This window comes from Pipra filicauda, unplaced genomic scaffold, assembly GCF_003945595.2.
Source record: "Pipra filicauda isolate LSUMZ 115617 unplaced genomic scaffold, ASM394559v2 scaffold6_size6359152_pilon, whole genome shotgun sequence".
Classification (NCBI taxonomy): domain Eukaryota; kingdom Metazoa; phylum Chordata; class Aves; order Passeriformes; family Pipridae; genus Pipra; species Pipra filicauda.
Window position 1 is genome coordinate 2,324,032 of NW_024104865.1, and position 144,179 is coordinate 2,468,210.

At 39.8% G+C, this 144,179-nt stretch overlaps 1 protein-coding gene across 8 annotated transcripts; it reads left to right on the forward strand.

The window, feature by feature from the left end:
- Window positions 1–16,344: 16,344 nt before the first annotated feature.
- PCNX1 (pecanex 1) lies at window positions 16,345–105,575 on the forward strand. Of its 8 annotated transcripts, none has more exons than XM_027749422.2 (36): window positions 16,345–16,637; window positions 24,442–24,650; window positions 30,735–30,840; window positions 33,984–34,029; window positions 34,911–35,000; window positions 36,481–38,181; window positions 49,031–49,163; window positions 53,611–53,795; window positions 60,913–61,003; window positions 62,692–62,749; window positions 64,597–64,814; window positions 65,891–66,044; window positions 66,703–66,735; window positions 67,796–67,967; window positions 71,414–71,524; window positions 72,012–72,103; window positions 73,366–73,475; window positions 75,199–75,304; window positions 76,725–76,817; window positions 78,297–78,447; window positions 79,845–79,986; window positions 81,382–81,559; window positions 81,966–82,074; window positions 82,673–82,802; window positions 83,833–83,891; window positions 84,677–84,892; window positions 85,288–85,541; window positions 86,490–86,720; window positions 88,097–88,197; window positions 89,440–89,590; window positions 91,278–91,508; window positions 91,862–92,136; window positions 93,808–94,049; window positions 95,111–95,547; window positions 96,930–97,070; window positions 100,611–105,575. In XM_027749422.2, exons 1-36 carry the CDS (start codon window positions 16,485–16,487, stop codon window positions 100,749–100,751), a joined length of 7,050 nt encoding a protein of 2,349 aa, XP_027605223.1. In that variant the 5' UTR covers window positions 16,345–16,484; the 3' UTR covers window positions 100,752–105,575. The 8 variants fall into 8 exon arrangements, with proteins under 8 accessions (XP_027605223.1, XP_027605180.1, XP_027605172.1 ...); XM_027749379.2 differs by having other exon boundaries at window positions 16,403–16,637; window positions 64,612–64,814; XM_027749371.2 differs by having other exon boundaries at window positions 16,403–16,637; window positions 49,034–49,163.
- Window positions 105,576–144,179: the final 38,604 nt, after the last annotated feature.

Sequence of the window (144,179 nt, forward strand, 5' to 3'; positions counted from 1 at the left end):
TTGCTTCTCCCACCCCCTTTTTTTTTTTTCTGATGATGTGTTTGTTTCTACAGAAACGGTGTGACTGGCTCAAGGAAGCCCAGAGCAGCTAGTGCCTAAAGCTGGGAGAGTGTCCAGGGAAATGATCTGAAGAGCCATGATAGGATTTTCCCACTCTCACAGACGTCTCTTGGTGTCTTTTACCAGCCATGTCAGAGACTGGTTTCTGAATGAAAAGATTTGGCCAGATTGGATAGGCTGTTCTTAGCATCAAGGTAAATAGAATAGTCAGTGAATGTGAAGCTCATATTTCAGCAGCTGGCAAAAGGTAAAAGAAAAGAACATTGAAGACTGTCTGCATGCAGTCTTTGAAAGATGACATTTTAGCATTTGCAAGATACAGAAAGATTTTTGAAATTGTGCATGCCTTTCTGATGAACATATAGCCCAAATGTTACATTGAAAGGTTTTTTCTTGTACATTTTCTAATAAGAATGTATTTTTTCCCAGCTCTTAAAATCTGTATTTGAATACACACTCTGTGCTTCTCAAAGTTTGGACATGAATTTTGTTATATGTTTCAAAAGAAGAGTCTAATCTGCAAAATGCAGATGATACTCTAAATGTAGTTCAAACTTCCTCCAAACTGGGAATTTTGGACCAAAGCTTTTAATTCAGACTCATTTTTGCATCTACATTTTAAAAATACCAACCAATTATTAGAGGATAGACAAAAACGCCAATCTATCCCCAGTTCTTATTTTAAGAAACAATGGAAAGTACTCAGCTTATTCAACACCATTATTAATACAAATTTAGGTTTATCATCTCAGCTCTTGTTCTGACTTCTCTAGAGCCTTGTGCAGACTATCAAACTAGTACTCTTTCTTTCAGTGGATGTCTTTCCTCTTTCTTCACTGGACTTAGCAGTTCTATAACGTGTTAACACTTGGATGTCCATAGTTATAAATCTACACTGGATATCAAAATGTTGGCAGTCTAGGTTCCTAGTATTTGCGCTCTGTGAGGGGAAAAAAACAGAATGGTACAAAAAAACCCAAACAAACAAAAAAACCCACAAAAACAAAAAGCCACAGACAAACAAACAAAAAACCACAACCATACACAAAAGGAAGATGAATGTCCAGAAAAAAAAGAAAGAGTACCAGCACAGAACAGCTACACTGCAGTACTAGAAACACACCATACTTTCAACTATATGAAAGCACGTCTCTACCAGCACAGCAAGCATAAAAGATTAAGGAGATACCCCTTGGCACATCTGCTTATTGCAGCTCATTCCTTTTACATCCTCTAGTATCTTATAGTGCATCTTAAATTAACCCAGCACTAATGCTCTCATTTGGCTTTTATACACTTCAGCAGGTATACCTCAGCTGTCTTACATGCTTATATCCACAGATACAGCCACATACACAGCTCTGGAGATGAATCTTATGCCAGTAGCCAGATTTGTTTGATCAATTGCTGATAATTCCTACTCAAACAATGTAAACTTTACTAACAAATGGATCCTTCTGTCAATAAAAATTGCCTCTACACGGCTGTAAAACTGGACTGTGTTTTTTTCCCCCACTTTAGGACAGTACTGCTTCGACGATATCACTTTAGTGTAGGTTTGTTCTTCACGCAGGGAGAGAGACAAGCCACTGGCAACAGAAGCTTTATGAACTGTGCTGTGCTAGCTAGGAAGCAGGCTGCAAATCTGGGTTTTTAGCATCTGAGTCAGTAAAGAGAAGGCTCTACTGTGCTTCATGAAATATATATGCTAATCTCCCAGATGGCTGTATCTTCTTTCTCCATAGAACAGATGACCTGGAAAAATAAAAATCTTAAAACACTGGAGAGTGGGAATTCTGGGCCAAAATCTGGGAGCTTGCAGTAGATTTTACAGACAGACTTGGCTCTCAAATTTAGTGGGAAACTGATTTGATAACAAAATATAGCAATGGCTATTATTATAGGTCACAGTATAATTTCACTTGTAACATGAACCATTCATACATCTGCATCCCTATAAGAAAAATAAAACAAAGGCAGACTTTCAAAAGAGATTTCTGCCTGTACTAAAAGATATACAGCTAACAGAAATAATGTTTAACTTTGGCCTAGTAATGATTAACATTTGCATACTGTATATTACCTCAGTCCAAGCCGCATGTATAGCTCTTGTTTAATTTGTCATTGACTGAGTTGTTGCTCCTGTAAAGGAATATCGGAATCATGCTGCCACACTGGCAACATTGTGCCACAGTTTTGCAAGTGTGGGGAAAAGAAATTGAATAGAGGAACTGAGATTAGTGCAGTGCATATACTCTCACTGGAGTTCAGCAAAGATGCTACAGCAAACCTTTCAGGTTTCTGAAATCTTTATAGGTGCAGATGGCCTTGATCTTCCTTTTTATATTTCATGTGAAAAACGAAGCAGCAGCACAGTAACTTTCAGTGCCACAGCCAGCATATGGCGCAGCAGTCGTTAAGAGTGTTCTGCACTGCCTCCGGCACCTTGTCTCCCAGTCAAGGCCTTCTGCCCATGGAATGACAAAGTCTCCCATGTTTGTGAGGGCAGTGAGATTTTGTTTGGAAATAACAAAGACAAGAAGGAAAACAAGGTTTTTTGTTTAGGTTTTAAGTTTGTCAAACAAAGCCTTTGGGCCAGTTTTCAGATCACTAAAGTCACCTTTGAATAGCTTCAGAAACACAACACAAAAACAAGGAATCCTGCCTCTGAGTTCAAACCACAGGGTACAGATGCAAACTCTATTTCTACAATACAGAGAGACATACAACATCAATTAGATACCAGCATTCACATGCAAATCACAGCTTTATATTAAAATCATAACTCTGCTAAATCTATCATTATAAAGTTATGGACAGAAGAGATAGCCTTTTCCTTTGGAGTAACATAATCCTTTTGTTCATTGAGGCTAGTGTTGAGTCTTCTTTTCTCCAATTTGTATTTTGTAAGTTAATTTACTATTCAGAATTATAAACCTCGATCTAATATAAGACCAATTAGATCAGTGCAATAGTAATTATCATAGAATTATATAATGGTTTGGGTTAGAAGTGATCCTAGATAGCATTTAGTTCCAACCCCCCACCATGGTCAGGGACACCTGCTAGACCAGGTTGCTCAGGACTTCATCCAACCTGGCCTTGAACACTTCCAGCATGGAACATCCACAACTTCTCTGAGCAACCTATTCCAGCTCCTCACCACTCTCACAGGAAAGAATTTCTTCCTAATATCTAATCTAAACTTATCCTTTGTCACTTTAAAGCCATTAACTCTTGTCCTGTTGCTACTTGCCCTTGTAAATTGTCCCTCTGCAGCTCTCTTGTAGCCCCCTTTATGTTCTGGAAGGCTGCAATAAGGTCTACCTGGAGCCTTTTCTTCTCTCTCAGCCCGTCTTCATAGTAGTTGGTTTTTTTCAATGTTGTCTTCAGAGAACAGATGAGATTTGCCTGCCATCTTCTTTTATTTGCAATTCCAGTTTAAATCCTTAGTAGAATTAGTTAGAGGAGCCCCTTTCAAAAAATGTATGACTACTGGAAAATTGTCTGTCTTGATTATAGCGTCCACTCTGTGGCTGGTGACTAAGCTTCGATATCATACTATATCCATTCGATATTTCATAAGGCAATTAGAAGGAGATTACCTCATACTTACATGGAAATAGACCTAACTCTGTTTTGATCTTTCAGTTTAGTGTGGGCAGAGAGACACATCATGTTTTTATCATGCCATCTCTCCGTACTGGCAGCACCAGATCCAAAGACAGCCAGAGACATGCACTGAGCAGAGATTTCATGTTTTAAGCTTGTAACCATCTCAAGGAGTCTACCTTTACAATTCAGAATTAATTTGTATCATCTATTTACTTTTGTTTTTTGTTCACAAATTGGTAGGCCGAATTAGTGGTCTCTGGTCACACCGTCAAGGCACTCTACAGTTCATTCTACAGCTGAAGCTTTTGCAGGATGAGGGAAACATGATTCATAGAGTGAGCCTACACAGATCAGTCCCAGACTGCAGACTGTTCAGTGTCTTTGAGTCTAATTGCTACCTGAGTAGCTCTGAAAAGATAATATTAAACATAATTAACCTTCTTGAAGGATACATGCCTCCTTCTTTCTCATGGTGTGGTATTTCCCCTCCAAATTACGCCACTAGAAGGGCCTGTAAGAATAAGATTTGTTAGTGTATGAATGACAGAATTTTTGCACATATGTATTGCTTAAGCATAATTCTTCGTGCTCCATTGCTGGTAGGATCTAAAATTTTCCATCACTGGGAAGAGGAAAGTCTCAGCTTCGATTCCAAAAGGTCTAAAAGTAAGACTCAAGCAAGACTCAGACCCTTCTTGAAGTCAGCTTTGCCCCTTGTCAGGTGTGTGGCCGTGAAGCCCCTGAAGCCCTCCGGGGGGCGCCGGGAGCCCGCGGTCCTGCTCGCCCGCTGCCGGTCCGCGCTTAACAATGGAGGGATTCTCGCCCGGGCCATTTTTGGCCCTGCTGGAGCCGCGCGCTGTTTCCTCAGGGCTCAGAGCTCATTGTTTTTTTCGCTTAGATGAACCAATTGTAGTTTACGCAGGACGTATTTGTTTTCCAGTTCCTCGAACCATTTTTACCTTTTTCCTGTTCCCCTTGAGAAAATGGACCTTTGACACCCTGCCAAGCTGCATTATTGAATTCCCTTGCCCATTTCAGGGTGAACTCATGATAAAGGCAGGCGCTTTTATTGCAAGGGGAAAAAAAAATCACAGAAAAAATATGGAAGAAAACCTTACTGTGGAAAAAAAGCAAGTTGCGTAATAGTGAAGGAATGAGGTAGTGTGAGTCATCCTGCTCATGAGCACTTCATCTGGTGAAGTTATCACCATCCAGAAGGGAGTTTGCCAGGCCCTGCTTACATCCCACAGCCAGTAAGCCTAGCCAGGGGTATAGCACTGAAAATAGAACTATGTCTAGTAGTCCCCTAGCATATATGAGAAACCATCTCACAGTTGTCCTCCGTAGAAGCATCAACTCTCTTTACCTGCATTTTATTATGAATAACACCACCAAACGTGGCCTCATCTAGGTCCACAAGGTAGTCTGGAAGACCTAGGTCCACGGGCTCCCCTACACACCCAGTTCCTCCTTGGAAGACCCCTTTTTATGGTCTGTGCTTCTTACTACCCTTACCATATTTTTCTCTAGCGTTACCTTCAGAACAAGTTCTTTTATACTCTGAAACTGGGGCTGATTTCAGTTTTTTCCTGTTTGTTCTCCAATTTACCCCTTTTAATCTTCTATGGGACTTAGGAGTGCCATTATGAATCCTAGGGGTGATAATAAGAGTGAGAGAAAAGAAACACATGCATTTTGGATGTAATCTTGTTTCTTTTTGTTAAAAACTCTGCAGTAGGTGAGGCAGGTTAACTAATTTTCACTTGAAGTTTGAATTAGTCTTAATTCAAATATAACTGTATACGCACATGTAGGACTTCTGGTTTTTCCTCAGCTCTAATATCAATGGATTCAGAGAATGTGACAGTTTTCAGGTTTGTACCCTCAGAGACTGACTAAGCCTCAGCTCACTTCTATCCTTTATTTTGTATAGGGAGTCTTAGAAACAAACACAATGGCCATTGCTATCTTATTGGTGGGAAGAAGATGAGGTGCTACTTTAAAGGACAAGTTTTCTGTAATTAAATCTCTCCTTTTCCTGACTACTACACAAGGCCACACACCCTGTCTGTGCAGCCACCTCCTAAGGAATTTCCTTGAAGGTCACTCTAGCTAACTGAATTTGATGGATTTTCTGGAGGCATCAGTCCCACTCTTTCTAAGCACCTCTAGCCTGGAGCTGATGTTCATCCATCACGCCATTAAACTCAGTCCCTTATAATTTCCCTGTTGTATTTATGAGCTAATCTGACAATTTAAGCACTTGTCTCGAAGTTTATGAGGTGATAAAGTTCATAGAAACAAGAGATGAAATAAGCTCGTGAGAATAGCATCTGACAGAAGCTCCTACCAGACCTACCAGTCACATAGAAGTCTTTTCAAGATAGTATGTGTTGTTTAGATCTGCTCTAAAGAGTGAGGCAGAAGGGAGTCCAGTGCAAAGCGGGATAATTATAAGCTCTGAACTGTTTACTTTTAAGACCCAGATCCTAGAAACTTTCTACATTAAAAAACAACTACAGAGATATGTGCAGTTTTCTTACTTCAGTAGAAGTAATACTTGTGAATAAAGATGCTTTTCAATCTATAGCTTTCAAAATTATGCAGGAAGCTTTGACGTATACCTCTCTTTTTTAAAAAAAACCTAAAATGTTTTGCTTGTTTTCCATCATATGTCATTTAAAGATTTACAAGAAAGCATTTGGTTGCATTGCTACAACATAATGGGGAAGCAGCAGGGTGCATCAGAAAATTTAAAATTTGGTCCAAGTGTCAAATGACTTTGGCCACCTATGCTTAATTCTGCTGTTACCACAGTGAAATTGTTTTTCATATGATTTGTGTAATGGTCAATATTGAATTAAATCTTGGAAGTACATTTTCTCCTGCAAAATAGCTTTTTGTGGTTAAAATACTGTTTGCAAAAAAACCTCCTCTTTTCATGTCACGTCACATGGTGAAACAATGGTAAAAAGATAAATCACTCCAAAACTAATTTTAACTGCTGCAAATTTTGTAACAGGCTCTCTGATTCCTATAATGTTTATAACATTGTATATAGCAGCTATAGGTATATAGCTTACAGATTTCTGATGCAACCTTCACTGGCATTTCTGGGTTCTGTAAGCAGCACAAAACAGAGTATAAGCCTCTCCAAAAGGGTTTCTTACTCCACCCTTCCTTTGTTTCAAAGTGGTTTCAGATTTTTTTGCCTTTTGGGTTATTTTTAATGTTAGATCATTTCCATTGTTTTTCTCCAGAAAAGTGTTTCCAGACCATTTTGCAGTCATCACTGTTCTGGGAAGGCCTGTGAAAAGCTGAAGGTTATATGTTTCTCCAGCAGATGTGGTCAGAAATATATGACCATCATCAGCATCGTACACCTATGTCTAACTCCTTTGATTTCTAATAATTTTCTCCCTGATCATTCTCATTACTTAATCCAGCAAACATTTCCCAAGGGGCTGAATATATCTTTCCATGTTGCAGACAATAAAGAATGCACTGAGACAAATGCTATTGATATGGACAGTGCCCTGGAGCGAAGACCATAGCAGCTACACAAGGCACCCATGCAGATAGCCTTGGGAAACACAGGTGCCTCTGAATTCCTGAAGATCCCTAAGAATCTACCACGAGGAATTTACAAGCTGCTCCATGATGGGCAAAATTCTTCATTCCTAAGGAAAAGATCAGGAAGAAACTCTTCAAAGGGTGCACCCTCTCAGAGCACCTCCTGTGGGTTTTACCACAGGAGGGATGGACCAACAAGCAGTGTCTGTAGGAAAACCTTTAGACTCGCTGAGAGCTGGAATTCATCCACCTGCAGTTCTCTGATCTGTGAACTCCACTGCTACTGTGCTGATCAGTATCGCCTCTTAATACAAAGTGGGGAATGCTCTCATATGATAAATAAGTATAGAAGAATGAACAGTCTTAGTTTCATCGCACTGCCTTGTCTCTGAACCAAGAAAAAACTCGCTGACTCTGCAGAAGCTGTGACAGTTTGTACAGATGCTCTTCATGTAAAACATCATTCTGTTTAATGGATCAAGACTTGGGAGATCTGAGTGCTGGCTTTGCCAATGGTTTACATCATGAACCAGAGTAAACCACTCTATTTGCAACAGTTTTAACACATGTACAAAGGAATTAAGGATACATCCTTTGCAAGTTGACTTCATTCAAATAAAAAATATATATCCAACGCATGCCACTTAACAGATAACACTGAGTTGCAAAGAGGTAATCTATTTCTAAGTCTACTTTTCTTGGCCACACATAGTTCCCCATTCAATCTGGTACTATTGTGGCACTGTTCATGATGGGTATCATCAGGCCTTCCCTGCATGGGTGAGGACAAAGAATTCTGAAGACAGACCTCATGGATACAAAGATAATGCGAAAAGTGAAACAGTCTGATGTGAAAACAGGCTGAAGACTGTCAGCTCATTCAAATGAAAAAATATTTGCATGAAAAATTATGCTCTCTCAGAACCTCTTGCGTATCTACATATGTGCATGAACACGTGGGTCAATACACATGCATACATGTGTTCTTTGTTCACAGAGACTGTCTTAGTGGGTTATAGCAAAGAGGTAGCTGAAAGCAAAGGCTGCAAGGAGAGCCAGGTTGAATGTGTGCATGTGTTTCTCTATAGCTATGAGTTTCTTTTCAGTAAGTTTCCTCCCACATCATCTTAACATGGAATGTTATTTTTGGTGAGTAGGTCAAAACCAGTTGCTCACTGAATGGCTGCAACAAATCTATTCGGCCAACAGGGGAAGAAGACCTTTGTAGCTGCTGTTGTTTTCCTGATGAATACTTTGGCCACATCCAGCTGGCTGCCAAAGACCCTTTCTTTAAAAGCAATATGTCCTCTTTAATAAAGCTCTCATCACACCTCCTTCAGGCTTCCCTCATTCTGCTGATTTCATTTAGTTCATGGAGTGGTACAACTGTAGGATGATGGCTTCCTTCAGTTCGTGCTTAGAGAAAACATGGCCTAGAGAACAAGGAAAGATTGTCTGGGACAGCAAATGTTACTCACTGGGTAGTTCATATGGGTTTTCTTTCTAAATAGCTCTTTAAAGGGTTGCTGGAACCCAATTTACCTTAAATCTGCCATAAAGTGGCAGTGTTTCAGGGCACTCCCCCCAGATTAATAATTTTCACATTCTGAAATCTGTCAACTGTACCTTCAGGCACTGCCAATTCAAGCAAATACAAAAAATAGTAGTCACAACACCTCAGAGCATTATTTCATTTGATTTTCTACAGTAAGCAGGTCCAACCTGCTCAATATTTATCTGGTAACCCCCCTGAGAACAAAAAGAAGAGTACAGGAATGGGCAGATCTTGTGAGGCAGCAGATATTTCTTGCCAGTATAAATCATACAATGTGTCTGGGAATTTAAACCTTGGTTGTTTAAAAAATAGCACTGCTTCTTCTGCAACCGACCTATATTGGCACTGAATCAGCGTGTGGCTAGAGATGTTACCTTCAAAAAAGGATTGAAAACCGACATTCTGCCGTCCTTTTCTCAAATTCAGGTTGTTAACCATGGCCACATTCCATCTCAAGGCAATGAATTTCATACTGTTTCCAGTAGTCTTGAATGTCAAAATTATTCTTCACACCTCCTACTAAAGCACACAGTCACTGCCATATTCTGCTTCAGACAAGGCTGTAGTCAGTGAGGAGTCTTACATACACAGTTTGCAAAGGAGTTGAAATCAGACAGAAATATGAAGTTACTTTTCCAATTATTCATAATGAAGCTAAAATCCAAGAAAGATCTAGGGAAGCTGCTAAGACTTGCAGGACCTCTCAACTAATTTGCCCAAGCAAATCCTTGTACTTGTAAGAAATCCAGCTGCATGAAGTTGTGACTTATATCCACTACAACATTATCACCTTGCAATACCACTAGTTATTCTACAGATTTCCACAGTTCCCTGTTGATAAGCCAGCTGTCTTAAGACTATTGTCCAAATTCTGCAAATTCTGCCTACATTTCCTCCCCAGAGTTTCTGATTTTGGCCTCTTTTCATTACCCTGAAATTGATACGCATTTAATATTTGTTGTAATTCTACCTCTGACAATGTACTGTAAACTGGAACCATTTCCTAGGCAGGGATTGACCAATTCAAAAGGCTTAACTTTCTCAGAAAAATGGCTAAAAAGTGCCGTAAGAGAGAGGAAATCCTTTGAAATTGAGAAGATGATCTTGGGGACTCATTAGCATGCTATGGGTGCTTTGTACTTCAGACAGAGAGTTTTAACTGTGAACAAAGATCTTAAATTGCAATTTATCCCAGTGGCATCGTGAATCATTGTTTGGTAGAAATGAGGCACCACTGTGCTGTACTTTAAAGACTGTGGTATAAATGCTGCTAAAATACTGTCAGCTGAGTGTTTGGATATTCTAATTTTAGCCTTGTTTATTATGTTTCATCTCCATGGTGTTTTTAGGCAATTCATGTACCAGCAATGCTAGCAAATTCCTCTTTTTCAGTGACCTTGTGGTCACTGGGACACTGATGACGCTTCTCATTGTGATTTCTGTATGGACATGTTCACAAAATTAGGTCCTGTAGTGTGAAAGTGCATGATGCCCTTGCAATTTTCTTGTAAGAATCACTGACAGAGCTATCTTTAGAAGGAAAACCCATGCTGAACCTCCACTTTTTCTCTAGCAATGGGACCATTAAGCCATTCCAATTGATTTTTCAGCCATGCTAAAGCAGCTGCAAGAGGTTAGGATAGGGAGACTGTGGCCCACGCAGCTGCTAAAAGTGTACATCAGAAAGATGTATAGATACAGATTCTAGACAACAAATAATAGGATGGAATTGAAGATGCTGTTGTTCAAATGGCAACTTACAGAAAGCCGCTATCAACAAGTTGGTAGAATTTGTTTTTATTAGCTGTCATGGGACTCCTTTGTCTCTGTGGATCTATTTTAAGTAGTTTTCCCCTTTCAGCACTCCATGATAATAAGAAACTTGTGTAAGTGCTCTTATTCAGAGAGAATCTGGCTTTGGTCTTCTTATTTTGTCTTGAGAAAACCACAGGGCTCAGACTGTATGAATAGAACTTACATGCTCAAAAGGTGCAGCAGGCAACTCCGAGGGCAGGATTAATGGGACTGTGGGCTTCACAGTTCAGCTGTTTTCAGATGAGTAATTAGCATCCTCCACCCAGTGAATTAACTCTTCCTCAGTAGAACTGTGAGGTACTATGGAAAGCTTAATCATAGCAATAGCTGAAAAAAAGAAAAAAAACACCAAACCAAATCCAAACCTTTCTTCCCCTTTCCTGGTTTGTGGGGGCAAGATCTATGTTGTCACATGGAGAGAGAGGAAGTGCTTTGGCTTTTCCCACAAGCTGCTGGGCAGAGTGAAAGCACAGGTGGATCTGGAGTGTATTTGGTGGTGCAGCTCTCTGTGATAAAGGTGAGTGCAGGCAATAGCCTGGCACAGTTGGGGCTGTATCATGTACTGTGAGTACTGACCTTGCCAGTATAGCATGGAGAGGAGGTCTCTTGGCATGGAACCTTCCTGCCTGGTCTGGAACGCTAGAAAATCGGCACATTTTTTTTGTTGGTTCTAAAGGCTGTATTCCAGTTGGGAGTAGGGGTAATATACCAGATTGGACTTCATGGGGTAATGTCATAGCAAACCCTTAGTGTGTAAAGCTGAATCTAGTGTGACTTCTCTGCTAGAGAGGAACTGTGATCTGTAAAAGGATCTGGTTCTTGCTTAGTAGTTTGTTTAAACCCCATGCATATAGCAGGTAAGCTGCCATCAGATGCTAATGTGATGGCAACATGTTAAGCAGAGTCCTGCAGTTGCCAAAACCCACTCTACTGTAATTAAAAGTAAATCTAGAACAACATCCTGACAGGTTTTATAAGAAAATTAGCTATCTTACAGTGAAACTAGGCTAGCAAATGTTATTGTAGAATGACTTTCTGCTTCCTATCATCCTTGTAAATAAGTCTACTTCTAAATTCTCATATAAGATACTGAGAGAATAAAACACATTATTTATGACAAAGTTCCAAATTTTAATAAAACCTTTTTTAACCAGGTTGCAATTACAGGGAATGGTGGGGGAAAAAAGTCAAGACTTAAAATTATGCAAAGGCTTAAAGCCCAAGTAGCAAGTATATATTTTACCATTGTTTCTTCAGGAAAGAAAAAGGTAGGTGCATTTCTCTCCTAGGCTGATGGATTATATTGAAAATTGACTTTTGTCTTTTTCTTCCTTGTGGTTTTTTTTTGGAGCCAAAGTTGCTGCTTTGGATGCTGTATCTGATCCACAGAGAGAGGAATGTGTCAGCAGGATGCAAAAAGTGGGGCTGAAATGCTGTTGTCTAACTATAGATCCTGAAGAATTGATTTCTATCAAGAAATTGATAGGAAGAAGTATGTAAAAGTTAGTAGTGAGCCACCAAGGTCTAGTTTGTCAATGTTCATCTGAGAATAAATGCTGTATCTAACTCTTATAATTGTAAAGTGAGTAAATTGGTGATTTTCTTATTCTCTGTTGTCTGTTTTATTATCTACTTACACTTTAGTGTCATACTGTGATGATTTACTGTAATGAAAAATTACAAGGAAATGCCAGTCATAAGCTTTTTTCTGGACATAAACTTTGCCCAATTTAGGCAAAATATTCTTTTTAACTTTCTGTTTCACCTCTTGTCCTAATTATCTGAGTTATGTTCTCATAAAACTTAGGAATTCTCTTGATAATTAATTTAAAAATTATAATTTTGGGTATCCCACAAAATATGTCTGGAGGGAAAGTGCAGAACCTCATTCCCTTGAATGGGAAGATAAGAGAGACTAAAGTACTTCTAATGGTGCAAAACGTGCTGCAATATTATTCTTAGACATGACAACATGTTGAAGCATTTTTGTGACAGGTTTCAGTGTTTTATTACAGTTTTGATTAACTTTCTATTCTTGTAATAGCACACATTTGTTGGTCCCTAATAATTTGATTTAATGCCCCCTTTCTTAAATTTTATCTGATAAATTGATCGCTCTTCATTGATGTCATACTCTATTTTTTTTCTGGAGCAAACTATTTTCCTGTACTCATCCTAAAGAAATACTGAAAGGCTAAAGTACAGTGCAGATGATAAACTAATTATTTGTTGGATTGTATATGTTTGATGCTCAGATTAAATGTACTGCTGTTACTTTCTATCCAGATGGGGATTATTTGCTTGTTTCCTCTTAAAAGTTAACAAAGATTTCTTTTTTCTTGCTTTGTTAATGATGCCTGCAACTGGGCTTATTATCAATTTTACCTTTGGGCATGGATGGATTCCAATAATATTATTTCCCCAACTTGTGTCCTAATGTTTTCAGTCTGTCTGCATTTAAATAGCTAAACAATGAAATTTAATTGTCCTCTCAAGCATGTGATATTCTCTCGCTTATTCTACTGGATGCAGACTAGATAATCCCATGATGAAGTGCTCTCGAACAGAGCTATCTGTGTGGTACTAGGTTACACTCTTTTGGATCAGGGTTCAGTCTGTAATATTTGTTTTGTTTCCTCTGCTTATTTTTTACTTTTGCCTCCTCCATCCCTCCAAGCCTCTATCACTTCATGGCTGATCAAATGGTCCAGTGACTTCTAGGAGTGGGGCTGAGGAAACAGCTGTAAGCATTCAGCCTCTCACACAGGGGCACTGTTTAACACGAATCATTACTAGGACACTGAGGCTAATCTGTCCAGATTTAATCAATGGCTCATAAGCAGGAGTATAAAGGTTTTTAAAGCATTTACTGCAGCCTTCAGACATGTTATTAATGAATGTTATCCCTCTTGCCTCTTTTTTGTGGAGAAGGTGAACAGCTTTTATGTAATTCATAAAACAGCTGCTGGAAGAACTAATGCTTTATAATCCTGATCATTACAGTATCACGATATATTTATGGATAACACATTCTAAAAAAGTTTTTTTTAACAGCCATATTTGTAATTTTAATTTTTAATGGTATTTTGGCAAATGATGTAGTTGAAACAGGCTTCATAGTTCTATATTTTTTCTGAGCATACTGTAGCTGGTGAGCCTTGTCATGCTTGGCTTTAACTCAAAAGGATGAAGGGAATTCCCCCTCCCATCCATTATAATCCTCTGTAGGTTTTCACTGTTGTTTCTTTTCCCTTCCCCCATCCTTATTTCCTTTCATACCTCAATCCTATTTGGCAGAGTTAAAAATGCTCTTTTGCAAAATACTGCTAGAAGTTTTGTATTTGAAAATGCACTATTTGAAAAAGGTTTATTTGTTTATACTGGAGGAGAGAGCCATTGTGGTTAGGGTTTTGTGTCCATCCCTTCTCCCTATTTTCCAACTGGGAAAATAAAAATAGATGAAATACATCTGCTTTGAGTCAGTAACTTCTGCCTTCTGGTTTTCCAAGAATAGCCAAATGCTGCCATTGGCTCACTAACTGTCAGGGAGACAGTGGAGACTGAGGAATTAATGCAGCCTCTTGAAAACACCAGCCCAAATGCATGCTCATCATGAGTCATGGCTGAGCGCTTGAAAGAAACCCTGTGGCGGAGACAGGCGCTCCAGGGTTATTTCGTTCCTGTGATTCTTTTGCTGCAGAGACCCACAGTTACAGAGTGGGTAAGGTTGGAAGAGACCTCAATGGGTCATCTGGTCCAACCTCCCTGCTCAAGCAGGGTCATCCTACAGCAAATTGCACAGGATTGCATCCAGATGGTTCATGAATATCTCCAATGATGGAGACTCCACGACCTCTCTGGGCAATCCATTCTAGTGCACAGTCACCTGCACAGCAAAGAATTTCTTCCTCACGTTCTGCTGGAACTTCCTCTCTGCCTGTTGCCTCTTGTCCTATTGCTTGGCTCCACTTAGCCTGGCTCTTTCCTCTTGACACCCTCCCTTCAGGTACTTATACAAGACATTGATGAGGTCCCCTCTCTGTTGTCTCTTCTCGAGGCCGAACAGGCTCAGCTCCCTCAGCCTTTCCTTGTAGGAGATGCTCCAGTTTCCTATCATCTTCATAGCCCTTTGCTCCAGGAGTTCCATGTCTCTCTCATCCTGGGCAGCCCAGAAATGGACACAGCCCTCCAGATGTGGCCTCACCAGGGCTAAGTAGAGGGGTAGGATCATTTCCCTCAACCCGCTGGCAATGCTCTTCCTAATGCAGCCCAGGATTCCGTTGGCCTTCTTGGCCGCAAAGGCACACTGCTGGCTCAGGGAGAGCTCGTTGTCCATCGGGACCCCCAGGTCCTTCTCTGAAGAGCTGCTTTCCAGCATCTGCTGGAGTGGGACAGTAAGTTGGTTTCAGGACAGAAACTGCATGGGATCCTTCTGCCACTGCAGTGACAGTATCATCACATGTCCTCAAAGTCCCAAAATGTTACTAGAGAGTCAGGTAATGTTATGAGGGATCCTCAGTGTTACTCATTCATAGCGTTTGAAGGAAGAGGGCTCCCCTTTCTCCTGCTTGACAGCAGTCCCTAAACTCCTTCCTTAATCTGTCTCTTTCTAAATAACATGTGGCTTTTGGGATTTGCTTGTCTAAGGGAAAAGCTTGAAAAGCTGGGACTTGATGAGAACTAGTGACCTGTAAACACAGGTGAATCTGTGAGGGACTTGTGGTGCACCCATGGCCTGCTGTGTTGTGTTCTCCCAGTAAAGCCCAGTGATCCTGGCTTTGTAGGTGTTGCAACCAACAAGAAAACCAGTGGCGGAGACAGGCACTCCAGGGTTTTGGTAACACCATGTATTGATAGTAAATGGTGGGACTCCAAAAACGATGAGATTGTTGTCTTGCTTTAATTTTAGAGAATTAAAGTGTATGCTGGACAAATGTCCTCCTGCCCTGCTGTAAGAAGAGGATGTGTCACCTCACTAGGAGTCAGGCCCTGGGAGAGGGAAAGAAAGGAGGTTTGAAGGGGGAAGGGGATGAGCACAGGGTCGCTAGAGGTGAGCCTGGGGGTAGTGTCCCTGAGTTAGGGGCAAAGTCCCTAGCCCAGCTTAAGCGCATCTATGCAATGCCCACAGGATGGGTAACAAACGGGGGGAGATGGAGGACACTGCGCAGCAGGACAGCTACAGTTACCAAGATCTACAGGACAGGAATTCCCACAAAGCAAATACGCTAAAGTCTGCACACATGCAAAAAATCCAAAGTAACTTCTTAAGCTGCACCAGTGGTGGTTTAAGTTGGACATTAGGAAGAAGATACTAGATATTGGAATGGGCTGCCCAAGGAGGTAGTGGAGTCACCATCCCTGGAGGTGTTTAAGGAAAGATTAGACATGGTGGTATTCGGTCACAGGTTGGACTCGATGATCTTAGAGGTCTTTCCAGCCTAATTGATTCCGTCATTCTTTGATTGAAAAAGCCTTTGCGAGGGTTGTGTCTCTCCATTTTCTCGAGTACCGAGACGACACGAGCGCCGGGCGGAGGTCCCGCTGCTGAAGGCGGGTCGGGCCGCGCCGCCAGGAGGCGCTGCGGCGGCCGTGCCCGGCAGGCGGGGGCGGGGCCGCGGGGAAGCCGCGCGCAGGCGCAGCGCTGCCCCCCCGACGGCGGCGGCGCGCGGCCCCTGCCGCAAGGGCCGCCGGTCCGTCGGCGGCGCGGGGGCGGGCGGCCGGCCCGGGCCCGGACATAAGATGGCGGCGGCGTTGCTGGGGCGGCGGCGGCGGCGGTTGCGGCTGTTGCGGAGCACGGGCGGTGCGCGGCTCTGCCCGGGCTCGCAGGGCGGATAGAGCGGGGCCGGCGCGGCGGAGCGGGGCCGCCATGGGCTCCCAGGTGCTGCAGATCCTGCGCCAGGGCGTGTGGGCGGCGCTGAGCGGCGGCTGGTACCAGGACCCGCACCAGGGCGCGGGAGTCAACGCGCTGCACCTCTACCTGTGGCTCTTCCTGCTCGGCTTCCCCTTCACCCTGTACATGGTGAGCGCGGAGCCGGCCTGGGCCGGGGGCCGGGCGGGCCTTGCGGGGCCCGTGGGGGAGGGGGGGCGGGAAGGGCCGCGGGGCTGCCGCGCGCGCGCCCCCTGCCCGCGGGAACGGCCCCGGGAACGGCCCCGGCCGGGCTCCCCCGCCCGTGGGAGCGGGCCCGGCGGCCGCGGTCGGGGCTGCGGCATTTCGGGCGCACGGAGCTGGAACCGGGAATCTGTGGGTGGGCGCTGTCGGGGCGCGGCGGGGCTACAGGCGCTGGCGCTTTGCCTTCGTTTTTCTGTTTACTTTCCTTCAAAATTGGGCATAACTCTGTAAGCTTCCGCTGCGGATCTACTGGCAGTCCAGTAGAAAGCACAGTTTCTACAGAAGCTGTCAGATCTAGCCAGTATTTCTGGCTGGCAGCGCTATCACCTGGTTTTTGAGTCTGGTGGAGGGATGTGGGTCCATAGCCCAGAAGTTTATTTGGCTGCAGCGTGATGTACTGTGTGATGGCTGATGGTGTATCTGGAGTGTGTGTTATTGACAAGAAGTTACTTTGGCTTTTTCGCTTCTATCCAGATTTTAGTGTAGTTGGTTTGTGGGAAGTCTTGTCCAATATATCTTTGTAAGCGATAGTTCAATCAGAGCTGTTAAAATACTAACCTTTAAACCTACAAACTTTCTTGACATTTGGACTTGGGAACAAATACAGGAGAGGTGTGATCAGTTAGGAGAGAAGGAGGAGGTTTCCTATTGGCCAGTCGTTTTCTTCCTATGTAAGTTGTGTGTAACTTAGGAAATGCAAATAGTTTACTTCGGAATTTTTAGTAGAAAAGTGTGATTATACTGGGTGTGTTGTGACCAGTTTTGTGAATATGAGGTAGAATGTAATTTGCAAGCCTGCCGGGTCCAGATGCTGTGACAACCTGAAATAGAAACTGCCTTGTGAAAATTTTGGGATTAGTGAATGAAACGTTGGAGAAAAAATTCTATGCAAGTGCAGTTGCGAGATTGAGAGCTCTGGGGTCAGACAGTTGCTTTGTTAAAAGCAATTTGTAAGATTGCAGTATGAGACACTTAATACTGAGAAACAGGTAATGTGGAAGAGGAGGTTACAGCTCTGTATGGTTAGTTTTTAATTTGTATTACAGTGTCATGGAAAAGGCAGCTCCAAGGCTTTTTGTTTGAAAACTTTTAGACTGCTGGCATGAAAACCATAGGCTGATACCAACTGCTTTTAAAACCAAAGTTAGTGTGACAACAGCTAGATAAAACTTTCAAGTAAGCAGATTCTTTCTATAAAAACTTTGAATCTGTATCTATTCAAAGTTCCTCAGAATATGGGAAGAGGAGAGAACTTTTGGTTTCAAATGTAGCCCTTTAATTGTTTTTTATAAGAGTACTGTTCTTCTGTTTTGAGAGAATAGTCTATTTAGTTAGTACTGCCTTGCTGAGAGAGCTGTATCCTGCGTGCACAGGAGACTTTTGAAAAGCGACTGATTTATATTGTACATAGATCTTTCGACAAATGATAAATCTGGGCCAGCATTTGAGTCTCCTGCTGCTCTTCAAGCCATAGTTAAGCTTCAGTTACCCGTACTATGGGGTAAACTTCAGTGTTACCTAAACTTTTTTCCTGTGCAAAGATAGACAAGAGCAAGCTGCTTGGCGTTTTGTTGAGGTGAGAGAAATTCTCTTGCTTCATAGCTCTGGACAAGTTAAAGGTGCAACAACTGCCAACTTCCCTGAGAATAAGTAAGGAGATTAGTCACAAGTTAAAGCAGATTGAATCATATTTGGCTGTTTTCCCTCTTTCCACCCTCTGCAGTTTAAGTGTTGTCTAGACACAAACTAAACAGGCAGTACTGTGTTGGTCATCTTAGCTCTTTAGTATCTCTTAAGCTCTTTTTCAGAATAAAAAGCAGTAAGTGTTGCATTGCTGTGGGACATACATAAATAAGCAGAACTTGCTTAAAAAGTCTTAGGTAATCATAATCTGAATTCTGAGCATGGCTCACTGGTGTGTAGGAGGGAGTTTCTAAGCTAGCTTCAAGTGACTTGTTGCTGGCAGACAACCCTGTGTGTTTAAAAAATCAAGGTATATACAAAGACTTAAAATGCTGTCAGGTTTCATATTACTTATAAAACTTCCTCACATAAGGAATTGCAAAATCACAGTGTTGCTTTTATGCATTGAGGCAGCAATAACTGTAGTTATTCCTAAATTGTTTTGTAGCAACAAAGACAAAAGTGTCGCCTAAGAACTTCGCTTGTAGCTGGCTCTCAAGGCTGAATGCGTTTTACAGTAAGCTAATTACTTTTTTCAGATGTTATTTAGCCCCCAACAGGAACAGAACACTTTGGGATATGGTAATTTAGATGCGCTTATTGGTTAAAGACTTGGTTTATTGCAACCAACATTGCTAATCTTTTTCTGTGCATTCCTTCTATTGATCTGGTATTTTCAGAATGGAATCTGGTAATAGTTGTGGTCATCAAGTAATGCCATAAATCCGTGTTTTTCTTTGTGTATGTATGCTAGTCCTCTTTGGGTTGATGGATTTAATGTGTGGTGGAAACCCACTTAAAAAATCAGCAGTAGAATTCAGCTATCCTTTTCTTCCTTGATCCCTCATCTGCCTTCTGAGCTTAAGCACATGAAAGTGGACCTTGTACCCTGTGTGAAGACAGCTGTATACATAAATGTATCTGTATTACCGATCCGGATTCTTTTCTTTTTCTCGTGTATTTATACACTTAAACCGTCCTGTTGGAAGTGTGGCAAAAAGAAAAGTGTAGATAATGGAGGAACTGAGGTGTAGAGTAAGAGAAATGTCTGCTTGAGTCTGTATTCTTGGAGCTGTGGTTTGGCAGCATGCATACAAAAATATTGCTTTCTAGACTAGTTAAATCTATCCTGTTTGCAAATTTGTATTCAGTAACAGACTCAACTGTACTTGTTGATCTGCCTATCTGTAAGAGCTGATCCCTGTTTTTACTGTAATCCAGAACTGGAATTGGGAGAAGAAAATATGCTTTCTATATGGGGAAGCTGTACAACTGCCTTGTAAAATATAGTGGTAGAGTTGAAAAAATACCCTAAGTGCAGAGGCCAGTGTTATGCATCAGTGTTGCAAGGGGGAGGGGAAAGAGAGGAGGCTACCAAAGTACTTCCCCTAGTCGGAATGCTGTTTCAGTCCCACCACGTGGGCAGGAGGGGGTGAAGCCTTGGCTCTGGCACTTGTGGAATTTTGCCAGTGACTGAAGAGGAGCCAGGACTGTACCTTGCTTGGGGTGATGGGCTCAAATGTACCTACAGAACTTGTCTGTCAAAGTCAAGCTCGTTTAGACAACAAGTTCACCTAATTTCCTGGTTTGTGTACATAGTTATAGAAGTAGGTCATTTAATGTAGCTTCATGTGAAAGTTTTTTCCACTGAGTTTCTGAAATATGTGCTGTTTCTTAAACTGAGATTTTAAATAATTGAGGTTGGATCTGTGATAACGATCCCTGGTATCCCATACTGCTCTAAGACACTTCTAGTTTCTTGGCTACTCAAGTTTCAGTTGTACACTTCTGAGTTTTCGGTCAAAAACTAGATAATGTAACTGAACTTGCTTCTTGATAGCAGCAGTTCTTAAGGGCTCTGACTGTTCATAAACAAAAATTGGGGACAAAACTATATCTGTTGTTTCTTGATCTCTCCTCCTCTCCAGTATTAATGTTTCCATAAAATATTGGGCTCAAAATGCTTGAATTGGTAAGGCTTTTTACAAGACGCCTGTTACTTCTTAATGATTGATTGATATCACTTCTACATAAGGATTGGCAATCTGATTTGGGTTAGGAGACTTTCCTCTGAGTGTTCTCAACAGGTAACACCTACACATTTCTTTTTTTGAAAAGAATCTGGAAGCTTCATTGCATCTGTGGGGTCTAGCTAAAGCTAGATATGATTAGGTAAGATCCATATAGTCTTTATTTCTTCATAAATGTGTCGCACAGCCTGCGATCAATGAAATTCCCTCTGGTTCCTGGCACTTACGTGCTTTAAACATTGCATCCATTTACAGCGACTTTTTGTAGTTCAGATGGGAGTATTTTACTGCAGTGCCTAGTGGTCTGAGCTTTCTTTTCTGTTTTAGGTTGGAGTTTAGGAGTGCTTAAAGCTTTTTCTACCTACTGTTTCACAAAAGAAGAGTTGTGATAAAACTGAGCTCACTTAACAGCCAGCAGCTTCCAGAAGGGACAGCCCTAGTCCTCCGCTGTGCCTTCCTGCATCTTACTTTTGTGCATATGTATAGTATGGATTTCATAAGTTGTCTTGAAAGGTTTAAATTTGGAAAGTGACCCTTGAGGGAAAGGTGGTAGAAAATCAGTGTCCCTCCACCTCCATATTTGAGAGTACTACTTAACTTCCCTTTTAAGATTCCAGGAAATAATTTCAGCTAGGAGTTTATCTAAAGGTTGGGTTTGTTACCCATTAGATGACTGAAGTTTTCAACAGAACGTAATTAAAGCAGTCAGTTTTTGTATGGTCATGTTTAGCTTTTTATATTCTACCAGAGCTTTAGTTGTGACTACTGATATGAAGTGTATGTTTTCTATTGTTGCTAATGCGAGTGACTAGAGATGTGCAGTAAAATGGGGTGTTCTCTGAAATGCTGTTGCAGCTGCAGGCTTGGAGCCAATTGGTGTCTACTAACAAGCTCTAACCTGAGGTTTGTTTAGACTGCTGTGCCCAATAAAAATGCTTTAGTACTTGTGGAAAGAACTGAAATAAAATCTAGCTGCAAATTTGTAGGACCTAGATTTGTATTCCAGTCTTGAAGGTGGTATCATACAGGATGCTGATGAGAGACCTGTCTCTCCTCAAATGTGCTAAAATGCTAACCCTGGTTTAAAGTGCTAATCTCACTTTAGCTCGCCTTGGCTTGTGGCTTGAAGACCCCAAATGGAAGTTGAATGCTTCTAAGTTTGGCAAAGAAGAATAGAGAAGGTGCCAGTGGTTTAGGTTAGGTTGCAGTAAGTCTTCTCCTTGAGGCTGGACTGCAGACAAATTACTGGTACCCTGGGTGGCAGTGCTGTACCATGGGATGAGACTTAGTGTGAAGTATGATCATACAGCAGATTCAACTAGGCATGCTAAAATTTGTATTCCCACAGTATGCGCCCTATCCAGACACGAATAGCTACTAATGAATATGAAGAAGGAAAAGTAGTGAGTTAACTTACCGTATTTTTAGCTTTCTGCAATCCTGTGAAAACAGGATGTGAGGAAAAAACACCCTTTAATTCTTTATTGGGTTTGCTGCAAGTTACATGAGGTGTTTGGCCTCTTTTTTCCCCCCTTGTTCTTAAAGCGTTTCTTTGCAGAACAGGATGTGTAGATTTTGCTTTCCACAAGATAAATTGGATACACTTTGTGACCTCACTGCTGACAAAATTTAAGGGTTCTTTAGACAGATAAGTATGGGCATGTCTTTTATAGACTAATTCTAGCTTTTGTTATCTTGTGTTAGACTGACTCTTCTGGTAATGGCTTCTGTACACTAGATACTTGTAAGGAGGAGGATAGTTGAAGTTGTGTGTGTGATCGGGCAGGTACAGGAAGCTCGCGAGTTTTGCCAGAGTTAACGGATTTGTCCTTGCCTGCAGGGAACTAATTGCCTCTGAAGTTTTTGAAAGTGGAAACGTGGCATTTCTTAAAGAAACCCTTGTAGCATTGCTTCAGGGGTTGTAAGGATGCCATAAGCATCATTTTGGCTCCTGTTTGCTTACTGATGCTGTTTTTAAATAGCTTTGTTTCCTCTTTCTCCTCCTGAGGTAGTGCTTGGGAAGTGAATGTCCCGGTGTAATGTGTTGTCTAGCTCAGCATGCAAACTCTAAGTTAGCATACCTCAGCTGAGTTTGCCTGGCCTACTTCAAATTTTGTATGAGGTGTTGACTTGTTTTGGAGGAAAAGGTAAGTTTAACTTGATCTGTTTAACAAAACAATCCTAATAAATAACTTGCCTCCTGATTGATTCCAGATTCAATTATTTACATTTGTTTGGCTTTAGGAATGTTATATTGATTATTTGGCTTTGCTTACAGCCAGAAGGTGAGAGCAGCCAGATTAAGAATTGGTTTTGTTCTAAAGTCAGCAGTCAATACAATACTTAGAAATATTTATTCTTTTCTTCCCTTTATTAGTACAGTATTTTGTATGTGGAGATCTCTTTAAGCAGTTTGCTTTGATAAACTCATTGCTTGTGTGGCAAGCACTCCCAGTACTACTATTAAACTCTTGAATATGTAGAAATATTAATATTGTAATCAGATCTTTTTAATTACTAAAACTAGTTTTATGTGCAGAATAGAGAGGGCTCTTTGTCTCATTCTCTAGTAATTTTCCCCTTCTGATTCTACAAGATGTGCAGGGGGCTTTGATCACCATAAAGACTCTCTTCTCTTGTAATGGTCTGTATATGGAGGGAGACTGGAAGTCTCCTTAGGCTTGGAAGTCTAAAAAAAACCAGTTCATTTGTTGTAGTCATCTACTAAATAATTGTTCATGCTGAATATCAAATGTTGGTTAATTCTGATTGTCATATGTCTATGTGTATAGATGTTTTTGAGGGTATGTCTCAAACTACACCATCAGTGGGGTAAGGGATAGTGATGCAGTGAACACTTCCGCTTGTGTAAGGGAAGTAGTCTGCTTTTGGATGAATACTAAGAGTTAGTATCTCATTTTGTTTAGTGACTGCCTAGTGAAATGGCAAAGTTAAAAATATGAATAAAAGATAAATTAGAAGGATGAAAACCTTGAAGTGAAATCTGCAGTCTAACTAGTACTCTGAGCGTTGCTTTTAAATAGCTGTTAGGCTGCACTTAATCATTACCTGTTGCTGAAGTGATTGATCTGTAAAATCCCTATGTACCTCTGCAAAAGCTGCATGAGAAGTCTTAACTCGGAGTGGAATTTCAAAAGCTGAATTCAGGACTGAGGTTTTTTTATGTGGCTTCTGACCACCTTTGACACAACTGAAAAATTCTCTTCAGAACATGAGTTGGCTTCCTTTTCCATGAACATATAATGATCTAACACAAATAATCTTTGCAGCCTGTGGTCTGCAGGTTATTGAGGACTGCTGCTCAGTGTGTGAGTCACAAATATAAACACTCTTTTTTTTTTTTTTTTTTTTTTGTATGCAGCTAGGAAAAAGTTTGGCTTTTGTGACCGATCAGTATCTTGTCATGCAGGAGTAGCTGTTGGAAGCTGACAAGCGAAGACAAAACATCTCTGTTTGGTATCTAAGCAGGTTTTCTCACATGCGGCCATGCTGTCAAACTTGCAACAGTTTTTCAAAAATGGACTTGGTGCTGTGTACTGTCCCTGAAATAAGATCACATCCTGTGCTTGGTTTAGTTTCCAAGTTGCTTAAAATCTTCCCATCTCTTTTTATTCATAACAGCTAATCAGAAATACTGTGTGCCACACAAAAAGATCATGCTAGCAGTAAGTTTCCTAGTCTAGGTCTTGTATTTCTATAATCTGTGAAAGGAGAATGAGAGCTGAACTTGGTTCTCAGGCTTCAGTGACACAGGTTTATTTATGATGCTGCTGTTGCGCTTTGGTATCTTGAAGTTCAGCTGTTCCTTTTTTCTGTGTTGCCAGACTTCTAACATTCTTCACACAAAATCGGACTAGATGGTCTAATTTTCAGTATGATCAGTGTTTTCTCCACAGAAGAAACTGCCAAACTGTATGAAGGGTTTTCTTATGGGTATTTGACCTTGTGTTCATTAACTCTTTCTTACTTTTTTTTGAAAGGCTCTTCCTTCTTCCATGATGATAGTAGCTGTCTACTGCCCGGTGATAGCAGCTCTCTTTATCGTTTTGAAGATGGTGAATTACCGTTTGCACAGGGCACTGGATGAGGGAGAAATTGTGGAGAGGAATGCCAGTGAGCATATGGATAGAGGTGCAAAAACAGAACAAAGCAATGTTTCAGCCAAGAGGAAAGACAGCAATGGGCCCAGGTAAGGTGTCTGCTGATGTTTGTATACTGCTTCAAATGATAAACAGTCCTGCCTTCATCAGATGTGTAACTGGGATGGCGGTTGAGATAAACACTGAGAAATATAGATACAGACCTGTGTAGTTCTGAAAGACTGTTTTAAGTCTGGTCTTTAAAAGCAGACTTATTTATTTATTAGGTTTGAAATGATGTATTCATGTTAATTTCCTGGTTCCTCCCCCAGAGGCGTTCCAGAACAATATTGAATGTGCTGGAAGCACTGAAACAATAGCATGGAAAATGTGGCCGATTAGGTCACTAGACACTTAACACAGCTAGTACAAGTAATTTTATTTCAGCAGTAGATGTAGTACTAAAAAAATCTAACTGTCAAAGACCATGTACTGCTTGCTAATTCTTTTATCACTAGGAGGAGTGTCTGATTGGGTTTCAAGTTTAGTTTTTAAAAAGCAGGAGTCAAATACAATGCTTGACTCCAGCTACAGTCTTTCTTCAGAAGAACACTGTCCTATGAACTAGTAAATTCTGGAATTACTCATCTCAGTAATGAAGATAATGATTCTGAAGTACTGTCAATAGGAGGTGATTGCTTTCCACAGATCTCTACTGTTGCCAGCATAAAAAACCTCAGAGGTTTTCCTCTCTGACCAGACTATTTGGAGAAAGAAGAGCAAAAGATGACTCATCAACAAGGCCAGCCTAACCAGTCTGATCAGACTGTGGATGTGTTATGAGCTCTATTATCAAAGCCTCTGCCTGCCTTCAGATAATTGAGGCCATCTACAAAGTTAAACTGTATGAAATAAATCAACCTTGAATTGTTAGCTTTTAAAGAAGACCTTTCTCTTGTCTGTGAGTTTCTGGTACTAGTAGCCATGAACAGTTTTCAGAGTGAGGCAATTAATATGCTGTCCTGACTCTAATAAGGTGTTGTGTGTGTTACTAATAAAAACCAAATCTGTAACTTCTAAATGGATACACGTGCTATAAGGAAATGTAGTTGAAAGAAGCCTCTTGAGTCTGTTTATTAGGACGCTTAAAGAAAGGAAGTGTTAAACTGCTGCTCTTGAAAATGCTCAACCCAGAAGCAAAAGGACTTTGTGTGTACATATAGGGTAGCTTCTCGTGAGATGGGTCCTACGGTCTTCTGTGTCTGCTCTCAGCTCAGGTATTGTTAGCAAAAATGGTGTCTTAGATTCCTCTAAAGCTGATATACAGTAACTTCTTGTATCAATCTTTTATAACCTGCCCCTTTTTCCATGTTGTGTTTGGCAACAGAACCTGCTGATTTAAATTGGGACTCTGTTTAGAGCACCATATACCTTATTAAAACTGTACTGAGCTATTTTGGCAGACTGTTTCCCTAATTGTATATTAATGCTTACTCTGCTTAATAAAATTCATGGAAGTAAACAGTGGTCTGTTCTGTTTCAATGCAACCTTGTTAATGCATGTTTTAGATGTGATCTTTAGATGTTTTGTCTCTTGAGCGGTTTTTGGTGAGCTTGGGTTTTGGTTTTGTTTTTGTTTTTTTGCCATGTAGCTTTTGCTTCCAAAACAGTAGCCCAAACTTGGCAAGGGAATTTCTACTAGAGTTGTGAATTACTTCTGGATGTTTCAGTTCTGTTTTGTCTAGGGAGCAGTTGACATGGGACAAGTTACTACATTATAAGCATTGTGAGCTCAGAAGTAGAGGTTAGTTTGATGCTGTGTGTCCTGCTTGCCAACTAAAGTTTCATTAACTTTTATATGATCCTTGTTCCCACTTTCAGGTCTCTTAACTAGAACTGGGAACAAGGTCAATGCAGAAATTACGGAGTTACTTTTTGGTAAGTGGGATGTACAGTATATACTAATCTTTGCCTGGAAGCTTACAAGAACTCTGGGGTAATATTCAAACTAGTAGATGGGATGTAGAGTGAGTGTTTAATATTGAGCTGTAACCTTCTTAAGTTAAATTGGAACACTAATAAAAAACCAAACCTGTCTGGGAAGAGAGTGTGTATGTAGGATTTTCTTTTTAAACTCTACTCTCCTTGCAGAAGGTGGATATAGGGGAGATCTAAGCAGACATACTGTCTTGAATATTTGCATAATCAGAATATTAGTTTTGATAGCTTAGACTACAGCATGTGATACCAAATAAATGTGTATAGTATAGTTTGCAAAGCCATCCTAGAGTTTTCACCCTGTTATGCCCACATTCCCTGAGACCACATAGTAGTATTTTTGAAGGATTAAGCAATAGTCTGGTTTCTGTTCCGAAGTCACGTTTGGGATTCTGTTAGCTTCTAAGAACTGCTGTTTTTTCTTTCTGAAGATGTTTATCTGTGAAGTGGTGCTTTCAGGTATCTTGACAACTTGTGTGCTGTCATCTGTAGGCTTACTCGAACTGCTCATTTATCTTCAGTTCACACTGCTTTTTGAACAGGATCAAACTAAAAGTTTTTAATCTTTCCGTGAAACTTTGGCATGTTTAAGCAAAGAACAACTTACTGTTCCTTTAGAAATGCCTTGTTTATTTTTTTGCTGTGCTCTTTAAAAAGCTGAAATTCTCTAGTTAATGGTTTTGAAAGAAACTAGTCTTAATTTAGAGATAGGAATGTGAGTTCCCTTCTTCTGTAGCTTCTAGTGCATTTGCTGTTTTTATACTTCAGGTGTTAGTAATTGTTCTGTGAGGTTTCATGAAAGCAAGTAACGAGGATACAGGCTCCTGGTTTCACAGAAAAGGTAGAAGCAGCAGTACAAGCATAATATTTGTTGGGTATCAGTGGACCCACATAGATACTTCAAAACATTTCAGTCAGTCTTTACTTCTGGGTATATGAATATGGCTTCTTTCTTGTGTCAGTGACTACTGTGGTTCAAAGTATCATAAAGTGTTAATCTGGTGACACTGCTGTTCCTGATCTCCATTAGCATGGGGGAGCTGTAATCGTGATGCTGCATGAATTTCACTTGTACTTCTGGACAGCTGAAGAATGTTGTGTCTTTGAGATACGTACAGTCTGCTTAAACAAGTATGAGCAAGAGAAATAAAATTTAAAACATGTTATCTCAAGAACTCTTGCCCTACCTTTGCTGTTTATTCTTGCAGTTTTCTGTGGCTGGCAGAGTGTTTTTGAGTTTGGAGTTGGTTTGCATTTTTGACTGGTGATTCAAACTTGAAAGAAAACTTCTTTTAATACTTCAAGCTATTGTGACCTAGCATTTGCAGTACATCCTCTGGTCCTTCTGTGTTTTGAGAGCAGCCTCCTAACTAGTTATCCTGCTACTTGAGTTGGAAATTAAGGACAGAAGAAGGTGTTCAAAAGAAAGTAATAAAATTCTTTCTCTACTTTGTCCAGAAATTAAAATTGCTTATTCCAAATTCTCTTTCAAAGTTCTGGTCTGAATATCAAATTCCTTTAGTCAATCAGCCTAAGTGAGATTTTAAGCTCTTGAATTCATGTAGACTTACCCTCTTCAGACGTCTGGTTAGTCTCTGACATGCTAACGTAATATACCTGCAGATAGTAATTTTATTTAGCAAAGTTACTAATAACTAGAAATATTAGTTTTAAGTTGTTTTATGTGATCTTTGAATGCCTCTTGCACGGCAATTTCCATTGCAGGTATCTGTACGTAATTTTTTCAGTCTTCTCAATTTGGATAATAACTTCACTGCAGTTATTTTGCTTGCAAGCTGAGAAGTGTAGCATTTGCTCTAAGGTATGAGGTCGGCAAACTGTAAGAAACTGGTGGTGGAACTTCAAAGCAGAAAGGAATGGCCACAGTGGTAGCATCAAATAGCTCCTAAAGGACTTTGTGCTATTATAGTCCAGATACTTTGGCATACAATGGTTAGTCCTAGGAATCTGTATTACCTGCTTTTTCCCGTGGACATTATTTGTTGTTGTTTGTTACTAGCTTTTGTTAATCCATTATCTTGTGCGTGTCACAGAATATAGAAGCTGTGAGTAGAGTGGCAGTGTGGGATTGTGGTGTCGCTTATGTTGGTATCTGTTGGTTCAGTTTTAGGCAAAACTGCCTTCTTCTTCCACCCTGGCTAAATACCCAGTTCTGTGCATGAGAGCTTATTTGCAATGGCTTGTTTTTCTACTTCATAGGGTGTACTTTAATCACATACAGTGTTTCTCAATGAATTATTCAAGCAGGAAAGGGATTTCATCTTTTTGTGAGAGGCATTCTTTGTTATACCTTCTGTTGTCATTGTAATGTATGTTGAACTTAAACATTGAGAATTTTTCAGTTTAGTCTTTAATTTCGTGTTATGTCCTTATGTATTCTTAAAATATTTACATAAGGAGTACCTTGGCTAAAGCTGGTGGTAACTATTGAAGCTGAATTCTATATCTTCTTTTATTCATTTTCCTTACCTGTCTCTAGCATAATTGATAATATTAGGTCAGAGAGGACTCTATAAACAGCCATCACTAAGAGCATGCCTATGTCTCATTGCTGAGCTGTACCAAAATGGTGGCTTTTCACTTCTTTATTTTGCTAGAGTTGGACCATAGTTGTTCTGCTAACTAATGGCTGGTTGTCTTTTAAGTTAACTTATTTTTATTGAAGTAATATATTCCTAACTTCAGACTGTCTTTTTTGTAATCTCTTTGAATGTAGGAAGATGCACGGGCTTCTTATATGATCTAGAATGATTCCCAAGGTTGTACCTTTATGCTTCTCTAAGATTACAATAGCTTGAAATGTCATGCTGCAGAATGAATCATGTCTCAGGTCCTTTAGTCTACAGACAGTTTGTTTATAATATCCTAGATGGATGGCTGTATATTACAAAAGTGATTAGAATTGTAGAATATGCTAAGTTTGAAGGGACCCATGAGGATCATCGAGTCAATTCCTGGCCCTGTGCAGACCACCCCATTAGGTGTTGGTCTTATTGCACGAGACTTTCCTATAAGACTGTCTATTAAGTAAGCCCTGCAGTGCTTCTATTTTTCTGTCCCCTTCTCCAGAGGGGCTTCATCTTTAGTTTTTCAGTCCAGCCAGAGAAGTATTGTGCATATGTACTTTCTCCAGCAAAATGTTGGAGTGGACTTGCCACAGATCAGAATCATTGATTATTGGGAGGCAGTTGTTTATCTTTGGGATCAAGCAGAGAGGATCAGTGTCAAATTACTCTGCAATTACTTATGTTCAGAAGTTTGTATCAAGATGTTTGAAGAGAACTGCAGTGGGAGAGGAAAAAGGATGCCTCAACTTCTCCGTCTTTGCAGTCAACAAATGGTGCTAGATTGTATCCCTGTGTTCTAGTCCTCAATTTACTTCACACCTCATTGTCCTAATGGATAGATCCAACTTGCTTATGTTTCATATAATATCTGCCTTTCACAAGCTGAATTATGTTGAATTACAATTTGGTGATGTCGATCTAGAAAATACTTTCAAACCAATAGTTATTTATCCTGAAAGTGTGAAATCACTAGGATGTAATGATACATATGTTGTACCTGAAAATATATCTTAATAGGGCCTGTAAAGTATCTGAAGGAAAGTTATTTTTGGGTAGAAAGATGTGGTTTGCATTCCTGGGAGAGAGATACCATGTCCCTATATGTCTCTGCCTGTCCAATAACTTTTACTGACAGTGTGTGGCTTTCTTGATTAACCATCCTTGTGTTTGCTCCTAGATTCAGTCTAAGGAAAAGACCAGGAGTCCTTTCCATGGTCTTTGAAAAAGCTCTGTGTAGTACATTTTCTGTTGATGGATTTCTGGGTGTTATAGTTGGACAGATGATCCAGAAGTTACATGTGTGTACATACAGACAGAATTTAGTACGTCAGCATTGCAGAATGCCTTGTAGCTCCTGAGTCTTCACAGTTTGTGTTGGCTGGTGACAGTGGACTTAGGGCTGCAGCTTCTATGACACTATGTAGGGTGCTGCAGCTCTGGCTGAGCTTCCTGTGTTAAATAGGTGGTATTCATCTGAGATACTGGGATATATTTGAGCTCTGGATATTTGAAAAGGGAAAAATTGTTTTGAATTTGCATTCAGGATAGACAAACTTAGGTTTAACTGGTAGGCTAATGTTATTTTTTTTTCTTTTATGTTTCTCTTAGTGATCCTGGTGGAGGGATTGAGATGTCAGAGTTTATACGAGAAGCAACTCCCCCTGTTGGCTGTAGTTCACGCAATTCTTATGCTGGGATAGATCCAAACAACCAGGTAAGAATTAAAGCTACTGGGATTGTTGCTTTAGTACTGCTGGCTCTGCAATCTGTACAGTAACTTTTCTTACTATTTTACATTTTTAAAATTTGTATGAGATTAAACCACTTATGTTTCTGTATTGAACTGCTTTATTAGGATGACATTGCACTCTCCCAGTAGTGTAGGTCTTTCTCATCCTGTTTTGTATTTACTTTATAAATGGCTGGATTTTGTAAGGGAACTTACTGTCTCATGAGAGACAGTAGCTGTTAGCTCTCTTCTGATTTAGTAAATCAGAATGGCTCAGAGAGCATGGTCAGATAAGGGCCAAGAACTCATTGTGGTGGGATTCCCTGGTCATTTTGGTATCTGTGAGCTCAAACTGTATCTTTGTCCTTATATTCTAACTTAATTTTCCTCGATACTTTTGTTTGGTCTTCATTTAGAAGTGTAATTACTAAATTTAAATGCTGTATTTGAGGAGGCTTCTGTTAAGTCGTCCTAGAACGTATCCACTCCTGATTATCTCTTGCAATTGTAAATGACTTTCAGAAAGTTATTATTCCTGACAATTCAGACTCTGCAGTCAAGAATGTTAGTTTGCTAACGTACAAAGCAAGATAAACTGGAAATGGAAAGACTAAAACTGTTTATTTTTGGATGACCTCTTCAAAATCTTCACTTTTTTGACACTTCAACGGGAGTGGGAAGAAAGCAATAAACAGGGACTCCTGCAAGATGGAAGTACTGAAGAATGTGGCTTTATTACATTTTAATGCAACTTTATTATGCTCTAGTTGCCTTGTAATTTCACTGGGGAAGTTGTTCTGTTTCCTTATTATGTCTACGAGGTTTATGCATTCAGCTTCCATAGCGTTGGATGTATTCTTTCTTCTGTTTGTCTTATGATGTTTTACTGGTCTTGGCATCTTTCTTTTACCAGCCCTTCATGAGGACAAGTAGATTGGCTGGCCATACTGTACGGTTTTGTTGACAGTGAGCAATGCAGCATCATATTAAAGATACAGAACCTGTTTTTGAATGACATGGAAATCTTTGGTGTGGTATTACAATATCATGTTCTTCTAATTAGCTCTCTGGGCAGTCTGTAGATAGCAAGGTGCAGTGGTATGCTAATGGTGGTGTTTCATCTGAATAATGCTCCGTTATGCAGTGTAGATACTCTAATAGATTTTTCTCCTTTGAAGCAAGCAGGCATTTGGTAGGAATTTGGTAGTTCAAAGGAATAGGAAACAATGGTCCATGTAAGAAGATAGAAACATGATCCCCAGACTAGTTCTTTGACTGGTCTTTGGCAAACAAACTATTTCAAACATATTATAACTGTTGTAATGTTAAAGCATGTGAAGAAGTTCAAGCTACTGTGAAAGAAAGTGTAGTGTTTAAAATGTGTTTATCCTAATAAAAGTAGTATTCACTAGTCCCTTGCAATTGAATTTGTAGCATCAAAAGGGAATGTGAACAGTTAGCATCTGAGTTCTGTTCAGTTTTTTGTGTGAACTAGCTTTCCTGTGCTGATGCATTTGCATTCAGCTGCAGCATTCAGCAAGGCATATTACTGAATGGGAAAAAAGCATTGAAACATGACAGAATGACTAACTAAAAGTGTATGTGACAATGTAATGAAGAAAATGCATTAAACAAGCTCTTAGCTGCTTTTTTGCATTACACATAACGAAGCCATTGTTCCTCTGTGGTATGGCTGCATACGTCTTCAGGTTACCTGAAATTGCTGTGTGTACAGAAAAGAATTAGTAGAATTATGCCTTTGCCCCAGAGTCATTTGAACTAGGGACTTTTGACAAACAGCATCCCAATAAGTATGTATGTATATCTATATTTATCTCTCTCTATATATATATCTCTGAAAGTCAAATGGCCATCATTTTTATGTATCTTGGGTTGAGATTTTGCCTTTAAGTCCTCTTCTATATTTCTGAGTAGTTTAATTATTTGGCACATGCATTTTTTGTGCTATTGTAGCTCTTTGAGAGATGGTCTTGAAAATATTATTGAAGGAAAAGACTAAATTCTCTATGGCATCTCTGCAAAATAATCTGTTGTGGATTATAGGTTGTATGTAGAAAGGTAGATTGCAAACCTAAATGGCTAGCTCTTTTTCATATGAGGAGGTACATGCCTGCTGGTTTGCCATCGAACGTGGAAACTAATCCTGAAAAAATATATATTTCTTCATATGGAAGCAGTTTCTGAATTTAGCTTGGTGTTTATTGTGTTGAACAGGTAAGTTTTAAACTAAGATACTGTTTTCTGTAAGCATTAGAGTGTGTCCAAAGGAGGGCAACCAAGATGGTAAAGGGCCTTGAGGGGAAGCAGTGTGAGGAGCAGCTGAGGTCACTTGGTCTGTTCAGCCTGGACAAGAGGAGACTGATGGGAGACCTCATTGGAGTCTACAACTTCCTCGTGAGGGAAATCAGAGGGGATGGTGATTTCTCTGTTGTGACCAGTGACAGGACCCAAGCGAGTGGTCTGAAGTTGTGTTGGGGAGGTTTAGGTTGGATATTAGAAAAAGGTTCTTCCCCCAGAGGGTGGTTGGGCTCTGGAACAGGCTCCTTGGGGCAGTGGTCACAGCACCAAGGCTGACAGAGTTTGAGACATTTGAACAATGCTCTCAGGTACATGGTTTGACTTTTGGGGATGGCCCTACGCAGAGCTAAGGTTTGGGCTCAGTGATCCTTGTGGGTCCCTTCCAACTCAGCATGTTGTGTGATTTTAGACAACCGTGATCACTGCATTAAACATTCAGCTTTGCAGCAGTAGTTATCCATGTGCCACTGCACCAGTACTTTGTTGCCACATTAGGTATTTTCTAGAAAAATTCCTAGATTAAAAACTGTTTCTCAAATCAAATAGTAAAATCTCTAAGAACACTGGCTAAGAAACAGAATAATGCTGTCATGTAGTTAGATGCATAATTACATGCCTTGTTGTCATCTGTTTGCAGTGGAAACACATCAAGTCACAAAGAATTTTATAGCGCCATGCTGTTGGATGCTTTTGTGCCTTTAAAAATCTCTCCTAGATGTATAGGAAAATGCATACATTGAAGTAATAGGAAACAACAGTCGGTTATTTTCTGAAAATTTACAACTTTTTACATAATCCCCTGTTTCTAGGTTGGATCTGGGTTATCTCGTCTGGGAACAGCAGCAACCATCAAAGGTGAGATTTTTAGCTACTTCTTAAATTACCATGCAGAAGCACTTCAAATCACTGTTATTTACTACGTTGTTTCCTATGTTGTTTCCAAATATCGTCTACCTTATCTTCAAAACTTTTCTTTTTGTGAGCTAAGTACAGCATTTACTAATTGGGAGAAATCTTCCTTGGATTTGCCAATTATGTGACTAAAACATGAGGAGAGGATATTATGGAGTCTATGTTCTGTTTCCTATGTAATGACACATTTTTTCCTTTGCTTATCAATGCAGAGCTAAGGGATTGGTTTGAGTGCACGTTTCCCTAGCATTTTCAAGTCAGTGCAACCAACCACCCTTTTGGTATTGTATTTCAATGACTTAATTATTTCTGGTTGCTTTGCATCTAGCAAAACTGTTGTTCAGAACAGCCCTTGTGAACTCCTCTAGATGAAAAGATAAATTATTTGTAATATGCAAAATTATGATCTTGTAAATTTATCCAGCCAATAATAAGACACAATCAAATGTGGATTTTTGTCACCTTCCTGATTATTTTTTCCTTACCTTTTTGATCATTACAAATATTTTCTTACAGTTTGCCCCTCTTTTTATAGGCAACCATGCAAAAAGAAATATTCAAATAGATAGATCTTTAAGAAAAAAAAAATCTCTATTTCCGTTGGGTTCTGTGGAAGATACTTTTGTAGTTTTTCTAAGATAAATGAAATAGAGTAGACAATATTTGTCTCTAAAAGATAAATCTTGTGTTGCTTGTGATTATTATTTACCTTTAAATGAAGAAATAAAAGCAAGTCTTTCATGACAACTAAGAAATCTGCAGTGTATGTAAATGTATGTGTTAATACTTTGAGCACTAGTACTCTTATTTCTTAAAATTCACAGGTGATACTGACACTGCCAAGACCTCTGATGATATCAGTTTGAGTCTTGGCCAGAGTTCTAGCCTGTGTAAAGAAGGGAGTGAAGAACAAGGTAAAATTTCTTCTTCTCCATGTTAAACATGGTATTTTGTTACCAGAGACCCTTTGCTTAATATGCTAAATAAATTCATGCAGTTTGTTGATAAGACTCTAAGAAAAGGTATCTTGAAGTTCTCTGTTTCCTTTCTGAATTACTCAGGTTTCTGGGAAGCATAGTTTGAATGCTTTTAACGTTATTCTTTTGCTATGTGTTTCTTGTTCTGACATCTTCCAGCAGATAATAAATATTTGTTGTCACCTTACTGCTGAAAGATAGCTAGCTTACATGTCTTTAGACAGTATCTCTTATACCACAAGTGGCCTGGGATTCCAGGACTTCATTGTAGACTTATTTGCTTTGCTTTCCAGTACAGACAAATGTATTTTTTTAAAATCTGGAAGGCTTTTCTGTAAAGTAAATAATCCTATGCAGAGTTCTGTGTTTCTGGAGCTATAGACTGCTTCTAAGATATAAGTTATCAGAGCTTTGTGTTTCCTTTTTTTATTTTTTTCCTCTTTGTACGTAAGGAAACTGCTAGCTTGTGTTCTGAAATAAAACTGGACAACTGAAGATCTCATTTGTCATTTATCTTCATAGCCAGGAAAAAGCCTGCTCAGTTTAAAATAGAGCATAAAACTGTAGGGAAGTCTTTTTGTTTGCTGATTTTAAAATACCTGTTGATTAGCAGGAAATTAACTCTGAGAATACTATGGTTCATTTTTGCCAGTCTAATCACTAATAGGTGATTAGACTGGCATGGATGATTCAGTTATTACTATGTGCTTGAGTGCAGAAAGGATGTTTGAAATAAAGCATCACAGGTGGCCATGCTGTTGTAATAGGGAGCAAGGTTCTACTACTTTCAGCTGAGTAATGTAACTGTTTTGAAGTTTAAGTTGCACCTGTTCAAATACGCTCTACAAAAATTTAGCAATCATAGAAACTTAACTTGGCCTCCAGATCTTCTATTGTTAGTGACAGTACCAAAAGGGAAGTAGCCTGACTTTCAGTGCTACTTACAGGTGGACACTTTTGCATGAGACTGCTTGTGATGAGTAACAGGAACAATTGTTGTAATCAAGAGCTAACAGCAAATCCTCATGATTTGCTTTCACGTTACCAGTTTTAGAGGTAGTCAAACTCAGTAACTTCATAGGGAATTTTTTTATAATACCAATAGGCCTGTGCAACATTAAGTCTGAGACACATAAGCAATAGAGGAGGTTGGGGACTTGTCAGAATTGCATTGTTTTTTATTAGCTGCGAAGGTTAAGCTGCTATTGATGGTTTCTTTTTTTAATTAAAAAGACCCTTTCAGGTTTGCCCAGGTGTTAGGAGATAATTTTAAATGATAACGTGATGCATTCATAGTACTTGCAAATGGATTTGTCAGTTCATTTACTTTGTCTGATATAAGCAAGCAGTTTTAAGGCAGATTGTATAACTTACATGAACGTTCTACATGAATATTTTTAAATATGTCCTTAAACAGATCTGGCAGCTGATCGGAAGCTTTTTCGTCTGGTGTCGAACGACTCATTTGTCTCCATCCAACCTTCATTGTCCTCTGGACAGGATTTGCCAAGGGACAACAGTGACAAAGTGTGCCTCTCGAACAACCAGCTTGTGGACCAGTCTAAAACCGGTGCATGTGACACAGAAGTAGCTTCACTTGTAACTCTGCATTCTCACTCGTATAGGAAGGATCACAGACCACGAGGTGTACCAAGGACTTCTAGCTCTGCTGTTGCTTTTCCAGATGCTTCACTAAATGACTTCCCTCTCTATCAGCAAAAACGAGGACTAGATCCTGTCAGTGAATTAGAAGCTTCCAAGCCCCCTTCTGGATCCAGGGAGTCTTTGGGTGAGAACTCTTGCATTTCAGGAGTTTTTCAATTAGATGACATTCTGAAAAGTAGCAGCCCTCAACCATTGACTAAGAGTGGGAAGAGCAAATCCTTGAAAGCAGACAAAAGTATGGACAGTCTGAGAAGCCTGAGTACTAGAAGCAGTGGTTCAACAGAAAGCTACTGCAGTGGGACTGATCGTGACACTAACAGTACCATCAGTAGCTATAAAAGTGAACATACTAGCTCAACGCATATAGAAAGCGTGTTGTCAGAGCACGAGGAGGAATCTCCTAGAGAAGAGAAAAAGGGTGGTAAGAAAAAAGACTGTGGTGTTGACTCAGAGGATGACAGTAGCTCTACTACAGATAAAAGGACTAGTAGCGAAAGGACTGCTGTGGAAGTGAGCACTATTGGTGGTGTTCAAGAGCTAAAGGGTTCTAATGCATCCGATGAGATGCACAGCCAGAAAGGTCTTGGTGCCTCTGCTTCAGAAGAGGCCAATAAGAACCCACATGCCAATGAATTAACTACACAAACTGACAGGCCGCTTGGGAAGGCTGCTGAACAAAGAGATGAGCAGAGTGAGAAACTAGTTGTGTTAGTAGATTCAAGAGCTTCTAAAGAAACAAGTGGAAAACAAAAAGAAGGAGATGTTCGACCAAAATCTTCTAGTTTAATACATCGAACAGCCTCTACCCACAAGTCCAGCCGGAGAAGGACAGGAAAAAAGCGGGCTAGTAGTTTTGATTCAAGTCGGCACAGGGAATATGTTTCCTTCCGAGGTGTATCTGGTACTAAACCTCACAGTGCTGTGTTTTGTCACGATGAGGACTCCAGTGATCAAAGTGACTTGAGCAGGACATCGAGTATGCAGTCAGCTCACCAGTTCAGCAGTGATAGCTCTTCCAGCACCACCTCCCATTCGTGCCAGTCTCCTGAGGGAAAGTACAGTGCTCTAAAGACCAAATACGTTTCTAAAGAACGTGGGGGCACAGACCTTGAAAATGCTCACAAAACCCACGTAAGCTCTGAAGGAATTAGCAAAAAAAGATCTACCCGACGGACTTCTAGCACAAACAGTGCCAAGAACCGTGCCAGAGTATTAAGTCTGGACAGTGGTACTGTAGCTTGTTTAAATGACCCAAATAGTTTAATGGCACCAGGTAACATAAAACAGTTAACCACTTCAAAATCTGATTTGGAAGCCAAAGAAGGAGAGGTGCTAGATGAGCTATCTCTGTTGGGAAGGGCTTCACACTTAGAGTCAGTCACTCGTTCTAGGAATAGCTTACCAAACCAGGCTACATTTCCTGAAGGGGAAGAGCAAGAATCAGCAAGCGGAGGTAAGTAAATGACCTACCAGAAGTACCTTGTCGTATTTTGTTAATGAGTCTGGTATCTGTGATTTAAGTTAAAACTATACTTAAATGTCCTCCTGATTCTTTGTTCCTGCCCAGTAAAACTGAAAAAGCATTTCCTTCATAATGTCTTGGAAGATATATAGAAATGGGAGTTGAATCCAAACAACTGTTAGGAAATACATAGGCAGAGGTGTTACGGTTTTGTTACCAGCAGTCTTTGTTAATTAGAGCTGTATCTTAAAACCACTGTTTGTGATCAAATCCAAACCTGCTCCGTTGTGCTGAGTAGTACAAACCACTGCTGCCTTTCTGACGTGGCTTGAGGTGGTATCAAAAAATAAAACCAATCCCAAACCCTTACCATGCTGCCTTGAATTGTGCATTCTTACAACGGTCTGGTTACAAAGCTGAATTCTTTTAGGGGTTTGATTTTGCTTAGCCTTGCTATTGCTGCCTAGACAGTGTTGTTTGCTTTTGGTGTTTTTTTGTTTTTTTTTTTTGTCTTCATTATGTGAACACAATAATGTTCCAGTATTGGAGAGGAATGTAGTTTCCTCTTTCCCTAACTGTTGCTTTGCTTGGTGTAATGTGAATACTAAGCTTACCTGTAGTAGCTGTTATTAATATAGATTAATAGTGGCATTTTAAAAAACATTGGAGCTCTTGATAGTTCTTTTTATCACTTTTTATGACATTTCAGTTTATTTTCTTGGTTAGCTGTATTGACTGCCTTAACTGACAAGACTTCTTGTGTCATGGAAGATAAGTGGCTTTAAAATACATTTTCAGAACAGTATGGGATTGCTCAGATTACCTCAGTCTGAGTTTTGGGATTGTTGGAGGGCAATAGCTACCACATAATCTGGATCTCTAAAGCTAGGCACACAAATGCTTCATAACATTTTATTGTAGATCAAGACATAAATGTTTATAAGAAATTGTAGCAAATTTACTGTTCTTGTTATATGGACTGCCTGAACAAAATCTAGTGACTCTCATTTTAAAAGGAGAGGCTTCCAGCTGACAGTGAGATAAGATATGACCAATAGTGGGGTTTTCTTTTGGTTTTGTTTTGGGTTTTTATGTGTGGTTTGTTTTTTGTTTTTATTTTTTGTTTGTTTGTGGTTTTGTTTGGTTTTGATTGTTTGTGTTTGTTTGTGGGTTTTTTTGTTTTGTTTTGTTTGGTTTTTATGTGTGTTCCCCAACATTGACGCAAGAACTATAAAAATCAGTACAGTTAATTTCTGGGGGGGGAAAAAATGTACCACGCTAAATTTCAGCTGTGTATTGATTACTGATCAAATCTGACTGGTTTACAGTTAGTACAGACCTATTTAAATACCTTCACTTTACCAACATATGCAGATTTTTATTTTATTTTTTTTTTTTTTTACTTTCTCTCTGCTGTTTCTAGTAACAGAGTTCTGCAGTAGGTTTAATGAAAGAGTCCAGGTTGCTCTTCTAGTACTAACTCTGCAAGCCAAACACTTAACACTTATTTTTCTTATGCCTTCTTAAAGTGACAACTCTTCTTTATGTCTACTGAGAGTAATTTGACTAATAAGTAATCTGCTTTATGTATTTACCATTTTGACTCTATGCTTCCCTTAGCATAGAGTTATTTGTGTTATTACTGTTTAAAACTATTGAGGTTCTTTCCTTATGTGCGAAGGAGGATTAATATACCTTACCTTATGGAACATGTCAGACTTTATATGTGCTTACTACTTGTCAGTAGTCTGAAGGAATTAATTAATTGATGCTGTGTATTGTGAAATATTTTGCTTGCTCCTTTAAAGAATGAAATGGTGGGGAAGACAAGCCTTATCACATTTCAAAGCGATGTTAAAGATACACATCTGCAGCAGTTTAAGCAGGAAAGGCTTGCTGTCACTCTTCCTGGTCTAATTGGTTTCCCCTTTACAGTTTTACATGGTGGTCATTTCAAAGTTGTTAGTATTTTAAGTGGCAAGCACCCAGGTCTTACTTGCCCATGGGTTGCAGGCTGTCTTTAAGAAGCAGTCTGGAATCAGGTTCTCCAGGTTTGGTGATGTCAATGGTTACTAACACTTGCTGGATATTATGTGTCTTACTACCAAGAGAAGAGGAAGCATTTCCTTTATGATTGTGAGAAATTAATGTCATTCTGCTTTTCTTTTTTTTTTTGTGAAGAACAACAAAATTGACGTACTTTTCTTCAGCATTACTTAAATATTTATGCAGTCTTGTCTAGCATTAAGCCACTAATTACATTGAATTTATGTGTTCATGATCAATCTGAATAATTCCTTCATGTTGTCCTTGTTCTCTACTGGTTTTTCTTTTGTGTGTGTTTTGTTGGAATTTCCCCCCCCCAAATTTATAGCTTATATTACAGGTTTTGTAACACCTGTCTGCATCTTTGATTGTGGCTTTCTTCTTTAGGCTTGCCCGTGACTAATAGTAATGAGAGAAAATGCTGTGACTTTTTAGAATTGAAGTTGCTTTATAACCAGTATTTCTCACTACTTAGTTGTCTTCACCATCAAGAGGTTTCTTAACATACATGTGTAATATAAATATGTATCATATTTGTATATGTGTATAGCAGTTATTTGAGAAAATTAAGAAGTTATTTTGTTTACTTGCAGCAGGTGAATTACAGAATAAACTTGGTTCAGATTTTCATAAGCTTAGGGGATATTGGTTGGATATGACTTTTAGAAGTAATCTGGTCTAACCTTCTGCTAAAAGGATTATTTTATGATTTTATATGAATATTTTTAATTGTGATTGCTTATGATAACTTTCTGAAACAAATAATTAACAAATGCACCCTGGATAACCAAAAGACTGATATTAATACCATCTTCTGTTTTTCAGTCAGCAGCTTTCATTCCTATTTTTTAAATTTGACTTAAATCAGTAATTAGAACTTAATTATATCTTTCAGTCTTTAGGGAGTAAACTAAAAAGTACATTCTTACATGTTTGTGTGAGTGCTAAAATGTGTTTTATAATGGATATGGCCTTTACTAATCTTCTGCTAAGAAGGATGTTATACAGGCTTGTACATATTTCACTTCTGCAGATACAACTTAGCAGTTTCATTTCTATGTTATTATGTCAGGAAGTGCTGAATGACTTGCTGTGAGATAGTGTGTGCATTTGAACAGAAATTGCAATTCATTAAAATGCAGAGAAACGATATCTGAAAATTCTGAAATTAAATATACGTGGTGGATGTATAACAAAAACGGAAGATGCCTTACAATAGTTGTTATCCTTGTTAACTACTCAGGCTCTAAAAGTAGCCAGTGAATTGATGAGTCATGAAGTTGCTTAGAGGTCTGAAAGTTTTCCTAGATATCCAGTGATATTTTGGCAATACCACCTTTGCGCTGTCCCGTGCCTGGTTTCTGTCAGATGTGTGCTATTTCTGGATTGCTGTTTGTAGTGGTTTAAAGAACCAACATAATGCTGTGACACAGTGACGTTTTGTGAAACTTGAGCTGACATGAAAAGTTAAGTGTTCTCCCCAGTTCTATATTAACTGAAAAAGATGCCCCCTTTAAGTTGCTACTCTGTTTTACAGCTTGCTGTAATTTAAGGTTTATTTTTTCAGTTCTTGAGATGCATACATACCCTTTTGTAAATAAAACTGCATGTAATGTAATGCATTTTTCCTTCTGTACATTGCATAGCAATATTGAAGTAATAGCTCATACTGTTCTTCTGTGTGTTTGTGGTCTGCAGTACGTCTCTACAGGCAGGCAAAATAGGGTTTTGTGAGTTTGGGTTAGTTCAGCATTTTTTATGACATATGGAAACCTGTTCATCTTTTCAGTCTGTGTGTATTTGTACATCTATGCTTAGCGTATCTGCCTGTAATTGCACAGTATCCTTTCCAAAATTAAAAGTGCAATTCAGTTCTCTGCTATTCAGCCAATGGTCATGTCAGCTGTTACTAATGTATTGCTTTTTTCCTACTGTGCTTATGTTGCACTTAGTCTGCAGTTATGACTTATTTTGCCTGTGTTGTAGAGCTGTTCCATGCTTCTGGTGGCTTTAGTTAGATACGTTTTCTGCAGGTAGAATTAATATAGTTACAGAAGATGGAGCTTCTGCTCTGTTTTCTGTGAGTCTTCCGGTTCACAGTTGAACTACAGTTTTGCATGAGAAATCAGAGTTTAGAAATAAAACTGAAAAATGTGTAAAGTTACTGTATTGCTTGTGTGTATGTTAGCTATCTCTGTTCATGTGTTCAGCAGGACAACTTCTGTAACTGGATCCAGTTAAGCAGATCAGGCAAGTAGAAAGCACTCTCTTCTATATGAGGTTCTTTATTGGAACCAAAAGATTGTGTCCCATTACTTGATTTTTTTTTTTAGATATTAACTAGCAGTGTCATAATGTACCTGCGTTTTTGTTCAAGCATGACTTTGAAAACATTATTTGTACTGTCACAGCTTTTGTGTGTAAAGGTTGAGTTTTACAGAATTACCTACAATCTTGGATATCTCGTTATCTCAGAGGTGAGATTGTTGCCATTCAACACTTAAAGATGTAGACAGTGTTAGGAATGATGTATCAGGCTACAGTGGAGTTTTGCAGTTTTGGAATTAAACAATAAAATGACACTTGGATTTAATCTTGCATCTACTAGTTGTTAATCACTCCCTAGTAAAGCAAAATTTTTGTATATTTTGTGGGGACTCCATCTTGTCTGTTTTGTCCCCTTTCTGGTATTTATGGATAATATATAGGCTTACATTAGATCACTTTTACTTGGTTTGGAATGAGTGATTCAATTTTGTTGACATGTGCTGTTCATAAATTTGCTAAGTATTCATCTCACACAAGAGTTGAATAGGAATTCTTGATACTAGATAAAAATGAAGCTCCATCTACTAACTTAGGTTTATAAGCCACTTTTTTCATGCTGCTTTTTAGATGTACCTGGGTTTACTGTTATGCATACAGCCGAGGAGGTTTTAAGAGCTCTGTGAACTGTGATGGAAGAACTCAAGTTGTTGCCAAATGTAGCTATGATAGGTAATTCCAGGATGTATCAAAGTTGGCTACTAATTAACCTTTGGTGTTCTAGTTAAGGCCATGCAGTGCAAACGTGACTTTCTGTGTACACGCTAAAAGAGTATGCCACATATGCTGGAAGGACTGTGTTCTAAAGCTGTATAGCATCTTTGCCTTCAAGTGAATAAATCTAAATCCAAAGTCAGAATGAACTTTCCTAATGTAGACTATGAACATTTGTCTGCTACATAAGCATAATACTAGCTATTGATACCCAAATCCCAGGATATAGGGACTGTATTGGGCAGGGGATCAGATGAGGTATAGCTTTAGTTCTTTGACCTGAAGTCGATTAACGTATTAGATTCAAGAGGTCTGTGTGCCTAATTTTTAAAAGCAGAATAACTCAAGTGGGAAGTACAGTGAAGTAGAATAACTGAGACTCCTAGTTTTATCGTTGGCATTAGTATAAAAATTTGATTATCAAGCTGGTCTGTAAAAATGTTTGGTTCAGAATTCAAACCAGGTACTTTTATTGTCCTGCTTGTTCCCTCCTTGACAGTGTTTTGCTTTTCAGATTGTTGTAGTGACTTTTCTGACATAATTGTAAATATTTCTCCAGGCTAGTCTCAAACTTGGTTTTCTTCTTTGTTTTTTTTTCTCCACATAAATTCAGTTACAACACTGAAGTCTTGGGCTTTGCTTTCCTTCCTAAATTGTGTGTTGTTCTCTTCTGCCCTAATTTTTAGCAAAAGTTTGTATCTTGGAGATGTCCCTCTGTTCTTCATTGTTTCTTCCTTGCTGCCCACTCCTTCTGCCTTGCTCTGTTCTTTAGAAGTATTCATTAGTGATATTTTTCATTAGACATTCATAGTAAGTTATAGTACTCTAATCCAATACTTTGATGTTTCATCTGCGAAGTATAAGAAATCCCTCCAATTGAAGGTTTTATTATGGTGCATAATAATAATGTGATTAACAACTGCATGGTGAAGATACAGATGCACAGATTCCTTTCTGCTTGAGTATCTTACAAGTGTGGTTTTTAAAATAGTGTTAGGGCACGTGAAAATAAACTATGAATGCCTCAGCCATGAGGAGAGTGGTTGTGTTAACCCATAAATGCATGTGAAGAATGTCTTTTCTCAGGTTTCGAACACAAATGAGATGTAGATGCTCAGTATGGAACAACAAAATTTCAGCTGTTTGGTTTGGCAAAGTATGTTCTGTTTTAGAAGACAGATTTCATTGCTTATGTGAGTGCATGAGCCATAAACTATTCATTTCAACTCTTGCTGAGAATATGTAGGCTTAGTAATTAAAGTGATTGAAAATAGTTATATCACAATTTCCCATTTGATAGGGAGAAAAATGGCATGTCCAAACATTGCTTTGTTCCCTGCACACCTCTAACCATGCTTAACCTGACTAGTGTTCAAAACCATTTAGACATCAAGTGATGGGGGAAGGGATGTTTTTTGGGGTTGTTTTTGCTTGTTTTTCTTTTTCTTCTTTCCTGAGAAGTGTGAGGGACATGGTTTCCATTGTGGTGTTTTGGTTTTGGTTTTCTTGTTTGTTTGTTTTGGGGGATTTTTTTGTGGGTTTTTTTTGGGTTTTTTTGGTTTTTTTTTTTTTTTTTTTTTTTTTTTTTTTTTTTTTTTTTTTTTTTTTTGTTTGGTTTGGTTTTTTTTGTTGTTGATGTTGTTGCTTGCTTTCCAGTTAGACTGATGTTTGCAATTTTTCCTTGGAGAACTTTGTGGTTTTCCACATCGATACTTCACTGCTGTATTACCTCCATACCATATATTTCCAGGAATCTTCTTGTGAAGAATATATCTGTATTTGAGAATTTATGTAAGGCACAGGGTTTAGCATTTTTGTGTAACAAAATTAAATGGACTCGTTGATGCAATAAAATTTGGAAATTCTCCTTTTTCATATTATGCTTCTTCAGCTTCCATCTTCTAAGTTTTGGTTAGAAGCATTGGTAAATGGGTACAGGGAGATGTTGCAAATGTTTTGGCTTGTTTGTATAAATGTTCCCCTTTGAAAGAAAATATTTGTACTTTGTTTCTTAAAGCTAGTGGCATTATACAACAGTTATATAGCTGTAGTGTAAAACTATGAGTTTTTAGTTCTGTTTAAAATTTTGAGGAACTACAGACATTTAAGTCAAAAACTTTAATATCATTCCAAGTGGCTGATGACAAAACAATACCCTCATAAATTAAGTAACTGCTAATTTGGCTTTTTTCCAATCAGAAGTATTAATTTTAGTGCAATTTGTATGCAAATGCATATTCATTAACAAATACAAAAGTCAAATTATATCCTCCTTGAAATTAGATATATTATAGTTGGGAATAAGTGTGTGAGGGGTTAAGTTTGTTATTAGGTCTCCACCTCTTATTTTATTGATCTGTAGTATGTAGGTTTGTATTTCAAACTCATGCACTTTGAACTTCAAATCTGATCTGCAAACTTGATTTTTCTGTTCCTGAGAGCAGATAGTGTTGGGGATTCACATTCATATGACAACATGCAGAGGAAATGTATACTTAAGTTTTGACATGAATTAAGTTCAGTGTTTCAGCACAGAAGTGTAGAGTAACACGAAAATAGGGCACATTTTAACAAACACACTGTAAGCTGAAAAGCTTGTCTTCGTCTACTGATATAATTTAAGTAAGCAGGAACTTTAAAACTATAACCTATGTTATCTTCTGTTACATGTAGATTTTGTCCATGAGTGTAGATGTTGGATGTTACGTTTCTGGAGACTAGAGTAAGTTGTTGAAAGTAGCAGTATTGGACAAGTGTGTATATCGGATTGTAAATATTAAAGGAAGCTTATTTATTTTAAAACAGAGTAATTTCCTTCATGATTAAGCTGCTCTCAGATAATGGTAGAGGGTAATTTAGGAACTTTATCGTACTTTCTACTAGTGAACTCACAAGCAGTTGCACTGTTCCTTCTTATTAAAGGCAAGTAGAAACACAAATAGTACGAATTAACACAGGTAACTTTCTGTACCGGTATATATTACTTTAATTGTGTGTGTTCTTTAAAATGATATTAAAAGAACCCACAACACTAAAAAGCTCTCCACAAAACCAATCAAACAAAGCCCACCCAACAAACAAAACAAAACCACAACCAAACCCCATTTTTGCTTGGTTTGGCTTTCTGCACTTCAAACTAATTGTCTCTGCTCAACTAGCTTTTTTTTTTCCCCTTCACTTTCTTAGTCATAGTTTCCACATGTAACTTCTTGATATTGCATAATGTTAGCAGACTTGGAGGTGGTTGGTCTGAAAAGCCCTGCAGTCTTTTCAAAAGAACCTTCAGAATTGCTTAGTGATCCTGGATGTCACCACCTACATTCAGGAAGAACGCATAAAGAAGATATGCATTGAACAAAAGTTTAAGGATAAATCAAAAATCTCTTGGTACGTTAGGTAGAAAGCTACATCAAAATCTACTTTGACTTTTAAAGGTTAAAGTAAAATAATAAAATCTTAGAAAATGATGAAACTATTTGCCTGTGCAGCATTGACTTTAATCCCCAAGTACATATGGTTGTTTTTTTTTCCAAACATGTTTATATTGGTATTTTTCCCGCAGGACACTGCCTCTGTCAGTCCTTGAGGTGGACTCGGTTTAGTGATAAACTGGAGCTGTGTAGGAAGGACTTCTTGTGTTTCTGTAGTCTGGGCTTCAGTTATCGAGGAAGGTTATGTTTGCTGGATAAAGGACTTGGAAAGAAAACCAGATGTTGTCAGTGTTAAGTATGCCGCCTTGAAGAATTACACTTGAATGCTGCTTTTGCTAAGTAGTTGCAAATGGTAATTCCGATGTAATGCTGATGTTTACCATCTTAATGGTAATTCAGATATTTACATTTCAGTTAAGACTAGTCACTGTTCTTTATTTCATGGTGATCAACTATGGCCTGATTACCGGAGTTGCTTTTGCATCCGAAGTCAGTGAAAGCTGTGTTGTGAATGAATTTTTGTATGCTGATGTGTATATGAGAAAAAAATGAGTTTCACAAATAGGCACCCACAATTAGTGGGCAATTTTGACCTAGTGTGTCAGGATTCATAATGTCTTGTTTAGTGTGTTTTACTTGCTTAGTACTTCAAGTGTGAGAGCTGTAAAGAAATCCTTGAAGAAATTAGGCAGTGTATTAAAATGAAGCTGTATATTAAACCACAAGAGAAATTTATTGAATTCTTACCAAAATACACTTAAAAAGAAGTATAATCTATTTGTACCTAGAATTGTAAAACAGTTGTGGAGGAATGATGAGAAAATGAACAAATCCCACAGTTTTCCTAAAAATACAAGAAAGGACCTCATTAAGGACACCCTTAACTTTTGGTGTTTTGGTAATGAAATGCTTGTATACTTGAATATTGATGTTAAAGTATATCTCTTCATGTAGCTTCTCTGCTTTTAAAGCAAGCTGCAGATTGAAGCTTCACTATAGTATTCTCTTAGTAACCTGTGGTTCATGAATGGACTTAGACTCTTGTTCCCTGCAATCTTTGTTGCTTCAGCTGTGGCAGTAATACACAGCAGAAGCAGGTTGCTTTAGGTTGCTACTCCCTGTAGACCAGCATTAGAATATTTGCTGGTAAGTTTTGAAAGCTTAATGACAACCATGTTGAAATCTGAACTGTGCTGAAAGAAAATGGGCTGTTGTGCCTGTGATCTTTCTGCCATCAAAAAAAGCCTTGCTCTCTGTGTTGGTTTTTTGTGTTTTTGTTTTTTTGTGATTTTTTTTTTTTGGTTTGACACAATTCTTGGTTTTCTCACTCTAGTAGCTAGTAACTTGGCTACCAAGCTGTGACTTCCCTGTCAGTATTGTGATTCTTCTCTTGCATTGACTTCGTGGCAGTTTTTTTTTCTCCTCCTCCACTTGCCTGGCAAACCCTATTTTCTCTGTGGCCTGTTCATTTATACTCTCTAGTACTCTGCATTCAAATTGGCCAGGAGCTTCCTTGGCTCAGGAGGAAGACTCTTGGATTGTAGACCCACCATGAAGCAGTCCAAGTCTGAAATTGTTCAGACTGTGACGCTTAAGGAGCACAGGTGGATTTTAGGGGATAATATGTGGATAAATATTTGAATCCCTTGACTGTTTTTTACAATGTTGCTTTTTAAGTGAACCAAACCTTTTGTTTGGGTAGTTGAAATAGCAAAACCATCAGTCCTTACAAAGAAGTTATTCTTCACTTATTCTCAACCCCCTGCTTCTGTAAATTATATTGTAACTAGTGTAGAATGAGCAAAATGTATCCCTTGCTGCTTACCAGGAAAAAAAAGTGACTCTCTTTTTGTCTCCTGAAAGAGTCATGATGAGGTTAACCTCCGCCCTACCTGTTTGGCAGAAGTTATAAAATTGAGAAGATGATGGCAACTTTGCTAGGTTGTCTTTTAGACTTCTCCTTAATTATTTGTTAAATGAGATAAAGGGGGAGATCAGTCTTGTCTCTTCCTGCCCTGTGTAAATGGAAGAGACTTGGGATATCCAACTTGTTTTACAACCTGGCTATTTGGATCTGGGGTAAAAAAAAAGTAATCGGTATATGCAAGAACAAAACCCCCAAGCACCCAGATTTTTGCTAATAACTGTGTGTCGTGATCCTGTCTTAAGGCAGGTTATTTGAACAGTCAGGGCATAAGCTAGATTCGTTGTTGCAAGTCACGTTCATTAACTTGGGGAGGGTCAGCGGGAAGAAAGCAGTCTTAAGTTACTGTGTACGTAACTAGGATGGGTTTTGATTTGACCTAAAGTCTGTCTTGATGCAGCAGCACAAGCCAGCGAGGAGGCTGTCACATTTCGTCGTGAGCGCAGCACATTTAGGCGTCAGGCAGTACGACGCCGGCACAATGCAGGGAGTAACCCTACCCCTCCTACATTGCTCATCGGATCACCCCTCAGGTAGGGTATCTAAATGTTCCACCATATTTAGCATGCATGCAGCAGACCACTTCCCCACACCCACCAGTGTTGCCAGAAAAGCACTTTTTACTTCCTTCCCCACCATAACTTCCTTGAGCTGTCACTGCATGTCACTGTGGGCTTGTTGAATTGTGCATGTATATGTGGCACTATTTAAAAAACAGTCAGGATAGCCAGTCTCTAACATGTTATAGGTGTTTTCAGATTGATAGAAAAGTTAACTAATGCTAACAAACTTAGACTCAGTGATTTTTTTTTATCAGAAATTTTATAAACTTTTACTTTCAATCAAGGAGAAAAACCGAAGAAAATAGTATTCGCCACTCCCCATTTTGTTTTCCTTTCCTTTAAGAAAGTAACTATTAGGGCCTGGTACTACAGTTTTCACATCTGTAGATAGTGAGAGAGAAGCATAATAGCAAAACGACAGAACCTTATAAAGAGCTGAGTCATACAAACAGAGGCTCCAAATCTTAAATACAGGTAAACCCTTTTGAATAATACCCTGCAGCTTTTTACAGCAAAAGAGAAATAATGAAGTGAATAGAATGCACAGTATTGCTTAGTATTAGGTCTAATTATGTGGCAGTTTACATGTCTTGGCAATGTTTAAAGCTGTACTGTATACATGTATCCCAGGAGTCCCTAACCTTCACTGGCCCCTTTGCTTTCAGTGCTGAGCCTAGTGATTTGTTACATACAGCAGCTCTGTTTGAGCTGTCAGCCTGAACAGTAGCAACAGCAACCACAATAAGTTTTTAAACTTGCTTTTTAAATCTTTCAATCTCTTGGTTGCCTATAGTATTGGAGAATCTGGTGAGCAGAAGAAGGAACCCCCCCATACATATCAAAATAATTCTTTCTTCAGTTATATGATAAATAGGTGGGAATACTTGTATATGTTGTATATTCTTAATGATCTTTCTTTGTATGCTAAACTGTCTTTTAATAATAGAAGCAGAGTGCTTTTGTGTTTTGGGAATATTTGTGTAATTTTTTGAGCTAGAAAAAGCTGTAGAAACTGAGCAAATAAAAAGAAAATGCTTTATAATAGAGGGTGGCAGAGAAATTGTGCCATCTTTGTTGCATCACTGAAATAATCAAGGACTAACCTTTAAATTTTCCTCAGGCAGGGAGATTTTAAGAATGGTATCTAAAAATCTTACAGGAGGATTAACTTCTGCCATATCAAGGACTGAAACCAGTTAGACGTGTTTTCAGTAGCTAGTGCAGAATGTAGCAGTAATCACATAATTGCAGGTTTTTTTGTTAAGCTTTTGGTCTTGCTGAATGTAGCTTGTTCAGCTTTAAGTTGGTGATTTACTTCGTAGTGAAGGATGATAAAACTTTGCATTTTCTCAGATCACTTTTGCTTTACCTAGTTGCCTTCACTTGCATCTGATTTTTTTCTCCTTTTTTTATAAGAGAGGGCAATATAGTTTTGTGTATTGCCTCATAAGAGGCTGTGCAGACTAATCAAAGCTCCTTAACTGTGTATTAGTCGTTAATCAGTGTTTTCTTTCTCTTAAATAAGTATAAAGCAGGGAAAATAAGGGACTCTGTTTTAGACTGTGGTTGACAGCTGCCTTGTTTTCCCATGCTAGTTCAGTCATTAAGGTTCCTATGGCTTAAGCTCAACTTCAGTGAGAGATCATGAGAAAACTGAAGTTGGTGGAAGTAACTTTTCAATCAGACAAGATGTTCAAGGGCAGAAAAAACATATTGAATATTCTAGCCTTATATTTCGTCTAAGCATCTTCCAGTTACCTAAACTTGTTCCATTCTAAAGAAAAAAAAAGAAAACAACTCTCTGTACTCTCTCTAACATAATGGCACACATTATCAAAAATACTTGTATTATAAATATATTCAGAATTAAGACTTAGTGAGGTTACTTTGCTCAAAGCATTGTTTGTAATGGTTAATGATTGTTCCTTGGAGTGGGGTTACATTGCCTTAGTCCAACCAAACAGCAAAGTGCTTTCAGATTTGTTGACAAAATTCCATTTGAGCTATCAACTGTGGAATGTATCTGATAAAATGTATTACTTTTCTGATTTCTAGATGAGTAGTCTGGAATAAAACTTTATATGAGTAGCTTAATTTTAGTGTAAATTCTCTGTGTTGCTGGAAGAAGGAAACCCTTAAGAAAGATTAAAAAAAAAAATAAATCCTGCGTAAGTGAAGAAATAGAGATATTTTTAGCCATTTACCGCCAAGATGTGTTCAAAATATCACTGCAGCTGTACTGATGTATATGCTGTTGGTGAGCTGCCTCAGTCTAGTTCCTGATATTGCTAATCTGTCTTAAAATTGGATGATGTGGAGATGTTCCCTAGAGCCTGTTGAGCTAAATGTGTTTTGTTTTTGTTTTTTTTTTTAATTTCCAATCCATTATTGCAATTTCTTTTCGCTTCCTCTATGGAATGTTTAGTAAAAGAGACAATGGCATTATATATGTGAGTCTTTGGCAAGGACAGACAAATTAAACCTGGTCTAGTAAGTTCTGCTGGTTTCGTGCTAAATTAGACAAAAGAGTACTTTGCCTGGTAAATTAAAAATGAAAATAAACCTGAAGCCCACCATAAAACCACCATCCACCCCTGCTTTTGTCCTGCCTAAATGCCAACAGTGTTTTGGGCACTTTAAAAATAAGTATGCGTTGACATCCCATGCAATCAGTGGTGTATGCATGTGTGTGAATGACTGTCTGAAGCAGAATTTTATTCTTATTAATTAGGTGGAGAATAAACACATTTATTGCATATCTGTACAATCAGTGGACATTGATATTTTGATGGGATTTTTTTAATTGTAACAGATATGAATAACTACTCCAAGAGCAGCTGTGTATATACCTTTTGATATGTACCTGCTATTCAAGGGAAAGCAGTATTGTTTAGCATTGTTTTGGTGTTACTGATAATAAGGGAGACAATGAAGGCTGACTCATCTAAGAGCTTCCTTAGGGCTTTTGTTGCTGCATAGCTCACTGAAAGCCTTGTGTACAGCAGCAAAACACTGAATTTAAATTTCAGATTAAAATATGTTAGAATATGATAAATTAATGAGTTGCAGTTCTTTTCCTCATGAGCTGTGTGCATGTCTGCATTATTTTGCATGAGCTTTTCTTAACACCTCTTCTTATATCTATATTTTGTTTTCCAGTGATGCTCTAACAAAAAAGAACTGAAAAGTAGATGTTCTAGAAAATATTGTTAAAAGCAAGTACATCAGATATAGCCCCTCAACTCTTAGTAAGATCTTGTTTTTTTTTTTAGTTGCCTCATTTGCCAACTGTAGTATTACACTGTAAACAGTGAAGTGTTAAAAGCAACAGGTGGTACAGATTGTTTTTCAAAAGAGAGTGTTTAAGATATTTTCCACAATCTTTAAAATAGAAAATCTTTTTTCATGTCTAAAATAATTTCACAGCTAATGACTGTGATGTGTAATTTCTTTAAGTTCACAAAATGAACGATAAAGAAAACACTGCTCTTGCAAAGATGGGATATCAACTGTAAACATCATGTACTCTGACACTTTGCCATGTCTAGTATTAAATGTTTAATATTAAACAAGCTGTTAAAAGACCTGACTTTGTTAAATAGCTTTATAAAATAGTTTTGCAATGAAAAGGCTGTGAAGAGGAGAATTAACATTTTCAAGCATTGTCTGCTTATGGCTATGAAGGTACAAATTTCTCTGAAACCCAAGTTAGCTTTTAAAACCTGTGTTTTGGTGAGTAATAAAGCTTTTCCTGTACTCTCAAAACAACTTCAAAATAGACTTAAAACTTTTGCTAATTAATAACTTGTTATAGGTAGTTTTAATGTGTTCAAAAAAATTCTGGATCCAAACATATAACTTGAGTTATCTACAAGGTCCATGGTAATGTGTGGCTGCTAACAGTGCTTAAAGGCATTTTCTAGTTAGAGTGCAGATTAATAACAAGAAAGGTGATGTCACTGTGACTTATAAAGACCCCAAACAGCTAGTTAAACAGCTGACCAAGTGATACCTCAGTAAGCAAAAAGGACCCCAGCTATTGTGAGTAGACTGGAATAGTCACTACTATGTGTAGGTGATACCTCAGGTGAGACCTAATTGTAGACTAATTGAGACCTAATTGTAGACTAACCACCAGTAATAAATTAAGACTTATAAGAATATGCTTGTAAGTGACTTGGGGAGATGTTAAAAAGCAATGCTTCTTCTAAGAAGTTGATAGGAACAGTATCTCTAGATTATAACTAGTGTCCAAATGTTCAGAACATATGGGTTACTTTAACCCTAATAATTGGCTGCTTAATGCTATACTCTTTCAAGGTTTTCCTCTTTAAACTGAAAAATCTTGTTTTGCTTCACTTCTAGCTATTTTTCACTTCTTCCTGGTAATGTGTCCCCAATGCATGTTTTCTCGTAGCCTTCAAGATGGTCAGCAAGGCCAGCAGTCCTCCTCCCAGGTCAGAGTGCAGTCCCGCCCCCCTTCCCAGGCAGCTGTGCCCGGCGCTAGCGCCTCCTTGCTGGTGAGAAATGGGAGTGTCCACTTAGAAGCATCACATGCCACTGCATCTGCTGTAGGCGGTAGCAGTTTGCACGATGAACTTGGTATGCAGGCCTTATGTAACCTTGGTGACATGGAAGTTTTAATACGGCAGATTTGTTGGTAATAATGTGGTGGAAATCAGTTAACCTGAGCTTTGTTTCTGAATCTTGTAGGTGTGTTTCTAGGAAGGTCATATTGGTCATCAATTACTTGCCTTTGTCAGTCGCCTTTCCAGGCACTTTCTCTAAGAAATGCATGGTGGGAAATCTCTAAGGATGCATAGATACATGTTGGGAGAGCTTTCTTGACTTGAACAATGTAAAACGAATAATAAATAACTTTTTTCTTGCAGTGTTGCAGGCAGTTGAGCAGAGATTGAGACTTTGGGGATCTTCTGGTTCCTGAAAAAACTGCTTGTTATGGTCCCTAGGAATTCTTGATCTTGTTTTTTTTAGATGAGTGTTGCGTAGCTGCTGTTCAGAAAAGAAATGATCATGTAAATAAGTGCTTTGCTTTTCATACACACCTTAATTTAGGAGCTTCATATTGGAAGGAAATCTGGAGTCTTTCTTATATCAAATGTCATCATTTTACAGAGCTTTTTAGTACCTCTTAGTTCTTCATGGTCCATTTTATGTGGTATTAACCATTAACTTCTTAATTAACTTCTATACAGCTAATAAAATTGCTAGGGAGAAGGAAGTTGGGATGGTCCTAATAAGTGACTTATCTCTTGCCGCACAGTAATGCAGGGGCAGATGTGGAAAAATTCTTGACAGGGATCTCTGCATCTCTCTGTACATGACCTGAATTACTTATGACTTCAGCATTAATATGTAACTCTTCCTGGAATTATTAAAATGGGCATCTATAACTGACAATTGTTAGTGACAGAATTTTGAGCAGCTGTCAGCTGTAATAACCTAAAAGTACAGGTTTGTTCAGACAAAACACTTGTTTCAGACCTTACTGCAACCCAGTACTAAAAGATAAGTGAATTGCCATCTTACCCCCATAGTGGGGAAACTTGAAGAGTTTCCAGTGTGTGGCAACTCTTTAAATGTGAGTTTGACTAAGTCTTCATTCTTCTGCATCATTTAGCTTCAGTATAAGGAAAAACTGAATACAAACAACACTGAAAACAGCCCTGTCCTTCTGAGATGTTTTATAAAAAGTAACTACAGATGTATAAAATACACACAATCTAGTTACCTCGTTTTGGATTCTCTTGCTTTACTAGTGACTAGATTAAAAAAATTGAGACTTCTCAGTGCTTGTGTCTCTGAAGTAGGAAAGCCTATCACATGAAACTGCAGATTTCTTTGTTTCATTAGGACTCCTATTTCTTGTTTGAAAAAATATTGGAATATAACTCTGGAATTCAGGGATACTGGTTATATCTGTCCAAGGTTAACATTGAAATATATTCTTGAAGCCATCATTATTTGAAGGATTTAGTTCATCTTACCCAAAATAATAGTCAAGTTTTATAGAATTTGAGAAATAATACACAATCTAGGTAAGTCTAAGTTATTTAAGAACTTATATTCCTATGCTATAGGAGAAATCAAAGTGAACCATTTAAGAAATTCAGCGTGGTATTCACGCTCTCTAAAAAGGCGTATTCATCGCATCTGATTTTTACTGAAGGCTTCAGAAATTTGTATGGCTCAATTCTTCTGAAACTTTGCCTGTACTGTGCTTACACTTACATGGGACATCACAATTGTCTTGGGGATGCACAAAACTTCCATGATGTGCTAGGTGAAAATCTGATGTCTAATAGGGATTTTTTTCCCTGTTCTGAAACACTGAGCATCTGTTTAGAAACCTTTGAGGGAAAGCAGGTATTCTAGGCAGAATCTGTTTTATATTATTTAAGGAAAATCAAATTTTCTAGTTTGTGTAGCAGGCTTTGTGGGACAGGTACTTTCTTTTGTTAAGAGTAAAATAATTGGCAGAATGGTGCAAGCTTTCGTATGTATGATTCCTTTGTCAGACCTGACAAGAAAGGAAAGTATTTTAACTGGTACAGGGTTTGTTTGTATTTTGGGTTTGTTTTTAATCGTCATTCAGGGATGAGGTAACACTACTTCTGTTTCCCTTATGAGTAAGGTTTTGGTCTATTATCCCAAGCTACCTTACAGTGAAAGATAACCCCGTTACTTTGCTTTAGGTTGTTTATGGTTTGGGGGTGGGGAAAGGTTGTAGTTTGTTTTTTCCTTGAACAGCATCAGAATAAAAATGAAAACTGCAGGAGATATGACTACTTCCTTGTCACTGTGGAAATCACTGTGACTGCCCAGGGCAGAAAAAATACTGAAAATAGAGACTGGGGAAATACATGGAAACAAAACCTGGTTTATAGCAACTGGAAATATGGGTGACAAATGTACCAGATGGGGTTATATATCTCTGTACAATGCATATACGAGTTCTTTTTCTTAATTCACATTCTCTTGGAAAGGCAAGCAGGGCATGTGTTAATTTACTTTAAAAGCCCTCACATTTAGGGCTCCTGTTTTTCTTTACTAATGGAGTATCTGCTTCTTCATTTTTTCCACTCATGTGTTGATGTCAAGCTGCAGCTCTTAACAAGACACACAATTTTTGGTTTTGTTTACTTTAAAGTTTCTTGTCTGTTAACTTGAATTCTGGTGGCTTATTTTACAAAGGATGAACCTTGCAGTATTATACCCATCCTACACCCGATCTGGTGACTGTACAGTTATCTTTAACTAGGCATTGTCCTGAGAGTAAGGAAAGATACTTTGAGTCATTATCTTCAGTCTTCCAGATTCAAAGTAGGAAGATTTTTATCAATTATGTTGTTGTTTCTTGAGGGTTGAGAGGTAAGGAACTTGAAAGGATGGAAAAGGAGTTTGATGTGGAGCAGTAAACATGAAGTAAATCATAGAAGGAATGCAGGAAAGAAAGGAAAGTTGGCAAACCAAATGCCATGATTATAGGCAGGATTAATCCAGAAAGCAACAAAACGCATGCTGTGACTTAGGTGAATGACAGTTTTCAGAGCACAACGTGACAGTACTAATGCTTTTTTTCTTCTCTGTAATATCTGATTCTTGAGACATGTGGGTGATGAGTGGGATTTTTCAGTCCTTGCAGTGAAGGCTGATTAAATTCAAATTAGAATTTGTGAAGTAGGTAGGAATCAAAGTACTGAGTTTAGAACAGATGCCCAGTTTCTGAAACTGGGGTAAAATAAAATAACAAAAATAACAGCCCCTTGTCCTTGGCTAGATGACTTTTTTTTTCTTCAGGAATATTGCTTTTGTACTTAAAGAGGACCGGTCACCTGGAGCTTTACAAGACAATTATGCTTCTATGCTGCACTTCTGGTTGTATCATTTATATGCAAGCAATAATCTTTCATATTTATTGAAGTATTCTAATTTATGAAGGCGGTTGGATAGTCTTGAATATCAAAACTTTTCTCTAAAGAAAAATGTATACACAGATTACTTACTTGATTAAAAAATCATTTAGAAGCAGTTCCTCAGTACCTTTTTATTATTAAATAGATGTAATTTATTTAGGATGGACGTGGAAGCATTTTCAAAGGTACAGATAGAAAAGAAATATTAATTTCTCATTTTTCTTATGGAAAATATCCCTGTTGTAGTGTGTGGAATTCAGCATGATAGGTAAGTTATTCTTTTGAGAAACTTCTTATAGGAGCTAAAAATGAACTGCTTTGAAGTGTTCTAATTGAAAACATGTAAGTCTTTATATCATAGATAAAGGTAAAATTTTGATTTTTGGAAATAAAGCTCCCAGCACTCTACAAAGTATTCAAATGCTGATGGCTTTGGTTTTGCTGACTAGGATTTAAAAAATACTGACTGAAGCAGTAGATGAATATATCTTGATCTAACGTGTGTTTGTAACGTTCTGAACTAGTCAGAGAGATTTGAAACAAAGTAATATTTATTAGTTGTAAAACTGGGAAATAAACTGAAAATAACTTAGCTGAGGAAACCATCAGAGCACCATTTTAGTTGGATCCTGAGCCACTTAAGTCTTCCAGGTTTCATCTGTGTAAGCTCATCAGCCTGTTGCTTTCACTGATGCCCTTAACTGTGGGAACACCAGTTTGTACCATGTGAACTGTTACGTGGTTGTCTCTGTATGTGGTGATGAGAGATTTTTGTCTGTTGGAACAAGGAAACCTTTTTCAAAGGAAGTACATTCATCTTTTCGTGTCAGAACGAAGATGCATTTTGGATCTGTGTGCTTGAGTATCAGTGACTTGGTTTTGGTTTTTTGTAACCTGGTCCAAATAGAATAGTTTTGGGTGACTTGGATTTGCAAAGAACTTACAGCTCTCCCTTCTCTGTGTGTGTGTGTGTGTGTGTGTGTGTGTGCAGAAGTTATAAACATTTCTGTTGAGTGGGCAAACGCGCTGTTGAATGTATTTCTTGATTGGTAAAACAAACATGGAGTCTCCTATTTGTTCACAACTTGATAAAACTACAGGTTTTAGATAAAGAAAATATTTTCTTAAGCTTATTCACTGTGATGCTATTAAAAATATTTCAGAGAATGCTGCGGGAAACATAGAAATGGAGGGAGAGAAAGCCACTAGGGTAATAAAAATGATAGGTGTATCCATATGTATTGAATCTTGTGGGTGCTGAAATTCTTCATTAGAGTTTGAGTGTACTGTGAGGAAGCTATTCCTGTCTCATAAAACTTAAAAAGTATTCATTGTAGGACTTTGGAGCTTAGACATATTATCTCCGGTCCCAGTTTATAGTTTGTGTCCTCAACAGCGATGAACAGTCCTGTCAAGTTTTCTGTCTCACATGAGTTGAGGCTTTTCTGAAAAGCCCTTTTATTTAAAAGAAAAACAAACAAAAAACCCCAACAAAACAAAAACCAAAAGAAAAAAATGGGCAGACAGCTTTGTTTTAATGAGACGCTGTCCTTTGCTTGCCAGGGAACTAACTTTCAGTGGGAAGCCTAGGTGGATAAATTGCAAGTATGGCCTAACTTGAGTCCGTTTTGTAGTTTGTGTATAAACAATTGGAATTAAGTGTTCTGTTTGTTTGATACCTCCCTTTTAACCAGGTTTGTTACATCACACCACAGCAGTGCAGTACTTACAGCAACAATATAAATGCAGTAAATTTTGACAGATTCAAAGATGAGTTGTATGAGAGGGAACTGTAGATATTCATGAGTGTAACAGTTCCATAAACTTCTTCTTAAATAAATATATCTGATTTGTTATCTCAACCCAAGAGAATGGGAAGTTACATGACCAAGTAGTATATTCTGAGTTCTGTTACCAGGATTTCATTAATTTAAAAGTTAGAAAGTTTAATTTCCAGGATCTCTATTCAGTAATGTAAAAACAGGAAGAAATTACGCAAGTTTCCCTGTTTCTTTTAAGGGCTGATTCCTCAGGAGTTTTTTCCATAATAATTTATGCATATTAGTGTCCTGAGTAGAATCTGAAATGTATTATCCAATATTTCCATGTTTGCTGCTGAAATTTTTTTTTACTGATGCAGTTAAGAAATAAACCCACATAGCCAAGGTTTTTTATTAGTTGTGGGAAGATTACTCATATCTTGCACTAGTTTAAATTTTAAGCATCAGTATCAACTGTTCACTACCCATTAAAAACCAAAAGATAATTAACTAAAGTACTTAATTAAAATCTTAGCTATTGAGAAAAAAACCTTAATAAGTGAACTTTGTACTTATGCCTATAGCAGAAGTAATTGGATATGGAGAGAGAGCTGTTGTGTTACTGAACTCTGACACACGCTGTACGTGGCTCGTGAACTACGTAGCAAAGTGTCTTATCAGAATGATTGGTCTGAGCATGGCTGCTGTTTTTTGTGAAGTGCTCCCTCTGAGGGCAGAAAGCTTAGAAAGCTTTAGGCAGGTAACTTTCAATATACCAGTATTTTTTCTTAGTTTCACTGGTTTTAATAATCTAGTTTGAGGTTTTTAACTTGCCAAGATTCAAACACTTCTAAATCAAACGTAATTGTCTGTGGTCTGAAGAAAGAAGCAGGAACAGGATCAGTGTGTTAAAAAATAGTTATCAAACCCACTGTATCAGAAGCAGATTATGTTCTCACAGGGAGGGTAAAGACTGGAAGCTCTGATCTTGTTAGGTGTTCCTCCAGGGGCTGCTTGTTATCCTCTATCAGCAGAAGGAAGAGCTGCAAGACACACAGCTGAGAGGTGTATACAGTTTTTCTTCAGATGCTCTAGAGTGGGATTTTTTATTTTGTATAAGCTGATCTTAGAATATTTCATGCTTTGCATCATGGCTTAAGAAGGGTTTCAAGCTAAAAGAGATGGAAGACTTGGCAGAACATTTCATATGAACTCACAATATCAAAATCAGCTCTGTGTATTCAGAGCTGAAATACTTTGCACCTGGCCTTCAGGGGAAATTTATTTTATCTCTCTGATCAGACTATTTTGGGAGAAGGGCACTGTAAAAACATCATATTGTGAATAAGGTAATTTATCATTTGAGTTATAGTCTTTGGCTACTTTTAAAAATTATGTATTTTGGAAGTAAGTCCAAATGGTTTATCTCAGAAGTTAGTTTGCAGTCTTCTGTTCTTACACTGAAGCATTTGCTTCTGGCTTGTAGAATAAATCTCTGCCTCACATTCCTTTTTTATTTTCTACTTATGAAGCATCTCTGGGCACTTCTTTCAGTCTTTGTGTTTCTTTTCGAATAGACATGGGCTTCTCGAAAGAATTTTATTCAGATTATCTCTGTAGCTAAATGTCATGGTTCTTAAATGCTGGTAGCTAATGATTTACTGATTGTTTACTGCGGGTGGGGAAGAACTGAAGAAGCTGGTCATCGCAAGCTGTTCATGTGGTTATTCTCTAAGGGGAAAGAAAGGCTTACACTGGGCTTCTGTTTTGTTAATGGTGACATCATGTAAATACAAACTCTTTAATTCAGTAATGCAGTTACAGTATATATGTTATGTAAAATGGTATGAAAGAGTAGCTCATGTCTTGTCTGCACTAGTGATGCATTTATGTGTAATTTTGACACTGATGTAAATTTAGATGTCTAAATTCATCTCAGTAGTAAGTTAATGAATAGGAACTGCTGCCGATGGGATGAAACGTTAGGAAATTTTGACCTGCTTTTGGCCTTTTCTTTATTAGGTAAGTTCAGTTCTACGCTCTACGAGACAGGGGGCTGCGACATGTCACTTGTGAACTTTGAGCCAGCTGCAAGAAGAGCATCCAACATCTGGTGTGTGTGAAGGCCAGTCAAGAGTGATGATTCTTGTCTTACTGCAACCAAATATTTGGTTTTAATTTTAGAAGGTTATTTAGTATGAACTGCTAAAAAATCAATACAAAATATTATCCATATACTTTTGCAACCTAAGTGATTTTTACTAGAAGGTGACATTAACTGTATAAATAATCTTCTCCACTTAAATAAATTGCAGAAAATGAAGACTACTATTAGCTTAAGCAATACGTTTCCAAACTGAGAACTTGAAAAATGCCTTTTTGATGGGCTTGTAGAAAGTTTTGTTGAAGGATTTAACCCGTGTTTTGGGCAAGTAGGTGGCTGTTGACCGTAATGGCTATTGAACTTCCAAATGTGAAGCAATTGTAAACTGATAAATTTGTTCTCAAGTTCATAGATGACATGAAACAATACATGGAAGTGTTAACATGCCTGAGGTTAAATTTTGACTTGCAGTTGAAATAGCCAGCTACATACTGGAAAGTTCATCTGCTGTTGGAAAGATGCCCTTTCTTTGTCTGAAGGGATAGGAGGCAGAAGAAAGAAAAACAACCCAAAACATCCTGTGCCTCCCCGCCTGCCCTCAATCCACTTCACTGTAGCACTGCTCTGATGCTATTGCATCATGCTGAATATGATAATTCCCACAAGGATTAGGTGGAATAGCTCTTGGAGTTATGGAGTAATGAGTATAAAACCTCCCATGTTCAAATCTTTCTAGTGAGAGTATGCAAGTGGTTTTTGTAGAATTGAACTTCTACAAAAAGTTCTGTATTCCTTGCACAAAGTTGCCAATACTTGCCTCTATTGCTTGCATGTTCCAAATGCAATGGCTTTGCTGATGGCTGCTGTTATGTCCTAATGGAAGAAACATCAGATAATCAGATCTCAGCTTTAGAAATACTTGAGTTTCAGTAAAATAAAATTGATAACAAAGAATGTTTTTATCTTAAGGCAAGGAGCTGAAGGAAAGTTGCATAAATTTGATACAACTCTTACAACCATGTGATTTACATGGAAAACAAACATCCAAAAGCTATCCAAAATTGGGGGAAAAAAGCAATGGTTGGATATGGACTCTCATACAGTAAGAGAAATTTCTCCTCATCTCTAATGAATGGAAATTGCAAAGTAATTTTGCTCTTCTTACCAGAGGTTTGAGTTTGTGTAAATTGAAGTTTTTGAAAAGCAATTTAAGATTAAGTACTCAGTACACTTGTGTTAAGTATGTACCCTTTGTGGCAGTTTTGGGACCTTGATAAAAACAGTATAGAATTAACAGAAACTCTGCACGTGAACACATAGATACCTCTGCACTTCTTTAGAGCTGTGATGTGTGTTTACATATCAGTAGCTATCAGATTATAAAACATCTTTGTTTGTTCAAGTGGAATCATTACTATTATTGTAGTCCTTGTTATGCAACGTAGGGACTGGGTGTTGAGAAAATTGTATTAAGGGTAAGATTAGAGTCTCCTGGTTTAATAGAGCTACAGAAGGTACCACAGTACATGAGACTAAGCAGCTACCTGTACTTATAATAAGTAATGGAAGAAAAAACTTGAGGATATTTAGATAAAATTCACAAGGATTTAAAATTAATTTGGGACACTAGAAAATTAGAGTGACCTGTTGAAATAAAATGTAGTATATAATCTGAAGTATTTTCCTTGTTCTTATAGTGACACGGACTCTCACGTATCGAGTTCTACCTCAGTTCGCTTTTATCCACATGATCTAGTAAGTTTTTCTTATATATTTTTAAAGCATGTGAAAAATCAGAAGACTTTCCAATTTTATAGCACTGATTAATCATTCTATATGGTAGTTCTTTGTTCCTAAGAAGGAATTTTGTCTGGATTTAAGTGAAGATAAAGTATTTATTGTTTCAATGTCTTCATATATATATATACAAATTAACCTTTCTGCATAGTGATTAAAAAAAATTGCATGGAAATTGGATATTCTAAGATACCTTTTAAAGGTTTCCAGAGATACGTGTACAACTTGGACAGGTTTTCCTTCTGTCTGTTACTAAGATTATCAAGCAGCAGAAAGAATAAATATGCAAGAAGTGACTGGGAAAACAGGGCAGAAGCTTACTATGTTTCATATTGCAAGTAGTTTGTGATCTTAAACCTTTTATATTGTTGTCAAGTCCAGACATATCTGTACTCTGATTGTACTTTTGACCAAGAATGTGCTCTTCTAACCTTGTGTCTGCTAGAGGAACTTCCTTTGCTTTCCACCATCCCCCTTGAAAATGTAACCTTTAGAAAAGAGGCTGCATTACCTCTCCTGTGCTTTTGGTTTGCCTGTGTAGTCCCAGTGGAGGGAATGATTCTGTTTAAGGCAAACTCATGACTGTAAAAGCTTAGTCCATGTGCCTAAATGGAAATTTCCACTGAAATTTGTTTTTAGTGCCATGAATGTTATGGTGATTCTACCTTTTAAGAAACTAGGTTTTTAAGAAGTTGTCAAGAAAAGGACCTATTTTCTGACATAGCTTATCTTAAATAGTATGTTTTGTATTTTTGAAATGCCATCAGAAAGAGAGTGTTCCTACTCGTTGTTTTCATTAGTATTTTTCTAGGAAGGAAAAGCTGGCTGAGCATAGTTAGAATACACTGATGATTTAAGGAGTGATGAAAAAAAATTTATAAAAAGAGAAATCGAATGTTAAACTTAAAGATAATTGTAGGAAAAGACCCCTCTAAGCCCTAAAACCTATAGTTTTGACACTTAAAGGTGAGGTGAGTATTGAAATTTTGCTCTTTGCCTTAAACAATTGTGACTTTTTCCATTAAATGACATTTTAACTGTGATATTATTTAAGAATAAAGGGCAGTGTATTAACATGTTTCTTGGCCTGTTAATGAAACTTAAAGTGAATTGGATGACACATACATGCTGTAGTAACTTTTTAACATTGAGTACTCTCCTTAAATGTCCTTTACGGTTGTTAGTATTGCTGCGATTTTCAGGAGTACTGTAGAGTGACAAACTACAAAATAAGTGAGAGATGCAGTCAGTCATAAATAGTACTTGGCTGCTTAGGGCAGAGCTTTTTTAAGCTCATTCCTGAGTGTATTCTGGATTCAGTGAGTTCGAATTTGACCGCTGGTGCACGCATATGTTGCTTTGTCATGCAAAAAGAACCATTAAGCATGGGTTTGCATGCAGGTTAGCTGACTATAAGAAATGTGTTGTAATTTATTTAAATTAGTAATTGGAATATTCTTGTAGTGTATGTTATTCCTGTTCATGTATCAGTTTACTTGTCTTCAAATTTGAGGTTTTCAGAGTAAATGGGATAATGTGCTTGGAAGACCTGTTTGTTTGAAATAAGGCATGTAGTAAAATGGCAAATGATTGTGTTGTATGCAAACTGTCATTGCTGCTAGTGCTATTCATGTGCCGTGATAAGGAGAGGAAAAGTAAGTAGAAGCCTGTGAACTGACAGTGCTTAACATATAACTTCTCAAAAGTGAAACTAAAGTATTCCAGCAATTTTCTTTAAAGCTGTTTTCAGTAGAATACAGTGATACAATAAAAATGAGCTTTTGTTAATACTGACTTTCTTTTAGCTTTCTCTTCCCCAGATCAGGTTGAACAGGCTGCTAACAATGGATACAGATCTACTGGAGCAGCAAGATATTGACCTGAGCCCTGACCTTCAGGACCACATGCAACCTCAAGAGGAAGCAGCTCAAAAAGTCAAGCAGTACTATCGCTTTTGGATCCTGCCTAAGCTTTGGATTAGCATAAATTTTGATAGATTAACTCTTCTGGCTTTATTTGATAGGTGAGATCCTTGTATGTTACTAGACCTCGGAGAGCAAAGTTTGAAAAATGATGACTAAACTGTAATATAGATAAACCTATCCTTAGAGAATTGTACGTATTTTCTGCACTCTGAAAGGTGAAAGAATAATACAAAGTATATTTTTTCTAAAATGGTGAAGGCTACTCTCCTTTTTTCTCAAGCAACCTAAAAAAGGAAAAAGGAAACCAACTCTCACTTTGCCTGAGTGGGGCAATAAGATAATTGAATGGTCAAAACGAGACATTCATTGCTAATCTTTAAAGCTAGGAAATAGTTTTGTCCAAAAAGTAATTGAAAGGGTCTAGAACCTGGCATGCACTTAGTGTTTCAGCAAATAGAGAGAATTTGCCTGCTGTTTCAAAGCATTTTTCTAAAGTCATCTAATACTGTAACTTATTGTCTCTGCTGCATTTACCTAGTGAAATAAATTTAAGGTGAACCTTCGGTTACCAGCTTTTAGAATATGTGGAGTATTTATATTTTGGTAATGAACTTCCTTGAAATAAACAATAGAGTAGTGATTCTGTCTACAGAGCAACACTATTAATTCTGTTCCTAAGCACTACCAATATCATAGGGAATTATCTTTATTCCACTTGGCATATCTTAGCCAAGTGAGAGTATTTTTAGTTTCTTCATTACAAAATCATGAATGACAGCGTATATACAGATAAGATGTCATGCTTGTGTTTTTTACAGGCTTGTAATCATCCTGGATGGGCCTTGAATATAGATTTGTGTTACAGATCACGCTTCTGGTTAAACATTTGAATTATTTCTGAAATTATCTGCTGAAGTTATCTTCTGCTGTTTAAAGTTCAGTTCTATAAGATACTAATTGCTTTCAGCTGTCATTGAAAGCCTGGTAGCTCTTAGCTTTGCTGAGAGACAGTGTATAGTCTGTGGAAGTTCAAATCTATTCTTAACTACTTTGCTACCGGCAGCATAACTCTTGTTAATTTCTGACCCTAACTGTTCCCTTGCAGCTTTTTCTAGACTTAGTTAACTTTTAATTCTATCTTTTTTTTTCTTTTTTTTTTCTCCCTCTAATACAGGAATCGTGAGATCCTTGAAAATGTATTAGCTGTCATCCTAGCTATCCTAGTTGCATTTCTGGGCTCTGTACTTCTTATAGAGGGCTTTTTCAAGGATATTTGGGTCTTCCAGTTCTGCCTGGTAATAGCCAGTTGTCAGTACTCGCTGTTGAAGGTATTTTAATTTCTGTCTTTGCTTTCTACGAACTATAGATATAACTTTGGTTGGGTGTTGCAGGTTAGTCAGAGCTTTAAGGGAAAAATGCGTGTTTATCATTTATAAAGAAATGAGTAAACTTTAGCTTCATGGAAAGTTTGATAGATGGTAATACAAGGTCACTTCACTAGAATGGTTCTGCATATGTTTGTTAAACAACCTGCTATTTGTTGTTCTCATGCACTTTTTGTTTTCCCAAAAAGGAACACATTCTCACTGGTTAAAAGCAGCCTACAAACAGAACCTGAAATTTTTTTGCTTTGGGGTTTTATGTTTTTTTAGTGGATATACCTCAATGCATTCATATGAAGCAATTATATCTAAGCAAATTTTTAATCAGATTATTGAATTTTTTAGACTATTGTTAATGGTATATTTGTAATCTAAGAATGATTGTTTATTTTTTATGATTAGACTATTGGGGTGGAAATTAGATTTAGAATTTAAGTTCATAACTGTTGAAAAAACAGTAAAAGAGGCTGTAGTGTGGCTTGACAATTGTTAAATTAATTGTAGATATTGTTAAAAGAACTTCAGTCAAGAAACTGTGTGTGTGGGGAGGTAAACACACTTATCTGTAGACTGGGTAACTTTCCTCTTTCCATTTTGGTTTCAGAGTGTTCAGCCAGATTCTTCTTCCCCTCGACATGTAAGTCATGGGCACGTGCTACTGTACTAACCTTGCAGATGCAGAGCTTCTACAGAGAACTGATCACTTTGGTTTGATCTTTTTGGCATTTCTTTTATGTGCCTTCTCCTAAGGCATGAAAGGCTTATAATTGCCTTAGTGTATGAGAAGGCAACTGATACTGTGTTTCCCCCCTGCCATACTCTTTGTATTTGGAAAATCATGTCCTCCCTTTTTTGAGCCTAGGTTTTGCTCTGGAGCCATGCCATGTTAGGTTTTTGATGAATCTTTATTATTCAAGCAATTATACTGAGAAGTGTTCTTAATGTTGTAATTTGCTCTGCTGGCAAGAACTGACACAGCTTTGATGTTCTATTCTAGTCTTGTAGATCATTCAGCTGTCCTAGTGTGCACACTGCCTTATGTTTTTGTGATAATAAACTGAGTATGCCATGCTCTAGTAAGCATTAATGTTTGGGCATGGAAATGTTCATGTGCTAGTGTTGCACAGTATGTTTATATTCTGTGTGCATGTGCTAGATTGCCAAGACAAAATATTCCTTGTATGTCTTAAAATATGTAAAAGCATTATTCCTTTGCAGCAAGGAATTCTTACTATTTTACATAAGGGGTTGTGTGTTTTTATAAACACACAAATAGATTCCCTCCCCACCCCCCAGCAGGAGCAGTATCTGAGTAATAAACTTTAATTGCTGTTTCTTTAAAATGGATTTATTCTCTCTTGCTTACAAAGCCTAGTCAGAGCTTCTCTAGCATTTAGTCCTGCAAGCAACATAGTCTACACTGTATTTTATGCTAAGAGTAAATATAGCTTAGTCTAACTTAATCTGAATGTTGTGTCTTTCTTATATCAAAGCCATAAAAAAAGATAGACTGGTATCACTGCAAAGATTTTAAGGATTTTATGAAGAAAACTTGAGGTTATGCTGAGATGACAGTACATTAGTTGATGAGCAGTGATTTTGGTTCTGAAGCTGTCTGTAGGAGAAGAGTAAAAATTACTTTTTCTTCAAGTAATAAACAAATGTTGGTGGTTTTGTGTTTTGTTTTTTTTAAACAGGGTCACAATCGTATCATAGCCTATAGTAGGCCTGTATATTTCTGTTTATGTTGTGGTCTTATTTGGCTGTTGGATTATGGCAGCAGAAACATATCTACAACAAGATTCAGGTTGTATGGAATGGCTTTCACCAACCCATTACTGCTGCTGTCAGCCAGGGACTTAGTTATAGGTGAGTGGCTTTTTCATGGATCTAAATTGTTTGCTTCATAACAGTAGAACTTCATGGGAACACTTCTGCCTTCTATAGATTTGCTCTAGCAAATGGCAGAGATGTCCTCTAATGTGGTGTCACAGATATTTTTCATTATGTAGTGTCTTAGCCCTCATCCCTAAACTTTCTTCTTAACTTGAATCTGGATATGTTACCCTGTGCTTGGACCTAGCTGCTCAGTAGTTAAAGAAACATTTTGGTTTGAACTCTTTCATTCACTCTGGAGGGGCTTGTGGCAAATAAGTAGGAGTTCTTGTAAATGAGGTTATTTGTATTTAGCAATTTGGTAGAACAGTACAGACACAATTTAAAAAAAAACCCCACATTTTAGACAGACTAAATCTTATTTAATGTGCCTCTTCTCAGAACAGGCCTATCAGCAATACAATTTTGGGCAGTATGCGGTACTTTCATTATGTTCTGAGCAGCACAGTGCATTCACAACACTGCTGGCATTTAACACCCCTCCTCCAACCCAATGCAAAGCATAAAAAAAACCAAAACAACAATCCTTTCCCCGGTGTACTTACAAAATTATGAAAATAGTAGCAGCTGTGTAATCTCAGGCAGAGCCCATCAAAAGGAGAGAGAGGACATAAACATGTGAAAGTCATCTTATCACGGGAACTTCGTGCATTACTTTAGTGGAGAAAAATTATTTGGGTGATCTTTCGTCAATCACTACTTTGGGAGGGGTAACAATCTGTAAGAATTCATCCATGTTGAATTCTGTTGCTCTTCAGTTGTGTCCAAGTATCTGTGCATGAAAGACTCCAGCAGCTAAATGTTATGACTACATGCTGACAGTTTTCTGTCCAAGAAAAATGAAAACTTGGTGTGGGTTTTTTAAAATTTTAATTGATTAATAAGAATTATTGTCTTAAGCATTTGGGTATTAGTTTTTATCACTTAATTTTAAGAACATCCTGAATTTCATGCCTTATACTGTTTCCCCCTTCAACTTTCTGTGAATAAGGCTGTATGTGAATTTAAATGTTCAGAGGGAAAATGTTGAAGCCACATATGTATGAACAGAGTATTGTCCCAACACTTTCAAAGGTGCTTTTGAACAGATTCTTTGGCTCTATTTATGTACTGGCATACTTCACTCTGTGTTTGTGATGGAAAAAGAAGTTAAGACAGAAGATACTTTTGACTCATTCAAGATATAAAACTACCCTAATTTCTCTTGATTATACTCTGTCAATTTTGAAAGTATTTTCTTCCCTTTCCTACTACCTGGAGTCATTGCCATAATGCATACCCCTATCCCCATAAGATAACGTACGTGTAAATAGTGTGTCATATTATGAAAGTGAGCTACCTTTTACAAGTACTTAAGAGTCTTTACCAGTTTTAAAAGATGTAGAGGCATCTTCACCAGGCCATGTCCATCTTGGGATAGCTTTTAAAACTCCTAGTTCAAGAGTTCTGAGTGGGTTTTGATCCTTATGTTTTACTCTTCTACTGGGCTATCTTGCAGCAGCTTATGTGGTTTATGTTTCTTAGCAGTTCTCCCCATAAAAAATCAGATTGCCAGAATGGCTCACTTATCTTAAAAAACCCCAAACAAACAAAATCCCCACACCTCACCCCCAAAAAAACAAACCAAAATAAAAACCTACACTGTACATCCCCCCCACACATGCATACCCTTGCCTTTGGAGAAACTCTTAATGTTGCTGAAGTACTGGTTCAGAAAGCTTTGTGATTGCAAAGCAAGCTGGCTGCTAGCAAACATACTTTGTTAGCACAAAGTAAAAATCTCAGCTGCCTGTTTCCCCATTCCCAGGCATAGCTACTAGAACAACACAGGTGCAGGGCATGGCAAACTTAATGTAAATAATATAATTGCTGTATCCTTGCCAACAGACAAGTGAGGACTAGCATAAATTTTTATTTTGTGTCCCAAATATTGGACTTGATCAATTGCTTTAAATATACTCCACATTTATAATAATTATTTTCAGTTTTCATCTAGGTGGTCCCCATTACAGAACAAATATGTTATGGCCTGTAAAAGCCTCATAAATAGCGGCTTTTTGCTGGGGTACTCTTTAAAAATTGTGTTTTCCCAATCTGTCTAGTAACTTTGTTTTCAATGGGCACAAGATAGTGCGATTTACAGGCCTTCAGGAAACAGCTTTTTAACCTGTCAGTGACAAAACATTGTATTTACCTCCTGTGTAGGCTTCCTTTAGTAATGATTTGAGATAAAAGTTTGACTTGAGTTCTGAAAAAATATTTTCTTCGGGTCCTGAGGAACTGGTCTGTAGTCTTTTATTTCCTAGTTTGTATAAGTAAAAAAATGCAGAATTCAGTGTTTTTTCCCAAGCCTGGAACCTACATGTTTTTAAATTACATTGTTTAACTTTACCACTGAATAGGGAAAAAAAATCAGATTGTCAGTATCTATCTCACTCATAGAAATATCTATGACTGTAGATATTTCTAATTCCTTCAGAGTCCAACCATTCTGCAGATATAAAATTAGAAACTTAAAAATTTAAGACTGTGATGCTTTACAGGATACTTCAAAATCCGTTTCTTCTTTTGATCACTGAAGCTACAAGTCAATAGGATTGTAGAAAGTCCTCCCTAAACTTCCAGACTTGGTCTGCCAGGGCTATTTTCATTATTTGATCCTTCTGTCCCTCAGAATCTAGAACTTCTGAAATGCTACTGCATGTGAACTATATCTGAACTTGTGTAGAAGATTGTTATTCCTGCATCTTTTATTCCTTAAAATGGAAAGTAAATGGTATGTACAGGTTGGGACATACCATTTTCTGTATCAGTATTAACTGACATTCATTTATCTTTGTGTTCTGAAGTCCTATGATTTGCAGAGGTTTTCATGATTCATACAGTGACCTGTTTTCATTAAAATGAGAGTCATTTAGGATCAGAAATTTCAGAAGTGGTGTGAGAAAATGAGTAAAATGTCAAACATTATTAGAAGCAGAAAACCCAGAGGTGGAATGCTTGGCCTCTCTATGTCAGTGTGGCTGGTGTTAGCTTGCTCCTGTAAGGCAATTAAGGCAGATAAGCCTCACTTACAATGAGTGAAAATTTACAAATCTAGTCTGTAAACACTCCTGGCTGATCTTTGTTAAATAAAAATGAAAAGCCTGAATGGGCCTGTGTCCATTTCTACAGCAATTAAAACAAAAGTACAAGAAATCTTCTGACTGTTGGTCTATATAATCTGTGTATTCAGTCAGCTTTGAGTCACTGAAGTAGAACTTTACATAATATATATTTTCCTTAGAAATTATAGTAGAAATACTTTGGTGATGTTGAGTTAAATGGTGTGTGTTACTCTAGAACTTAAACTGAACTTAAACTTATCATGATGTATTTTTAATATTCACCACTTTTTCAATTATTTTTTTCTTTTGTAGTGTTTACACTATGTTTCCCTATAGTATTCTTCATTGGTCTCCTGCCTCAGGTGAATACATTTGTGATGTATCTCTGTGAACAGCTGGACATCCATGTCTTCGGTGGCAATGGTGAGTGTTGTGTTCTCTGTCAGCAGTAAAAGCACGAGGCTTGGAGCAGGCAAGATTAGTATGCTACTTAAAAAACTTAGTGATTACATTATTTGTACTCCTGTCCTCTAAACACAGAATACTTAACTGTATTTTTAAAAAGTTTTAAGGTCTTCTGATTGATTATTGAGAAATAGAATTACTGTCCTAGTAATTATGTCAAAAAGTATACCTTCTTCCTCAGCTGGTTTCTGGTGCACTTTTTAACTGTTTTATTACTATGGTAATGTTAAAAAAATGAGGAGGTAAAAAAAGCCACATAAAATGCTCTTTATAAAAATCATTTGTAGGGGAAAATACAAGTAGTTGCTCAAGGTTGGATTATTAATTTTTTTTTCATCAGAGGGATGTTGCAACTAAGGGGGCTGATATCTTCTTAAGCAAACTGAAGTATTTTGTATTCTGACTTAAGTACATAACAATGTTTTTTTTTTTCTGTGATATGCAGCTACCACAAGCCTGCTTGCAGCACTTTACAGTTTTATCTGTAGTATTGTGGCAGTAGCATTGTTGTATGGACTGTGCTATGGTGCCCTGAAGGTGAGCAAAATTTTATGCACAGTATATATTAATGTTTTGGATTTTGTTCTCTGCTTCCTTCTGTATTAGATAACGCAAGTATGCAGAAACTGAATTAGAAATATTAGTCTGGTTTGCTAGGGTTCCATACTTGCTCAGCTGTGATGTCAATTGAGGAGATGCAATGCAGGAACAAATCAGATTTTTTTTTGCTTTTAAAAGGTGCATGATTTGTGCCTGCAGAACAGGCTATTTTTTGGTTAAAAATACATGACATTTACCATAAGTTCCGTTCTACATTGATTCTTGGAAAAAAAGGAAGTGACTTGTTTCTAGCAGTCTTCATGTATTGTTTATTAACTCTCAAAATGGCTTATGTTAATATTTTTTTCTGGTGCTGCAAAAGTGAAATAGTCTCTTCAAACTAATATTTACCTGAAAAGAAACCAGGAAATAGTTTGTAGTGTCAAAGTGAAGATGTGTGCCTATGTGAAAGGTAGCAAAGGGGACCCCCACTATCTCCACCCCAGTTTTCCTTGCTTGAAATACCTTTGTATTAGAAAATAGTGTGTAGTGCGGTGTTGGTTCTGTTTGTGCATTTCAGGTGTCAGTAATCAAAAATGCTTATTTTACAATTAATTGTAAAATAAATGTGTGCCATCCAACTCAAAGTTGACTGGCTTTTTTCCCCTCTGTCACAGAGTGGAAAGTTCCTAGAGGAAATAGTCCCATGATGCTGTCACCTGCAGAACATCATTAGCTTTCTGTGAATTTGTACACTTGTCTCATTAGCCTTTTGTAAACACATCTGTTTAAGATAAACAAGCTGTAGCAAAGAATCACTATCTCGTTTTGCAGGTCCAATACAGATCATGAAAACAAAAATAAACCCAATGTTTAATCTGCATTCAACAAATTAGGAAAAATTACATTCTAAGTCAAAACATTTGCAACTTTCAAAATTGAGAATTGACTAAATGTGAGTCTTAAGAACCTGTGGTCTCAAGGAATGCAGGAAATTCTTAAGAGTTATGAAAAGTGATGACTGTTTAATGATTAAGGTGCTGTAGGCTTGAGGGATGTACACTGTGTTAGAGTTCCTGATCTATAGTTAGACATAGGTAAATATTGAGCAATATTTTTGTACAAAAAGTCCTCATTCATTTTTGTGGCTTCGTAGTTAAATTTTTCATACTCTTTACTATGATATACATAATTCTTGTATGTCAGGTAAGTGGTGTATACTTGTCTCCTTTTTATTAATATTTTATTTCTGCCTGCAGGATTCCTGGGATGGGCAGCATATTCCAGTTCTCTTCTCCATATTTTGTGGTTTGTTAGTGGCAATATCGTATCATCTCAGCAGACAAAGTAGTGACCCTTCTGTACTTTTGTAAGTGATAATTTGTATCCCTTTCCCAAGGAACAGGCAAACTGCAAGGAAAAACTACTAATAATGTTATTGGTACTGTTGGAACTTGTAGTCACCCACATTAATCAAAATAGTATGTTCTTGGTTCAGTAGTTAGAGAGAAATCCTCAGATTTTGCACCTAGTTCCTCCTGTAACAACAACCTTTCTTTGTGGCTTCTAGTAAGTCACTTACATGCCAAAGTCTGATTTAGCTGCCTGCTGATGTTCTCCAAAATGTCAGTCAGGTGCCATCTTTCCGCTGGTGGGTTTGTGCTGAACAACATGTATCTTTCCTATATTTAAAGATGTGCTCAGGGCACTAGTTGAAACTGAAGTCCACAGGGGGTTTTTCTGAACAGTTTCTCTCACTTCATTTGTTTATCTGTTCTTATATTGGATGTGTGCTCAAAGCACTTGTACAAATAATTTCATCTCAGATGCAAACCAATAAGGATCTATTTTGGTGATGAACATTCCCATCTAGCATCAGGAAGCAGGTATTCATGTTGCTGTTCCTGAGTTAGAGTATTGATCTGATGCTGAGAGTATTTCTGATTCAGTTAATAATTATGCACGTAAATCAAAACAGTTCCAGTTGGAGAAACACCTCCCCCAGCATAGCCAATAGAAGCTCAGCGACATATCTGGCTGCGTTAGGCGGAGCTTCAACTTGGACTTAATTGTAGCCATAATGTTGGATGAATTTGATAAATAGTAGCCTGGGTCAGATAGTGAGAGAACTCTCCTGTGAACAAGGAGATTAATGATTCGTTCAGACAAGAGGAAAATTCTTATCTTTGGGTTGACCAGTAAACCTTGTCCTCTTGTTACCTTTAGTTCAGTTGGCTTTACTCAGTTGGTATGTGGTCCCTGTCCCTAGATACTTGTTCTTTTGTTCTTTCCGAGTACTAAATCCTGGATGCTTATGTTTGACCTGTGGTTTCACCTGTTTAGCCAGATGTGGCATAGTTAAACACTGCAATAGATTGTAATATGTAATTTCCTTTGAAGATCTAGGGCTCGTTCAGTAGTGATCTTCCTGTCTGTAAAATGAAATAATACTTCTGCACTACATAGGGTATTGTAAGAAAAATCACATTGAGGGGTCGACGGACAATTAGTAGTGGCTAGTAATGCTGCACATGGTCTCCTAAAAGCTTAAGTGTAAAGTTTTTGCACATTAGTGTCATCAAGGCCTGCTGAGAATTTAGTAGTTTGGTCAGAATGCCAAATTGAGTGATTAATCAGGGTAGTATAGATTTTTTGGGGTTTTTTTGCTGTTGAAGTTTGAATTAAACCAAAGAATTAATGGTTTTCTGACTGGTATTGACATATAGACCAGTTCTAAATTTTGCACATTTCTGTTTGGTTATTTATGAATTCAAATTTTGTTTCATGACTGCTGAGAACTTCACTTAAAATTCAGTTTTTGTTCAGTTAGTGCCGTTGCTTCTACTGAAACTGCTGTTTGAACATTTGGCTGCTGTTCTTCAATGGTGGTCATTCTGTGCAAGAGAGAACTAATTCTTTTATAAAGTTGAGATGTCTGTAAGTTTGCTCAGCTATGTGAAAGCATTAATATGTCAGAATTAATTTTTGTTGTGATCAGCTTGTAATAGAACTCCTGACTCAATTATTCTTCTAAAACCACATTGAACAATGCATGCTTTTCAGTGTTTATTTTTTTTTTGGTTTCCCTTAAGCTCTTTAGTGCAATCAAAATTTTTTCCTAATTCTGAAGACAAAAACCCTGAGGATCCTCTGTCTGAAGTAAAAGATCCTTTACCTGAGAAGCTTAGAAATTCTGTGGTAAGTAGGCTTTTTAGTTTTGGTTTTGTTTGTTGTTTTTTTTTTTAATTTATTTAAAGCATTTGCTTTACGTTGGTTTGTATAGCATCAATCTGGGTCTTGCTTACGCTTGTCACCATGGTTTGCTTTGGATGTTTTCAGTTGTTTTGTTGTTGGATTTCTTTAGAGGCAGATGTAACCTGTTCCATTTACTTAGGCTCATACTTTGAAATTTTAGTACCAATTCACTCTAAGTATTTATAGAAGTAATATTTAAACATTATCCTTTTTCACACAGTGTAGCAATAAATAAAAGACTTAAGAAGCTTAGTATGTTTAATTTGTACAAAAGAAGGTTGAACATTCACTTAGCTTTGTGTAGGGCTTGGCTGTAGGGGAGGAACAGTATGACTGGGTTTCTCGTAATACAGCAGGCACAGACATGATGAGGTGCAGTGTGTGGAAACTGCAAATAAATATTTAGAGCAGAGAAACTGCAGTTCTTTTAACACTGAACAGTAGAGACTGACGGGAGCCGCAAGCTCCTCTTTAGCTCTCAAACTGGTTTTAGTCTCCAAGGGGACAGGGGAGCTGAGGATTTTGATTCTAGTCTTTTTTTCAGTGGTTTTTGAAATCAGGACTAATTGATTTAAAAAAAAAAAGTAAGTTGTAGCGCAAGAAGTTAAAACTTTGCAGCAGTAGTTGCTCTGTGTATTTGTCGATTTTGGAGTAGTTAATCCTTCAATGATTTTCTTGGCTGTAAATAGCAGAGTTGCCATGACCCTAAGTACACATTGCCCCCTTGTGGCCGACTCTGGCATTACTAGTTTTGTCATTTTTTTTCCCATTATCAATGACTTGTTTTCAGTTTTTAAGAGGTAATGGAAAATTCAAACTCATTCCAAAGGATTCCAAAGCTATCCTTTACCCTTCTGAAAGAGAGGGGATAAAGGGTTAAAGCCTCATTGTTTTTCCTGGTTGATAGCTCTGCCAAGGCAGCATTCTTCCAGAGCTCTTAATTGCCCCATGGTTTAAGCAATTCTTAGATCATAAAGGGGAATTTTGATTGTCCCTTCCATCTCTTTCATCATTGCTTTACAGGGGGCAATCATTACACCCCCTCACGGTCCAGAAGGAGAGAGAGAATCTATTGGGTGTATTGATTTGTCCTTCCCTGCTATTGATATGCACCTAACTTAGTTAAACTCACGCTCTTAGCTGTAAGATTTGTCCTGTGAAATTTCTGATAACTTCAATGGAAGTAATTAACACTGGCATAATTTGAAAATCTCTAATCGATTTCAGTGTTACTGTGTATGTATGTTAATGAGGTATTTAAAGGTTGGACTTGATGATCTTCGAGGTCTTTTCCAACTTTAATGATTCTAAGAGGTCAACTAAAGCTGATATTTTCTAAAATTGTTTTATTTTGACTCTGCAGAGTGAACGATTGCAGTCTGACCTGATTGTGTGTATAGTCATTGGTGTGCTCTATTTTGCAATTCACGTCAGTACAGTATTTACAGTTTTACAGGTAAGGTATTGCTTCGTGTCTTCCATTTGCCTTCTGTATGCAAATACTTTGTGATTAAAGCTTATTTTGATAGTTCACTGAGTCTCCTGACTAGTTTTAGATGGTCTTTAAATATATAGTGTGATAAGTACATGACTGAAGTTCTTCACTTTTATGTGCTCAAAAAGTCATCTTCCCCTGTTCTTTCCTAGTTTCTGCTTATATTCTGGACTTTGTTTTAGCCTCTGACACAAAACACCCTCTTTTGTTTCATCTATCTCAGTTAAATAGTCAGGATCATTTTGGAATAAGGAAAAAAGAAACTTAAAAAAGAGTTTAAAAGGTTTGATTCCTAAAGTTTGAGGGGCTGAACCTTGACACATTAGTTGCATGCTAGCATGGCTGTTTGTAGACTATAGTATAGGGGAGCACCTCTTTACTGGAATGGTTATTTACAGGACTAACTAATGTCATATGTGACTCCTACTTGATGATGACATGGGACTAGATCCTGTGCTTGAATTTAAGTTAAACATTTACCTAAAGAGTTGCAGTTACTGAGTTTCTTATTTTGGTATTCCTGTAATGGAAGCATTATTAGGTTATGAACAGCTTTATGTCAGGCAAATGAAAATTTCTTTTATGTATTTTAGAATGATTTTATACTCCTCCTGCTGCCTAAAGTTAAAGTAAAAAACTAATTTTAAAAAGCATATGTATTTAGGTAGCTGCATGTTTTCAGGTCAAGTGCCCTATTTAAGCAGGTGTACTAGTGTTTTCTAAGGAACATCTCTTCTATTGTATGGTTGAATTTCAGTACTCCTCTGGAATGTTGCATTCCCCCATGTTTGAGAAAATCGGCTGCATGTTTTTCACCAGTTGTATAGTTCAATAGACTTAGGCTTCACTGAATTCAGAAAGAGCTTATGACAAGACAATGCAATCCCAATTTTTCTATTACTTATCTAGAAATTTTGAGTAAGTTTTAATGTTTGGAGACCATTACTGTGAAATCCAACCTTCATACCATGTTAATATTGCAGTATTTTGTGACTTCTGTGGAAGGGTTTGGTCTTGTGGGAGGCTTCTTACTTTCTCAAGAGAATATGAAATTAATGATTTGTTTTTGCTTATGCTTATACCTCCTTTTATCCAGCAGACGGAAATGTAAATTGGGTTCAGCCTTTAGAGAATAATACCTTTTTAAAATGAAATGCATATGGGTCAGAAGCAATGGACTATGAAAGAAGATTGGTGTACTATTTTTACTTTAAAATACATTTCAACTCAGTGAAAATTTGCTAGATACAGAGAGGCTTTTTTCTTGCAGGTTTTCTTGTTTTATCTTAAAGTTAGTAGTACAGTCTTCCATAAGGAAATAATTTCCCAACTTAGTATTACAGGAGCACTTGCCTAGATGCTGGAAAAAGTATTACGTTGTAAGTGTATTATTTTGTTTATAAAAAACAAACCTTAATTTCTTCAATTCTTTTTTTTTAGCCTATTTTAAGTTATGTTCTTTATGCATTGGTGGGTACGGTAGGCTTTGTGACCCATTATGTTCTGCCTCAACTCCGAAAGCAACTTCCTTGGCATTGCTTTTCTCACCCGCTGCTGAAAACCAAGGAATACCATCAGTTTGAAGTCCGAAGTAAGTATCATTCATAACACTTTACTGAACTTGCTGTAGTTGCTGACCTTTTAATAAACCTAATTTCTTCTCTTTATTACTCTTACCACCAGAGTTTTTAATTATATCTAATCTATAAATGTCTTACTTTCTCAGTTCCTCCTGGTTTCATTCCATGACGTTTTACGTATCTCTTAGCTGATGATGGTAATAACATGTGCTAACATTATCCCAGAGCAGTTCCACTAAAACACAGTCTTCAGAATCTTAAGTGGCCAAGTTTGTGTTAATTATTGCTTCAAGAATTTTTCATAAAGATTGACTGTTTCATTAGGTGTTTCCTCAGAAGAAGAGAATTATCAGAATTGATTCACAAACTTTCAACCTTTGTAGCAGCAATGCAGTGTGGTTTTTTCATTGATGTCTAAATTGTGGGATTTTTTTCCAGTGACTGGATGTAAAGATAAATATGAATAGCAATTGTAGTATGATGTCAAACTTTATTTGGAAGAAGTGAAAAGGGCTATTGTATGCCTTAAATTTTTAATCTATAAAACTAGAGAAGCTGGTGCCCTTTTGCTGATACATGGCTTAAGTATTTCCAGATGTGGTAGTGTTTTCAGGAAAAATGGAAGTCATAGCCAGTAATGTTAAATATGAGTTTGTAACATCTTCCAGTTTGGTCCCTGTAACTTAAAGAATTCATGCCATGTCACTGACTAATAGTCCTTATGGCTTCTGTTGTAGAAAAGGAGCTTCAGTTCTTGCTGGGGTTCTTGTAGACACGTACAGTCATTCACAGCACTGAAAAAGCAGAGGACCTTTTTCTAACCTCTTTTCAAGTATGCCTTAACCCTTTATGTATGCATCAATATGTGCATCAATGTTTTAACATAACTTTTGACATAGGTTCTTCTAGACTATATTGTAGAATACTTTTTCTTATTTTAATTTGCATTAACTTGAAAAGTACGTTGCAATTCTTGAAGTTTAAAAGAAGTTCTCAAGTCACAGACATTTGTGTTGTCAGATTATGTAGGCTCTTCTGTATTGTAGAGTTGTAAACCAAAAGTCTTTCAGATTGAATATGGTTGGAAAACCATCCTTTTACATGAGATAAAGTACATAATGTCAAACAGCTTCATCAATAGCAATGTTGAAATCATTGAAGAGGTGGCAACCCAGTTTGTTTCCTTCCATGTGCAGTAAGCAAGTAGCTTGTGAACTGTTCTATTGTTGTATGAACAGTGCAAAAACTCTTCTCTTTTTTTTTTTTGGTTAAATAAAACTGTGAAAATCTGGTGGGAAAATACAGTTTATGTTTGGCTCCACAAACTATTTGGATCAAGAATCTTCATTCTGTTAGAATTTGATTTGACAGTGCTATCTGATTTTTTCTTTTTAATGTATCTTAATAGATGCCGCGCATGTTATGTGGTTTGAGAAACTTCACATTTGGCTCCTTTTTGTAGAGAAGAATGTTATCTATCCACTGATAGTCCTCAATGAGCTTAGTAGCAGCGCTAAGAATATTGCTAGTCCAAAGAAACTGGATACTGAGTAAGTAGAAAAGGAGATCAAGTAATCTTGAGTATGTCTGCTGTGGTGGAAAATTAAATAGTGAGTTCTGGTCTCAATGGGAAGACAGTTAATGCTATTGTCTTAAGACTAATGCAAGGAATAAATAAAGCTTTTCTTTATGTAAAAGCCCTTATAAAGCCAAGTCACCTTGCTGACTTAAACTGAACGGAGTATTACAGTATTAAACTAAAAATGCCCGCAAAGATAAATCATTCAATTCATAGTACATACTGTAAAGATTGCAGCTTGTAGAGTTACCTAATAGTGTGATAACAGAGTTTCTGTGTTTATCTTCAGAGTCTATAATATGATTATCCAGACTCAAGCTCAAGATAGTGTGATTTGTTCTGGTATTTTATCAGGTGTAAATTTCAGACTTGTTCCCCAAGTTGGTGTGCCAGCTTGCAGCCCCTCTACAGCTTTCATCTCTCATCAAGGAATTCCCCAGGCCTTCTAGCCCCTAAGTATAATCCATATCCGGATGGAATTGCACACTGCTTCTTAAATTGAGCCTTTGTTATAATCCCTTGAGCACTGTATCTGACTGTTTCAGCTAATGAGAGTTAAATAATAGGCCCTGCAATTTTTTAGCCTTTGAGAAACAGTAACCAGGTGGCTTTTTTGTATTTGAAGTTCTATTGAGTTAGAACAAAAGAGAACATGAATCTCAAAACAAAATGGAATATGGATTGGGGGAAAGTGGAGGGCTGAGTATTATATTTTTTTGGGAGGGGATGGGGGGTTGGCTTTTTTAATTTTAATCCCTATATCTAATAAATTCTTACCTTGGATTCATTATCGCTGTCACTACAAGACCTTTGGGAGGAATATTGCCATTATATTACTCTAAATTTTTATAACCCTTTGATCTGTCAGTTACTATCTCAAAAAAGAATGAAATTGCAGTTCCCCCAATAAAAACTAGAGCAGTAGTTTTTACTACTAGTAGTAGAGCTACTAGTAGTAGAGTCATGCAGGAAATTATAACCCAGTGTTCATTAATCTTGATGATTAATCTAGCATTTTTGCATTTCAGTATTCATAATCTAAATTAAAGACCAAGTTTCTCTTCAGAATACAAGGATATTTCATCTCTTATTTTTTTTTTTTTACTAGTGGTACTCTTACAAATAATGCTCATCCTTGGAACATTGATGGACTTGAGAATACTGATAAAAAGACTTAGTAACCTCTTTTAAAAAAACCCAAATCCAAAGTTGTCTTTTAAAAAACCAATAAACCAACAACCCCCCAGTTCCAAAAGCAAACTTGAGTTCGAAGAGATTGGCATTTCATGACAGCAACAACTTATGTGGTCTTTAAACCCCTTTTGGACAGCAGATAGTAACTGTTTTGTGTGAATTTCTTACACAGGTTGGGTGCTTTAATGATCACAATAGCTGGCTTGAAGTTACTGCGTTCATCATTCAGTAGCCCAACGTGCCAGTATGTCACTGTTATTTTCACAGTGCTCTTCTTTACTTTTGATTACAAAAGTTTTACTGAGACCATGCTGCTAGATCTCTTCTTCATGTCCATACTCTTCAGCAAGGTAACTTCAACTCTATTCCTAGGTGTTTCAGGTTATCCAAAAAGGAAAACTGATAGTCCTAGCTGATAGGTAATCTTGCAGATCCTCAGTCTTACTCGTACTGTAATTAATATGCTGTAAGGCAGCTAAGACTTCTCCTTGCCAAAGCATTTTTGTTTGCTTGAGAAACCATACGTAACTTTCTAAACATCTCCTGAGTTTCTGTTAGTAGAACAATGAAGCATATTATGTTACTTGCTTTTGTAATTACATCCCTTTCCTAAGCCTGAAGGCTTCTGTTAGAACCAGTAAGAACTCCAGGTTGAACAGTAAATTCCTCAGGATGTTTGTGTACTGCAAAGCATATTGATTCTTGGCTAAATTGCTGAATTGGTTTTCTCTTTTTTCTTTTTTTTTTTTTCTGTAGCTTTGGGAACTCTTTTATAAGTTGAGATTTGTATATACCTACATTGCTCCATGGCAGATCACCTGGGGATCTGCCTTCCATGCTTTTGCCCAGCCCTTTGCTGTACCACGTATCCTTTGAAAATGCAGGCTTTCTCCTGAAGCTGTGTATTTATAACTTCTGAATAATGTGTTATAATGGATTATGTATTATTGGGTAAATCTACTGAAGGAACAGGCTTGTCTAGTGAGTATTTATGAAAAAACTGTGCACACTTGTTACAATGCTATGAATGATACAGTAGCAGATAAAGTAGGAATAGAATGCTGGCATGAAAGAAACATGGAGCAGAATCCATTCTGAAAATGACACAGCTTTTCTTCTCACGGTCATTCCCTTTTATGAGAGTCACTAACTATGGTTTTAGTTCTTGACTTTTGCATTTTAAACTTCTGTAGACCTGTCAGAATGGACTGTTCAGTTAGTATTCTTGATAGAATTTTTGAATGACTACCATGTCTAGTGCCAAATTCTCATCTATTTCAGTTTTTAAAAACAAAAATAATCTAATTGGTGGAGATACTGCAAAGGCACTTTGCTGCATAGAAATTTGTAGAGGTCTTGTTTTGTTCTTAATTGGTGTTGCTGTCTATATCGGATAATATTCCAGGAGCTTAAAAAAACTCCGTAGTTGTTGCTTTGCTTTCCTTAATTCTCTTATCCTACAGATTCTGCCATGTTGTTTGTCCAAGCAGCTGTGTCAGCTTTCTTCTCTACTCCACTGAATCCTTTTCTGGGAAGTGCAATATTCATCACTTCATATGCCAGACCTGTCAAATTCTGGGAAAGAGATTACAAGTAGGTGAAATCAGATCTTTAAAGTTTGTGACATTTGTTTTTAATCATGTAAATATATCTAAATAGTTGGTTTTGTGGCTTTGTTGGCTATTCTGCTATGTTTTTCCTCAGACAACACTAGTGTATAGTACTGAAAGTTTTCACTTAACTTATTTCTGAAATACTGTAGTAGCTGTTTTTTACACTAGGAATGTTTCAAGCTTCAGCTGCTTGAAATAATTTCTACTTAGAGGTATGCTATCCTGGTGATTTTTAAGCATAAAAACTATGTTATTGTGAAATGCAGTTTTAATCAGATAGTGGATTTATGTATAAAAAGGTTTGGAGGAGCAGTTCATAAGTGTGTTCTTACCTGTGTTCATTATTGCTTAGCTTACAGCAAAACTGGCTAAACTCAATATAAGAATCTTTTAAAGTAATTATTTTTTGATCAAGGTGGGATCAGTAGTAGAAGAATCTTCATTTCAGGTTATACCTCCTTTTGTTTTATTTCTCTGAAGTTCACTATTGTTGATAGAGTAGCAGCATAGGGCAAGATGAGTGGATATTTCTGGTAGTTATTATTTCCCTTCTAACATTGGAACAGTTTAAATACAATGTTCCAAATCTTAGATTAAAGAGTTATGGTTGTAACTTCAGACAATGAAATAACTGTCTGAAAATTGCTCTTTCAGTAAAGTCTACTGGAATGTTATCTGCGCTACTTTGATTGTTTTAGAGTTTATTTCTCACATCTAAAGCTTTATATCTATCTAAGAAAATATATGCACTTAATCTAAAGTTAAAGATTATTCTATGGCTATCTGCTGTGGACAAAATTTATTAAGTACTATAATGCTATCACAAGCAGAAAATACTTTTATATATGAGAAGAGCAAAAACTTTGCATATAAAATTATTTTAAAATAACTTTTTGAAACTATTTCCGTGGGAATATTCTTTAACAGTTTTTGTATTAGTAGTTTCTTTCCTTAGATTTTCTTACAGTAATATATTTTGTATTAATTATGCTTTATTTTATTCTTTTCAGCACGAAGCGTGTGGATCATTCAAATACTAGACTGGCTTCGCAGCTTGATCGGAATCCAGGTAGCTTTCCTAGTCTGATTTTGGTGGTTGATTTGGAGGTTTTTTGGGGTCGGTTTTTCAGGGGGGGTTTTTTGGGAAGTAGGGGTGGGTTGGTGGGTTTCTTTTTTTTTTCTTGAGGGGTAGGTTTTCTTATAGTGGCATTTTCTTCCAATGTAAATGGTTTGTATGGGATCTTTATAGGATTCATGTTCAGTTTGCCCTCTGATCTTCTCCAACCCTGCCCAAACTTTCAGTTGGTCTATCTTTTGTTACTTTCTCTTCCATCATCTCTCTTGCTTTATTCTTTATACTCCCCCATGAGTTTTTTAATTTTACCCTTACCTTTGTGTTCCTGCTTTACTTTTTTATTTCTAATTGTAGTATGTGTTAAGCTGTTTTACTTTCTATTCTTGAGTAATTAAAAAAGCACCAAGTATTATTTGAGGGTGTCTCAATGTCATGATGATGAGACCAGTACAAACAGTTATTACTGAGATACTTCTGTGCTCATTTGCTTTTGCACTTTATTATCTTGAATGGGTTGATGGGAAATGCATGAGTGGAACTGAACTATTAACTTGGAAAATGGAGGAGTGACTAAGAAAAAATTTGGTTCAAAGTACAAATGTCACTTGGCATTCATTTGGAGTACTTTTCCCTTAAAAAGGGGGGAAGTGGGAGTGGAGTATGACCTTGAAACAACATTGTTGTTCAAAAAATGAAGGGTTCAGTGTGAAGTGATAGTTGGCATTCAAGCTTGATGTTTTTCTACAGATTCAGATAACCCAAATTGAATCTTCCTGCAGGTTCAGATGATAACAACCTGAATTCTATCTTCTATGAACATTTAACCCGTTCCCTTCAGCACAGCTTATGTGGAGACTTGTTGTTGGGTCGCTGGGGAAACTATAGTACTGGGGACTGCTTCATCCTAGCCTCTGACTACCTCAATGCACTAGTACACCTTATAGAGATAGGAAATGGCTTGGTCACCTTCCAGCTGAGAGGGCTTGAATTCAGAGGTGAGTGTCTTACACTTCCTTAACTGTCTGTACTAAAAAGTTGTCTTCTACTTTAGAAACAAAAGTAATTTTCAGTTCCATCCTGTAAATTAATTTCTTTGAAAATGGGCTGCAGGGCCTCTTTATGCTCCTATCACTTGATGCAAAGTCTGTCTTTCCATTTTAGTACAACATGCCTGCCATAGTTACTTCTCAGAGAAACTCAAGTCAAATGTGATCCTAGAGTGCAAATTAAGCTATCCAAATCTTTTGTGTTCATTGGCAGATAGTTCACTTAGTGTTAAAAAATGTAATTGGAAGTGGGTTGAATTTTAAACTCCTAAACACAAGTTCACATTAAAGCAATCATACAAAGCTTTCAATGCTTTGTTCTTTTCTCTGTTTTCTCTCGTAAGGAACTTACTGTCAGCAACGAGAAGTAGAGGCCATCACTGAAGGTGTAGAGGAAGATGAAGGTTTTTGTTGCTGTGAACCAGGCCACCTTCCTCACATGCTTTCCTTTAATGCTGCCTTTGGGCAGCGTTGGCTGGCTTGGGAAGTGCTTGTAACAAAGTATGTTCTGGAGGGTTACAGCATCACTGACAACAGTGCAGCTTCCATGCTTCAAGTCTTTGATCTCCGGAAAATTCTCACTACTTACTATGTGAAGGTATGATTCAGATCAGTACGACCCTCAGGGGAAGATAGGCTGGATTACACCTGGAAACTGCTTAATGTCTTGAACTTCTAATGTCTGTCATATGAGGATCATAGAATGTGATGATAATTAGAGATATATGAACACCTTCTTTAAAGGAGGACAGGGTTTGTTGTACTGATGGTGACTCAGATGGTGCATGAGTAGGACAACGACCCTGTAGTCTAGATCAGAGAGAGGATAATTCCTAGCTGAAGCTGGAATAGAAACTTAAAAACTATAACCCAAATGTAATAGCTGTGTTGTAAATGAGAAGTTAAATAGTCTGTTTCTCTTAGAGAAAGCCAGGCTCTTCAGTCCTTATAAGCTTTCCAAACCCATCTTTGAGTCTTAAAAAAGGAAGAAAGTCCTGGTCTGCAGTTTTAAGAGGACTCTAGACCTCAGATCCCTTCAGATAATCAGTGTACTAATTGAGATCTTTCATAAGCTACTCTCTTTCAGAGAGCTGAAAATTTTCAGGTTAAAATATTTCCAAGATACTTATTCTCATACACACACAAGTTGTTGTGTTCCCCAGCACAAGGGTCTTAAAATGTTTTATGTTTTAGCACTATTTTATTTAGAGTTCTTTAGAAATTTAATATCTAATCCTTCATGTTAACTAGATAAAAATTTCTGTGTCTTCTGCAAAAATTATAGTGACAGTCCTGTCCCATCCTCTTTTCCTTTCCTTATTTCATCAGTGTAGGCTTCAGAAATCTTGACAATCTTTGAAAAATACTCCTATATACCACCTGTATTTTCTGTGCAAATATGTTGCACCTGTGAGCTAAATAAATACTTCTGTGTGTCAGTTTTGTTCGTTGCCAGGAAAATAATGCAAATAATTTGAAACAATCAAGATTACTGACTGGGTTTTTTAATTGCAATGACTCATATTCTTAACTACTACTGTTTCAGGGAATCATCTATTATGTCACGACATCCCCCAAGCTAGAGGAATGGTTAGCTAATGAGACAATGCAGGAAGGTCTGCGGTTGTGCACAGACCGCAATTATGTTGATGTAGACCCAACATTTAACCCCAATATTGATGAGGATTATGACCATCGTCTGGCAGGGATCTCAAGAGAGAGCTTCTGTATGATATATTTGAACTGGATAGAATATTGCTGCTCTCGAAGAGAAAAGGTAAGTATGGACATGTGAGGAAAGCCATTCATTATTCTAGGATGGTCTCATTTTTTCCCATTGGCTTGATTTATTGGCTGGTTCAATGCTGATTTTTAAAATAAATATGTATAATCCAAGGATTTTCATTGAAATGGTTTTGGTCTTCTACTTTTGAGAATTTAATGAATTCTATAAGTAACTTATGATGTAACCAGTTAATGAATTTTGTTTGCCAGCTCAGGTGAATCGGTTGAATCTTAGGCATTTATCTACATACAAAACAGTATGCTTACAGAATTGATGTTTTGTGCTTAGAAGTCAGTGTTCACAAATCAAGCCTAACTTAAACAAAAAAGTGCCAAAGCAAAACAAAACCCCATAAAACCCCAAATACCTGTTGCCAGTTTATAAGACTGACTGCTTTTTTCTCATTGATCATACTGTACTGTTTTCCTTTGGACCGCTTGGAGTTGTTGGCTTGTGAAAATTATCATCCTGTATTCAAGTTTTTCTTCTCTCCAAAATCTTTCCACCTTTTAAACAGAAATATGGTTGTAGAAGAATGCCTTGACTTCTTACTGTTTACAAAATGACTGTGTGTGGTTTAGTCTAATTAGTGTTGCCTTAGAGAATAAGCAGAAATTAATTGAGATTAAAGGGACAGGAATACAATTGGAATTTAGGTGTTTAATGAAGGATCCAAGACTTAAGAGTTCAGTTTTGCTTTGGAGGTAAAAGATCAGTAAGAAGCCCATTTTCACGGGTGTACGACTTAGTGTCCTGTGGTCAAATGACAAACAACAGCCAAAGGAAATTATTTCCCTTCAAGTCATGAAAGATTTTGTGTATGTATTGAAAATGAGATTTAATCATTTAATTGAATGATGTAATTTTCTAGGGCATTATACACACTGTACAGCTACTACTGGCTTTGAACTGAGGGCAAGTTTTTCCAGACTAAAACTGTAGTCCAGGGAATTTTTTGGTTAAATCAGGATTAAATACTCCCAGTCAGTTAGAATCCACTGTATTCACTAAAAATATTTTTGTCTAAACCCCATAATTTTGCTAATCAGCAGTTTGCTTACAAGGTAACACAGTATCCATGAGGAATGTACCATACATCTGTTCAGCTTACAGTTTGTCTTCTTTCAAATAATAGTGTATGTGTGTTTGCCTTTACAAGTCTTACGTATTTGCAAAACTCTTGCTCAGAGTTGCAAACAGAATTGGTTTTTTAAGAGTAACTGGTGCAGTGGGTACCTGTGCACACTTGAGTTTGTGAACCATTACACGTTTGGGTCATTTACTCCTTCTGGTGGAATTGTCTTTTTCAGTGGTGATTTCCTTACTCCATTCACCTGACTTACTATTTTCTCTTTTGTTATTATAAGCCACTGGATTCAAGTAAAGACTCACCCCTAGTGACATTGTGTTATGGACTGTGTGTTCTGGGGCGGAGAGCATTGGGAACAGCTTCACATCATATGTCTAGGTAATAAAATACTGTTGTTGTAAGCTTCCCATCCTCAAAATCCCTCTGAGTTCCTAGATTAGGTGTTAGGATGAGTACCTTTTCATAAAAGAAATGGATAATTAATGTTGTCTTCCCTTAAACTGGACAGATTTGCTGTGTAACTTGTCTTCATTACAACAGCCGGTGAAATATAATCAAAGAAAAGCAAACCAGGGGAGAACTTGAATCTGAGAATCTTGTCTTATTGAACTAATGCAAGATGAGAATTCTGGTATGGGTAAGGACCAGTTATAACTGATGGGGGGAAAAAAAACCAAGAACGGATTAAGTTCTAAAAGTAAGCTCCATTTCCTGCACCAAGTAGATGCCCTATATGGAAATAAGGGGAAGAAGAGGGAAGTTTCTTAAAATGGAGAACTCATATCTTGGTGGATGTTAGATCAGACTGTTATAAGTTTCACAGTTTAGCTGGCTCTGTGGCAAGCAGTTGTGTTTTGTACAAATCTCCTTCACCTCAACTCTGTTGTGATATGGCAACCTCTTTCTTGCAGACTGACAGCTTCAGCTCTAGAAATCCAATGTAAAATATAGTTAAATGTTTCAGGAAATCACAAGGTGGTGGTTTAAAAAGAAAATAAAAAGCATAATCGGATGCAGACGCTGTTGGTCAGCTGGGTGCTGACTGTTCTACTTCACTTTTAGGGCAACTGTTGACTAATTCTTCTAAGTACCCACCAATTGCCTCCTGAAAGTCTTGCAAATATGCAGTTGCAAGAGTGATCAGTGCATATTTGATTTTTTACTCTTTAGTTAGTAATTGAAAACAATGCCTTTAAACATGAAAAGTTGACAAGATTTTTACTTTTGTACTGAAGCATGCACAACTGAAGTTACATATCCTCCAATATGTTATATACCTTGAAAAGTTTTCTCTTTTAAAATCTTCAGCGTGAAGTCAGGCAATCCTTATGGTGTTCCTGTTTATTTTAGTCCATGTAAACAGTCTGTTGCGTATGGCTTGTTCATTACCTGTTCAGAGCACGTAGACATCTGATGTCCAGGTTTTGCTTACATGCACATCTTTACTCATGTGTTCTCTTCTCCCTGTCTTATTCTGTAGCTTATCTTTATGGAGAGGAATTGTGTGCCCTTCTGTACAGCTCAATATTTTCTGTTCTTTTCAGTGATGATAACTGTGGATATGTTTGTATTTCTGTTAATATCTGGGCTGTTTTCTTCATTATCTTTTCCCCTCAACAGTAATCTGGAATCCTTCTTGTATGGCCTGCATGCCCTGTTTAAGGGTGACTTCCGTATATCTTCGATTAGAGATGAATGGATCTTTGCTGACATGGAATTGCTGAGGAAGGTAGTGGTTCCTGGAATTCGGATGTCACTTAAGTTACATCAGGTAAGAGATTACACAGAAAGATGTGTCCAGTTCTTTTTATTTCTGTGCATTTGTTCTTTTAAAAATAAGTGGCTGAGAGAAAGAAAAAGAGGGTGATAATAAAAGGCATGTGATAGAGATTGACAGCTGAAAACGAGGGAATATCATGTGTTGTCCTTTGATTTATTATAGCTCTTGTGGAAGTTGATACAGAGGAAAAGGGAGTGCTGTTTATGCTCAGAGCTTGAAAATTACATTAAATGTAGATCAGAGAACATGTCAAGCCTTGTTTCATACCTATCTAGAGGTATTTCCCTTATGAACAACAACTCTGATATTTTCCCTCTCTCTTCCCTCTCTACACATGTGTAATTGGCTTAAAAGGTTATCGTGTATTCAAAGCTGCACAGCCCTCTCCTCCAATGGGAGTTGTTTTTCTTGTTCTTTTTGCTTTGAAGTGTTGTAATCACAGATTTCAGGTGAGAATAAGAAGGTTGCTTTGCAGTAAGCTGAAATTAGAGTTGGTCTTTATAGTGAAGTGAGGGTGAAGATGAACAATCTCAAATTCTGCCCAGCGAATGTGCACAGCAAGTACAGGAAAGCATGTACTTAGTGATAAGCACTCTTTAAGGAAGGAAAAGTATTGGTACTCTAGAAAAATAGATTGCTTGAAAATCATAGGCAAATCAAAGGCAAATCTTAATTGCACTTTTAAAATTATTATTAAAGGTTCTTTCTTTGCCTTCATCGCAGACTTTAGAAGTCCCCCAAAGCTAGCAGCGATTGAATCAACTCTTTCATGTAACATAAACTCTGAATTTAGCAGAATGTGTATGTTAGGAGTACAGGTAGCAAAGCATAATAATTACAAAATCATTACTGAAACCAGCAGAAGTACCACTTCAATGACTCTGGAGTGTTCTCAGAAGGTTACTGTGCAGATTGGGCTTGAATTAAGTCAGGGAATGAAAAGTGAGAAAAATAAAGACCACTCTAACAATTAAAAAAAATTGGTTTTTTTCTGAACATAATTGTATTAATCTGTGAAAGGTTTTTATTCACTTGCAGTGCAGTAGCATATCCAGGCTTCAGCTGGTGTTGGAAGTTTGGCTATTAACCACAATCCTTTTTTATCCAGAAAGTAATGTGACCTAATACTGAATTGAACTTGTAGATGTTGTGTTTCTATTTGACTGGTAGTAATGTAAGTTGTTTTGATAGTACCTGATGCTGAAATAGTTTGTCATCAAGTATCCATGTAAACTTTTTAATAGTAAATATTGTTTTCTTCCTGTTGCTCTCTTCATATAATGCAGTCTCGGTGAATAATCAGTGCTTTACTTCAGTGTGTTTTACAGTTGGAGGCTTATGAATAAGAAAACAAGCTAAAACTAAAATGCTTCTGTAAGCAATATAAATAAATACAAATCTAGTGTAAAATTCACCTAGAAATTTACTCGAATCAGTGATAGGCAGGTGCTTCTGATCATTTTGGTTTTAAGTTAAAAAAAGAAGTAAACAAGTGAACAGAACCAATCTGTTGGAAAAGAGGTTATCTTTAATGTTCTAAAGTAGGTATTCAGTATTTTTGATTACTAACTTTGTGTAATGCACTGATCATTTCAAGAGTTTGAAATGTTTGGGGTTTATATGTAGCTACATCTGAAACGCTAATCATATCTTATTGAACATGTATTCTTGGAAACAGGATCACTTCACTTCTCCAGATGAGTATGATGATCCTTCTGTCCTTTATGAAGCTATAACAACCCACGAAGAAAATCTAGTTATAGCACATGAAGGAGACCCTGCTTGGCGGAGTGCAGTTCTTTCCAATTCTCCGTCCCTTCTTGCTCTGCGTCACGTGATGGATGATGGCACCAATGAATATAAAATCATTATGCTAAATAAGCGGTATCTCAGTTTCAGGGTCATTAAGGTAAGCTTTGTGCACGTTTCACAGTGGGACAGTATGTTGTAGTGTGTTTTAATAACTGTACCAAACTGCTACTTGAACTGAAATCTTTATTGTTTTGTTATTGCTAAGGCTGCTTCTCATGCGGTGCAAGTACTGTATCAGGAAATCAGTTCCTTCTGACTTAAAATGTCTTATTTCTCATCCCATTCTTAGATTTGCTTTATTGTCATTGTTGCAGCCTGTGTCCCAAAGTTCAGCCTGTTAAAGAAGTGTGTATGCATGCTTGCCGTTCTGCAGGGCAATATTGCATATGCTCATGAAGGCTCTCATTGCTTTACTTTCTTACACAGCCTCTCTCTACTTGGCTTTTGCAGGTGAATAAGGAGTGTGTGCGTGGCCTGTGGGCAGGACAACAGCAGGAGCTTGTCTTCCTGCGTAATCGTAATCCAGAGAGAGGAAGTATCCAAAACGCTAAACAAGCTCTGAGGAACATGATTAACTCCTCTTGTGACCAGCCAATTGGATACCCAATCTATGTCTCACCTCTGACTACTTCTTATTCAGATAGTCATGAACAGCTAAAGGACATTCTTGGGGGAGCCATCAGCTTAGGAAACATCAGAAACTTCGTAGTGTCTACATGGCACAGGTGAGCTGAGGAAATGAGTTCTCGTTAGTATGCATTCATGCTCTCATATTCTACTAACTAGTTCTGTACAACAGGCCCAACACAGCATCATTTATAAGAGTCAGTCCCATAAAAATAAACACACCTTGAGTTTTATTTTGGGCACATCAGTAGCATGTGGCAACTGCTTTGGTACAGGATTAATCTTCAATGCTGAGACCACAAACTATGTAAATAGAGCTCAGAGGAAAGAAGACAAAGTCTAGATGCAAGAATCATAACTTCAGTTCTAACATTAGGTCTGATAATGAGAGACAATGCAACTTCTATACTGTTTTTTTCAGTACCATTGCCTTTGCAGTCTAAAATACTATCTTTATAGAATCAGGACTATTTGGTAGGGTTCCTGTCTGGCACATATTTAACATGAAAGTGCCAACATTAATGTTGTTAGGGTATGCTCATGCATAGTAACACAAGCTTTAGCTGTTCAAAATCTCGTGAGTACCTACAAATAACCCTGAATGTCAGAGCCAGAACAAATAACTGGATTGGTAATAATATAATCATTTCCCCACATGACCCCTGAGTAATTCAGTACCAACTGTTGCCATTCTGTGTTTTATGGGCCATAGAACTTTCACTACATTTCTGGCCACTGTGACTGTGGCTCCAAAAGCAACAGTGGCAGCTAGGTGTGGCATTCAGAAATGTGCATCCCAGTTCTTACCACTCCCAGGAGCTAGTGCCATAGTCTGTACAGTCCTGTAGCTGTTCTGATAGTCATATTTAACTTAGAACATCTATGGCACATCAAAAGAGAACGTGCTGCTTCACCTCAGAGTATGCCACATTCACTGTAGAGGTGTTTGTCTCCTGTCACCACCAGCTTGTCAGACTCAATAGAATAACAGGTGAAACTATGACACAGCAAGTATTTGGATCCAAGGTGTGTATGTAGCTTCAGGATTCTGGATCCTGGGGCAAACAAAATTGGAAAGGACTGATCAGTGTGTTTGAGTGCAACAGAAAGAAAGGAAAACTGAAAAGTAGAAATTGAAGGGAGGAGGAAATGTGCTGTGTTTTTTGTGTCCATCTGAAGTTTTTTAGTGTAAACAATGTTAAAAAACTGTGCAGTTATGTATACTGGGAAATGTTGGCTAACCTACTGTCTGAATGTTCAAAATGTGCTTCAAACAGTTGTGAGTGCATTTATGAAGGTAACGGAAAGCAAATACATTTTAAAAAAATCCAGCAAACATTCTTTTCCTGCTATTCTGAGTAGACTGAAGATTTTGCAATATAACAGTATGCATGACCAGTGTGTTAAGTAGCATAAATTTTACTAAACTGTTATAAAATAATGGGGATGTTCTACCAACACTTTAGATTTAGAATTTTATCACTTTATTGTACTTTAGAGGTGGGATAATTTTTAAAAAGCTATCTTCTATGAGCATTTGACTTGTCATCCCTGTTATGGGATAGCTGTCATGAAGAAAATTGCAATCTCTTAGAAAGCAGCATTTATATTTGCAAAGCATATTCTGAAAAAATAAAGTTAGGTTTTATCTGATTTTGGGGAGTGCTGTGGATGGTGCTTAGTCAAGCTTTTTGCTTGTCATGAGGCATTTCATAGAATCCTGATATTAGGAGGCCTGACTTAATGTATCAATTGTATTATGTTTCCAGACTAAGGAAAGGCTGTGGAGCTGGCTGCAATAGTGGTGGAAACATTGAAGATTCAGATGCTGGAGGTGGAGCTTCTTGCACAAGTAATAATGCAACTATCAATGAGTCACAGAGCAGCATGTCACAAGGAGGAGGGAATGCAACTACAGGGCAGGGACCTGGAGCAGTACAGCATCCTCCTGTTGCAGCTCATCCCACAACTTTTCCTGCAGCTCATCCACCAACTCATCCCTCCACTCTGGGTAAACTTAAAACAAAGAAACAGCTTTATACAAGTTCAATCCTATAGCCAGAACTGACCTTTCAGCTCCTTGGCCTAAATTAAAAGAAAAAGCAAACAAAAATGATGTGATTTTATATAGTGTTAAGAGCTGTTGGATTCATCTCAAACTACAATACTATTTTATGCAGTGCAAGGTTACCAAACAGATTTGAGCAAAAGGGGTATAGTTGTGCTGACAAAATAGGTTAAATAACTTTTTATAACATGTATCTACACGTTGGATCTTTTCACTTCTGTTGTATTATCTGCGAATGCTAAACTTGTTTCATTTTTTGTGAATGTCTTGTATTACTTATTTATATAGTGAAATGAATTCTCTATTTCTTTAGTATTCCAGCTGAATCCTATCCAAGGGTCCATAGTGATCTGTAGTTAGGGAGGTGAAAACCAGTAAAGCTGACAAAGTTTTTCAAAGACTGCCTCTACTCACAAAGAAAATATGCATCTGTGTAGTTGAATGAACATAATTAGATCTATCTCTCTGTGAAGAGGTATTTGCAAATACTTATTACAGGAAAAGTAGTGACACCAGTGCTCATGAACTGCAATTTGTTTTTAACTTTAAATGTATTAAATTCTTCTGAACTTGTTTTAAAACAGCTTTTGTTCTAACAAATTTTCTGACCCAAAATTTGAATGTGTAGTCAAGCATATTAAGAAAGAATATTCAGTATTTTGAAACACGAACATCTGTACCTGCCTTGTTGCCTTAAGTTTGGGAAACTTAAGTGTTAATATTAAGGAAGAAATTGCAGAAAGAGCAAGACAAGCATTTTTCAAGCTACTTGTGTGGCAGGGATTGTGAATTGAACAGAATATGAAATTCCGAGATGAGTAGAATGTATTCAGATGTTCCGCTGTGTGAAATGCAACGGAGGTCTGCAATACAGCTGTTGCAGATGATGTTGATTAGACCAATCAGTTTTATATATCTGTGTTCTAAAATGTTTGTGTGTCAGCAATCTAATGTGTGTGGGAGGCTTTATCAAACTTTTCTGATTCTGTATCTTTTACTTTTAGGCACCAGTCACAGCTCTCACTCTGTGCAGTCCAGCCTTGTCAGACATTCCCCTGCCCGTGCCTCAGTAGCTAGCCATTCATCTTATTGCTACGGCAGTCGTCATTCATCTCTTCGCACATCCACAACAGGCTTTGTGCCTTGTCGGCGCTCTTCCACCAGTCAGATATCCCTTCGTAACCTCCCATCATCCATCCAGTCCCGCCTATCTATGGTGAACCAAATGGAACCTACTGGCCAGACTGGGGTCAGCGTGCAGCATGGACTGCCCTCTTCTAGCAGCTCCAGCCAAAGCATCCCAGCCTGTAAACAGCATGCCCTTGTGGGCTTTCTAGGGACAGAAGGAGGGAGTAATGCAGCTGAAACTCAGTCAGGTGGCAATGCAAGCCCTGCAAATCAAATGCAAGCCAAAAAGGATGACGTTATTTACAGAATCCAGGTGAATAGTCTAGAAGAACAAGTTAACCTATGTTTCCACATGCTTTTGTTAGTTGTTACTTTGTATGTTGTTGAAAGCATTACTTTTAAATACATACACATTCAGGAATGTCTGGGTGTACAGTTTCTGCGTGGTTATGTTTGGAGAACTAATGTAAGGAAAAAGTTTTCTGGACAAGAAGCCTTCCTGCATGCTCCCGGTTTACATTATTTATGTTTTGCTGTAGTACAGCATTGAGAACATCAGCGGAACTCAGTTCCACTGCATAGTTAGCCTTTATGCATTGCAGCATGTAAAGCTAAACAGATTCATTTGCAGAGTACAAAACAACTAGTTTTTTTCTTTGAAGCCAAGTAGATTTTCCACAAAAGTCACTGTAAATATACTTGTTTTCACTTTCACGTGTATTTATTCCTTGGTTATTGCTATGTCAGGGTTTAATGAGCAGCAAACAGTACACTATTGACTAAGTTAATCCTGGCAGCCTTACTTGTTTCGAAAGTCCAGAAATCTGTATTCTTGCTTTCCTGGTTTTTATCAACCCCACATACATGCCTTTGGCATTATATTAGCGGAAAACATCAAGAAGTGTATTTAATAGACTAGATCATAATAAACATGATTGCTGATGTCACCTCAGTTTAGAGTAATCCTTAGTAAACTGCATCATAGTGGGCAAAGTTAACTAAGTAAATTTTCAGGTCTGTCCTTAGTAGCTTTTGTTTGCAGGCAAGGGCCCTTTTATGAAGCTGCTTACTTTCCCTGTGTGAGGAGGATAAAGGCAAAGTGGACATGTGCCCTTGGATAGTGGACATTATGAAGTTTTCTCTGTCCTTAAATAAGAAGTAGTTTTCAGGAGTTTTCTCCTACTTCCCCTGTGGAAAGACCAGTTTACTTCAAAACACAGAGCGGGTCTCATCTAGCCCTGCTAGTAGATAAATACTTTTCTGCCTAGCAATAAATTCTTTAAGACCATGTTACTTATTATGTTCTGTAAGAAGTAATGAGCCGATTTTAACAGCTCATCATCACTTAACTCTTCCCTGCTACTATGCTGTATGCTGCCAATGCTTACGTTGTGCTAGCTCCCCAGACCCTGCTGTGAGCCAGTATAACTGAAAGAAGTGGGAAAGGGAACCAGAGCTGTTGCTTTAGTGAACTGACATATTGTCAACTGTGTCTGAAACCACAGCCTAATTTCCAAATTCAGTGCTGCACAGGCTGTTTCCTAGCCTGGAGCTTGTTTCCAACACTGAAATGGGTCAGGAATCAATTTCAGTGGGTTAAAGCCACTTATATGGGAGTATGCAAAAGGTTACAATTTATCTGTTTGTTTTAAATTTTGGCTGAACTAACAGTCAAAACTCAATTCCTGCTTATAGTTAATGGATCCCAGTCAAGTACTGGAAGGGATCAACGTGTCAAAAAGGAAAGAGCTGCAGTGGCCAGATGAGGTGATACGGCTAAAAGCTGGAAGAAACAGCTGGAAAGACTGGAGTCCTCAGGAAGGCATGGAAGGCCATGTAAGTTTTGCTTAGAAGTTGCCAAGCTAAACTTAAGGCAGTGTCTTGGTTCTGTGGCAGTCTGCCTAGATGTCAAGGCCAAAGATAGATGTACTAGTAAGTTAGATCAGCAGCTGTCCTCAACGTCACTGTTGCTGTCCTAATTTGAAGCAGAGAGATATTTCTGCAACTTTATGCAAAAGATGCAGGACAGTGTTTCAAATGTCAACCATCTCTCCTTCCTGCCTGCTTCCGCCTCTTGTCATGAACTCTCAGGCATTTCACTCATTCATCCAATTTTCATTTTCTTTAAATCCCCGAGCAAATATAGAAGGTCAGTTTACCAACAGCTCCTAAATTGAATGATTAACAGTATTTGGTTTTAAATTATTCTGATCAAAAAAGAGCCAAATAATATTGTCTTTAGATGTCTCTTTATTAGATGTCTCTTTATTAAATATTGTGTTTTCTTCCCTTTAAGAAGGAAATCTGTTCTAAAACTTGTGCAAGCCTATGACTTGAAATTTCATCTCTTTTCCGTAGGGGTGTTCCAGCTACATTTTATAAAAATTTACTGCATTAGTTAGGAAACTTATCTCCCAGTTTAGACTCTTTTTATGAGGAAAAAACGCAGATCTATCTTTGAAGCTTTTTGATTTTTACTGAGGTGTACACTTTTTTTTTTTAGCCTTTGTATCTATAAAGATGCTCCAGTGACTCTTCTTTCTGTGATAAATAGTAAAAGGGAAGAGTCACTGACATTGTGTTTGCATTGGTTCATCAATACAACTGTATTTTCATTTGGAATATGGCAGTTTTGGCAGTTTAGAAGGAATGTCTTTAACTGTTTACCTCAATTGGAGGCATTACTTATAAATTGGATTCAGGGGATGGATATTGCCATCTGAAAGTCCACATCACTGTGGATGTACGTGCAAACTTCAGGTAAGAAATGGCGATATGCCGGTAACACAGTGTATGCTGGATTTACCTTGCTGGTACGTGTTTGTGAAGGAAGGGCCCTGAAAATACAATTATTCATGGAAGGAATTTATCAGAGTTAAAAGTCCACTCTTAAGATAGTAGAGTTACCTTGTAGTTAACTCCTGGGAGTAGAATGCTGTTGTAAACATTCACTGTTAATGTTTGGTTTAGACATACTATTGCAAATCAAGAATGTCATAAGGATACTGAATGTAGAGGGTTATATTGAAACACGTCCTGTTGTCTAGTATCATGGGACAATTTTTTTCAGGAGTTTGAGTGTATTTTGTGAACTGCAACACACTGACATGTGCAGTGATTGATGTTACAGAAAGATTAAAACAAGAGGATTTAAAGGTCAGAGTAAGCTGCTGTTCTGAATGCTTCTCATCTATTTTTGGTGCAGCATACTGGCAGGTTTTTTTAGAAGAGCATCTTTTAACCTAAGAGGAAACGGGAAAGCACCAGATTATCCAGTGTGTGATTAGAAGAGGATTTAACTTGATGACATGGTTTCCACTGCCTGTGGTTAAAATACTAGTATCAGTACACTCCTTAGCTCATAGGATAGCATTCCCTTTCTGATCTTTTAGCTGTGGTCCTTACTGCAAATAGGCAGAAATGATTCTTACCTGCTGAGATGCTGCTCATCAAGCAGTTTACCTGACGAAGCCTTATGTCAGTGCTCTCAGTACGAACTTCTGCACTCAGTAGTTAAAAACTTTGCTGCAGAGTAGAAAAAGGTATTTTTACTTACTTTGCTTTTCATTTTGCTAAGTATGCAGTACAGTGTATATATATATATAAGGCAGAAAGACATGATAAAGTTTCTTCAAGGAAATTAAATTTAGCAGTCCTCTTTGTAATGTAGCTGCTTTTTCCACATTTTGAGATAAAGGTATACTCAGCATTATCTTTCTATGATACATGACACTGGCATGTAGAAGAACCTTTTTCCTCTCAAGGGATTCTTATCACCCCTTGTCTATCTAGTGACATTATTTTGCATGTTATCAATCATTTATGGGGACCAAATAAATGCCAGTCATGATAGAAGAGATGGTAAAACTGAGTGTGGAGGTATGGCTGTGGTGAGTTTTAATCTATGTACAACTTTTGCATGTAAACAGTTTTCAAGGAGCCATGATATTGATGCCTTTGGAATCAGCCCTTAGCTATCTCAAAGGCACCGGTTGGACAACAAGGATGTAGTACATGGGACTTCATTGGGCAATGTTTTATGTGTCTGGGGATAGAATATTCCTGGCCTCATTCCATACAGCTGTGTAAGGAGTTTATAGGGACACACTTTGAAGTCAGGCTTTAACAGACCACTCAAATATGCTGTTGCATCAAAGGGAACTAAACATGCCGTGCTTCCCTGGCTGAAATGCTCTCCCTGTGAATGCAGCATAGATCTCATGCAGTGGACAAAGCTGAATCTCCTTCACCCAGTGTTCAAGAAATAGTCAGCTGTCTGCTGGGTTTAATGAGGATGAATTGGATCTCTTGGATTTGATCTTGGAAAATACAGATCGCTCGTGGTTTTCTGACCTTTTTTCCCCACCTGTGTCTTTCAAACTCTTGAAAACTGTACTGTCTTGGATTTTGTAAAAATTAATTTTATTTGCTTTTTAACTTACCTTGTCTTGAATGAAGGGTTCTTTTCTCACAGCTGGCAAATTTGAGGTAATTCTGTTTCTGTGGAGCTGGCAATATTTAAAACCATGTTACCGGAGCATTCTTATGGTTTCTTTGAGGCACCTAGAAGTTAAGGGTATATTTTTATGGAGGCAGCTGAGCAGAGACATGCAAGGTCATACAAGGGCCTGTATGGAAAAGGAACCTTTTGATGGTCAGTATTAGGGAGTATCCTTGGGAGCAGCAGATTGAAGTACCTGAATTCTGTAGATCCAGGGGAGTTTGGGAGAGTATTTTGTAGCTCTATTTCTGAAATCCTTCCTCTTTGTAATACTTCTAATTTTAAATTATCTTTGAATGACTTAATTCAGAAGATCAACCTTGCATTCACAGTGAGTAGGGAAAAAATTAGGGCAAAGGCTTTGACTCAGAGGAGACTGTAGTTTACACCTAACTCCTGATAAATTGAAGTTCTGTGCCATTATGTGCTGCACAACACCGAAGTATTTTAAGACTTACGGCTAGAGCATCAAAATATCCCACATCTGTACCCATGTAACAATTTTTCAGTTGTTACTCACTTTGCATGAACTGTTTGGTTCTGCTTTGGGTCAAGTTTTTTGTCCCTGCTGAAATCTAAATCAAAGACTGGCTGTTCTCAGGTAAGCAAGCTGTTCTCACAGTTGGCCTCATTGTTCTTAGAGGTCTTTTCCAACCTAAACGATTCTGTGATTTTAAGATGCAGATCTTCAACAAGACTTAAACAAGTAGCTTGTCTGTGGATATACTGTCACTGAAAAATGAACAATTAAGTCAGTATAGCAGTTATATTTTTGCTCCTTTTACCCTGTAAGAGTCTGGAATTATCAACCACAACTTTGATAAGGCAGCTCTCCATATGGAGCTTACATTTTATTATACTTTTTTTTCCCCCAGGTGATTCACCGCTGGGTGCCTTGCAGCAGAGATCCAAGTAGTCGGTCACATATAGATAAAACCATCCTGCTGGTTCAAATTGAAGATAAATATGTTGCTGTTGTTGAAACTGGAGTCCTTGAACTTGGGGCTGAAGTGTAAAGCTCTTTGAGACTGAAACTTCCCCTTCTCCAACGGTTCAGAAGAGAGAAGGGTCCAGAAGAAGCAGCTCCTGGGACATGAAACTTTGGTCTGGTTGTAGGAAAGGACTTGAAACACAGATTTGTCTAAGTCCCTTTCCCCAAATAAACAAGTGTAAGAAATTTTTTTAAGTTGTTAGCTGCTGAAGAAACACTTGCATGAAGGATAGATTTGTTGAGACATATCTTCTTGTTTATAAATTTTGTTATGCATTGCGTAATGCTTTAAATCAACAAACTTTTCAGTTCTAAGATCAGAGCACCTCATATTTTTCTAATTGTTTTGCCAAAAATTGCCATGTCTTGTCACAGAGTGCGTGGAATTCATCCACCTTATTTTAAAGAAATTGACTACAAACCTTCAGTTTGGTGAAACAGTGTAAGGGTTTCAGGTGTGGCAAGAAGAGACTGAACAGATGTATAGATTCTTATTCCTTATGAGCTAAACATTAATGAGAACTGCACTAATTTTTTTACAGCAATGCACTAAAAACAACCCTGAGATTGCTGAGAACATTTATTTATATATATAAATATAAGTATATAAAATACCATTATTTAAATTGCCTTTGGGATTAATCCCCTCCCTCTCCATATACATGTCGATGGTAAGGGCTGTGCCATGGGTTTGGTTCTATGTTCTGTATTTCGTACAAGTGCATTTGCTGCATCCTCTTCACAATAAATGGTAAAATAACAAATACATAGAAAAGCACCTGAGTATCCCTGTACTACATCAGACTTTATTGTGGTGGCAGTGGTACCTCAAACCTGTACAACACGTCTAGCTTTAAAGTGGGCCCCAGTATATGACCTTTCATCTGTCCTCCCTTCACTAGCCATAGCTGCTTGGCTTCTTTACACCCCGAGCTGGCTGTGTTGTTTCATTGGCTTTTCTCTGGCAGACACGGTTGTTATAGTTTTTTAGGGGGAGGTGCAGGTCCATGATTTCTTCATGGATGCTTGAAGGTTTTTTTGATTCTGTCCAGTTTAAAAAGAAAAAATGGCAACAACAACCTCCCCCCCAACAATAACAAAAAGAAGAATGCAAGAAAACTTGACTTCTGTTTTTAAAGATCTTTTGTAGAAGGCACAGCCCTAAACTTGTATCACTTTTACCACCTTGCCTTTTCTTTCCCTTTAGTCTTCATTCTTTTCTATGACTTGAATTTTATTTTCTGTGATTATATATTCTATGTAAGTGTAATTTGAGTATTTATAACTGTGAAGTTGAATTATTCATGTGTTACATATCCTAGGTTTTATTGTATTTTTTTAAAAGTGTGTATTCAGGGAAACAAGTAACTCAGAACTATCATGGGAGTGTGAGAGGGAAACTGGTTTGTTCTTGACTTGCAATTCCTATGATTCGCTTTTCTTAATCCGTAAGAAAAAAATGTACCTGTTATGATTGTTTCCTGTTTCTGACCTGTAATTATATAGGACTCTGTGGAGAAACTGCATACAGTCCTAGCTTTTGGGAGCAGCCATCTCCTTCCCAGTCACCTCCACTTCTTTATATGTATTGTAAGCAGAAGAGACTTCTGATATACCACAGAGGTTATAGTAATTATTTCTCTGACATCAGAGAAACATTGTCCATTATGTACCTAATGTAAGAGTGAAATTATATGGGAAAAGAAAAAGAAAAAAAAAAAGGAAGGAACAGCTACCTAGGAAACATTAGTATTCCAACTCAAGTCACTGTATGCCATCTAGCCGTGAAAGGGTAACTGTGTGCCTGGTAGCTCATCAATTCTAGATACTGTTCCCAGTGAATGATACTGGGACCTTGCTTGCATCATATACTATGCAAACTTGTCCTCGAAATACTGTGCATCTTACAGTTGCATATTACTATTCAGTTTATTCCTGTGCAGTCCCATTCAGTCATGGTATAAATGCACAGTTCTGGATCTGCCACAGTTAAAACTATATTGGACAACAAAATCATTTATCATATGTACACATTATAGTGTAGTTGAATTCATCTCCTGCATATCTGAAATGTACAGTAGATGAACCTTCTTTAGCGGTCTGGTACTGCTGTCATCAGGAAGGAAGAAAATGTGTAAGTTTTGAATTGAAAGTGTTTTAGATAAGGTTTTATTCTATGTCCTTCCCTTCAGGTAAATACCCCTTTAATTAACCCTTCAGGTTTCCTCTATCACTAAGAGTATTCCTTCATTTTAGAAAGAGAAGTTTGTTTGAAAATAAGCCCCTATTTGATATTAGTTGCATGGTTGTTGCTTTTTTTTTCTTGTACTGAAGCCTTGAGGTAAACAAATGACTGAAAAACAAAATACATAGTTGGGTTGGTTTTTTTTTTCAACTCGACTGAAGCAACTTTCAGTATGTTAACTCTGGCTCTGAACAATCACTCTCTTCAGGGCAAGATAAGGACAATGTCCATTGCTGATAATAGACATGATAGGAATTAATGGCTTGTTGACACAAATTTTAGAGCATATGTAACTGCCTGGAATTAGATCAGCAAACAGCAGATGGAGAAAGAGAGAGGCTTTTTTTTTTAAGGGGCAAAGAGAATTGATGGATATTTCTGGTTTTTTTTTAAATCATAAGGCTTTTGGTGTGTTGCCTTCAGGAGATGGATTTTAATGTGGCCAGCAAACAGGTTAATACCTTCATTCAGATACTCAGCAAACATCTGTTGTGAAGCCATTCTCATAATCTTCATATTTATTCCAGATGTGCTCAACAGAAGCCACCTAGTTGAAATTTCACTCTTCCATAAGGCTTTGGAAAATCAACTTTTAAAATTTTTTCCTGAACTCTTTAAGATTGATCTGTGATTGTATGTTGGTTTGTGTCTTTGGTTTCCAGTGTGCAAGTGACAAAAACATGTTTGTTTTCTTCTGATTCCCCACAAGATAGATCTGTCTGTGCAAACCTCTTTTTTAGATGGAGATACTTTTATCTTTTGCTTTCTTTTCTTGGCTTTTGTCTTGATGTGTAATATTTTTCTTCTCTTTTGAGGATAGAAAAGATGGGTATTCTCAAGTTAGTCCTGTCAATCCACATTGAGTTTACCATAGAGTAGTATTTTATAGATCTTTCTTCCATGAAAACCCATTATAGATGAATATTTTACTTTGTCCACTTGCACTGTGATATTTTCTTGCCATAAGAACATTCCAGTGAAGTCCCACTGTTGTAGCTTTCAGGTAGATCCCAATCTATTTTCTTTTTCTCAGATTGCTTTAAAGGTGGTATCTGTTTGTACATATATTAGGACTTACTTCTCCCTAAAACACTCAGTTACAGAAAAATTATTGAAAACCCCACTACTTAGATTATGTTCATTAGTAAAAACGGCTACTACTTGATTTTTTTTTTTAAAACCTCCTCCCATTTAACTCCCCTGTGAAATCTTTTAAAATGTTCTGATTAAAACAAAATCCTCAAACTGTGTATGTGACACCGCTGATGACACCTAAGTTTCTGCGCCACTTGCACTGTATGATACTAGTGATGGATTCTGGGAATCTCTCTCATGGTTCAGCATATGTGAAATGGTTTCAGAGTTGTGGGAAGATGATGGTTGTTTTCTGAGATAATTTCATGTAGGCTGAATGGTGCTACAGCTGCTTTGCCTGGGACATCTGGCATGTCTGCGTGGTGATCTCAGTTTTCCAGTCAGGTGTGCAGTTATCATGAGGCATTCCTCATCTCATATTCACAATGCCTTGGGGACTGAAGAACTCTTTGAGAAGCCTGGATAACTGGTGAGGTGACAGATGAGGACTTGTGGCACAGATCAATGCCTTTGGTGCTTTGGCAAGCAGCCATAAAGCTTGGTCTGGTCTTAGGCAAGGGGGGAGAAAAAATGCCTTGCAGTTGGATTCAGCTTTCTCTGTAATGCACACACCACCATACAGCCTAGGACTATAGATACAAAAACACTGCTTTAAAGATCTTTTTCAATTTTAGAACTCTCTGTTCACAAAATGGAGCTGGGTAGATTGCGTTTCCTGCCATTAACAATATTATTCAACTTATATTGGATTGGGGTTGTACCACCACAGGTTTTATGTACTTGATTTTATTAAGGAATTTTATACCTATTATATAGGCATCTATTGTGTTCTTGTCTGGCTTGCTATTTGATAATCTCATGCAGTACATTCAGTGACGCTGGACTCTTTCAAAAATTATACTGGTAATTCCTGGTGCCTTAGTAAAAAAGTGGGTACATAACACCTTGGTGGAAAGTAACGCATGTGACTTTTTACCCCAGCATGATATGCGTATTTCTAAAAAGGTGATTAAGATGGCTGCCCCAAAAGATTTTGGGAATATACCTACATCACTTGGTCACGAACATCTGAATATGAGCAATTTTTATGATTTCTGGTATGTACAGTTTGAATAGATAATCCTGGTACACTTAGGCCACAACTTTGAAAGATGGCAATCAAATAGCTGGACATGTAACTTCTTACAGACGCCCCCAAAAGCTTGACAGTAGCTGCTGGTTAGGAAATTGAAAGGGGAGTTGAGCATAAATGAGAGGATGGCTTTGGTTTTTAATGGACAATGAAAATATATATTGCCTCTACCAGCAAATGGTTACATTGCCAGGGATAGGGATATGTGTTCCTGCGTGTCTGTGAGTGTGTATGTGTCTGCGTGTGTTATTGGAAACAGCCTGTAAATATTGTAGCTGTTTAAAATGGAAAAGGCAGAGAGTTTTTTGCAACATGTTGCAGCAAAAGGACAGTATTGACAGTGGAGAAACACTGAGAAATAAAAAAACCTTTTTTCACTTGTTGTCATTTATTGCACTATTACATTCTCTTAAGATATCATTCTCACAAATTTCCTGTAAGGACTATTTTAAGTTTATTCAAATCACCCTTTAATGAAGGATTCTCTTGTTTAAAAGTTATCTCTTACGTAGATGTAGTAGTAGAAAGGATAATCTCAGCTATTCCTATTTTATTGCTAGCATCATCACTGTTTTCATGCTTTTACATAAAGGAGTGCCACATGCCTTCTCTTCTACAGTTAGAACGGTTTGTCTTTGTTGAAGCATTTTCTCTCTATCGTTCATTTCCCTTTTCTTGAATGTTTTTCAAAGCCCAGAACACTACTGTACTGTCTATGCTCAGTAATTTTTCATTTATCATACTTCCCAGGGAAATATTTTACCTAGTGTGGTTTAATCAGTGATTTCTAACTTTCTGCTGCCCTTGATCTGGTAGCTGAGTACAGCATTGGGTAAAGTCCTGATGAACACTGTGCTTACATGAAGCACCTGTTGATACGGTGAAACTAATTTAAAAACATTCAGCTGCTCTCTGTCCATTCTTTCAAATGTCTTCACATTAGTACAGAGAATTACATCATCATCTTGTCCCTCTGAGTTTGAAAAACTAACTTCTAACAAAAATGGTCATCGGACAGCTCTATGTCTTTCAAACTAAAAATTGGATGTTTCTCTTTTTTTTAACTCTGAGCAAGCATCTGCAATTTGCACTAGACAAGGTGATTTGAACCTTAGCTGCTTCAGGCTTCAAGTTATGAATGAGAGAGGAACGTACAAATATAGCAAGTGTTTCTTGAAGGAAAACAAGTACTCTTTAATGTAAGCAAGTGAGTCTCATTGAACAGATCAAAAGTTCTGTAACTGATGTGCTTTCAGCTGCCACCATCAAAAAAAGGATGAGCAGTACTTCCAGTAGTGATTTAGGGGTGGCAAAGGAGAAGATGGATTTATGCTGTAGTCCATTGTTTCTTGCTGTCAGTGTCAGCTGAAGAACTGCAACTGGTAAAAATTGCAGCTGAAGCCCCAGTTTAGTGTTTGGAATCTGTTTTCCAGTTGAGTTTTGCCTGAGAGAAATCCAGTTCACAAACTCCAAGACTCTCTATCGCTGTGAGCTGATGCCTGGGAACTGGGTGCAGGGCCTTTGCTTCAACAGTATACACCTGGTTGGTGTCAATGTGATGCCTATCACCTGGCTTCCTAGTACTGCCAAAGATGATCCTGTATCATATTCTTTACTGGTCTTCCTCTGAAAAATAGTTCTTGTGTAGAAAGATAATACTTGAGTTCCAGCAGCACCTTGGCATGCTCACTTTCTAGATGTCCTTGGTTAGACAAGCTTACGTGAATTTTCCTTTGGTCATCAGAAGGTGGTTTAGGTTTCTTTCCGAGCTCCCGAGGCAGAACACCGCCCGACGTGCCAATTGGAGTTAGTCGGGAAACGATCTCAGGCCGTGGAGCTGCTCCTGCGAGAGGCGGCTCTGACGTGTCCCTGAGGCTTCGCCCCCGCAGGCTGCGGGTGTGGGGCGGCGGGGCCGCGCTCCGGGCTCGGGGGGCCCGCGGCCGGCAGGGGCCGCCAGAGCCCGCCCAGGGCCGGCCCGTGTGGGGGGCGCGGGCCCGGGGCCGCTTCTGAGGGCCCGGCGGGAGCGGGGAAGGGGGGATCGATCTGCAGGGGAGCGGGGGCTCGGGGCGCTTCCAGCCCCGCGCCGGAGGGCCGGAGGGCCCCGTGAGCACAGTGCTTGAGCCCCGCCTGCCTTCCCCCTCGCTGCTCTGCTCCGCTCCGCGGTTGCGTTGGGGTTGTTCTTCCAATGATGCTATTTGCATCCCCACTCCCACCGAAGCACCCAGCTGTTCCCTCTGAGCCGGCAAAACGCGGTGGTCCCGGGACCCTGCGCGACGCTGTCCTTCCATGAGCAGGGCAGGATGAAGGGGTTTAATTGATTTTTTTTTTTTTTTGCTTTATTTATAATGTCCTTTCAGACAGCAAGAAGAAAACACTTCCCCCCCCCCATTATTTTCTTTCACCATCAGTGATCCCATGGCCAGGGGAGTAAGAAGAGGGGAACAAACAGAATGAAAATGGAAGACAAAGATATTGGGGAAAAGACACACAAGGAAAGAGAAGACCACCTTTGTGTTTTCAGAAGCTGGAAGAGATGGAGCAGGCAGCTCCAATATAATTTTGCAGCCTCTTTCCAATAATCCCCCTGTGTCAAAGTGAAGCAGAGGTGAATTACTGAGAAGTGCAAATTAGCTTTTAATACAATTCTGATTTAGCAGGCACCAGTCTTGAAACTACTAAAAGGTCATGAGTCACTTTCTTCACATATATATATATATATACAATACAGTGTATTGTATACTATAGTACATTGTCATCCTTAAGCAAAATTGCAGATTAAACCTTGGTTCAAGGGCACAGCATCCTTGATCCTCTGCAATGTCAAGAATAAAATGGCTGCTGTTTCCATGTGTGGTTCTTGGAAATGCACATCTAACTCCTGCAACCCAAACATGTATCCATACTGCACTTGTAGTACAAATATAGGCTGATGAGGATTCAAATAGTCTTTGCTGCTTGTTTGGACCCCACATCCTTTCTGCTGGTGTGGCAGGTCTCACAGAATGGCTTGTAGCAGAGTACCGTGATCTTGCACAGAGTTCAGCAACTTTTTCTCTCCTACTGTGGAAAGAAATGCTTGGACCTATGCCCTTGTGAAGCTCACCTGCGAGCCTACCTGCTCCATCTGATGTGGGTGCCAGAAAATGCAGGCAGGAGATTGTTGCCAGGAAATCAATGCTGTCTTTGTAGAAAACAATTTCCACTTAATTGGTGGAGCACATTTTACACGTCCTGGCAGTGGCTGACAGGGATGCAGAGACCTTAGTGATGTTCCCCAGCAACAGGAACTGTTCCAGCCTTCCTCGTTTTTCACTGTGGGAACATCAGAGGTTTGGAACACACCAGCTCCCCCTCCCCTGCACTGTCACTGCTGCAATACATTAACTTTTTCTTCTCCTGTGCTCTTCATATTTACCAGCACTTAGAGGAATTGGCCGTCTGTGTTCCCTGACCCCCGCTGGGGAAGAAAGCCAATGCCATTTGCATCTTCTGTCCTTGCCAGCACATTTGCAAGTCCCGTCCGTCACTCAGAGGTGTGGAAAGCAAAACTGGTAGCAGCTCATCTCTCTGCAGGTTACAAGACAGCAGTGCTTTCTGGAAGAAGCATCACTTGCATATAAGAGCAATTAGATACTACAGCTTCCTGCTTCTTGTCATTCTCGCTGTTTGCTGTTAATGGAGAGTTTTGCTGCATCAATGTATATTGTGTACATCTACAGTAAGACTGGGGCTGCTTCTCCCCTGGAGCTGGAAAGGCATCAGCACAGTGGGGCTAGCAATAGCCCATTGCTCAGTCCTTCCTTGGCTCTGTCTTCCAGCCACAGCAGAGCCCAGCAGCTTGTATTTCTTGCCTTCCCAGGATCTTTCCTATGAATAACACAGTAACTTTCTTGCTGCACCCTAGTTTAATGCTCTTCACTTACCTTTGCCTAAGGCTTGGAAATCTCGGGGCTGTAGCTTTCTGCAGCACTCTGTTTTTTGTCACTGAATCTGTAAAAATTATCCTGAAAATGATTCTTGGGTGTGGCCTGGGTGATCTGCTTTCCTGGTGCCTTACTTCATTAAAAAAAATAAATTGTATTTAGAAAATGCTTCATACTTCAAGGTAGGTTAGCTTGTTGCTGTCGGGGAAGTACCTAGGCAAGGGTCCTCTGGCTGGCCAGGATGCTCACTGCCATCTGGGGAGCCTGCTTCTGTCCCACCCCGCAGCTGCACATGCTGTATTGACCTCCCCCACTGACCCCTCTACTTGTCCTGCCCACCAGCAGACCCCACCACTGTGCCTCCCGGCCTGTTTGCTTGCTACCAATTCACAGGGAGCCACATCCGAGGTCTGAGAGCAGATCTGCCTTTTCCACATCTTTTTTTTTTTTTTTTTTCAGTTTGGCATGATTCAGAGTGCATTAGGAACAAGAAAGCCAGCACCTGGGAGAAGAGAAGGCCTAACATCATATGGAAGTGCCTCTGGTGGGGATCTCTGAGTCAAGTGGGCACCATGTGCATGGGCAGGTCTTCTATCTGCTGTGCAGACCCTCCAGCCCAGGTAAGGATTAGATGCTGCCTGGGAGCTTGTGCCTGGATAACATGTGCTGAATGGGTACCTGCATGGGGGTAACATCATAGGATGGAAGGGGCCTTCAAAGATTATCTAGTCCGAGCCCCCTGCCATAGACAGGACACCTTCCACAAGGCCAGATTGTTAGAGCTCCATCCAACCTGGCATTGAACACTGCTAGGGGTGGGGCATCCACAGCTTCTCTGGGAAACCTGTTCCAGTGCCTCAGCACCCTCAAAGAATTTCCTTCTAATAACCCTAACCCTAAACATACCCTCCTTCAGCTTAAAATCGCTGCTCTTCCTTCTTTCACTACAGGCTCTGGTAAAATGTCTCTGTCTTTCTCATAAGCCCCCTCTATGCACTGAAAGGTGAAGTACCTGCTGGGTGTGAGAAATTGGGAGCTCTAGACATAAGAAACAGTGTTACCTGCTGCAAAGCTGATAACCAACTAAAACTGATGTCAAACAACCAAGTGGGACCAGCCCCAGGGGTGATTAGGTGAAAGCCCTATTTGTTTCTGCCTGAGCCTCACCACCACGCCAGCCTTGCTGTTGCAGCAGATGTTGGAGCCCCGCACACGTGCCAGGCAATCTCCATGAGCATCCAGCCGCTCCACGCCCTTGCCTTGCACTGTGCAATCCCCCTCGTGGATAATGATGGATGGAAGTGACCCGTGTAACGAGTAATTGGCTCAGAGCACGGCACTGGCCGCAATTACAAGTTATCTGTATGTGATGTTACACTACGCGGCTCCTAACTATTTTCAACGCAATTGATTTTCATTATGGAAAATGCATTCCCAGAAGGAGACAGAAGTGGTGCTGCACAGTGGCACGGCAGAGCTGGGCTTCATCTTGGGCACAAAACACACCACATGCTTTTTCCACTGCTGTTCCAAGCCCAAAAATGCATGCTCACCCTTCCCTGTGGCCAAGGAGCTGCCAGCACTGGGGGAAAAAGGAGAGAGGTGAGCAACCTTTCACGTCTCTCACCCCTGGCCACTGCAGCTCCTCAGGGAAGGGAGCAGATGGCCTGCCCCAAGCTCAGTCACCCCTTGCTGCCCCTGGTCCCCCCACTGCAGGAAGGGAGTTAGGGGTTGTAGTGCTGCCCCTGGGAGGCCTTGGCATGGGCATGGCTGGAAAACTGTAGGGTGGCTGTCCTCCAGCTGCCAGCTTGGGTTTTAGAGGCACGCCATGACTTACTGCTAAGTTATTCTCTATTTTATTAAATATCCAGCAGTGACTGTTCTGGAGATTAGTGGTGAATGATAGGGAAAAAGCCCAAACCTCACAGATGACTTTTACAGTCGGGTTTGGTGTACCAGTACTCCCACGCCCACATTTCTCTCCCAACAGGAGCCAAATTGCACGGCTTTATGTAACCAGCTATATAAAGAGTGCCTTGAAGGAAGGCAAAAACACCGCCCACACCACGCCCCTCCCATCCCCAGCACACCCTGCCCTCCTCCAGGTGTGTGGGCTGCTCATGGCCCAGCTGCCCTCCCAAAAGCATCTGCAGCCTTTGTGCTGCTGCTTAAAGATGCCTAAGTGCCACTTAAAGATGCCCCAGTGCCAGCTCCATGCCTGATGTGCACCCAGATACCCAAGGTGCATCAGTCCCTGTCTGTGCCTCAGGAAGCTGCCTATAGCTCTGACATGTTGTTGGCTGAAGTGTTTTTGTGGTCAGGGGTGGAGGGATGGAAGAAGAGGAGAGGGAGTTTACACACACCATTCAAAGCATAAACTGGGCAGCATGTTTAGGCCGAGAGCCTTCACTTGCCCAGCTGCAGAGGGCATTTGGGGCAGGGTGAACAATCATTCAGCTTTGTGGCTTGTCTCTGGGTCTTTCAGAGTAGTTCAAGGGCAGTCCCGGGTTTGCTGAGGAGGTCCCAGGACGCACTAGTCTGTGTACGTATGTGTGTATATATATCTATACATACACTCGCTTCTGAAACGAGGGCTGCCTTACAGAGCTGTGACCTGGGATGTCTGCAGAACAGCAGGCATTGCACCAAGATTTTAGGCACAAAGCATGTGGGTCGCATGAGCTGAAAGCTGGAAGAAAATTGGAGCTGTAGCTCAGTGTTCCTGCTTGAGCCCAGCTCAGGGATTTGCTACAGGGTGCTCGTGCCTGTGCCACAACTGCCTTTTCATTTTCATCCTGCAAACCTTTTACAAACAATGCCTGAGGACAAGCATGCCTTTACTCTCTCTCTCTCATTCATAAACATGCAGATGCTCACCTTTCCTAAACTCTTCTCTGAATGTTTTCCTCCCCAGTTCTAAATGACACGTGGGAGGATGCGAAGGGTTGCAGTGAAGGTAACTGTGCCTTCGTTGTGCACATAGTTACAAAACAGGCATGTAAAATACATAACTGCTTGAGCAAAAACAGCTTAAAATATGAATCCTAACTCAGCTGGCAGCTGCTGTAGCAGGGGCCAGGGATGCCGTGGAAGAAGTTGTCTGTGTAGAGGTTAAAGCTGAGCAGCAAGGCACAGGGGGCAGGATTGCTGTCAAAACTCTGCTGCTATGGTGACTTTTGGATAATTTTAATTATTTCCACCTCCCTTTTCATAGGAGAAAAGAATTTTATCCACTTCATGAGAGAGGAGTGTTTTGGGAGGCAATTCATATATATATATATGTATATATATATATATGTCATGCTATAAAGGTTTTCTCATAGTGATGTAGATGTGAGCTTCAGATTTTTCTCATTTTTGGGGGGAGGCAGGATTTATGAATCAACTCAGTCAACACTGAGCTAGAAACCAGTCAAGAAAGCAGCACAGCTCCATGAGTGCTGCCATGCTGAGGGGTGTAGGAACTCCAAACTCACAGCCTTGAATTGTGCAGTCATAGCCGCTTTCCCTGCAACAGCAGAGCCTCAGCTCTGATAGGAAGGTTCTCTGCAGCCCATGCACTTCACAGGGGTCAGGAGAAAAGCCTTTGGAGTGATATAAACATGCTATGTACCAGCCTAAGTCTGGTTGCCTGTGACAGGGCTGGAGACAAGAAAAGGGTTTCCTGTGAGAAATGCCTGGCCAGGGGAAGGGGACCTACATAGGCTGATTTCACCACGTGAGCAGTGCATCTCAAGAACTCTGCTCTGGACCTCCTTCCCTGTATCACTGCTTCTCATTTTTCCCTTCACCTCCCTCATTGTACCTTGCCATAGGCTACATTCAGTGCACAGATCTGGTGTTTTATGTTTGTACAGCTCCTTAGGCAATATGGCCTTTGAACCCTTATTGTAACATGATTATCTTAGGGCATTGCCAGCTGTTCAGATTTCCTTTATGGTATTGTTTAGAGCCTTTTTCTTCAAATGTGAAATTATTGGTAACACAGCCTGTGCTGGTAATGCAGACTAAAGCAAGTTTATTTCAATATGTATGAGATTTCTTCTTATGCAATATGGGAACCTTCCTGAAGTTGAAATGAAACCTGCTGTAGGCAGTCCCCTCTGCTGGCATCAGCTCAGAGCCATCTCTGTGTTACACCACTTGCAAAGAAATGGCTCTATGTGTGTATCTTTGTCTTTCTTCCTCTCCCCCTGCTGCCCCTGGCTTTCCACAGTAATTGCCATTCTCGTCTGTTCCCACATGTACAAGGAGATCCACAGGAAATTACATTGCTAATTAAGCTATGGAAGACAGTACAAAAGCCCTAAACTATAAATACTCCATCTGTGTTAAAAATCAGTAACACGTATTGCCATTGCTTGTTGGAAGCCAGCACAGCCAAGGAGGTAGAAAGAGACTTCTGGGAGCAGGCAGCGCAGGCAGCACAGGCACCGATGCTCTAGGAGAGTCTCTGACTGCTGCTCCCAGACTCAAGTCACAGCATCACTGCAGGAAGAAACCAGGATCACAAGCAAAAACATGATTCTGTATTATCTGGATTTTCTAAATACAAACTGCATCAAAGTATAGGTGATGCCTGTAAGGATTTTTATATAGTGTTATGCTGCTCTAGCAGCAGCGTAGTCTGTGGTTTTGGGATGAAGCTGGAAGGCTGCTCACAGCCGCTTCAGCAGCATCCCTGGTGAAGGTATTCGCTGGTGAATTAGTGCCCCCCAGACTCCCCTGCTGTGCCCCAGTTATGGACCAGCTGTAGCTGCATGGAATGTCACCCCAGGGCAAAGCCTGCAAGTGCCTGAAGCAGCTGTTTGGTGCCCGGCTCATCCACACCCGGCACCTGCAGGTCCTGCCCAGCTGGTGGAGCTGTGGGGGCCTTCTAGAAGGACAAGTCCTCAGGGCATGGGCGTGGGACAGGTGCCTTGCTGGGTTCCCTTCCTATCACCAGACCATTTGCTGGCTGACCATTCCCTCTGAACACCCACTTCCTGCCTGACGCTGTCATGCCACGATTTGCCTGTGCCAATCTGTACTTCGTCATCGGCTGAGTTCCTGCAGATGAATCCAATCCTGGAGTGTGTGCTGATATGTTAAAACCACTCTGTGTTACTTTGTACTGAGGCAAGTGGCTGAAGAGAGAGAGCAGGCGCTGGGAATGATGCCTGCGGCCGAGCAGCCCTGTCAAGTTTTGCCTTCTGCTATTGCACCTACAGCCTGTACCCTGGCTATGAGTTTTTCTTTACGACACAACCAAATTTGGTTTGAAATAATCCAAACTTTTTTGGTTTTGATGGAATTTAAGATGTTCACATTCTTCACAGGCAAGAGATTTAAGAAAAATACCCAATATTCAGAGAGAAACAATAAACTTTGAGACTCAGCAATGCTGTGTATGCACAAAATGTATGTTTTCTAGGTCATGGAAATAGGTTAATTAAGCACTTACAGGAACTGAGATCTGGTCCACAAAAGTACTTACAAAATGCTACTGGTCACTACAAGTGCTTCAGTTCAAAGTCTCAGTCCTCAAGACCTATGCCAAGATGCTGAGTTGATGAACGTTCATACCCATTAACCAGAGCTACAGGACATGCTGGCAGCACTGCTTCTCCCTAAAATGGTCCTAGCAGCACCAAATCAATGAGCTAAAATACCCGACTGTTTATTACAACAGAGGGGGCAATGACAATGCACTCACAAATAACCTCGTGCACAGCTGGGTATTGATTTGGTGAATTGTTCTGTTTACATGCAGTTTCTCATAATAAAACCATAACTACACTAAGAGTTACATGTTAAAGGACACATTTTCCAATGGAAGCACTCTGAATTAAGGCACTTAGGGAAATAAAGTTGTGCTTTCCTCCTTAACTTTGACATTCAGTCCCTAGTTGTTCCAATGATTCTTCATTACTATGTCTCTTAGGCACATGTTTCTTGCCAAACATGTTGGATGTTGTGCAGTGAATGAAACAGAATTTTAGACAGCCCATCTTACCCAGTGAATGAGGCAGGTGTCCTAAGGGAGAATACTGCCGTAATCAACTTTACTGTTATTTTTGTATGCCGAGAAGCCAGATTGAAGTGTTTCAGGCAGGTTTCATCTCACCTCTGTTTAGCACCAAGGGGGAATTTGCACCTTTCAGATGATGTGATCCAACAGCAATCTGCTCCCTTCCCTCTGCCACAGCTCCCAGTCAAGGGGTCCTCCTGCTCCCAGTTTCTGCTCCCCTGGGACTTATAAGGGTTGCCTCTGCCAACTCAGGGAGCAGAGCCAGCTCAGAGGGCTGCCAGGGCTGGTGTCATTGCATGGAGGGAAAAGAGGAACTTCTCTCCTTGGCAGCAAGCAGTTAGTGCAAGCCATAAATAATGCGAGCCATCCTCTCTAAGGAAGTTTTTTACCCAACAAGCACATTGCCTCAGTTCTTAATTAACTGCCCAACCTACAACACACAAACTCACTCCTGTACAAAATAAAGTCCCTGCAAAATGAACTGCTCTGCTTATCACTGCCTGTTCTGGGTGAGAGAACCCTTTACCCCCAGGGCTTCCACGTGCAACCCTGGTGCAGCAGGATAGACACTCACCAGACGCTGATGAAGAGCAGACCAGACAGTTGTTTCTGCTTGGACACACCCTTCCCCCAAGGGACACCTACAGAAGGCTTGCAAAACCTCAGCCTTTTGGAAAAAATCCTCTGACTGCATTGCATAGTGCAGGCTGTGCCTCTCCCCAAGTCACATGAGAGGGATACAAAATCCCATCTCCCCCAACACACCACAGACACCAACACCTTTTTTTTGGTAGCAATAGCTGTTTATCTGGTTACTCAGCAAAGCTCAAAGCTCAGCATGAGCCACTAGATTGCTGCAGCAAGCAGTGATCCAGATAGGGTCCCTCTGCAGTCAGTGGAGGGAGATAAGTAGAGCAGAGTCATAGAATCATAGAATAGTTTGGGTTGGAAGAGACCTTTAAAGGTCATCTAATTCCAGCCCCCTTCAATGAGACATCTACAACTAGATCAAATTGCTCAGAGCCCCATCCAACCTAACTTTGAATGTTTACAGGGATGTGGCATCCACCACCTCTCTGGGCAAACTGTTCAAGTGCTTCACCACCCTCATTGTAAAAAACTTCTTCCTTATGTCTAGTTTAAATTGACCCTCCTTTAGTTTAAAACCATTACCCCTTAGCCTATTGGTACAGGCTTTGCTAAAAAGTGTGTCCCCATCTTTTTTATAAACCCTCTTTAAGTACTGAATGGCACAATGAGGTCTCTTTGGAGCCTTCTCTTCTCCAGGCTGTCCTCATAGGAGAAGTGCTCCAGTTATTTGATCATTTTTGTGGCCCTCTTCTGAACCTGCTCCAACAGGTCCATGCCTTTCCTGTACTGTGGACTCCAGAACTGTATGCAGTAATCCATTTGGGGTCTTACCTGAGCAGAACAGAGGAGCAGAATCCCTTCCCTTGACCTGGTGTCATACTGCTTTTGATGCAGCCCAGGACATGCAGTTGGTTTTCTGGGCTGCAAGTGCCCATTGACAGCCCATATAAACATTTAGGTTGAAAAAGAACTTTAAAATCATCAAGTCTGACCATTAACCTACCACTGCCAAGTGCAACTAAACTATATCCCTAAGTGCCACATCTACATGACTTTTTAGCATCTCCACAGATGGTGATTCCACCACTTTCCTGGGCAGCCTGTTACAGTGCTTGACAACCGTTTTGGTGAAGAAATTTTTCCTAAAATCTAATCTAAACCATCCCTGGTGCAGCTTGAGGCCATCTCCTTATCCTGTCACTTGTTACCCAGGAGAAGAGGCTGACCTTGCTACAATCTCCTTTCAGGTAGTTGTAGAGAACATTAAGGTCTCCCTTGAGCCTCCTTTTCTCCAGGCTAAACAACCCCAGCTCCCTCAGCTGCTCCTCATATGACTTACTCTAGATTCTTCACCAGCTCCATTGCCCTTCTCTGGACACTTCAGCACCTCAATATCTTTCTTGATGTGAGGGGCCCAAAACTGGACAGAGGATTCGAGGTGCAGCCTCACCAGTGCTGAGTACAGGAAGCTGATCGCTGCCCTGGTCCTGCTGGCCGCACTATTGTTTATTATGTCCAGCTTTTCATCCACTGGCACCCCCAAGTCCTCCTCTACAGGCCTGCTCTGAAACCCTTCATCCCCCAGCCTGGATTGATACTGGAGGTTGCCCCAAGGCAAGTGCAGGACCTTACACTTAACCTTGTTGAATCTTGTTGACATGGGCCCACTTCTTGAGCTTGTCCAGGTCCCTCTGGATGGTATCCTGCCCCCCAGGCATCAACCCTTTGGCATTTCTGGAGTATGCCCAGTATTTCCATAGTGTAGTGCTGTAAGATACTTTCACTTTTTTATTTGATGGCTTGTAAATGAGCTTTAAAAAGGCTGAATATAAGAGGATGAGTGTTCAGTCTCATGGCAGCCTCTATGCTCAGGGTGCCTCCACTTTCAGAACAAAGCTCTCTTGTGATTTTTCCCTTTGAGAAGCTCCCAGCTGTGCTGTGGAAGGATGAACAAGCCCTCACTTGCCCCACACAATTCCACTTTGGTAGACTGAGCTTGTTAACTATTTCCCTGCTTTTCTTTGCATAATTTAGAAAAATTATGGTCTCCTACAAAATCAGTAATGAAATGTACTTCCTGAGGATAGAGAAACATCCTCCCTAAAGCAAAGGCTGTACACACTGAAGGGAAAATTAGGGGCTTCCTAATGCAATTGTTAAAGCTTTCTCCTCTCTCTGGACCAGCAGAGCACCAGTAGCTCAAACCGCAAACCACCATGAGCTCAATGCTGAACAGAAAAGATGTCAAGATGAGCAACTTTTATCAGTCAGAGCATTGCTCAGCAGTTCCCCGTGAGCCAACTTGAGGGACCCACCTGCATCCTGACAGCCATCAGCAGGCAGGGAGATGAAAATGGTTCCCACGACCATCCTCCAGCATCTCTCAGAGAAGTATCTTTTAGCTATTGGGTAACACAGCTGGTCATGCAAGGCACATGTTGTTAGTCCGGGCTAAATAGCTGTCATGAATGGATTTGACATGTTGTCTTGTGCACTGAGACATCACACTTTTAATGCCACAGTTAGAGATGTTTTGGGGTTTTTTTCCCCCTTAGATCTCTGCTTCATTAAGCATCTACGAAACACACACTAGGAGAAAGAATGACAACATAGAAAGCTGTCAGTCCTTGTGCAATTTTCAGATGCAGGCATCCTCTGTTAGCTGACCTGTGTCAGTGATGCTGTAACACGCTGCAGCTGCGTATACATATGCATACATGTATATATATGCATGCGTATTGCATAAAATGCTTATATTGCAAGGCAAAGCTTGGCAAAAATGTTCTTCTTGTTCCTGAGAATGCTTATACCATTCTGCTAATGGAGAAAGAAGATTTGCATGAGTTTGGACTTGCAGTATTAAGACTTGTAAATAATTTATGCACATTTTGCCAATTTAAACTAAATACTGTATCTAATACCTTATAAGTGAAGTTATTAGGCTCTGTAAGACTCAACTCAAACATATGTATGTTACATTATGATGTAAACATAATGCAAGCTGTACATCAAAAGAATAAGGACCCCTGTTCCCTCAAACTGGTCTGTTAATGAGACTTATGGGAGCATGTATTTGTTTTACCTGATGGGAAGATTTAAGCCTATTCAAATCTCTTTGGTCCAGGTATGAGGGAGAAACAAGGTCTTTTATCCTTGTCATGTTTTGTAATAAAACGAAATACCAGTGAGTAAGAAAAACAGGCCATCTTGACATGTGAGTTATCAATACTTTTAATGAGTAAATCTCTACATCTGCGTCTGGGTGTGAGAGCTTTTTCTTTCCCTTGCTTCAAGGTGACAGCTAGTTCAGAAAACTGGGCTAATGTCTTCCAGGTGAATAAATGCTGAAGGTGGCATTTCACAGCTGTGATCTCCTGAGAGCTGAGTTGGAAAGGGATGATTTATTTCAACCTGTGAAATTCCTGGATTTGCTAACTGAGACTGTGCTTCTTCTCACTGGTAGCTGAAGTAGTTATGCCTCTTGTGGGTGAGATAATGGTGAAACCACATGTACCTGTGAGGTTCATATCTCGGATCATTTGAAAATCCTTTAAAATACTCCAAAGAGTAACTTGTCAGGCTGAATATTCAGTGCGGGTGTCTTAGAGAGACATTGCTGCTGAGGGCAGGATGGTAACCTTCTGCTTGAGGCTGGATCAAATGCTGAGGACAGTTTCTGAGAAATGGATGTTTACAGCATGTTCATACCAAGAAAAAAGGAAAGCATTTGGCAACAAATCTTTTTGAAAAGGCCATGGCACAACTAGATAGGAGGGGTGATAACATACTGGCATAATTTATGCCACAAAATGCAGTGACAAGTGCAAGACTGGAACCCGTATATGTGGGGAACCCAATGCCCCACACGGCCAACCCACTGGACCTGCAGAGATGAGCTGGAACTGCTTTGGCACAGCCCGGGATGAGGCACCCCAAGGCCTGTGGGGCACCAGGTGAGAGCAGCAGCACCAGGCTGCCCTGCTGCAGGACCAGCTTCACCCCATGCGTTATTTTGTACAGGAACGGCAGGAAATGCTCTGTTCTCCTTGCGAGGAGCAGTGAGGGCAAGGTCTAGTGAGTTTTTATCATAAGCTTATCATCAAGCTTCCCACTCCTACTTAAGGTTCTCTCACAGAATGACAAATTTGTGAATGGACAGGTATGCTACCCTGGGATTTTACAAAGCAGTTACTGAAATTTGGAAACTGTTTGTTCTCTGGCCAGGATGACATAATTAAAATGTCTTGACCTTCATGAAAATCTTGCTGATGAACTGAAATGGGCAGGAAGCAGGCAGAAATGCAGCATTCCCAGTGTTGCTGGCCAGTTTCTGTGTCAGATATACTTCCTTTATTGCTCTAAAATGGTGCAAGGAAATAGATTCCTTTTTAACGCTTTAGATATCCATCCATCACCTGAATTTTTCTTGATATCATTCCACTGCTCTGGGGGGGCATCTGGCATCTGTTTATTTGTGTGCTGAGAGCTTGCCCGAGTGAACTGCTGATGGAAGCATTTGGCATTTCTCTGCTCATCAGAACTAGTTTATTTGTTTCATCAGCAACTCTGTGCTCTTGGTTGTCTGTACCCTGTGAAGCTGTGACTGTGCCTCCACATCAGTATTAGAGGAGGATTACATTGCAATTCAGCTTGATCTTTTCATTCAACGTGCAGCTATGCTTTCTTTTTTGTGTGTGTTAGGCCAGACCATCACATTGCAACTGAGCTACATAAGTTTATGCCCAATGAGGGGCCCTGCAAACACAGTGTGCTTTGAGGCACTGCCAAAAGCAGCCCCACAGATGGATTGCCCACAGCACTCACAATGATCAAAGCAATCACTCTCAGGTGAGGCTATGAAGAGAAATAGGGGGAAACGATCATGACCACGCTATTGCTTGAAGGAATAACGTGTGCCTCTCGCTTTGTTTCACTGACCTCTTTGAGGTAAGCACTCATCCCTGGAAACTTGTTTTTGTAATGGCAGAAATTTGGATAAGGAGCGCGAAAAGATTTGCTGCCTGCCCCCCATTGCTTGCTTGGTCTGTTTTTCAGAAGTCATAGGAGAAGGAGAATGGTAAAGAAGTGTGTTAAGACAGGATGAAGAAAGAGTTCTGTTACTATTGGTGAGGGTGCATTTTTAAATGGGTCTTTCAGCAGACATATTAAAATACTTACCTGGAAAAAAAAAAAAGCAGTACCTGCAGTTTTCTCACTGTAGGAGAACCAGGAAGAAAGCTACCTTCAAGAAGGACCTGAATGCACATTTTGTAAAGGTCCAAAGAGATCAATTCCTTCAGGACTGGTAATGTCCTGTAACCATAATGGATACACTCTTGTAGATAAAAATAAATTGATCAGGCCACTTGAAATGAGTGTAGAAAGGTTGTCAGAATAAGCAGAAATCAAACAAGGAAGGCCAAGGCCCATCTGGAATTAAATCTGACCAAGGATGTCAAGGACAACAAGATGGGCTTTTTCAGATGTATCAGAAACAAAATGAAAACTCAGGATAACATGGGCCTGTTGGTAAATGGAGGGGCAGCCCTGATAACAGAAGACACAGAGATGGCAGAGTTACTGAACACCTTCTTTGCATCTGTCTTCACTGACAAGACCAGTTCTCAGGAGTCTGTGACCCAGAAGACCAGGTTAAAGGAATGTTGGAAGGAAGACTTTCCCTCGGTTGAGGGGGTTTGAGTTAGAGAACACCTAGGCAAACCTGACATCCCCAAGTCCATAGACCCTGTCAGAATGCATCCACTAATGCTGAGAGAGCTGGTGGACACCATAGCTGAGGCCACTCATGATCATCTTTGAAAGGTCGTGGTGATCAGGAGAGGTGCTCGAGGACTGGGAGAAAGAAAATGTCAACTCAGTCTTCAAAAAGAGCAAGAAGGAGGATCCAGGGAACTGCTAGCCCATCAGCCCCACCTCAATCCCTGGAAAGGCAATGAAGTGCTTTGTTCTGGTGGCCATCTCTACCCACATGGAAGACAAGAAGTTGATCAGGACTAGTCTGTATGGATTCACTGAAGGTAAATCATGCTTAACCAACCAGATTGCCTTCTACAATGAACAGACTACCTGGATGGATGAGGGGAGAGTAATGAATGTTGTCTACTTCAACTTCAGCAAGGCTTTTGACACTGCCTCTCACAACATCCTCATAGGCAAACTCAGGAAGTACAGACTGGACGCATGGACAGTGAGGTGGCTTAAGAACTGGCTAAATGGCAGGTCTCAGGGAATTGTGATCAGTGGTACAGAGTCTGGTTGGAAGCCTGTCACTAGTGGCGTCCTCCAAGGTTCAATACTGTGCCCAGTGTTGTTTAACTTATTCATCAGTGACTCAGATGAAGGGGCAGATGTCTCCTCAACAAGTTCACTGATGACACAAAGCTGGGAGAAGTGGCTGATACCCCAGAGTGCTGTGCAGTCCTTCAGGAGGACCTCTACAGGTTGGAGACATGGGCAGAGAAGAACTGGCTGAAATTCAACAAGGGCAAATGCGTGGTCCTGCACCTGGGGAAGAATAACCCCCTGCACCAGTGCAGGCTGGGATCTGACCTGCTGGAGAGCAGTGCTGTGGAGAAGGATCTTGACTACCTTGGTAGTCAAGCTGTACCTGAGCCACCAGTGTGCCCTTGTGGCCAAGAAGGCCAATGGAATCCTGGGCTGCATTAGAAAGAGCATCGCCAGCAGGTTGAGGGAGGTGATCCTGCCACTCTACTCAGCTGTGGTGAGGTCACATCTGGAGTGCTGTGTCCAGTTCTGGGCTCCTCAGTACAAGAAAAACATGGAGTTCCTGAAATGCATCCAGCAGAGGGCAACAAAGATAATTAAGGGAGCATCTCTCTTATGAGGAAAGGCTGAGGGAGCTGGGCCTGTTCAGCTTCGAGAAGAGATGATTGAGAGGGGACCATGTCAATGTCTACCAGTATCTGAAGGGACGGTTTTAAGTGGATGTAGCCAGGCTCTTCTCAGTGGTGCTGATCAGTAGGATGAGAGGCAACAGGCGGAAACTGACGCACAGGACGTTCCACCTGAATATGAGGAAAAACTTCTTTGCTGTGCAGGTGACTGTGCACTGGAACAGATTGCCCAGAGAGGTTGTAGAGTCTCCCTCATTGGAGATATTCAAGGTGTCTGGACACAATCCTATGCAATGTGCTCTAGGATGACCCTGCTTGAGCAGGGAGATTGGACCTTGAGCAGGGAGATTGGACCGGATGACCCACTGGTCCCTTCCAACTTTACCCATTCTGTGATTCTGTGATTCTGAAATTCTTTGTGCTTCATTAACAAGTCTTGCATAGATATCTGATGTCTGATCATTTGTACCGATGTTTTACTAATTCATTTTGCTCCTAATTGAGGCTTGCTGTTATCCTAAAGGAAGGCTAGGGGACATGGCATGACTAACAGACTGATCCACTGGGTTTTCTGTATTCATGAGGCTCCACTTCCATAAAGAGGAACTGGAAATCCTTTTCACCAGGGAGTAATGTATGAGACTCAGAATGGATGAAGTTTGTGTGCTCTTTTTAATAAGCACTGCTTTTCTTTCCATAGACACTCAAGCTCCCTGAATTAGAGCGCTGCCTGAAGGGATAGGTATTATGAAAAGAGCTGCCAAAGCCTTTGTGTGTCAATGGAAAGCCCCTGATTATCACAAGAGGATCTAAATGGAAAGGTGACATTCAAAAAACCATTAAGATAAAAGCCAGAATGAATTTCCTTCCAACCTCGCTTAATACAAACTTTTGTTTAGAATCACCTTTCCTGAGAGAAGGAAGAAAAGTCCAACTTGTGTGATTTCATATACACAGCTTAATTCTTAATTGGGTACAGTCAGCTGCTTAAGAAAGCAATCTCTTAGACAGGAGAAGTAATGAGATTAATTGCAGAGGTAATAATGCCAATATATGTGACTTATAGGTATTTCTAATCTTTCAGCCATGGAAGCCAAGTGGAGAACATAGTACCGCGCTACTTCCAGGTGGTTTTCTAGGAGAACAGGCACAGATACGGTATGGACAAAACTGCCTCTACTAAGAAAGCCACTTTTCCTCATGCATGGTTTTATGCAGCTTTAGGAAACTGAAATGGAGCAGGGGTGGGTAGTAGTGCTTATGGCTATTTTTTGTGTTTCCTTTTGCTTATCCTCTGAAATCCCTTCAAGACTGTTGCCTAAAGTGTCCTCTCCAAGGCTCTCAGAGGCCTAGTTTTGAATGAAGTACAAGACAGGGCTGTGTCCGTTCTGTGTGAAAACTGTCCCACAGTTTCACAGTTCTCCCTGCTTGTCAGAGCTTGTAGCTGAGTTCAATTTTGTCCCATTTTTCCTGTTATAACTGTGTGACTTTTTCCCAGAAAAACAGATAGGAGCGTGTGTGCATGTGACTGGTTCTTCCTGCTGAGCATTAACCAGATTGCAATGTGAGCCTGAGATTTAGAAGTGTGGATTGAGGAAAAAGTGATGACAATTACTGTTAAGAGTGACATTTGTCAAGCATAAAATATATACTTCCATTTTGCCTGTCCTTTCCCTGTAAAGTCAGTGATGCTGTCAGCCTAGCTGGTCCCTGGGAGCTGCTGCTGATCAAAGTTATTCTGCGGCTTTGGGATGGCTCTGGCCAAGATCTCAAGACCAAGACTAGTATCTAAACAATGCTCCTCTGCTGTGATAATAGACATTGGCAGCAGCACAAATCTAGCTCACTGTGTCTTTTCCTTCCCATCATGCACTACCCATGTGCAAGTCTCAGCAGTAGCAGAAATAGGAAGTAAATGGATTGCTTTATTTGCTGAGGTCAGATTTATAAGTATCACTTGGCTGTATGATGGTGTGTTGCACTGCACAACTAGGCCTTGTAGGTCCCAGCTATTGTTGAAGGAAATGCATTAAACGACTAGGTCACTTTTGTTATTTGGGAGCTGTTCAAAGCTGCCTGCTGTCTTCATGAGTTATGGCAGGCTTTTCCAACAACAGTTTCCTTTTTTCCTGAGGGTTGTCTCTATTCCAGTGCTGGATCAGGGATCCTAGAGCCCCTCCACCAAACCTGCAACAGGTACAGAACCAGATCCAGGATGTATCACATCATGCCTTCAGTTGCGTGCTGCAGCGGGTGGTTGCGGAAAGCTGCCCTCAACCCCTGCCACTTCTTGGCTCACCACCATGTTAAGGCTGCCCGAAACTCAGCACCTGTCTGAGAAGCTTGCAAGGGAGCAGTTTTAACCTTTAGGAGTTTAAATAGTCATATTAAATTTTCACCATGATAGGCTGTGACTTCACTGAAGTCCCTGCTTCTGTGCATGACTAATATTTAGCCCTAGCTGAAAGATTCTTGTCGTCAGAAGAATTTGAGAGGAGATGTAAGATAAAGGACACTTGGCAAACAGTCCCATCCAACTGTCATGTTATGAGGGTTACCCTGGGGGAAGGTGGAGGAAGCAATTCTGGGGTTTTCAGGAAGTCAGTGGTAGAACCCATCACAGTGCAGTCCTGACCCTTCTGTTGCCACAAGAGAGCAGCTTTTTTTGCAACATCTCCTGCAAGAAGTACTTAATTTAAACTAGGCCCAGAAAATATTGATGATGCATCTCTTTTACAAGGCAAATTAGGGGAACGTCATGGATAGTCCAGAGGTATAAATTCTAGTTAGGATGCTATAATGACTGTCTGTTACATAGTAAACTAATTACATCACTATATGTGTGTATATATATCCTACTTTTTCTTTCCATCTACTTTTGAATTTCTGTCTCACACACTCTTTATTTCAGAATTTTGTTTTGTGTTGGATTTTTCTTGATTTAGCATAGAGTTCAAAAGCAGTCTCAGTCCTCATGGTTTTTCCTGTTCTTCATAGATCTGTCTGGCAAACTGTCTTAAAATTGTCAGAGCTAGTAGTAGGTACAGGCATGGTTCTCTGCTACCTGCTATTGTGTGAAGACTTTTAGTTTCCTGCTTGGAAATAATCATGCTAACAGCCAGCTCCAAGGAATTAAAGATGAAAATAGCCTGAGCCTGTCTTCCTGCTGGAACAGAACTGTTATTTTGCATTCACTCACTATCACTTTGTCCAATTTAATTTTAAACATACCAAGTAGCAGAGCTTCTGCCACATTACTTTTGGGAGATAATTTTGCATATCTCAATGCCAGGAAGTCCTTCCTGATACTCCACATTTTCTTTTCCTATCTCTACCCTTGAATGCTAATTCTATCCTGGTCCATTCTGCTAATTCGAGCCTTGCTCTTCATAGTATTTAAACCCTCTCAGGTCCTTCCTGTCATCACTTGACTGTGCTACAAGCATTAACCCCATGAACCTTGGTCGTCTTCTGGTTGCAAGTGATTTAAGTTTTGCCAATGACTAATGAGGCAACACTGCAAATCTCTAAACCTGCATTGTAGACAGAGTGGTGGAAATTATTTTTTGAACTGCTGTTAAAAAAAAAAAAAAGAGAAAAGTCATGTCAGCACAGACAGAGCAATTTACTTACTTTTGAGAAATAATATATTTAGTCAATGTTGGGTTTGATTAGAAATTGCTAAATAAAGCTACTTCGGTTTTAGCAGTTCACCTAGACCTTCTTTGCAGTCATTCATTGCATTATGTTTAGTTTGTTCATCTATCTCCACTAACTTCCAGCTGCATGAGCTAATGAAAGGGTGCTTAGCCAGGCAGATCTTTAAATGTTTGCAGCATCCAAAAGTAAGAAGGTTAGTAGTGCAAATGCTGTAGCATTCACAGGTGCCTACAGCATGAAAGCTTTCTTTTTCATTTTTCTTGTTTGAGAAGCCACAACAGATCATTGTAAATAGTTTGAGGGGATGCATTTGGCATGTGTTGAAGGACACATCCCTGCAGTGCTGAATGTGCCTTGTTTCTTGGGGCAGGTATGAAGCGCACCAGGGGTCTTGGGCCCAGAGCTGTCCTATTAACCGCTCACTGCAGTAGCTGGCTGAGAGATTTGGTCTTTACCCACAAAGCTGCTTATTCAAACAGAAGCCCCTGAACTGCTGTAAGGAAAGAACAGAGGACTTGGAGTATTTTAAAGGTCATCTTCCACAACTGGTTGTGGTCCATTACAGTCGCTGTCTGCGTGGTGGCAGATTCATTTTGTCACCGATTGCTCACACTGTGTTCAGAATCTGAGTATTTTGTGATCTGCTCTTCTTTATCAGCAAAGCTTCTTCCCTTCTGCAATCGTCTTGGTCTTTCCATCGCTTCCCAGCTAGGATACCCGCATTCTTGGCAAACTATGACCTTGCAGGGTACAAAGATACTTGCTTCAGGAAAGTCTGTAAGTGTGGATACTGGCACATGGAATAGGTTACAAGGGTCAGGGATCAAACACAGTGGTGTTGGTTGTGAATCTGCAAGGTGAGGGAAGCGCAAGGCAGATGAATCCCTCTCACCCTGCAGGGTGTGCAGCTGCCACTTCAACATGCATGTACTCATGGCCAGCAGGCCAGCAAGCCCTAGGCTAGGACCTTCCTCGTGCTTTGGTAATGTGGCTGTTTAAAGCTGAAGCCACCCATTATTCCTCTCTATTCTGGTATACCTTTCCTTTTCACATCTGGAGAGCTTTTAGAATTGGGCTGCTCCCTGAATAACAGAGGGAAAAGAAACAGAGGAAAAAACAAAACAAAACAAAATCTTCAGCAATGCTGAATAATTCATATTTTGTACATATTTACAAACAGTTCAAATCTTTTTCCTAATATCTCAAGTGCTTAACGAAAATTATGCGTGATCTCTCTGGCATCAGATGAATATGTTAGTAAGCCATTCATGTAAAGCTGTAGCCTAGTCCTTGTTCCCTGAGGCAGGTCCTCTGGATGCTGCCCATCTGCCTGACTTGAGCTTCACAGCAATTGCCAGGGCGAGGGAGAAATCAGATATTCCTACAGGACTCTGGCAAGGTTAGTATCAGGGTTGTGAGCTTACAATCACAATTGACTGATCACATAAAATGAGCAGAAGACAGAGTCTCTAACATGCCTGTGACCCATTAAAAGGCAGCATGAAGTTTGCAGACAGAGATGAAATCGCTTCTAATGAGTGAACCACTACAAGGGCTGGATGTGAACTAAACACTTTTGGACTTTGGTCTTTAGACTTCTCAGCAATAGTAACCTGCCTAAAAGGCAGTTTCCTCAGAATATGGGATAAGCAGTCTGACAAATGTACATATGCTTCAACAAAATGAAATTTTAAATGAATCTACCATGTAGAATTGCAAGCTTAGTAGATTCAAGGGGCGTGTGATTGGGTGGAATATATTTGGGTCTCAGTAAAATATTTTAAAAGGGTTCATCAAAGATCATTCAAATTGCTTTGGCTTGACAAAGACTTGGCCATTTTTAAAAGTGCCCAAAGTTCTGCTAATAAAGGATAGCCAGCAGCGAGGTATCAGTGGAGAGCACAAGGGAATTGTGGAGCGATGATGAGATATGCAATGTTAAATAGTCTGCAATCTATATTCAGAAATAGCCCTGTGCAGGAGCCAGATGAGGGAATAGGTATTACCTGGCTGCTGTTCCTGGAGAGTACTGGGCAGGGAGGAATTGTGGGCTAAGGGAAAGGAAAGATGATTAGAAACAATATGGTGAAATTTGTGGAGAATGCAATGTGGTTCCAAAATATGGCTACTTACTGGGGCAAGCCTGGGGGCAGAACACTGAATGAGATTTAAGCTTGGCAACAGCTTGGCAATACATAAAACTGCAGTGAAACAGACTCGCCAAGATATTATTCTTTACTAATTTCCATGGTATCTGAGTGCTGCAGAGATTTATATAAATAGACACTTTCTGAATAAACTCTTCTCCTTACTGGGGTACATTAGAAATTTTATTTACCAGCGTTTGTAATTTGCAGTGAAGGGGTGGGCTATATTGAGAAGATGGGCTTTAATTCAGGCTTGGTTGCAGCAAGATCATCCCATTCCTGTGAGAGAAAAAAGAAGCTGCATTTATAATACTGCTTGTGACACTCCTCTGTCTTGAACCCATGCAGGGTTCTCCCGGTGCAGAAAGGACTGCTGCCCCTGATAAATGTTGCTGATGTGAGCCCCTGTCTCTGAAGCACACTTCTGCTCAGGAGTTGAAGCTTGAATCTAATCTGCTACTGAAGGAGCAGCCCAAGGACTGCCCAAAGCACTGGCATGGTACCTTTGCAGCAGCATGCGTGGGAGAACATGTGGGCTGCTGAATCTTCAGGCAGATGACATGATATTTTATTTCACTCTATTTCTAGAAACCCTGAACCTTCGTTCCTAAGTGGTGTATGGTGCATTAGTGACAGTGGGAGGTGTCAAATGCATGATTCAGCAGTGCCTGGGTCTTTATCCTTCAGTACAGGCCCATCATAAACAGTGGAAAGAGCTTTTAACTGAGGGTTGGAATAGGCTATTTGGCTGTGAGGGTGGTCTAGAAGGATGCCCCTGGGAGAGGGGCATGTGGCTCTGCACATGCTCTGTCTCTGTCTTGTAAACCTGCCCCACTTCCTAACACATCCCACTCCTTCACCTAATTTTAGGTATGTTTTAGACCTGTTTCTTATGGAACTTTCATGGGATCTTGTGAACTACCCGTTTGGTCACTCTTATGATCAAACTTGTTAGCCAATTTCAACCACAAAGGGGCCTCAAAAATAGCAAGGGTCCTCTAAGTATCTCCAAAGTTGCATGCAGGAGAAAAGAGAAATCGTTCCCAGGATTGCCTCTGAGAGTCATCAGTGCTGCAGCACATGCCAGCTTGCATGTTGTCACCGATGTAATCTTCTGGGAAGAACTGGAAGGCAAAAGAAGCTGAAGGGATAGAAGGAGATAAGAGCAAATTGTACTGTGATTCACTTAAAAAGACATTTAACCCCAGGGCACAGATCCAGAGAGTGCATGGCGATCACTTCTGTTATTCACTGGGCTGCTCCATCCTTGCTCTGGACTTGGCCCAGCCCCAGGCAGCTGGACAGTGCTGGCCATGTAGGGTCAGGGACTGAGGTTAGGGACAGCTGAACAAACTCCATGTGTCTGCACAAAGAGATCTTAATGGGAGGAGGCGGCAGCAGTGTCCAGGATGTCCCCAGACAGTACACTAATATCCATGAATCATAAGTTGCTCTGCAATCACAAGGCTGAGTCCTGTCCTTTTTCCCCAGAATAATCCTATTAGAGATCACAGAGTTATAGCTCATCATGAAAGAAGAATTTGACCTACGCTTCCCCCCAAGCTGCCGTAATGAGGGTGCGTCTGTGGTGGGGACTGTTGCTACACTAAGGGGAAGGTAAATGAGGCAAGTGTTTGGGGAAGACATTGTGTTTCCTTAGTTTTTAACTTCTAATAAGACAGCAGAGGAGAACAGCACATTGATTGATTCAGTGTGTCTTGGGACTGGAAACATCCTCATTTGCAGCTGCAGTAGCTGCTCAGCTCTGTTAGCCGGAAAAAACCCAGGACATCAGCTGCAGAAGTGCAGCTTCTGCATGTTTCCTTTTGCATAAAATTACATTGGTGGGTTTATTCCGTGCTGCCTTAGTCTAGCTACAGCTTAAGTGCGTTAGAGCCCCACCCTGGAAGAGGTTGAACTGGAGCTGAAGCGTGAACATTAAGTAACACAGCAATAAAATTACACTGTAAGGTGTGCTGACCCTTCACGGTCACAGGCTCCTCTTAGAAGCAGCACAGTTTGCAAGCCAAGACCCAGGCACAGGGAGTTTGTATCGGGGAGGACCGTCCAAATCACAGCACATCAGTTCATGATTATAGAGGTCAATTAATACTGAGGGTCATTTTATCCCCAGAGGTCCTCGAGCTTCCAGCCTCACAGTAAGTCAGATGCCTGCAAGGGTGTCATACTTCATGGACACTGCCATCTGTGGAACAGGAAAAAACAGAAATCAGCCAAACGATTTGCAACCACAATAGTCTGGAGATGATAAACGGTGAGCAACAGCAGAGTCATCGGCTCTATCCAAATCGAGCATTAACTGTTCCTGCAAGTGTCAATAAAGGAAAAAAGATAATATTTTATGCTGCCCGGGGTCATTCTGCCTGTACTTAATAAACATTGAATTTCACCCAACTTCCCTGCCTGAGGCTTGTGCTATTGCTAATTCACTGCCCAAGAGCCTGGCAGGCAGCACTGTAGTGCTTTGGCTAAGGCTGTGCAATAATCCTCCAAAGGGGGGTCCTCTGCACAGGGGCTGTGCTCTGGACCTGCAGCAGCCACTGGTCACCTCCCTTGGGAGGAGGACGACGCTTGGGAAGCTCACCAGCACATGGTATTCTCAAGGGATTTCAAAAAGGTATAGGACCCTTTAAAACATACTTCAACCCACTAGAGCAGCACGACTTGCTGCTGCTGGGAAAACAAAGCTCATAGAAAGATGTGGCTGAGTTAGTCCTGGTAGTTTGTTTTAGATGCCTAATAAAAAGTCATTGAAAATATTTTGCCTTTACCCCTTTCCATATAGCTCCCACACCCCTGGAGAAGTGCTAGTGTTTCAGCTGGATTGAATAGATCCTGCCCTCCGCCTGGCTATGCAGGGGGCATCAAACGTGGCGGGGAACATGCCTGTGCAAAGGGCTGCTTGCAACTTGGGGTTTACTGTTTGTAGAAGCCCTTGTTCTTCGTTTTATTCCAAAGCATAAATGAAAATACTCTTTCCAGAATTGCCCAGGAAACAGAAATCACCAGAAATGTGATGGCAGATATAGCTACATTTTTTGTTTTCCCTTTGGTGAGACACATTTCACAGACCTGGGGTAGCTGCTGCTTTGAAGTGACGCGATCTCTGCTGTTACCATGGAGAGGTCTGAGTACAGATATTCAGCTGTAGAGAGTAGTGGAGATGACAAGGACCATGCTAGTTTGAGTCAACAGTTGTCAAGGGCTTCCTGAGTTCATATCTCCCAGGAAACACTTCATCAGGGAGTGTTAAAGCCTCGAATTCCCAGCTATCCCATCTCTTTCAGTGAAGGGCTGGGGAAGTGTGCAAGTATTGGTGGGTTCCTGAGGAGCCAGGAAACTTGTGGGAAATCCACGTGTAATACTGGTGCTATGCTGCTTGCCAAGCAACTTTAAAAGCCTGCCTTCATGTTGTTTGAAAATTCATGGAAAATAAAGTGTTTCTGAGAGATATTAACAACTTACTATTTTCCCACTGGAAAACATTTCATTGCAAAATTTACTGCTGTTTCCACTCATGTCTGTAGGACCTTTATTTGGAGGAAAATGCGTCTTGCTCAGTGTTATTTTCAAGTGGAGACAAATAAAGCACACCACTGTGTTCTATACATGAGCTGAGGTTGACAACCTGGGTCACTGTGGGTGCAGATAGTTCCTGCTCGGGACAGACCCTTGCACGTGGCACCATTTGCAGACCAAGAAATTGCAGTTTCTCAAACCAGTCATCAGCAAAGAGATGAGAGTTTTCCTTCTGCTTTTCTACTCAACTTGCTGTCTTACTGAATAACTTGGCTGCAGCTAAACTTGGCTCTGCTATCCAGACTTCTTTTAATAAACTTAAGTCTCTGTCGGAATGCTCAAGGAAGTTTGATACGACATCACTGCTGAATCAACAGAAACCAGTATCGAGTGGATTTGCTTGAGAATGCATTCAAGACCTCAGCTATAATGCCAAAGTTTGAAGTCGTTCGAAACACCGCAGATCCCTTGTGATTTATTGCAATCTAATCTAAGCAGTTATGGGGAGTCAGAGAAAGAAAGGGTGACTTCCCACAAGTAATACTTACCCATGAGAATAGAAAGAAAACAAAATGAGAGAGCACTATTCTGGAAGCAATTTGAAGCCCTGATGTGCCTCTAGATACTTATGTGAAAAGAGACACCCCACAGTCCCAGACTTATGAGGCCAGTGGGAATATTTGTATTCATTTCAATGGAGTGGGCTCCAAAGCAAATGCTCTCCTGTGTAGCCCTTCCTGCAGCATTAAACCTTGGCCAGAACCAGGACATCTGTAATTACCTGCATCATTCTTTCTCCCATTAACCCCTTTACTACCACCAGGTGCCAGTAAGCTCTTACCAACTCTACCGTTCCTCCAACTCCAGATGATGTGGGCAATCTGCAGCTGCGTGGCTGCACTGACCACTTACACCTGGAAAACCTGGGTCACACCAAGGGGGGAGACAAATCTGGAAGAGGCTGCCCTCAGCAGGGAAAGTTTAGAGGAGGCAAGAGTCACCAAGGACAAAATCTGAGTGACAGCGTGGGCATGCTTACACAAGAAGGCCAAGATCAGTTGTTTAAATGTTTCTAGGCTGTTCACAGGCACTGGGGAAAAGTTAATTGTTGTCTGAAAGAGTAACTGCATTTTGCGGTTGAAACAGTGTTTTCCAACCTTGTGGTTACCAAAGTAGTCCCAGAGGACCCACAGACCAGAAGAAAAGTCCATGGTAAGTGCAAATGGGTGAGGGAAGCTGTGACTGATCAATATATGCTTCTGCTGCTTGGGTGATAGAAGGATCTTTCTTCTCTATCTGCCTCTAACACACGTACATACAGGTTTATCACAGCAGGCTGCTGCCAAGCAGCTCCCTGGGATGGCACCATAGATGACTGCCTTTCAAGCTGCCTTCAGATGGAGAGCGTAGGAGAACGTGTCCTGGAGGAAATGTCAGAAATGGGGTAAGAAAAAGGAACAAGCCACAGGGAGGACCAAAAAAGAAAGGAAAAAGATGCTGGAAGAAAAAATATAAATTAAGGGGAAGTTAACAAGAAACTGAACAGCTGAGGAAGGAGATGCCAGTGAACACAAAGCACAGACCAAGCAGCCAGAGATGAGGTGCTCCAACAAGGGCGTAAAAATGCAACAGTACTGTAGGACTGAGGTGGATGCCTGGGAGATACTCACAGCCTACATTTGGTCTCTAGTTGACAGAGAGGAACTCTAACATGATCAGCATCAACTGACATATGGTTGCTGGCTGGGAAGCCCTCTGAGCAAGCTGTAAAAGCAGTAGATAGATCAATATTCGGATGCCCAGTCTTGCTGTGTCCTGCACCAATACATCTGCCACATGTGCTGGGACTGCTGGCAGCTCCAACAATGGCAGGGACCTCCTTTAGCTCTGGCTCCAACCAGGTGCCCTTGTTGTGTTGCCTCTGCTGGCACCAGTAGCTGTTTCTAGCCCCAGAGCACCTGAACGCTGTACAACTTCTTGCTCCAGTGAAGCAGAAAAGAGTTAACTCCCCCTCAGTTCTCCTCCAGAAGAGAGAAGATGGAAATGTTTCATACTGTGCTATTTTTAAATCGTTCAAGAAACACATTACTAACAGAAGAACAGCATAACTGATATTTCCCAGAATCAGCTGATGAAAGTGCACAACACAGCTCCTCTTGGGCAGTCCAGGAAAGGTAGAACAGCTTAAAATAGTGTCCAAATAAAAAGAAAAAGCAGCAAACCATTACAGACCTCTGTAGGCAACTCCCCAAAGTCCGTTTTTGCTATTAGCCATTGTACTTAAGGCAATAGAGAGAAATTAAACAATGAAACCACTGAAAGGTTTGTTTCCCCATTGGATCCTAAAATAGCTTCAGCTCATTGCTAGTGAAAGGTATCACACTGACAGGGCTGGAAACCAGAGGCATCTATCCAGGTGTTACATAAACCTCTGTAAAAAGGATCTTCTTTAAAGTGGGGAGTCCCCAGCAATTCAGGCTGTGTGACGGATACTTGGGAGCACCCTGTGATGTTGACATCTCTCCACTGGGGACTGGGCTAAGACCCATAACAGGCTTCACATGGTCTGCCAAGTTACTCACATTTTCCTTATGGAGGCAGAGTATAGTATCAGTTACTGTATTTAAAACTCACTCAGAACCAAGGACAGGTAGGACAAGTCATAAAAGCTGCATATGCAAGGACCTGAAATGTCCCATGTAATCAAATAATTACTGCTAACCTTAAACAGCAGAACAGTGTCTTTCTGAGGGCTTTTTATTTCTGAGGGCTGTTAAAGATAAATTCTGCAGTGGTTATTACAGACTAATATTCATGTAGAATAAATTCAGATATGAAAGAACTCGAGCTGTTCTGTGGCCTGCAGGAGGCAGGAACTCAGGCGAGGAGATTACCCTGACCTCTTCTGAGTTTATAGTGTCAGAAGGAGCACAGCTCCTTGTCAAAACACACCAGTGAGCAATAGTGCCAGAACTCCTCGGAGATGTGCTGCAGTGAAAAGCAGGTGTCCTGAAGATCCTGTCAGGAAATGCCCATCATGTTATGACCCAGGTCATAAACGTGGCTTCCCCACTTCCCCTTTGTTTTCATTATAGATTAAAAAAAAAAAAAAAAAATCCCTTTTTCCCTTGGTTTTGAGGAAGCAGTTTGAAATGCAGTTTCTGTGCTGCAGCTGGCTATTGCTCTCGTCATGAGGAGTGAGCAAACTCCAAGGTGAGTGCCTCCTGCCTGCTGAGGAACACCATCCTTTGACAGTACAGGATGCCTCAAAGTGCTTTTGGTGTTACCTTCAAACCTGACCTGCAGCAGCCCCCAGAACAGTGCTGTGCACGTAATGTCCCGAGCTCAAGCTGGGCTCCCATCACCTACCCGCTGTGCTACTGCAATGGGGGATGCTGGAGACAGCATCTCCCAGCTTTGAAGGGCTTGCAGAGGAGAGCAAGTCAACAAGCCTGGGAGCAGTACAAGCATATCTAATGCGTGACTTGCTGTGCCTTCCTCACTTACAAGCCACCATTTGTAAATATTTGTGGTGGTGCCCAGCAGGAGGCAAGTGTAATGCACAGAGATGGGGAATATTTTTCAGTCATAAATAAGATATATTAGCAGATACCAGTGGTAGCACAGATGTTCCCTTGGACCAAATAAAGCCACTAGGAACTGCCTGGGGACCTGGTACGGGTTATACACTGAACAGCTACTATGCATAGAGATACAAGTATGTTTTGATTCAGTCTTTTCACTGCAGGGCACCTTTTAGAGGAGCTTATCTTACTGCACAGCAAGTGCTGCAAGTTAGTCAGAGGTAGTTGTTAAAAGTTCACCAACATGCTTTGTTCTCCAGTAGAAACTTTGTGTTCATCTAATGAAAGTGATCCAGAAGCCCAGTGGTTACATTTTCAGTCCAGCTGTGATGTTACTGCAGGTGGATCTAAAAAAAGTACTCCTGCAAGAGGGTTTAAGATTTGGTGCTCTCCTTTTGAGAGGCTTGTCTCTGTGCAAAACTCAAGTTTTCTTTCAGAGTGAGGTTCTCTAAATTGTGAGGAAAATTTGTACAAAAGGACTGGGTCTATTGTATTGGATCAGTGTAGCCAGGTTTTAGCAGTGGGGAGGCTACAGGGGTGGCTTCTGTAAGGAGCTACTGGAAGCTTTCCCCATGTCTGGTAGAGCCAATGCCAGGCGGCTCCAGGAGGGACCTGCCGCTGGCCAAGGCCGAGCCAATCAGGAATGACAGTAATGCCTATGTGATAACACATTTAAGAAGGAAAAAAAAGTTATTGGGAAGATGAAAATTGCAGCCAGAGAAGTGCAGAGTGAGAACATGTGAACAACTCCGCAGACACCAAGGTCAGTGGAGAAGGAGGGACAGGAGGTGCTCCAGGCACTGGAGATGAGGCCCTTGCAGCCCGTGGTGCAGACCATGATGAAGCAGCTGTGCCCCTGCAGCCCATGGGGGATCACAGGGATGCAGAGACCCCCCTGCAGCCTGTGGAGGAGACCTGTGCTAGAGCAGGTGGATGCCTGAAGGAGGGCTGTGAACCTGTGGGAAACCCATGCTAGAGCAGGGTCCTGGTAGAACTTGTTGCCCTGTTGGGGACCCACGCTGGAGCAGCCTGTGCCTGAAGGACTGCAGCAGTTTGTGAAGAACTGTTGCCCATGGGATGGACTCATGTTGGAGAACTTATGAAGGACTGTCTCCTGTGGGAGGGACCCCACACTGGAGCAGGGGAAGGACTCTTCTCCCTGAGCAGAGGCAGAAACAACCTGGGATGGACTGACCATAACTCCCATTCCCAGTCTACCTGTGCTGCTGGAGGGAGGAGGTAAAACTTGGGAAGGAGGGAGGGGTGGGGGGAAGGTGTTTTTAAGATTTATTTTACTTCTCTTTATTCTGCTCTGATTCTCTTAGTAATGACTTTAAATAATATCCCCATTTCAAGTCTGTTTTGCCCGTGATGGTATTTGGTTAGTGATCTCTCCCAGTCCTTATCTCAACTCATGAACCCTTCGTTATATTTTCTCTCCCCTGTCCAGTTGTACAGGGAAGTGATAGAGTGGCTTTGGTGGGTACCTGGTATTCAGCCAGGGTCAACCCACTGCAATCTATTTTCCTGTGGACTTTTGTCCTCCTACACAGACTCTGCCCATGAAGGCTGCCAGTGGCTCCCTGGTACTGTCATGCACCTTCAATCGGGTGGGTTATGCTGCTTGCAGTTCTGCTAAGGCAGGGTTTTGAGAGCTGTCCTATCCAAAGATAGCTATCCCTATCCCTATCCCTATCGACAGGGCTCCAGCCAGAAAAAAACTCTTAATCCTCTTCTGTCTAACACCTCCTGCGAAAGGAGGTCTAAACTGCGCTGGGACACTTAACATGAGAAGAGTGGGGGTGGAAGGACACTGCTTGTCTCCTGGCCATATAGATGCAGAAACTGTCTCAAACATGGGTTAAGATACTTATCTGGGGTTGCAAAACAAATGGCAACAAAGCCAGGAGCTGACCCTCACACTTCTCTGACCCAGTCACTAGAGTAATCTTCCCTGCTGTCTAAGAAGCCCTAGGAAGGACAGCTGAGAAGGAGTGAGTGAGTGGAATGCTGTGAACATATCCATTGCTGTTCTATGTTTTGTGTGTGCAAAGGGGGAAGAGATAGTGCAATTTGTCTAGAGGGTGGTTTCAACAATTGGAAATATTTAATTAAGTGAATTATTTTCCTAGTAGTACTTTAAAAGGCATTAGACCTAGCCTGAGCCCCATTTTGATATGCTCAGTGGACTGTGAGGAATTTACTGTCAGCTTAAGAGAGACAAAAAAGGTAGAAGTCAAATTGGTGGCAAAATGCAGTTTCTGGCTCCTTGTCAAAGCACCCACATGCCTCATTACCTTGGTTTAAAGCCAACAGACTAGCTTAACAGGGCTGTTTATTATTCCCTCCCCTTCCATCTACACCAAAAAGGGGGTTTCAGCTACAAATCCTCCATTTGCTAAGTTGTACTTTGCTTTTATTTTTTTTTATATATACCCTTTCTCAGAGCGCCTCACTGAAGCGCGCCTTTTGCATACAGCTGATAAATGCCACCTGGTGAGGATGCTTCTCTGGCCATTTCAAACATATCCGTCTCCATACCAGCTGTTTCTGCTGGGAACATTGTTGTACCCTGCTGCCAGTCTTGGAGCCAAATGATCCTGAGGAGGGAGGGAGAGGTTGTTAATGAGATAATAAAAGTGTACAGTATTTTCTGCTGCAGTGTCAATGTGGCTGTTTCTTGACTATAAAGCCTGTTTAGCCATTGGAACATGGCTCTGTCAAAAAGAAATGTGGACTCCTTTTTTTATTGCACCCCTCACAGCACTGCACCACATGAATTGTCAGCCTTTTCTTCCCCTCCTTACCAGAAAGCATCTGTCCTGATTCCCTTCATGTCCCATGTAGCACAGACACCCAGCATGGTGCTCAATTCCTTTGCACCAACCAACCTGCCATAAAGACACCCCCAGGAGACAGACATAAATGCCTCTGCTACAGCAGTATCCCTTATTGCTGAGGGGATGGGACCAAATGAGTGTCTCCAGAGAAAAACAAAGCTTCAGGAAAGGAATTAGCTATATACTGTCCTAAAATTGTCTAACCGTTTTAGGTACAGCAAATGTTCGACAGGGAAAACAAAATCCTGAAGCACAAGTGCCACAGCTGGTGCTGGAGCTGCTCAGCCACAGCCCTGCTCCCATCCTCTTCGACACTGCAAGTGCAGTTCCACATGTGGGAAGTGGTCAGAAAATGGAAGCAGACACACAAGTGCCCTTTCTTTCCTGCTCATCACTTCTTGAGAGCTGGACTCCCACCTCTGAACTGGCCACAGAACCATTAGCAGTTGACCTTCTGGGTCTATATTCAGCTAGGCAGTTTCTCCTATAAGGCCCTGCCAGGTCCCCATGGCCAAAGCCTCTCCCTTCTCTTTCTGCAGGCTCTGCTGAAGGAGATGCTATGTAGCCCGTGTCTACACCTACTACACAGCGGTTTGCAGTGATTCAGCTCCTGGTGTGCTGAGGCCACTGCCAGACTGTACTGACAGGTACAGTCTCAGCAGTTCATTGTAGCATTGTTTGTATTGATATCTTTCTTCTCCCTGTCTTATCCTCAGTGTGTCAGCTGTTTGCAGCAGGAACCTTCCTTGTAGGTGTCAACTACCTCCATTAGCATAGACTCCCTAACCACAAAATACCAGAAGTTAACGATAACAGGGATAGTCATCTTAGGGTAGCAATGTTTAAAAGAGTCAGATCTAGGGGTGAATAAACACATGATTTTGTTTTCAGCTACCCTAAACTTTAACCAAGCTTTGGTCTGAACAGTCCTACTGTTCCTACAGTCTTTCCTGTCCTGAATGATCCTCCTTCATGCAAATGCAAGCAGAGCTCCTAGAGAACCAGCCTGCGAACTTAGTTAATTAGTCAGCTTGCTTGGGGGGAACACAGATTAACACCTGGCTTCATCTCTGCTGATGAGCTGTCTTCAAAAACCTGTTTAGGAGGCAGGGGAGCCCTTCAGCTGAGAGGAGGTTTTAATAAGGTCTCTGCGTGCTCATCCAGAGCAGAGAGGTGAGGATTTTGTTCAGCGCCAGTACTGCCACCGATGCGTAAGTTGGGCTGTGCGGAGCGGGATGGGGTGAGGGGCTCCAGCACCCTGGTCCATTGTTGCCTGGCAGAGCAAGCATTACACAGGGGTTGCTTTTCCATCCTCACCTACTTCCCTTTGGTTTTAATGGGGATTTGTTGCAGCTGTAAGCACCGCTCCAGTTCTGAAACATTGTGAAAGAATGTGATGATGTAGCTTTATTATTTTTAGCCTATGTTCCAAAGTGAATTATGCTTACACAATTACAGCTCTGCAGCCCTACTCTCCCTGGCCCTCACATGCAAGCACTCCTAGCTTTTACATTCATATGCTAATTTTAAACAAATTTGAGAGTGAGCAGAAGTCTCAGAGCAGTGAAGGACAAGTCACTGGCATGTGGGTAGAAGAGAGACAAAGACAAAGAAACACACGCTCACAGCTCATGATGTTGCTGCTGGCAGGTGGGCAGTAATAGCTTGGCCCCAAACTGTGCCAAAGGCAGTTCCCAGCCAGCCCGCTGGCACAGGCGGCCTCTCCAGCCTGCCCTTGCTGGGACTCAGTCTCCCGGGCATTAAGGGAAGAGTGGTAAAAGACAAAGAGGGGTCAGGGGAAATGAGTGGGGGGCTCATTCACTCTTCCTATGAAAGTTAAGACTGGAAATGTAAAAGAAAATCCAAAGTGTGGAGTCCCAGGCTTTATCCTTCCATGCGAAGATAGTTCTCTCTTCATGTGTAAAGACTACCAAAGCTGTAAGACTTCGTTTGTTAAAACCCACACAAAGCCCCAGTGAGGTGAGAAATAATTTGCACAGCAATTGTAAAAGGGGTTGGGCGAGTGTTCATGAGAGCTTCTGTCCTGCTGGGTAGGGAGTCCTAAGCCCTCTGTGATACCAGGCCAGCCTGGCAAAGCAGAGATGCTGCTGTGTGTGAGCTACCTCTCAGGGAAGTGAACAACCAGTCTCTGGTTTCTGAGGCTTCACGAGCCAGGCTGAATGGGTGGTGGGTATGTCACCATTCACCGTGTCCTAGCCATTTCATACTTAACATCTGTCTGAAAAGTGATAGTCATTACATATAAGATTTATTGTGTACAAAGGATGAGGAGATAATTAGGTTCAAAGAGCTTATGATGAGTTTATGAGGCAGTCTGGCCATTTATTTCTGTCTGAGCATTGCTCTGCAACATTTCTCCAGCAGAATGGTCCTGCTGGAGAACTGGGCTCTCTGAGAGGGGTATTTCTTTGATGGTGCTGGGTACAAGCTGATATTTAAAGGCAGAGCTACAGATAACACTATTTGGTGGCATTAAAGCCAGCCTGAGCATAAGCTTTGTCTATTTTATGATTCAGACTATTTTTAAATTTTTTTATAGTTGTCACTGTGGCCAATAGCCAATCTTTCAACAATTAGAACATTATTTCACTCCATCAAGCATAAAGCTTAGAGGAAACTCAATCCCATTTGAAGTACCATAGTGTAAGAGAAAGAAACCTCTTACCTTGAAACTGGAGTGCTGCTGACTGTTGGGAGACCTGAGCTGCCTCTGGAGTCAGCCTGCATGTGCCCTGGAGAAAACCACTGGGATCAAGCTCTTTTCTGAGTAACCTCTCATTTTGAAAGTCTCAGTATTTGTGTGCCTGTCCAGAAGACTCTGATTTCTGTTGTAGAAGTTGCTGACAATTTTCAGCTTCTATTATTCTTGGTTGCTTCCAGAAATAGAGCATGTGTATAATCCTTTTATTTTTAAAATTTTATTTATTTATAATTTCTGGCTATACCAGCTTTGTGTAATTGTGCTCCCATGACTATATTACAGTTGACTTTTATAATCGCAAGAAGCTCGTAATCCAAGAGAAATGTAAAATTACTAAAGTATCATCTTAGCTCTTATTTTTAAACTAAGGTAAGCACTCACATGAGAAACATACTTGAAAACAGTCAACTTACTCTGACATCTTGATTTCACAGTAGGTCAGATCCAAACCTTATTACAAATCTATAGAAGATGATGCCTTGGTGACATAAATCAGAGGTGCCATTTCTCGGTAGCTAAGTGGAGTTCAAAGGCAGCCCTTCCTGCATTTGACATGCCAAGACCTGATGTGATAATATTTAGACTACTCACCAAAATCAACCAAATCCTTTGTCTCCACCATGACTGCAAGGTATAACAAACCTTTTATAATTAGCCCATTTAGATGGTAAACTGCCTACCACTGGGCAATGCCATTCCAAGGAAGATAAAATAAAAGCCACTAAAATCAAAACAAGTCACCAATGACTCAGGCAGCTAAAATCTAGGAATTAACTGAAAGCACAATAGCTTTTAAAGCCATAAACCACTACAAGGATCAGTTTCTACGTGTTGTAGAGTATGGTAAAGGGTGATAGTGTCTACTGCTATCATTCCTTTGCAAAAGGGAAAATTCACAAAGCAGCCTAGGAAAGACTGACCCAGGTAAATGAGACCTGAAAGGATCTCTTCAGGCAGCAAGGGGAACAGTGGAAGGTGAGGGGAACTGTAGGGGAGCAGGTACTTGGCCAAAGCTTTATCTTGCTGTACCCTGTCCATGCGGTTGGACCTTAAGGAGCCATCTGTGCCAGCTGAGTAGTTTCCAGGCATGAACAAAAGGCAAGCTATGACTGCTGGAGTTTTTCTGAGCTCTGTATCTAAAGTCTCTGCCTTTGAATGTGCAGGGAGAACATAATAGAAAAAGCATGTTCCTCTTGCCCTAATAAGTCCACTCATTCCTGTGTTGAGGCAGCATGGTGAGAGGAAAAGGGACATATTTCTTACCAATGGGGATAACTTCACTGGAATGATAGGTACTCTGTGTTTGAATGAAAAATGAGAAAACCCCCCTATGGATCTTCTTCCCTGTGACCCACATAACAAGTTTGTGTCACTGTCCCCTCACAATTTTAATCCCACCAGTGAAGGAGCTCCATGCTCATTACCTGGCTTCGTAATGAAGCACATTAGCAGGTGGAAAGTTGGCAGTAGAAGCTGAAATAGGCTAAAATCCAAAATGCCCTGAAATATTCCCTTGGGCTTTCTCTGAAGCTAATTTGTTTTTATGAGAGGATTTTAACATTAAGGAGTTCATAGGAAGCTTTCTTGCTTCCAGAAGTTGTCATTGTCTGTGGCATAGAAGCCCCAACTGGTGTTCACATTCTGCATTTGGAAGCCAATGCTGTCAGTTGTTACATTGCCACTAAGATTTTGAAATTGGGTCACCCAGGGAACAGCACCATTAGTGCTATGGACTGCACCCTCTGTGCCAGCAGTGGTCCTGGGGAGTTTTGACAGGAAACCCCACAGAGACCAGCCACCCTTTGGACAGAATCTTCTCAAAATAATCCTGTGGTCCTTAGACCTCAAAGTAGTATTTAAAAAAAAATACTTCTCTTTTCCCACAATTGTTTTTGTGGCCATGCCTGTTTCCTTGTCAGGAGGAGAGGAATGTCTGCACTGACATTCCTGACATATACTGACATACACTCACAGGTAGCATAGGGCTATGTGCAGACCAGCCAGGGGAGTTGAATCTTACCATCCTACACATCCAAAAGCCTCTTTGTTTAATATTTTCCTATAGCACGTGCTGATTTCCTTGTATACTTTTAAGGCACAGAAATTACCAATCTTTTGGTAAGGCACCCTTACCAATGTTTTTGGTTGCTACATGGTGATGTTTCACATCACTGGCAAAAAAAACATACTGCTGTTGAACTCTGCAGCAGGTGCCTTGCACAGAGATGTATGAGGCATCCTTCCGCTGCCTACAGGGCCATGATATGCTCCCTTGGCAGAGCCAGCTTTCTGCTTTCTGACCCCCTAGAAAGGGGTCTGGTTTGCTGCACCAGTGTCCATTTCTGATGTGTATTAACTAGGAACACAAAACTGCTCTGCTGAATCACATGAAGCTCAGAGGCTACAGTTCAGCTCCCCAGGACATGGCTACAAACTATCATGAAAACAAAAAGGCAAGTAGCAAAGATGAGCTGATAGCAAAACAAGTGTTATACAAATGCATAAGAGAGAAGGGTAGGGATAAAGCACTACCCCAGCCTCTGAGGTTGTCTGTACAACCTGGTCTGTACAACCAGAGAAGACATCAGCTTCTCCTTCTGATCTCATGTGCTATTGGAAGAGTGGTGTCCTTGGGTGTGCTTCCATCATTCAGACTCTTACTGCTTAGGCAATCAACTCCCTGGCTGTGCTGGTGAGGGACCAGAGGCAAAGGGTTGTTGAATTTGTCATGTTGGAGCCCATCCCACTCTGCTGGTGCGCATGGGCTAGGAAGGGGCCTTGTGTTACAGATGATGCCAGCATCCTCTCCTGATGAAGTGGAACTGACATTTGTCATTGAAGAGCGAGCAGAAAGCATCATCACTTGAGGCTACCCATGTAGCCTCTCTCCCCTATTCTTACAATATTGAGAACAGGAAGCAGATGTTACACGTGACAGTGCACAAAGGTTTAAAAAAGTTTACAGATCCTTCACTGCTGTATTAGCCTTCCCTAATTCTTCAAGATGAGAACCATTCTGCAGAACACTAAAATAAGCCACATGGATGCTCACTTGTAACTCACTGAACCACATCCCGCTTGGGGCTGAT

What these genes read in the sequence shown, in the direction of transcription:
- PCNX1 (XM_027749422.2), top strand. Translation starts at nt 16,485, where the DNA reads ATGGGCTCCCAGGTGCTGCAGATCCTGCGCCAGGGCGTGTGGGCGGCG. An exon ending in GGATAGATCCAAACAACCAG is followed by an intron (nt 30,841 to 33,983) that starts GTAAGAATTAAA and finishes CCCTGTTTCTAG; the next exon opens with GTTGGATCTGGGTTATCTCG. An exon ending in AACAGCAGCAACCATCAAAG is followed by an intron (nt 34,030 to 34,910) that starts GTGAGATTTTTA and finishes TAAAATTCACAG; the next exon opens with GTGATACTGACACTGCCAAG.